General features: G+C 52.8%; 5 protein-coding genes across 8 annotated transcripts; 1 reads left to right on the top strand and 4 right to left on the bottom strand.

Annotated features, from left to right (window-relative positions):
- Positions 1 to 13,682: 13,682 nt before the first annotated feature.
- CMTM2 (CKLF like MARVEL transmembrane domain containing 2) lies at positions 13,683 to 26,653 on the bottom strand. The gene is made up of 5 exons (XM_075536713.1): positions 26,578 to 26,653; positions 26,300 to 26,448; positions 26,011 to 26,169; positions 14,692 to 14,793; positions 13,683 to 13,943 (listed from the first exon to the last, which is right to left on the bottom strand). Exons 1-5 carry the CDS (start codon positions 26,651 to 26,653, stop codon positions 13,683 to 13,685), a joined length of 747 nt encoding a protein of 248 aa, XP_075392828.1.
- Positions 26,654 to 27,197: 544 nt separating this feature from the next.
- CMTM1 (CKLF like MARVEL transmembrane domain containing 1) lies at positions 27,198 to 38,285 on the bottom strand. The gene is made up of 4 exons (XM_075536711.1): positions 37,905 to 38,285; positions 36,231 to 36,389; positions 28,639 to 28,737; positions 27,198 to 27,347 (listed from the first exon to the last, which is right to left on the bottom strand). Exons 1-4 carry the CDS (start codon positions 38,283 to 38,285, stop codon positions 27,198 to 27,200), a joined length of 789 nt encoding a protein of 262 aa, XP_075392826.1.
- A 1,466-nt stretch (positions 38,286 to 39,751) lies between these two features.
- On the bottom strand, positions 39,752 to 51,255 carry CKLF (chemokine like factor). 2 transcript variants are annotated; one of them, XM_075537273.1, is made up of 4 exons: positions 51,019 to 51,255; positions 43,706 to 43,864; positions 41,105 to 41,200; positions 39,752 to 40,356 (listed from the first exon to the last, which is right to left on the bottom strand). In XM_075537273.1, the coding sequence occupies exons 1-4, from the start codon at positions 51,247 to 51,249 to the stop codon at positions 40,231 to 40,233; spliced, it is 612 nt and encodes a 203-aa protein (XP_075393388.1). In that variant the 5' UTR covers positions 51,250 to 51,255; the 3' UTR covers positions 39,752 to 40,230. The 2 variants fall into 2 exon arrangements, with proteins under 2 accessions (XP_075393388.1, XP_075393390.1); XM_075537275.1 differs by having other exon boundaries at positions 39,752 to 40,212.
- Positions 51,256 to 52,509: 1,254 nt separating this feature from the next.
- TK2 (thymidine kinase 2) lies at positions 52,510 to 74,536 on the top strand. 3 transcript variants are annotated; one of them, XM_075536368.1, is made up of 10 exons: positions 52,510 to 52,915; positions 54,402 to 54,439; positions 57,530 to 57,604; positions 58,900 to 58,953; positions 61,641 to 61,730; positions 61,886 to 61,959; positions 68,770 to 68,858; positions 69,255 to 69,334; positions 71,896 to 71,976; positions 72,492 to 74,536. In XM_075536368.1, exons 1-10 carry the CDS (start codon positions 52,792 to 52,794, stop codon positions 72,588 to 72,590), a joined length of 804 nt encoding a protein of 267 aa, XP_075392483.1. In that variant the 5' UTR covers positions 52,510 to 52,791; the 3' UTR covers positions 72,591 to 74,536. The 3 variants fall into 3 exon arrangements, with proteins under 3 accessions (XP_075392483.1, XP_075392484.1, XP_075392485.1); XM_075536369.1 differs by lacking the exon at positions 52,510 to 52,915 and adding an exon at positions 52,971 to 53,441; XM_075536370.1 differs by lacking the exons at positions 52,510 to 52,915; positions 54,402 to 54,439; positions 57,530 to 57,604 and having other exon boundaries at positions 58,901 to 58,953; positions 61,554 to 61,730.
- A 620-nt stretch (positions 74,537 to 75,156) lies between these two features.
- On the bottom strand, positions 75,157 to 80,521 carry LOC142431436 (uncharacterized). The gene is made up of 2 exons (XM_075536367.1): positions 80,084 to 80,521; positions 75,157 to 79,339 (listed from the first exon to the last, which is right to left on the bottom strand). Exons 1-2 carry the CDS (start codon positions 80,411 to 80,413, stop codon positions 78,377 to 78,379), a joined length of 1,293 nt encoding a protein of 430 aa, XP_075392482.1. The 5' UTR covers positions 80,414 to 80,521; the 3' UTR covers positions 75,157 to 78,376.
- Positions 80,522 to 105,804: the final 25,283 nt, after the last annotated feature.

Raw genomic sequence — 105,804 nt, 5'->3', positions numbered from 1 at the left:
TGCTCTACACAGGGTCGCTATGGGTCGGAACCGATGCGAGAGCCTCTAAAATAACCATGCCAATGGGAGGGCGCCACCACGTCGTTCTCTGGCGGAGCAGTGAGTTCAAACCACTGACTTTTCAGTGAGCGGCTGAGCACGTTAACCAGGGTCTTGTAACCCCGTCTTTAATGAATTTATTTTTTCAGTGCAATTTGAGGCTTAATAAAGAGTAGCCAAGAGCATAAACTTTCCACCGGCTCTTCATTCAGCTCCCTGCATGCCCGGCAAACCATGGGACATCGGTCAGGCTCAGAGCGATTGTGTGGAAATGCTAGATGTTCAACCCCAGACTACCCGGGGATTCCCACTGTGACTTTGCCAGGATCCACCCCCAGCATCCCACCTGGCTCTTGGTTACCATATCTCCATGCCCCCCTCCCCTGTGCACGTCTGTCTTTCCTGGTCATTCTGAAAGCGCTGGCCGGGGGTTTTGTTCACTGTCCACTTGGGCTGGTCTGATGTTTCTTTTCTACCTCCTTGTCATCTCACTGCAGTTGAGATATGACTCATTGAGACCCCACAGGATGGAGCAGAACTGCCCCTGTGGCTTTCCGAGGATGCACATTTTTACAGGAGTAAAAAGCCTCGTCTTTCTCCTATGGAGGGGCTCTTGGTTTTGAACTGCTGTCCTTGTGGTTAACAACATGCCACCTGGATTCCCTTTCTCCTTGTACAGTCTGTTTGGCTTACAGATATTTTTAAAAGATATTTTGCCACAGTGACATGTGAAGATACATTTTGGAAATACAAACGCATAGAAGCTTCTATGAAAGAAAAATATGAAAATGTGAAGCCATTGTTTCCCAACTGATCTTTCCTGTTAGTTTATATACTTCTGACAGTGGTGTTGCCATCCCTCTAGCCCCGTGGTGCTCAACCTTCCTAATGCTGCAACCCTTTAATACAGTTCCTCATGAGGTGGTGACCCCAACTCTAAAATTATTTCCGTTGCTACTTTCTAACTATAATTTAGTTACTGTTATGAATTGTAATGTAAATAGCTAAAGCATTAGGTGACCCCTGTGAAAGGGTTGTTCGACCCCCAGAGGGGTCGCAACCCACAGGTTGAGAACCACTGCCCTAGCCCTTTCCCTGAAGAACGCTGTGTTCTCCGATGCACACCACATCCCAAACAGTAGTGTCTCTGAGTGACCCCAATCGTGTCCCTTTGAAAGGTTCTTGGAGTCTGGTGAATACAAGGAAGTCCCAAGAGGCAAGAGCAGGCCTATAGGAGGGTGGTAAGTAAGGTTTCCCAGTGAAAATTGAGTCAGGCAGCCCTTGAAGAACCAGCCAATGCACTGTGATGGGACAAATCCTTTGTGCCCGTTTTCTAGCCGTTTGCTAACCAATCAGCTATCAATTTCTTAAGTCCCTGTGGTTGTCCTGTTCCCTTTGAGAAAAATCCAACAGGCTCACTTCCTTGGGACACCTCCACCCACCCCAAACATTGATTTCCATAAGCTGCTGAGCTGACCTTTCTGCCTTGAATTTCACTGGTCCAGCAGCTCCGCCCCCAAGCCATTGTTTTGATTGGAACTTGCTCTCTGGATCCCCGGGCTTTACTGAGCGCTAGTCTCCCGGCGTCCACTGTCCACAGAGACACACTTAAGCACGTGAACCCTCTGACTCACGCTCGACAAACAAGCATTTGCTGCTTCAACATTTTCCACAAGGACGATTCCGTCACCTGGGCCGTGTCCTTCATGTTGTGCACCCGGGGGTGGGGGGGCTACCTGTTTCGGTTTTTAGAAACAGAATCGCAGAGGCCAAGTGCCTTGGTGTGCTCCCCGCCTCCCCCGCCCCCGAGTCACGGGGTGGGGGGGAATGGCCATCCCTAACATTGGTGGCTGGTGATGTCACTTGGTTAGAATCCTGTCTGCCAGGTTTCTCCGCTGCAAAACTTACTATTCTCCCCTTACCCAGCCCCGGTGGGCTCGGCTCTGAGCCGGACCTCCATCGGCGGCCCGCACGCGGCGGAGACCTGCGGCAGAAAGACCCGGCGGTCAGCTCCCGGGGAGATGTCCGCCGAGGAAGTCCCCAGGCCGGTCCACCCGGTCACGTGCAGCTCACTGCGGCGCGGCGGTCCAGCCTTTGTTCGAATCGCATCCCTCGGTCCAGCCCGCGCGCCGAGCTCCACCCCCTGCCTCCGGGGAGGCGTCCAATGGACTGGCGGGCTGCTGCTAACCCCGCCCCCAGAAACCGTCCGAGCTTGGGGCTCCGCCAACATCCCGCTCGCGCTTGTCCCCTCCCTCCGTTTCTTTCTTCGACATCCTGGGTTTGCATCCGTGCGGTCTCCCGGGGGTTTATTTAATCTTCAGTCTTTGCGTCTGCATCCCATGCGCTCTGGATTTTATTGTGTCGAGCGTCTTGTTCCAGCTTGGGCCAGGAGACACTTCCCGTGCCCACGTGCCCTCGTTTGTGTTTTGCATGCCCCGACTCCTCTGCCAGGAGAGAGAAGATGCTCCGGGACTTCTTTTGGATTCTCCCCAGCCTGGCGCCCAGGGCTTATGCGCTGGGCTAACTGCAAGGTCAAAAATTCAAAACCACCAGCCACTCAAAAGGAGAAAGGCAGGGCTTCCGACTTCCATAAGGAATTAGTCTCAGTTATGGATTGTGATAAGAGTTGTATGAGCCCCCAATAAAATGATTTTTTTTAAAAAGGAGTTAGTCTATGTAACTCAGGGGCGTTTCTGCCCTGCCCTCTAAGGGTGCTCTGAGTCACCCCCACCCCAGCTAGCAGTGAGTTTGTTTTGTTTGGGGGTTAGTGTTACACCCAGCCATTCTCTAAGGCAGTGGTTCTCAACCTTCCTAATGCCATGACCCTTTAATACAGTTCTTCATGTTGTGGTGACACCCCCAACCATAAAATGATTTTCGTTACTACTTCATAACTGTCATTTTGCTACTGTTATGAATCGGGTGACTTCTCTGAAAGGGTCGTTTGACCTCCAAAGGGGTCGCGACCCACAGGTTGAGAACCGGTGCTCTAAGGAATCCTGACTCTTTTCCTTGGAAATGGTGTTCAAACCAGTTGCTTCCAACTGGCGGTGACCCTGGGAGTGTCAGAGGAGAACGGCTTCGCTTACTAAGGTTTTCAGTGGCTGGATCTTTGGAGCTGGCTTGCTAGGCCTTCTGACTGGCCCCAGCGGGACTCGAATTGCAGTCCTTTTGGTGAGCGGCTCAGCACCGCCATTGTTTGTGCCAGTGGTGGATTCAAGAGTGATGTTTAGAAATCAAGATCTCTCTCTCAGGACGATATTCTCTTTTTAAAAAAGATATCTTGAGTTTTCATTTTTCTTGTGTTTCACATGACAGTACACAGAGCAAACGGGTTCCCGGTTTTAGAGTGTGCACACAAAAGTGTCCATGACATTGGTCATACCCCCGCTCCATGTGTCAGCGCACACACACCCCCACCCCATCCAATCTGGGTTCCTCGCTTTCTCTGGTTTGGATTTTCAACTCCTGACTGCGTTCTCCTCTTGGCTCCTGGGCACATGTTGGCCGAGTGACCTCATATTGCTCTAGGGCAGTGGTTCTCAACCTGTGGGTTGTGACCCCTTTGGGGGTTGAACGACCCTTTTACAGGGGTCTCCCAATTCATAACAGTAGCAAAATGACAGTGATGAAGTAGCAACGAAAATAATGCTATGGTTGGGGGGTCACTGAAGCATAAGGACCTGTATGAAAGGGTCGCGGCATTAGGAAGGTTGAGAACCACTGCTCTAGGGGATTCAGGAGTGGCGTCAGCTCCAGGTCCCCAGGTCCAGGTCTCGGGGTTCTGTCAGGCTCTGTCAGACCAGTTACATCTGCTCTTTTGGGGGAAGTTCATTGTTGCTTTTACGGTTTCCCCAGCTCAGCTGGTTTGAAGGTGCACCCTTCTGGTAGAGTAAGTTCTCCCCAATGTTCAGGGCCATTTGCTTTTCCATTCACATCTGGTCAGTGTTTAAAAGAAGAGCACATCCATTGTGGGACCATGCAGGGAACAGGCTATGCTGGTTGCCAGGCTTCCAGGAAGGCTGGCGGGAGGTTTGCTTGTACAGACTGTTTCCCCTCGCTCTCCCAGATGGTCTTCCTGCTCTCATTTGTGAATGCCCTGAGCTTTGCTCCCATGCTTCACAGCGCCACGAAAGAGCTGCGTGTTACTCAATCACCTTGTCTCCTTCGTTTGGGAAACCTGAGGATGCATTTTGCTCATGCTTTCTTTGGGGTTATGTTTCTGAAAATGAATACGTCCTGGTGACACACAGCGAGAAGGGCTTGGCTGCTAACTGACCAGTTTGCGTGTTGAACCCACTCAACCACTCGGAGGGAAGAAGACTTGGGGACCCACTCCCAGAAAGATGACAGCCTGACAACCTTATCCTAGGAGCAGCTCTGCGCAGTCACATCCGGCCGACGTGAGTCAGCATGAGCTCCACCACCAGCACCCAACAAGCACAACCACAGCATTTCCATAAATAGACCACATTAATTTTTTTTGGGGGGGGGTCATCCTTCCTTGTTGATTTGAGATGAGTAAGATAGTTTCAGATGAGTAAGAAAGTTCCCTCTCCCATTTCCTTTTTTCTTTTTTTGTTCTAATAATTGAAAAAAGTTCAAACACACACATCCCCCCACACACACACACCTTCACTCCCACAGAGTCCTTGCTGACTTAGCGAGCTCATGGGCTGGGGAGAGCTGCCCCCTTGGGTTTCCGAGGCGGTAAATCTTCACAGAAATAGAAAGCCTCGTCTTTCTCCCTCACAGAGGCTGGTGGTTTCAAACTGCTGACCTTGTGGTTAGTAGTCCAACGTGCAACCCACTCCACCACAAGTGCTCCCAAACACACAGACTAGGGTTAGATCCCAAACATGGAGCATTGGGCCATGCTGACACTTGGACACGTTGGTTCAGATTCTCTTTAATGAAATATGGTGGGTGGGGTTGAAGTCGCTGCTCCTCCTCGTCCCGTGACCCTTCCTCTGTGTGGCTTTGATACATTCCCTTTAGGCAGCTTGCCAGTGGCTCCCCTTCTTCCTCTCGCTCTGCACATTCTTGGCTACGTGACTTTGCAGTTTCTTTTCTCCTGTGTGGTGACTTGCTTTGGCCAAGTAAGCGAGGGGGAAGCAGTCACTAGTGGGATCATTCTGCCTATATTTCTGTTTAGAAGTTTTGCCATTTTTCCATAAGGACGTATCTGGACTAGCCTCCAGGAGGGGAGAGACCAGAGCAGAGCGGAATGACCTGTCTTCCCAGCTGTGTGACCAGCGGCCTTAGGTCATCCTGCAGGCCAGCCAAGACCACCCCCAAACTTGAGAGTGGTCCTAACCACGATCGGCAGAGACACCTAGTGGACAAACTCAGGCATTACTTTTTACAATCCCTGTTTCTCTTCGTTCTGTTTTGGTTTTCCATTGCTGTCAGCTGTGGAATGGATCCTTACTAACAGAGTCCATCAGGGAGGGGAACTGGAGTACTGAACAGGCATTCACAGGGATTCGGGAGGTTCGTCTGCGGGCCGGGGGGGAAATAATGCCACCAGGAGAGAGGCGGCCCTGTGACTCTGCTATAAGACAGAGCAATGTACAGATGTGCTTTATACAATTGATGTATGTATATGTATGGATTGTGATAAGAGTTGTATGAGCCCCTAATAAAATGTTTAAAAAAAAAAGACAGAGCAATGATGAGTCGTGTCCACAGATGTTGTGTCTTGATGGCAGGATGCAGTGGGCACAAATGTCACCGACCCAGGGGCAGCGTACAGTCTGGTACACACACAGTTGCTAGGACCAGTCGCTATGGGAGATGCTAATGCCGACAAATTGATTCCAAAGGCATTTGCTACTCTTACCCTCCTGATGACTGAGCAACAAAACTTACACAACAATGCTGCTAGCCTAAGACAAAGGGATCCTCTACCGTGGGCCCAAGCCAGGCAAATCGAGAGAGCGTGCCCTCACTGTCGGAGAACCTCACTCAGGGAGGGGCCTGACAGAGTTAATCCGTGTGGGGATCAATCACAGGCGCTCTGGCAAATGGATAGTACTCACACACCTTCATTTGGATGCCTAGTAGTGGGACATGTTATACCTTCCAAGGAATTTCCTCCCAAAGTCTAGCTACCCTCCTATTCTGGCTGTACTTCTTCCAAAAAAACTTCTTCTGCTTCTTCTTTTTTATTAAAATATCATTTTATTCAGGGCTCTTATAGCTCTTATCACAATCCATACATCAATTGTATCAAGCATATTTGTACATATGTCGCCATCATTATTTTCTAAACATTTACTTTCTATTGAGCTCTTGGTATCAGCTCCCCTTTTTTTCCTCTCCCCCCACTCATGACCCCTCGATAAATGAGAAATTATTACTTCCATATCTTACACTGACTGCTGTCTCCCTTCACCCACGGTTTCTGTTGTCCCCCTGGTGTGTGTGTGGGGGGTGGGTGGGTGGGTGGTGGTGATGGGTCAATCATTGTGATTGGTTCCCACTTCCTTCCCTCTTCCTCTCCCCACCTTCCCCCTACCCTCCTGGTATCGCCACACCCATTCCAGTTCCTGGATTCCAGTGTGTTGGATTTTTATGGGTGTCAGCCATGACTGGTGAGTCCACAAAGCTTGCCATCAGCCATACTGGCCTGTCTTGCTGTGATGGGCACTCCGGCACATCTGAAAATGGATAACGACCCCGCTTACACCAGCAAATGTTTTATTCATCACATAACAGACATCATTGAATGGGGCACATGGCACCCTAAAATCTCTAATACCACAGCAGCGGGGAGACTAAAGGGGATTCAGTACATGACACACTTCACTTAGCTTTATGAACTCTGAAGTTTTTCTCCCTTCCAAAAAGTTCTGCAGCAACTAGGGCAGCAAAACATATTTCTACCCCCACTGGGGAACCCCATTCTGGAGGAGCTCTGCTGGAAACAGGACAGCGGAAGCTGGGAGCTGGGGTTCCTAATCTCTAGGGGGCAGAAGTTATGCTTAGAATTTTTTTAGATGGTGGAGAAAGCAGATGATTCCCCTTAGGTGGATACAACGCTATGTGGAGAAAGAGGAAGCACAAGCAGAAACCACCCCATCTTAACAAGAATTCCTTCCCCAGGTTGCTAACAGCCTAAAGGGAGGGAGGGTCTGTGTTTTCACAGGCAAGAAGATGAGTGGATTTCTCTTCAGCCAGCATGGCCAGAAGGGAAAGGGTGACTGACTACGCCACACAGGGAATGGGAAGACAGCCCAGAGACAGCTTTCCTGCTGCAGACTTTATCAGAAACATCAAAAGACCTCGAGGATGCTGAGAAAGCACCTGTTGCCTTTCTGAGACTTGTCATCACTTCTGCCATTGCTGATGTTGACAGAGGCACACCCCAGAGCTCTGTCCTAACTGCACATTTTATGCAAAAGTGATTGAACGGCTATAACAGACTATTAATTGCTAGAAGATCAAAATCTGGACTTTCAACATCAGCGAATGCTTAAAATGGACTGGAACCTTCCCTGTACAATGGAATCGTACTTAATTGGGTTGTGAGTAGAAAAACATGTGCAGGGGATTAAGGGAAACTTTTCTTTACATGTTAATCAGCTGAAAAGGGGGAAACTTCAATATATTTAAGGATGGACTGAAGTCATCCCCTAGCTCTGATATGACTAAACAATTGGTAGATGGTTTAGAGGGGCTTGGCCCATGTACCTGGGCCCAAAGCAGGTTGAATAGTTTGGGTTCCAGCCTGTCTTGCTTATAGCCATACTTTTTGTCCTAGCAATCACATGCTGCTTCTAGAGAAAGCTAAGGAGTTTGGGGGAAAGTCATGTCACCTTGGTGGCGCTTTTGAATTTTTAACATAAAACAAACGGGGAATGTGGGAAACTGAGGCCCAGGAAGAGAGTGTATGCGGAACAATTCTCAGTAATAAAGAAAGCTGAAAGGCCAGGATTCTGGGTGGAGAGAGGTCTTCACATTTGTGAGTTGGAGAAGAGTCCCAGTCACATTCCGTTCGTTAAAAATCATCCCCCCAACGTCCTCCCATGATAGCGCTACCCTAATGCCCCCTCAGACAAGCACATGGCTGGTCACTGTCCGGCAGCTTTATCTATAGAAGCAGACAAGTTGCCGTTGTTCCCCACCCACTCCCCTCCCTCAGGGGCCTCACTCCTACCCTCCCTCAGCACTGTTAGGTTACTCCCCAAGGAACTCAGGGACCTCTAGGGTTAAGATACTACCTACCTTGTTATGTAGGTAGGTGTGGTTGGGGGGCTTGCATGACCCGAGACTATATAATTTGGTGAAAGAATATATTCTCTTTCTCTCTCACTAGGACCTGGCATCATGGAGGAGGTGAGCACCCCAAAACTTTTGTCTGCCTCTTCATTTTCCCCTTCAATTACACAACCATCCCTTAGGACTCATCCGGAATGTGGGCTGCTGGCTCCCACAGAGCTGTGAATGTGTTACTGGTTTGGAGCCCTGGTGGTGTCATGAGCTATGCGTTCGGCTGCTAACCTCAAGGTCAGCAGTTCGAAATTACCAGCCGCTCCATGAAAGAAAGATGAGGCTTTTCTACTCCCTTGAAGAGTTGTGGTCTGGGAAACCCACAGGGGCTATTCTACCCTGTCCTATAGGGTGGTGTGATAGGTAGGTTGATTGTGCCAACCTGGCTAATGAACACATGTGGGATTAATTGAAGGGCGGAGATATACATGGCTTGGCGAGAGCCTCACCTTTCTTGTCTCTTGCTCCTCTCTGCCTCAGTTTGCAAGCTACCCTACCTGTGGGACACCTAACCTGTGGACTGTGTCACTGTAGCTTGAGGTTCCTTCAAGACCTGCTTCGCCACGCTACTGGAGTCTACATCGCTTGAGCTGGGGACTGTCGGACCCTGCCATCTGGCTGACTGTTGGTGACCTGCCTTGCTGTTTGCTGCCTGTGCCCAGATAGCCTGAATTGCTCTCCAGAGGACAGTGGCCCTGAAGACTCGAAGGACTGCCGGTGTATTCGCTGCCTCATGAAAGTGAGTTGCACTGAGTCATTTGAAGTAATCGTTTTTTTTCTTGATATATTTAAATAAAATCATTAGTGTCCTGGTTTTGTTTCTCTAGAGAACCGTAACATAGGTGGCATTGACGCTGGTGAAGAGGGAGAGAGACAGAGAGACAGAGAGACAGAGAGACAGACAGAGAGAGAGAGAGAGAGAGAGAGAGAGAGAGAGAGAGAGAGAGAGTTGGTTTTAAAGGCTCTCTTGCTTCCTGATGGAGGTATTTAAAGTCAGCCATTGCTTTTGTGAGAACCACTGAACACACTTCTAAAGTATCCATTTTACAATTTTAGTTTTAATAGCTTCTTTCTCAATTCTCATGTACGTGCTGGTAGCTGAGAAGATGCATAGCAGTCTGACAGCTGTGTTGCATTCACTCACTGATTGTCATCGGATCTGTGCTGACTCACCTTGAGCCTGTAGAACAGACTAGAGCCGCCCTTGTGGGATTCTGAGGCTGTAAGCCTTTTTGGGAGGAGAACGCCTTGTCTTTCTCCTATCTGTAGTGGTTTAGAAATGATGACTCTGTGTCTAGTCTAGCTGCCCAGTACATGACTCCTTTACGCCATGTGGGCATTTAACCTTTATTGATTTATTTTTCAAATGTGGAATAGCTACCAGCTCGTCTGATAACAAACAAATGAAACCTGCAGAATGGTGTCTCTGTGGACACAGTGCTGTGGATAATGCTCTGCACTTTGGGCCGCCACGTTTGCCCTCCTTTTCCGAATTGTGCCTTTCCACGAAACACAGGCTCACGCCCCCCACCCCCGCCCTTTAAGATGCCTATCTAATCTGTCAAGTTGTCTTGTTGATGGGATCTGACAGAATCCTTTCTGGAGAGAGTACACTGCGGGGCAGGCAGCAGGCAGGAAGATGTTTAGTTTAAGGCTTAAAAGATAATCTCAGGGGCAATCGTCCCAGGAGCTCATCCATTCCCCACGGCTACAGGAAGCCGGAGTCCATGAGCTTTTGTCTGTTCAGCATTTCCTTCCTGTTAATCAGAGCGCTTCCACAGAAGCGTTGATCACAATGCGCAACAGTGGTAGCCAGGCACCCTCCAGTTCTTGGGGTCCCTGGCATGGGAGGCAGTTCTTCACAAAGGCAGGTAGCCACACTTGCCATATTCCCCTTGTGTTCTGGATTCTCCCTCTTCCTCTGGGGGCTCCCAGGAACAGAGATATGACTGCTTGCCGACCTCTAGGACCCCCGGCCCAGGCACTGGACTGGGCGCCAGAACTGAAGCACGAGACACGCTCTCAGGCCTCTCAGCTGGGCTGTCCCAGGAAACCATGACCCTGGGGACACCAAACCAAGGAACCAAATCCCGGAAGGTGGCACAATTTCCTTTTTAATCCAAGAATTAGCTAAGTGCTATTTTACATTTTTAAAATTAGACTCACTTCTGCAGGGGCTCTACTTTTTTAAAAAAAAGCACGTTAGGGGCTCTGCTTTTGTGGGTCATTTATAATTTTGTGATTTTAGTCAAAGACTAGGTCTGTATGCTCTGCTATTTGGAATTGAGTGAGAGATTTTTTTTCTTGAGGCCCTAAGAGATTATAATTTTTTTTGGATGAATGTCCCATTTATGGTTTAAAAGGCTGATTAGTCCTCCAAAGTTCACTCATCTAAATATCTATTATATACCTTGTTGGGCAATTAAAACCCTTTGTAGTACTTACCCTTTAACAAAAAATGTTTCTGACTCGATGGATTCTGAAAGCAGGTATGTGAAGGTCACTCACAAAGATGTTAGGTTTTCCACAATGCCCTGTCATTTGCAATGTTTTGTTTGTTTCTTTGGCGTGATCATATAATTCTGGTGTTCGGTGATCAGAAGCCCCTCGGGCGCCATATCTGTTGTTGGGTGGAGCGTAGCATTGAAGGGCACACACACTGCTGCACAACCTGGTCGTGGCATCTGGTTTCTGGTCTCTTATAATCATCCTCATACAACGTTCTTTTGGGTTGAGGGATTCTGAGACAGTAGAGCAATATAGAGGCACGGATGACTGTTCTTGGGACATGTTGTCAGGAGAGACTAGTTCCCGGAAAGGGACCTCCTTTTTGGTAAAGAGAGAGCCAACAAAACAAAACAGGAAGACCAGAGAGACTGACACAGTGGCGTCAACAATAGGCTCAAACATCACGACAACTGTCAGTCTGCCTAAGACCAAGGCAGTGTCTCTTTCTATGAGTTGGAATTGACCTCCAGCATCCAATGACAATAGCAGGGTAGTGTGTCTTTTAGAAAGTGTCTGTACATTTCAACTCCTTCCAGTGACTTCCACCAAAGGCAGTGGTGTTTCAGGGGCAGAGGACCATTGTTACAGCCACGGTGTCAATCCATCTCATGAGGACCTTCCTCTTGTTCACTGGCTCTCTACTTTGCCGAGCATGGTGTCCTTCTCCAGCGACTGGTCTCTCCTGATAACATGTCCAAAGCATGGCTTGCCGTCCTTGCATCTAAGAAGCATTTTGGCTGTCCTTCCTCCAAGACAGATGCTTGATTTTTTTTTTTTTGGCAACCCGTAGCACTTTCAATTTTCTTCTCCAACGCCATCATTCAAATGCATTGGCGCTTCTAAAGTCTTGCCTACTCAGTGTCCAACTTTCACATGCACATGAGATCATTGAAAGGGCAGGCTCACCTCAGTCCTCAGTTACCTCCTTGATTTTCAACACTTTAAAGAGGTCCTGGGCAGCAGATTTACCCACTGCAGTGTGTCCTTTGATCTGCTACTTCCGGGAGCACTGATTGCGGATCCCCGTAAGATGAAACTCTTGACCATGTCAGTCTGTTCCCCTTTTATCATGATGGTACCTATTGGGTCAGCTGTGAGGATTTGGGCCTTAAAAACCTTCTAGACTCCTTACCTAAACATTGGTGTGGGTGGTTATCAGAGGAGGAAAAGTAAAATTAAAACGGACTTATAGTTTCAAGCCAACCCCCCAAAAAGGAAGTCAAAGGAATGTCAAATGGTCAGTGGCTTCCACTGATCTGGAGGCCCTGAGATCATCATTAAACTTCAAACTGAAACTACCGCCAGGAGTCTTCTAAAATCCAGGCAATGTTGTTGTTGTTCGGTGCCATCAAGCTGGTTCTGAACCCAATGTTCAACAGACTGGGACACTGCCCCATCTGCGCTGTGTTTGAACTCTTTATCGTGACCCCTGTATCTGTCCATCTCCATGGAGGGCTTTCACTTTTTTTTTTCATCGACCTTCTACTTTGCCAAGCATGATGTCCTTCTCCACGGACTGGTCCCTCTATAACACATCCAAAATACTTGAGGTGATGTGTTAGTTGCATAATCTGGTGTCAACTTGAGACTATTAAGAGTGAAGAGGTGGAGTCTAGCCTGTCAACGAGGCCTCTGTGTGGTCATGGCCTTCTCCTGAGGATTCTGGGAACCCTGTATTCTTCTCTGGAGGCAGGACACACAATCTCTGCTACCCATTCCTGTTGACAAACCATATGGAGCTATACTGATAGAACCAGAGTCCTGGAGCTGGAGGAGCCACGTGGAGACCCATGCCAGGAGTGAGATGCTTCCACTGCCACTGGATCCGTAAGACTTTTCACCCACTGGCCTGTGATCTTCCTGCACTTGGCATTATTGCATGTATTGCGTGAATCTGAAGAGGAATTTATAGATTGGTATCGGACATGTGGGCTAATAATATCAGACTTAAGGATCTGGACTGGGCTGGGATGTTTTCTCAATAGTTAATTGTTCTCTTATATAAAGCTCTTTCTGATACACATCTGAGAGTCTCTTGGATTAGTCTCTGGACGAACACAGGTGAAGTTTCCCCACCCTCAAGTCTAAGGAACACCCCGACTGTGCTTCTTCCCAGACAGATTGACTTGTTCTTCCAACAGCCCGTGTGGCACCGGATATTCTTCCTCCAAGGCATCAGCAATGGCTTCACTTGGCTACTGAAATCTGCCTGGAGGGCCATGTTCTTGGAAGACCAACATGGGATCCAATGAACATTAGCGACTCGGAGGATCCAACAGGGAGTCTAGGGGCCAGCGAGCCTGGGTGAGGAACAGCCAGGCCCAGGAGGGTGGGCATAGCTGTCCAATTCAGAGCGCATCATTTGCATCGCTGAGTGGTGGTGTGGAGGCTGCTTTACATTTTCTAATCACCAACACAATAAGCTACATTTAGGGGATGGCCAGCTACCTGATTTTTTATTTTCTTCGGATAGTGGATATTTTGGTGTCTTAGAAATAACGTACATTAGGAAGGCCAAACGTGAACGCATCTTGTTCCCCTCTGGGCCCTGTGGCTGGTTTTGGTCCCCAGCCCCTCCATGACAGGTAGCCTGTCGCTGCTGGAGCCAGAGCCCCGAGGTCCTTAGCCCAGCCCCAGCCTGGCCCTCAGCACGGATCACTTTCAGTAACTTGTAGAATGAAAAAAAGAAAAAAGATCATGTTGACATCAAATCCATTGAGAAAGAAATTTCTTTTCCAACAAAGCTGGTGACTACCATGAAAAAGAAAACTGTGGTAGGAAAAAGGCGAGGGAGGCAGTGGAGATAGGCTTCCTTATCATAGATGCTGCCGCTGTTTCTGCCGGGAAGGGTCTCCTCACCATCACTTTTTGGCTTTTTCTGCTTTTTCTGCTTTTTCCGGTTTTTCCGGTTTTTCCGGTTTTTCCGGTTTGTCAGGTTTGTCCCCTTCCGCGGGTGGCTTCCCCTTGTCACCAGGGGCGCCTGGTTTCTCTTCGCCTTCAGCTTTCTCCTTTGCTGAGGGGGGAGGGACCAGCACGTTTGTCTTGACTCGTTTGCCCTTGAAGTGCTTTCTTTGAAGGCATAGATCGATTAAAGCAAACAGTGCAGCCACCCCGGTACAGATCTGGAACACAAAAGAACCTCAATAAATGAGCTCTTCCTTCCGCTGCCAGCAAGTTGTCATCCTCGTTTCTAAGGGGTGCCAGACCCAAGAGAGGTCAGCCCCCTGCCCCTGCCTGGCTCCCTTTAGCTTTCAGGGCTTCCTGGCTTGAAACACAGCAGTTAGGCCCTTGGCTCTGGGATAACCAGCTGAGAGGAGGATGGTAAGGAGGGAGAGAAGAGAAGAGGGAGGAGGAAAGGGAGGAGGGAAGAGGGGAATAAGGGGGAGGAGGGAATGAAGAGGAGGAGGGGGAAGGAAGGAAGAGGGGAATTAGGGGGAGGGAAGGGGAATAAGGGGGGAGGGAAGAGGGGAAGGAGGAGGAGGAGGGAGAAGGGAGTGAGGAGGAGGAGGAGGGGGAAGAGGGAGGAGGAGGGGAAGGAGGGAAGAGGAAGGAGGAAGGGGAGGAGGGAAGAGGGGGGAGGGGAATAAGGAGGAGGGGGAAGAGGGAAGAAGAGGGGAATGAGAAGGGGAAGGAGGGGGGAGGAGGAGGAGGAGGAGGAGGAGGAGGAAGCCTTCAGCCTGGCCGCCTCTCTGATATCGTTTTCATTTCCCTTCCCCCTTGAAGACACCCATCCATTTTCTTTAGCTTTTAGACTCTGCCTTCCAGCCCAAAGGTTTGTGAAAGGAAGCCCTTTCTGGAAAGAGAAAGGCACACACACCCTCAAAGGTGTCAAGTCAGAGCGGATCAGTAGCCTGACCTGCAGGCACTCACCACAGCTATGAAGTAGTGCATGTGCAGGGTTGGCCGACTTGTCACCGCGAAGACCACAGCTCCCACGAGGAAGCCGCATGCAACCAAGTCATTGAGAAAGTCCTGGCAGATGGGAGAGATGGAGTCAGTGGGACCCTTATATAATTGTTTGTCGATTTGAGAGGCTAAAGGTGAAGGGTTGGTCTAGCCTGTCAATCTGGTCATAGCCTCAGTGTGGGCCTGGCCTTCTCATGAGGATTCTGGGAACTCTTGTATTCCTCCTTAGAGGCGGGAGACACACGCGCGCTCTCTCTCCCCTCACTTTCTGGAAGACATTGCAGCTGACAAGGCACATGGAGCTACGCTAGTGCCCTGAGCTGGAGGGACTAGCGCTGAGGTGCTTCCACTGCCACTGGATCCACAAGACTTCCCACCCACTGGCCTGTGATCTTCCTGTACTCAACGTCATTGCATGTATTTCGTGAGTCTGAAGAGGACTTTATAGATTGGTTTCGGACATATGGGCTACTATAGTGCTTATGGACTTGATCTAGACTTGGTTGGGATGTTTTCTCAGTATTCAATTGCTCTTGTATATAAAGCTTTTTCCTGTACACATAGGAGTGTCCATGGATTTGTTTCTCTAGTCTACCCACACCCCCTGTAGCACGGCGTTGTGGTTGGGTGCTGATTTTCAACGCCTTGTGACCTCATGGGACAGAGTAGAACTGCCTCAGTGGGTGTTCCTTCAACAAGATGTTTTAAAACATTTTTTTGGTGGAAATATACACAGTAGAATGTTTCCCAACCTAACAATTTCTCCATGTGCAACTCGGCGATGGAAGTGGTTGTAGTCTTCGAGAGGTGTCACGAAGCTCAACACCCTTCCCAATACTATGATAGTACCATTGACCTCAATGTGCAGCCCCCCAAGCTTCACATCTCACTTTTGGAATGCTGTTTTCAGACTGAGCCCTCACACACAATTCTTTAATCAGGGAGATGTTCCTCACAAACTAACTTTAAAATAACCTCGGGGTGGTTTCAATTTGCAGTTTAAAGCTTTCTTTCTTAATAAATCATTTTATTGGGGGCTCTTACAGCTCTTATAACAATCCATACATCCATTGTGTCAAGCACATTTGTACATATGTTGCCATCATCCTTTTCAAAACATTTTCTTTCAACTTGAGACTTGGTATCAGCTCTTGTTTTTGCTCCTCCTTCCTTCTCTACCCCCACCCTCATGAACCCTTGATAAATTATTATTATTTTTATATCTAATACCATTTGCTGTTTCCCTTCACCCATGTTTCTGTTGTTCGTTATGGGGGGTAGGAAGTTGGCAGGGTTATATGTCGATCATTGTGATCGGTTCCCCCTTTCTCCCCCGCTACCTTCTGCCTACTTTCATGGTATTGCTACTCCCATTACTGTTCCTAGGGGTTTATTTGCCCTGGATTCTGTGTGTCCAGAGCTCTTATCTCTACATGCTCTGGTCTAGCCGGATTTGTAAGGTTGAACTGGGGTCATGATAGTGGGGTATGTGTGTGACAGCAAGTATTAAAGAAGTAGAGGGATGTATCTTCCATCGGTGCTATGCTGAACCCTGGCTGGCTCGTCCCTTCCTTGTGACCCTTCTATGTGGGGATATTCAATTGTCTACAGATGGGCTTGGGGTCTCCACTCCCGAGTACCCCTCATTTGCATCACTATGTTTTGAGTCTTCTGATGCCTGATATGGATCCTGTGGATACCTCATGATCACACAGGCAGGTGTGTTTCTTCCATGTGGGCTTGTTGCTCCCAGCTAGATAGCAGCTTGTTTAACTTCAAGCCTTTCAGACCCCAGATGCTATATTTTGTAATAGCCAGGCACCATCAGTTTTCTTCACCACATTTGCTTATGCACCCACTTTGTCTTCAGCGATTGTGTTGGGAAGATGAACATCACAGAATGCTGGGTTATTAGAACAAAGTGTTCTTGTATTGAAGGAGTACTTGAGTAGAGGCTTAAAGTCCATCTGCTACCTTAATACTTAACATATAAATATATGTACATAGACCTATATCCCTATTGCTATATATTAATATAATTACACATATATATGTCTGTATTTATACCTTTATAAATGGTTTTTTTTTTACCTCCTACTTCTTTCCTCTATTTCCTTTTACTTTCCTTCTGTCCCACTATCATGTTCAACCTTCATTCGACTCTCAGTACTTCCTCTCGGCTACATTGCATTTGATCGAGTCCAACCAGGCATTTTATGCCCTCCTCGTCACCAGTCTTAGATCTCTTGTTGTTCCCTTGTCCCTGGGTTTGTTGTTTACCCCTGTCTTTCCCCCGCCCCCCTCTCTGATGTGTCCCAGGAACCGTTGGTCCCATTGTTTTCTCCTTGGAATTTTTTATCCTGCCTATCTTATAGAGATAGAAGTGAAAAGAAAGAAAAAAAAAGCCTCTAAGACGCAGAAAAAAAGAGCATATTAATGTGAATGGGGGAGAGCATGTAGTGGAGACCCAAAGCCCATCTGTAGACCACTGGACATCCCCTTACAGTAAGAAGGATCACTGCAAGAGAAGAGCCAGTCAGGGTGCAGTATAGCACTGATGAAACATACAACTTTCCTCTAGTTCTTTAATGCCTCCTCTCCCACCACTATCATGACCCCAATTCTACCTTAAAAATTTGGCTAGGTCAGACCATGTATAAGAGTTCAAAAGACAGGGAATCCAGGACAGATAACCACCACCCCCAGGACCAATAATGAGAATAGTAATACCAGGAGGGGAAGGGGAGGGTGGGGGCAGAAAGGGACAACAGATCACAATGATCTACATATAATCCCCTCCCAGGGGGATGAAAACAGAAGAATGGGTGAAGGGAGGCACCAGGTAGTATAAGACATGAACAATTTTTAAAAATAAATTATCAATGGTTCATGAGGGAGGGGGGAAATGAGCTGATACCAAGAGCTCAAGTAGAAAGAAAATGTTTTGAAAATGATGATGGCAACTTATGTATAAATGTGGTTGACACAATGGATGGATGTATGGAAGAGCTCTAAGAGCCCCCAATGTAATGATTTTAAAAATGTGAGAGGAAAAAAAATATATATCCTATAAAATAGTTCCAGGTCTGTCTGTTGACCCTTATGAATGTCTTCTCATTGAGTTTGATGAGGGGCCAAGCGCTAGTCCTGAAGTCTACATCTGGGATTCCTTGGGGACTTCTTTACTTTGCTCCCCTTGCTGCTCTGTTGTGCTCCCTTCCTGTTTCGGCCTGGTGTGGGTGGGTGGGGTGGGGCGGGGGGACCTAAAGCTATTTCATGGCAATCATTTGGGGCAGCAGTCCAGCCTCATTGGCTCCAGAATGTCAGGATTTCATGAATGTTTGAAATTTTGTTCCACAGTTCTTCCCCTTCGGATCAAGAGTCTTTTATAGGCTATTTGATCAAAATGATCTGGCCGGGAAGCAGGATGCTGCCCAATTCTATTAGCTTTATGACGCCTTTCCCAACTGGCTGAGAACAAGGTCCCTTCCTTGCCCTCCTCTGTCACCAGCAAGGTGCAGCAGGAATGCTGGCCACCCCTGTCTTCATGGTCTCTGCTGAGCTGAGGAAGGAGATAATACATTTAAATGCCACCATTTGCAAAATCCAGCATCATCTTTCTTCATTCAACATTTACATGGATGCTATAGGCTTTTTGTTTTGAAGGTGAATTCCAACTAGCTTGGCAGTATTTTCTAGCTGGGTCATCTCTGTAGCGCAGACACAGCTGTTGAGAGTTCTGTCCTCTCTCATCTTCAGTGAGCTCTCTCATTCCATCGGGATGATTCTCAGGCTGTCTCACGTGTCCTCTCCACTCTCTTGAGTCTCTTCTTTCTTACAGAGAGTCCCATCAGACTTCCAATAGCCGCTCTTATTTTATTGTCTTCCATGTCTCAACCTCTTTCCTAATGTCTTCTCTTAGGGTCACATTCTGGGCAATTTCCCCGTATCTTTCAGTTTACTCATTTTTTTTCTTTAGTGATTTCTCATCTGCTGCTTGAACCAACCTAGTGACTTTGCAGGCACCTGGTACCATCGCGGGTCCTGCAGCTGATTCGATTCCCATGAAGGTTTAGTTTGGAAGCCCACATGGACACCCTATTCCATAGGGTCGAAATCAGTCAGAATCCACTGGGTGCCAGTGAGGTTGTTGAATTTTAAAAAATAGTTTCTCTCTCTAGCTCTATCAGATCTGCTTTTTATTCTTTACACCAGTCTATTGGCTTTTTAAGATATTAATATTGTAGTCAATATGTGACATTGGCCATTTAAACATTTTAAATGCATACAATGCAGTGACATTATGCTGACTCTATTCTGCAATCACACGCCAGCCAGTTTGTCATGCTGTGGTGTCTTGCGTGAAGCTGTGTCACTGGTATTCCACATAGCAACAGGGTCACCCAAAGCAAACAGGCCCTAGGACGGCTTCCAGATGAACAACAGACTACAAAGATAGAACAGCCTGACCCCTTTTGAGGAGTCAGCCACTGAGAGCCTCATGAAGAGCATCGCAACATTGTCAGATGCTGAAAAACAGAACATTATCCTGTATAGTGCCGGAGATGAGGCCCTCCGATCAGAAAAACTCAAAAACCAAACTCACTGCCATCGAGTCAGTTCTGGCTCAGGGGAGAAAGATGAGGCTTTCTACTGCCTACAGAGTCAGAGTCTCCAACACCAGTTCTTCTCTGTCCTGCAGGGTCGCCGTGAGTCAGGGCGGAGGCACTCAAAATATAACCGAGAAAGAGCTGGCATGGCTGGAGTAAACAGCCCCAGGACTTTCATTTGCTGATGGGGCACCACCCAAAATGACAAGAAACAGCTACAAACATGTATCAAGAATTAGGACACCTATGTCTATTGCAGCACTTTCCAGAACAGCGAAAACTTTGAAACAACCAAAATCCCAGCTTATAGAGGAATGGATAAACAAACTCTGGTACATTCATACAATGGAATATTATACACCAATGAAAAGCAATGACAACTCTCTTACACACCACAGCGAGACATGGACAAAACTAGAGAACATTCTGCTTGGCAAACATGGTCAATCTTACAAAGATGAATATTTAATGACACTATTGCTATAAGTAAAACAAAGAAAAACAGATGTGGTTTATACACAAGAAGACTGGATGACTTAGGAAGAGTCAGGGGCAGGGATGGGGACAGGGAGAGGGGAGAAATAGGACATTGAGGAGGGAGGGGGGTCAGAAAGAAAGAGAATCATATTTATGGAGGATTTCATGGGATACTGATGTTGATTTTATTTCTTGAGATGGACTGTGTAACTATAGACAACATGCTTCTTTAAAAATAGAAATAATCTTTCCATGTCCTTATCCTTCTGACCTAAATATTGGTCTGAGTGGCTAAAAAAAAAAGGGAAGAAAAGTGAACCAAATCAACTTGGAACCTTTAGTGACAAATTCATTTCAAACGTAGGGGGGAATAATTAGAACTTGGAATGTACACAACAGGAATTTAGGCAAGTCAGAAGTTGTGAAAAATGAAATGCAACCCGTGAAGATTGAGATTAGCATTAGCAAGCTGAAAAGGACTGGCATTGGTCATTTGGAATCAGATAGTTAGATGGTTTACTATGACGGGGAGGACACATTCAAGAGGGATGACAGGTCTATCTTGATGTACAATGCTGTCTGTGATAGGATAAAAACTATCCATTACAAGGAAATCCAGTCAACGCAAGCACCGTCAACTTTATACATAACCACTAAAGCTAGTGACGGAAAATTGAGCAACTTTGCCAAAGTCTCCAGTCTGAAGTTGATTGACATGCAATCAAGGTGCAGTGATAATCATTGGTGATTCCAATGCAAGCATTGGAAACAAAGAGGAAGGAACAGTAGTTGGAAAATATGTTCTTGGTGATAGAAAGGAACCTGGAGATTCCAGGAGGAAATTTTGCAAAACCAACCACTTCATCACAAATACCATTTTTCCCGCCCCCCAACAGCACACAAAAAACCAAGTACACACATGACTTCTCCAGATGGACTACACATAGGCATCAGATTGACTCCATCTGTGGGAAGAGTTGATGGGGAAGCTCAATATCAACAGCTAACACCAGGCCAGGGGCAGACTGTGGAGCAGACCACCAATTGCTATTCTGCAACATGAGTCGAGTGTAGCCCATCTGGATTTGGAGACCATCTCAGGAACAGATGGGATGCACTGAACACTAACAACATGAATGTGAAGAAAGCAGAAGGTCTTTAAAAGGCAGGAAAGAAAAGTTGCAAGTGGATGTCAAACGGAGTTCTGATGTGCACTTCCTCATAGAGCAGTCAAGGCAAATGGGAGAAATGGCGCAACCAGGGAGCTGAACAGACAAGTTCAAAGGGCCGCTTGAGAAGACAAAGTGGTTTTATCATGAACTGTGCAAAGACCTAGAGTTAGAAAACCCCAAAGAGACCATGCTCAGCCTCTCTCCAATGGAAAGAACTCAAGACGGAAACTCGAGCCTTGAGCTGCAACATTGAATATTTTGGGAGCAAAATAGTGAATGATTCAGGAAGATGGAAAGAATACACGGTCACAGTACCCGGAAGGACTAGCTGACATTCGATCATTTCACGAGGTAGCATATGATCAAGAACCAAGGGTGCTGATGAAAAAGGTCCAAGCTGCACGGAAGGCGTTAGCAACTAGCAAAACCAAGCAAGACCCCAGGAACGGCAGGAACTTGGAAGACAGCTGGCCAGCTGGCTGGAAGAGGTCTATATTAGCACCCATCCCCCGCCCCCCAAAGATGATCCAACCGAACATGCTAATTATAGAACCATATTATAGACATCGCAGGCAAGTAAAATTTGACTGAAGTTTTTTTGTTTTTTTTCCAACTCTTGATTGAAGTTTTTTAACAGTGCTTGCAATAATAGTGCTTTGACAGAAAGCTGCCAGAGATCGAGGCTGGGTTCCGAAGAGAACGCGGAACAAGGGGTATCCTTGCTGACATCAAATGGATCTTGGCTGAAAGCAGAGACTGCCAGAAAGATGGCTTCTCGTGTTTTGCCTCTGCAAAGGCATTTGGTTTCGTGACAGTCTTGAGAACAATGGCAACGGCAGAACGCTTCTTTGAGCTCATTTGGAACCTGTACACGGATCAAGAGGCGGTTGGGTGAACAGGACGAGGGAACACTCCCTGGTGTACCAACAGTGGTATCGTCTCCGCATACGTTTTCAATCTGCACGCTGAGCAAATCCTCAGAGAAGCTGGATTATCTGAAGAGGTAGATGGTATCTGCATTACCAGCTACGTGGTATCAGGATTGGAAGAAGGCTTGGCAACAACGTTGGATAGGAAGACGACACAACCTTGTGCTGAGAGGGACGTCAACGCGCTTGCTGAGGAAGACCAAGGACTGCAAGCTCAGCGTCAAGAAACCCCAAATCCTCACAACTGGACCAGTAGGTAACATAGTTGTAATTGGAGAAACAACTGAAATCGTCAAGGATTTCATTTTGCTTGGATCCATGATGTATCGCACCCAGTAAATCTACTGCCTAAGACCTCTTTAAAGTGTGAAGAAGCAATGATGCTATTCTGAGGAGTTCCTGAGCTAACCATGGCATTGTTTATTGACATTTTTAAGCCATGGTATTTTTAATGGATAGCCTTGAGATGGCTCCAAGTTTGAATTCAGAGTGTCCATTCTAGGGGAAGTCTCTCTATTGACTCCATGTAGGAAGGTCCGTGTCTCTTCTCAGCAACTGTTTCTTGAAGTTCCCATGTGTCTTGGCTAAATATCCCCCTGGGTCTAGAAGGTTCTCAGCCTAGGGACCTTGGATCCAGACAATATGCTCTGCTCCCAGTTGTTCTTTCAGGGTACTGAAGCCCCTCATTTTCTGCTTGCTTCCCCCTCCTCTGGTCTCTTGTAAGATCAAAGGTGATGTAGGACCACACCCCAGGGAAACGCCCTTTGAGCAGATCAGGCATGTGACCTGAGAACTTATTATTTAAAAAAAAACAAACAAACAAACTCATGGTGACCCTATAGGACAGAGTAGAACTGTCCCTTGAGTTTCTGAAACTAGCCAGGGCTCAAGTGTGCTATAGTCCATCCTGATCCCCTTACAACTGGCTGGCTGGTCATAGCAGATCACATCAGGTTGGCAGTTACGTAACTGCCAGATCTTGGAAATCATGGCCCAGCCAAGTTGACACATATTTGGTGGTGGTGGGGGCACAATTTAATCCACGTTGTCCTTTTGTGTCTGGCTCACTTCACTCAGCAGAATGTTTTCAACGCTCATCTAATGTCATGGCACCTATCAAAACTTTTGGGGGGACATTTTTATTTAATAACTATATTTAAAATGTTAGATCTTGTACTTTATGAGAGAACAGGGCAGATATGTTCTTGGGGATCTAGTATTTGTTTGTTACATTTGCTTACTCAGGGAATTGTAAAGAATAAGTTAGAACAAATTATGCATTTGTATCTGGTAACAGATTTGTTTTTCCCACTGAAGACTCTTTGGAGACTTGGAGCCGAGTTTGAATTTGTTTCTGCACCCCTCCCACCCACCCCACCCCCTTTCAGGTGGTTTCTAAACCACAGGTAATAAAAACGATAATTCTAACTCCAAACAAAGGGCAGATCCAGTGTTTCTGTTTTTTTCAGGGAATTTTATGGTTCCTTGGTTTGTTTTCACTTCAAGGTCAGGAACATGCTTTCTTGATCGTGTGTGTGTGTGTGTGTGTGTGTGTGTGTGTGTGTGTGTGTGAGAGAGAGAGAGAGAGAGAGAGAGAGAGAGAGAGAGAGAGAGAGAGAGAGGTAGAGGTGGGGGCAATCTCTTCATGGCTTTATGCAGGGCTCTCAGGTCCAGTCCCACTGTACTTGGAGACAAGACCTAATCATGTGACCCAGAGCAAGTAGGAAGCCTGAGACAGTGCCCCCTGGGCCCTCCCTACCCCATGCCAGCAGTGTTTGTTCTCAATGCTCCTTGTTCCTCCCCGCCTCCTGCGTCTCTGGTCCCTCTGTGTTCTTTCCTGCCAGCTCAACCATGCAGTTCAAACACCATTGGTCTCATTCCCCGAGTCTTTGGGGTAAGTGCTTGGTGCAGTTGTTCTCAAATGCACTGCCATGGAGTCCTTGGATGCTGGCTCACGGTGAGCCTACAGGACAAGGTGGACCTGCCCCGGTGACTTTCCAAGACAATAACTGCTGATGGGAGTAGAAAGTCTTGTCTTTCTCTCTCGGAGGGGCTAGTGGTTTCGTACTGCTGACCTTTCCGACCGGGGCTCCTGCTGTTAGTGCTGTCAAGTGCGCTCTGACTCATGGTGACCCTCTGTACAACAGAACGAAACACTGTCTCCCCAACCCCCATCCTCACAACTGTTATGTTTGAGCCCATTGTTCGTAGTCACTGTGTCCATCTATCTCATCGAGGGCCACCTTCTTTGTCGCTGCCTCTCTGCTTCCTCAAACATGACGTCCTCTCTAGGACTGCTCTCTCCTGACAAAGCACAGGAGACCACGTCTCATCATCCTTGCCTCAAAGGGGCACTCTGTTTGCGCTTCTTCCAAGACAGATCTGTTTTTTCCTTCAGGCAGGCCACGGTACTTCCACAATTCTTCGCCAGCACCACGTTTCAAATGTATAGGTTCTTCTGGCTTCCTTATTCAATGTCCAAAAGGCAATGAGGCGATCAAAACACCACGGGGACTGAGTCAGGTGTACACCAGTCCCCAGAGTATTGGTTTGCGATACTTTGAAAGAAATTTTGGGCAGCAGCAGATGTACCCAGTGGAGGGCAGTACAGGAGGAGAAAAGTCCGGGTTATTGTTTTTCCATCTTGCTGGAATTACCAACACTTTCTCAGGCTTCTTAGCTGGAGGCTTATCCTCCGTCTGGCCTTTTGCCTTCTGCTCGACATGATCTTTTCCCAAGAGCCCCCAATCCAGCTCTCTCTGAGCCCCTGTAGTTCATGATAGGGAGCGGGGCGGAGGGTGACTAGGGGCTTCAACTCCTGACAAAACAGTGCTTGAATCATTTTTCTGCCACTCATGAGCAGAGTGACTTGGGACACTTGGGACTTGGCCATCGTAGAGTCCTGGAAGCATGCTGTGCACATGCAGTGAGCACAGGCCCCTGAGGCCTCACCCCCTGGCCAGGAATTGGGCTGATGTGCCCTGTGATTATGCTGGTAAAGGGCAGGGCTTCAGGTTCATCCTGAGGCAGCACACCCAAGACTGTACATTCCATCTTCTGGCAGTCCCTTGAGGGATAACTTCTGTTCCCTGTTACAGGAGCTGGCTGGTCTCAGTCCCATTTCACCAGACCCCTGCCGGTAGAGGGGCAGCCACGGCAGACCTCAGGCAACGTGCAAAGAGAGGTTGAGACACTTCCATCTTACTAGATGGTGCCCACTGGGCATGATGAGCGGACTTAAAGGGACCTCATTAGAAGGTCCTGGACAGGGAGGGAAGAAAACCGTGTAAAACAGATCAAGCTTGCTGGCTGTGGAGATTAGGGTCCTTAGTTGCCTCTCAGGTCTGGAGCAGAACTTAGAGGAACCATCCATTTAAGTTCAAACACCCATCTGTTCTGAGTCCTAGTGACTTTATACGACAGAGTAGGCTTGCCTGTGGGTTTCTGAGTCTGTGAAAGAATCACCCCCACCCACCCACCCCCAATATGCCACCAGAGGCCCTTCCAAGAGCAGTAGGGGAGCGTTTGCTCAGGTACATAGTTCCGAGGGTTAGGAAGGCGGAGGAATGGAAACAGCTAATATATGGTGGAAGTAGGATAAGGGGGTGAGGGGTAAGGGGTGCGTGGCACAGAGGGTGTTGCAGTGGGTGAGTTAAGTATGAATTGCTGAATGTAAGGGTGTCCATCTGTTCTGTAAGCCTTCAACCAGTTTGCAGTTAAAAAAAAAGGTTAAAAAATAACAAAAGCTTTCATTTTATCTGAACTGATTTTTGGAGACATTGATCTCTGAATCCTGGGGGTGGGGATCTTTCTGGGCTATCTCCCCAATCAGTGGTGAACAGCCAGGGGACCCCCACCCCCATGGGGACAATGTCTCAGGCTCTCTGAGCTTACTCATCCCCTGGATAAATGCCCCCCTTCTCCTCTCCCCCCTGCCCTCCAGCTGGGCCTCAGTCTTCTCCCACCCACCCCATTAGAGCTGCAGCTGCCCAGACCCCCCAGCAAATGACTCTAGGATGGGAGAGAAGACGTGCTCCTGTTCTCTGCCCGGTCACTTCCCTGGGACCAAGGCCCAAGGCTCTTCCCAGGGCTTACTGTCACGGGCCACAGGATGAAGGGCAAGTATCTGTTGATGGCGAAGGAGTAGATGATTATGAAGAAGATGAGGACGGCCATTTCCATGGTGACAATGAGTGTCAGGATCGGGTGCGCAGACAAGCCCGAAAACAGGATCAGCGCGGTGATCAGGCAGCCCTGGTGGGAGATGCGCGTGCTTGAGCCAGCCGCGGAGACCCTAACCCCCTGCGCCCCCAGCCCCAGCCCCCTGGATCCCCATGCACCCGCTCCCGCCCCACCCGCCCCACCCACCTGCCAGCCTGCTCACCAAAGCCAGGAACTTGACCTCGCCGTGCCCTATGACCCAGAATTCCTTGTTGCTGCTCTTGAGTTCCCACCGGTACCGGCGGCACTTCTTCCGAGTGCCCACCTCGTCCTTGGGTTGCGGGGACTTGGTCTTTTGGGACACCTCCTCTTCTTCCTCGTCCTTTTTTCCCTCCACTTTCTTCTCCTCGCCCTTCTTCTCCTCGCCCTTCTTCTCCTCCCCCTTCTTCTCCTCGCCCTTCTTCTCCTCCCCCTTCTTCTCCTCCCCCTTCTTCTCCTCGCCCTTCTTCTCATCGCCCTTCTTCTCATCGCCTTTCTTCTCAGTGCCTTTGGCCTTGCCCTTGGCCTTGTCAGCCATCTTTGCCCCGAGTCCTTAGCTTGTCACTGGCTGCGCAGCCTCTCCTTGGGGGTCCCGGGACAAGCCTGGTCGGCGAGCGAGAGAGCCTGGCGCCCACTGACCTCTGCTCAGAGACCACGCTTGGCCCACTGCGCCACAAAGGCCAACGCACGCGCCACGCGCTCCCTCTGCTAGCGGGGTGCCCCCTGCGCCCCACCCAGCCCAGCTCTGGGGTCCCGTCGCCCGGGCCGGCGGGGCCGCCTTCAGCCAGCGGCCGCCTCGCCCACCACCCTCCACGCACCCACGGTGCTGGTGCTCGTGCCGCCCAGTCCCCCGCCGGGTGTACCCCACGCGCCACCCCGAGGCCCGCGAGGCTCCCACCTGGGGAGGGGGTGTCTATGGCGGCTAGAACCCCGCGTCAGGCCTCTCCGGCGGGCTGGCGTGAAAGAAACGGGGCTCGCACACAAGACCACGCGGGGAAGCGGGCGCGTTCCCGACTGAGCAGCTGGGATTTTATGGCAGAGGTGGGGACAGGCTGGGAGCACGTTAGGAGACCGTCTGCGGGTTATCCGGGGTATCCCGGCGCGGGAGTGGGCTTGGCGCCCTGGCCTTTCCCGCTTCTGACTTGCAGCATCGACCTCATGGTCTCCCTCATCTTCTTGGTGACCACGAACGCATCAATGGCACACACGATCGTCGCCACGAGACACAGGGTCTGTGGGCGCAAGACCACAAATGGGAAGCACGGAGAGGGGGCGGGTTGGGGAGTTAGTTGGCAGCTGCCCGGCAGCACCCTCTTGTCCCCAGCCCCTGGAGCTGGGTGGGGGCGAAGGGAACTGTCTGGAACCGCTGCCTCCCCTGCCTCCAATCCTCTCTGGCTTGGCTCTGCTGCCTTCTCCCCTCCCGGAGACTGGCAGGGGATGCTGCTGCCCGCAGGGGCCTCAGCGTCAGGTGGGTGGGACAGAATGAAGCTGTTTTGCTGGGCACCACCTGGGCCCCGGGGACTCTGGGTACTTGGGAGGGGCTGGGAATCTGGAACCCAGGAGCCGAGGTGGGCGGGGCAGGGGACACTGGCTGGGGAGCCCCTGGTGATGACCAAAGCCCACTTGCAAAGGCCGGGAAGTGAATGGAGGCCATGAGGGGGTTAAGACCAGTGCCCCTGCACCTGGCTGGCTTGGGTGATTTCTTTGGGAAGCCCCCACCTCCACCCCTCCAGCCCAGCGAAGGGACTCAATTCCCCAACATGAATGGAGGTCAGGCCTGGCACAGTCCGATGGGCTGGTCAAATAGTGACTGCTTGCAGAATGACCTCTTCAAATGGGAACTTTGTTCCTGGATTAACTTCAGTGGCCACAGTGTCACCCTGCCACCTCCCACCCCAGCTTCCCAGCATTGAATCTCCTCCCTCCACACAATGAGGGGATGCCTTCTAAGGTGTCCCAGTCTCGTGGCCCTGGGCAAGGCATTTCATCTCAGCTCAGAGAGGGTCAGAATGTGACCAGTCCCAGGTGGGGGTGTGTGTGTGAGGTGGGCACTGAGCACTGGATGCTCCAATCGTGGGCAGTCCCTCTCCTCCGCCCTTTTCCCCTGGCTGGGCCAGTCACTCCCGGTGGATGCTAACCATGTCCCAAATGCACCTTTCCCCTTCTCCGCTTCCTCTCTTTCATGTGCTTTGAAAAGACAATTCTCAGATGTGGGAAAAGAAAAACAAAAATCCAAGTCCTTTTTTGAGATAAGGACAGTCTGTCCCGACATTTCAGAAAGGAGTGTGTGCGGTTTTCTAAAAGAGGTCAACAGATTCTTGGTTCTCTGTCTTTTTGGAGAAGGAGTGTTAGAATGAGGCGGTTCCTGATCTTCGTTGGGGCAAGGAAGTGCAGGGCGTGTGTGTGTGTGTGTGTGTGTGTGTGAGATATCTTGTTTTAGAAAGAGCCCAATGATGGCCAGCCAGCTCCCCTGCGCAGGTTCTGGGGTCTTCCACTAACGCGAGCCCAGGAAGGCCGACTTACCCCTCCGATATAGAACAGGCTCCTCCTGTTTTTCTCTTGCATGGCCAAGATGGCGACTATGAGGAGGAACACACTTGTGATGATGCTGTTGATAAGATCCTGTAACCCAGAAGGAACAGCCTCAGCTTTACATGCCAATGTCTGCCTGGGCAATGTTTAAACTGCCCACGATGGGCGGCATGGAAACACGTTCTCTTTGATTTACAGGACTCCTGAGGGGTAAACATTTTCCAGCCTCTAGGGACCCGACCTTAGGTGATTTCCCACGTCCTGCAAAGGATCGCCTGCAGGAAACGGGCTTCCCTCCACTCCAGGAAGGTGTGGGGGCGGGGCAGGGGGACTGTTTCTGAAACGTGTCTGTCCGACTTTTCTGGAAGGGCAGAGCATTGTGCATGAAAATGTTGGGAGGTCTAGGAACCTAGTCCAAATTGCCGCACCCCTCCCCCCATAATACGATTGGGAAGTTTTATATTTAAGTTAATAGAACTTCTGCATTCTGTTTCCAAAAACATGTAGGAAGAAGAATATTTCGGAGGCTGCAGTAGTTTGACTGACTCTCCCCCTCACCCCCCACCCGTGACTCTGGAAGTGGGGTCACACTTTGGTGACTCTGCTAAGGATGCACAAACCCAGCTGAGGGACAGACCTGGCACTGAGTGTGACTAGTTTGGCTGGTGACCTATGCTCTTTCCTGAGATAGAGTTGAGTCTCCCCTGACATCTAGAGGCTGTTTCCTGTCATTCATTTTGGGTTTCAGCATTGGCTTTTTTTTCTTATCATGTTATTGGCGGTTCATACAACTCACAATCCATTGTGTCAAGCATATTTGTCCATTTGTTACCATCATCATTCTCAAAACATTTTCTTTCTACTTGCGCCCTTGGTATCAGCTCCTCATTTCCCCCCTCCCTCCCCCACCCTCCTCTCAGCATTGACTTCTTTAGCCCATAGCTCAACCACCACCTTCTCCTTCTCAACCTTCTCCCCACTTCTTTTCTGCCCCTCTTGTTCCTCCTCCTCCTCCTCCACCCTCATTTTCCTTCTTCTTTGTTCTTGAAAATTTTTCTATCTGCATTCTATCAATTTTGTTGTTGTTGAGACTGTACACAGATAATCATCTACCGGTCCTGGTTTCTACGTGCACCACGTGGTGACCTCGCCACCATTCCTTGAGTTGTGCAGACATCCCCATCTTTTTCGGAGTTGCTCCTTCCTCATTAACATCCACTCACCACCGCCACCACCCCTTCCCTACGGTTCCTGTCTAATTTTTCAAGTTGCAGTTGTCAACGGAAGGATGGACATACGTGGGCGGAGGTACCCTTCTGAGTATGAGCTGAGTGCCATCCCCCGGGAGAGGGGCCTCGTGGGGGAGGTTCACAAGTGCAGGGTCATGTAGGCACAGTAGGATGCCCTCGCGTGAACATTTTAAGTCTTGTTGGCCTGACTTGGTCCTCACTAGCCCAAACCCGACAGCGCAGGCTGCACTGCCCAGTGTATGTCATAATAATAGCTGGCTCTAGGGGGAGCTCTTCACTGCGCCAAATGTGCCCTGAGACCAAGCTCTAAGGTACGCGGTATGTCTGCTTTCCAAACCCTTTGCGGAGTGTGAACACGGAGGCTCAGAGAGGCCTGGTAGGTTGCATGCGATCGTCAGAACTCAACTCACTGGTGCCGCCCACGTCAAACCAGCTGCCATCCAGTGAATTCCAGCCCTCGCATGTCAGAGTTTCATTATGCACCCTAGGTTTTCCGGTGGCTGATTTGGGGGAAGTGGATCCCCAGCCCTTTCTTCCTAGGTGCCTCTAGGGGCTCAAACCTCTGGCGTTTTGGTTAGCACCTGAGGACAAACAAGGGGAGACTCTCTGATGTTGAGGAGCCTTGATGGCATCGTGGGTTACACACTGGGCTGCTAGCCATAAGGCCCGCCAGTTCAAAACCACCAGCCACTCGGAGGGCAAAATAGGTTTTCTGCTGCTGGAGAGATTGAGTTCCAGAACCCCCCAAGGACGGTCCTCTGTCCCCGAGGGTCACTATGAGCCAGAATTCACTCCGTGGTGGCAGGGAATTTGGGTTGGGTTTGTGGTCAATTGCCTTTTTTGCTGTGCCAGTTTGTCGATGTGTGCCCAGGGGCCTGCGTCAGTTTCCCTCGGTGCCAGCTTGCTAAAACGTGGGAACAACTGGAGTTCAATCGCAGCATGCATCTGAGAGCCTCTGCTGGGTGATATCAGAGCAACCAGCGATGATGAACTCAACGATCGATTCTAACCCACCGCCAATGACTCCCAGCAAAACTGCACAGGGTTTCTGAGGCTCCAAATCAGTGGTTCTCAACCTGTGGGTCTCGACCCCTTTCACAGGGGTTGCCTAAGACCATCGGAAAATACATATTTCTGATGGTCTTAGGAACTGAGACACCGCTCCTCTATCCGTCTCCTGGCAGGTTTGCCCACATGCAGATACATCCACATACGAGTACCTGGTGTGAAGACTGTTACCCATGCTACACCATGCTTCACTGATTTGTCATTAGAAATAAATATTTCTTCTTGTATTAAATTGGAACTCTATGATGCTCACTCTCCCGACACAACTGCTGGAGCCAAAGAGGATGAACAAGTAAATGTGGTGAAGAAAGCTGATGGTGCCCGACTATCAAAAGAGATAGTGACTGGGGTCTTAAAGGCTTGAAGATAAACAAGCAGCCATCTAGCTCAGAAGCAACAAAGTCCACATGGAAGAACACACCAGCCTGTGTGATCGAGTGGTCCCGAAGGGATCAGTTACCAGGCATCAAAGAACAAAAAATCATATCATTGACTGTACACCTTCATGATAGGATCGCTGAAGACAAATGGGTGCATAAGCAAATGTGGTGAAGAAAGCTGATGGTGCCCGGCTATCAAAAGAGATAGTGTCTGGGTCTTAAAGGCTTGAAGGTGAACAAGCGGCCATCTAGCTCAGAAGCAAAAAAGCCCACATGGAAGAAGCACACCAGCCTGTGCGATCACGAGGTGCCAAGGGACCAGGTATAAGGCATCATGCAAAAAAAAAAAAAAGATATATGTGTGTGTGTATATATATATATATATATATATATATATATACCATATTAAATGAAGGGGGAAGTGCAGAGTGGAGACCCAAGGCCCAAGTGTCGGCCAATGGAGATCCCCTCATAGAGGGGTTTAGGAGAGGAGATGGGTTAATTAGGGTGTGAGGTAGTACCGATGAAGAACACAGCTTTCCCCCAGATCCTGGATGCTTCCTCCCCCCAACTACCATGATCCGAATTCTACCTTGCAGGGCTGGATAGGGCAGAGATTGTACACTGGTACATATGAGGGCTGGAGGCACAGGGAATCCAGGATGGATGATACCTTCAGGACCAAGGGTGTGAGGGGCGATGCTGGGAGAGTGGAGGGTGAGTGGGTTGGAAAGGGGGAACTGATTACAAGGATCCACATGTGACTTCTTCCCTGGGAGAGGGACAGTAGAGAAGGGGGGGAAGGGAGACTCCGGATAGGGCAAGATATGACAAAATAACGATGTATAAATTACCAAGGGCACATGAGGGAGGGGCGAGAGGGGAGGGAGGGGAAAAAAAAAAGAGGACCTGATGCAAAGGGCTTAAGTGGAGAGCAAATGCTTTGAGAATGATTGGGGCAGGGAATGTATGGATGTGCTTTATACAATTGATGTATGTATATGTATGGATTGTGATAAGAGTTGTATGAGTCCCTAATAAAATGTAAAAAAAGAAAAGAAGAGAAAAAAATGATTAGGGCAAAGAATGTACAGATGTGCTTTATACAATTGATGTATGTATATGTATGAACTGTGATAAGAGTTGTATGAGCCCCAATAAAGTGTTAAAAAAAAAAGAAATAAATATTTCACAATATATGGCATTGGTTTTGTGATGAATCACTATGCTTTAATTATGTTCAATTTGTAACAATGAAAACACATCCTGCATATCAGATATTTACATGATGATTCATAACAGTAGCAAAATTACAGTGATGAAGTGAGTAGCAACGAAAATAATTTTATGGTTGGGGGTTCACCACAACATGAGGAACTGTCCTAAAGGGTCGAGGCATTAGGAAGGTTGAGAACCACTGCTCTAAATCTTTTCTGGGGGCAGAGCCTCATCTTACTCCCTCGGAACAGAGCTTTCTGATACACATTCTCAATGGGCTGCTGTCAGTAAACCAGTGGCCAGGTGTCTGCCCTGCCCTACGGGGGAATATAGTTGCTTCTCAGAGAGAGTTTTGTCTACCGATTAGGTACTTGGAAGGTAAGGGGAGAAAGAGGGCGTGGAGTAGGGCTCTCGATGGTAGGCAAGCCCAGCTGAGCTTAGCAGGCTAGAGGTTGGCCGACAGTGGGCAGGGCCGGGTGGGGCAGGCACAGCGGTTCCCAGCTCCAGAGGAAGCCAAGACCTTGAGGAGGGAAATCTGATCTTGAGAGATGTGAACAAGGGTTCTTGCAACATCTAAGAAGCAGAATGTCAGCTTTTCAAGATCCACGCGGAATTGGAATGAAATGCCTGCGAGTGAGGACAGCAGCCTTACAGCAAGCGTGGACCAGACCACACCCATCTTGAACCTGCCACTGCCCGCTGCCTGGTTCGGTCTTGTGCGTGGTGCTGCTCACTGCCAAGGGGCTGCTCTCTGGCATGGCCCCTTAGGGGGAAGGTTGACCTTGTACCTGACACTGCACTGAATGCTCATGTCTCACGAGCTCATGTCCTTTGGGTCACACTCAGGCGCTCTGCCAAGGTGTTAATGGGCCACCTTTTATGAGTCCTAACAAATGCATCCTCCCCACTTGGCAATGGGTCAGCGGCATGCCCAGGGAGGCCAGTCAGTCAGCAGATAAACCCTTCAGCGATCTGACTTGGGGCTTGTGGCTTCCTTCCTGACAGACCTTCCTCCTATGGCCTTGGGCACAGGCCCCCTTGCTGACCTCATCTGGACAGAACTATGTGCTTCCCGGTAGCTGGGGCACAGTCTATGGGAAGATTCTGCGTTTCCTTATAAATGTCGTCCAGGAGTTGTCCTCACTGTCCATCTTCCCCACCCCCAGCATCTCATTGACTCAAGGAGCTGCCTTTGACAAGAACGAGATGGGTTGTTACTTGCCAATCATTGCGCCCTTGACCTCGCCAGCCATTCCCTAGGTCCATAAAACTGTCTAGAATGATCCGCCGGAAAGGAGCAGGGTTGTCATGGTGAATGCTCACTGCCAGTCAGGATGGAAGGGGATGTTAACTCTGTTGGTTTCATGAGTTCACTCCTGCTTGGAGCCGGCAACATTGGGTTGCCAGTCCCTGGAGCTGTCCTTCACTCATCATTTCTGAGTGGGAGAACCTCAAACCTCTGATTTATCTAGGAAGGATTTGGGGGGTAGAGTTTGAAAAGTCACTTATTATCTTTGGTTTTCAACAACTGCTTTCTTGACACATACCTTTACCTCACCAAACCTGTTTCCCTGACCCTGTCGGGTGATTTCCCCGCCTCCCAATCTTGGATTCTGTTTTTGCTTCCATGGGTCATTTGGACGTCTGTAGCTTTCCTCTCACACGTCCCTGTAAGCAGCAAGGAAAAGCCACCTGGGCACTTGAAGATCCCACCTGGAACTCTCCTCGGCCAGATATCCAAGTCACGAGGGGGCCCATTTCTCTTACAATGGAGAAGCACTAACCACGGTGACAATGTCCTTTAATGCTTTCCACAGGGGACCTCCTGCTGACGTGGTCCAGCATTCAGCTGCTAACAGAAAGGTCGGTGGCTTGAAGCCACCAGCCCCTCCCCTGGAGAGAGAGCTGGTCGCTGTGTCTGTAAGGACTCCAGCCTTGGAAGCCCATGGGGCAGATCTGCTCGGTCAGATAGCTTTGCTAGGAGCTGGAATCGGCTCCCGGCAATGGAGGCTCCCCCCCACCCCCCGGGAAGACTTTTCTTGGGTGTGTTGGCAGATGACCCAAGACTCTTGTGGTGAGATGTTGTTGCTGCGACTCATAGCACCATGTGACATAGGATGTCCCACACAGGGTTTCCTAAGCTGTCATCTGCACAGGTGCATGGCACCAGGTCTTTCTTCTGTAGAGCACGTGGGTGGGTTGACTTAGCAGCCACACGTGAAAGCCTTTGCACCACCAGACCCTAGACTAGGGTGGGTGTTAAAAGTGGGTGACACGGGATTGACGTCTAACCGCCCCCAATTGCATCAGGGACAGCAGATTCACCATCAGCAGCGTCAGCTGACAGGGCTAATGCCCATGAGGCTGAGGTCAGACACACTTCCCCTTAGAGGTACCAACTGTCCCTCCCACAGCACGGCCAAGCTTTCAGATGGGCTGGTGACTTCCTGGCAGTGAACCACACAGAACTCACAGACAGTACTCAATGATTACGGGGGTTTATGAGGGACGTTAACAGGTTACACATGCTCAGGACACATTTCTTCGGACAGGGCGGCCTCTTCGCAGCCATACCTGCAGGCAGACCACACTCAGCGACATGGTCCCTTAGCTTCCGGCCCTACTCAGACAATGTCACAAAGCCCTGTGAGGGCTGCCAATAAATGCCCACGGGGCATGCTCCCCCGCCATAAGCCTCCGTCCAAAGATATTTAGTTCTAGCTCCCCTCCAATTAAGTGCCTGGGTGCACCCCACACCATAAACCAGCCTCCTGCCCAAAGACACTCAAGTTTTACTTGCCCTGTGTGCTGAGAAGTCCAGTACTCTGTCTCTCGGTGCTGTGTGGTTTCTCTTAGGTAGCAGTTCTCCAGGACAAGGAGCTTCACCATGCATGCTTCTCAGGGTGCAAAGGACATGCCCTACCCTTGGCTCTTCTTTCTTGCTGATAGTCAAATCCCTCCTTCCTGCTTCTGAGGTGGCTCTTCAGATTACGCAGCATAAATGGCAACCTCCATGACTGGCTTAACACACCCTCACAATGGAGTCCTGTCTTCCTCCACCCTCTTCTCTTGCCTGGGGCATCAGGAAAACGCTGTTGGGTGGGAGTACCAAAGACTGGACGAACCATATGGAATTGCTCACTGCACAGCAGTGGGAAAAGCTGCTGTCATAGAAGCAGGGGCTCGCTGCAGTGGAGTGGGAAGGGCTGATGCAGAGCCAGGGCGGCGGGGAGCCTGGGCCGGTCAGGTTGTTAGGGTCAGGGACCTGGCCCAACCTTAATGGAAATAGAGGCTGTAACCCATGAGGCCCCACACTCAGGCACCATCATTTGCCCAGAGGTGGCCCTGCTACAGCTGCCCAGTATGGCTCCAGTGCCCACAGGTCCCAGCAGGGCACTCTGAGGCCTCCCTGCAAGAGTCTGAAGTCCAGATTGATCAGACTTCCCATCCATTTCCCTCGTGGGACCCTGGCCCTCAGCCTCTGGTTGAATCAGCGTGGGTGTAGGGGATCCTATCATCGGGGGTGACTCTCGCAGGTAATCCCCAGTGCCTCCCCAGACACAGGGCAACCCCAACTCAGCCACAGCTCCGTCTGTTCCTGTTTAGACAGAGAGAGGGCTTTGAGGAGGGAAAAGCTTCCGTTCAAAGGATGTAAACGAACACTTACAAGTAAGGGCCACTGTAAGCAAATCAACAGGTGCTGCAGGGAGAACATGTAAACCAGGATGAAAAACGTGACGATGCAGATCTCCAGGACGGTGATGGCGATGAAGGACTCGTGGGCTTCCACTTGGATGAAGCAGGCTAACGCTCCCACAATCAGACCCTGCAATGAAAGAAACGGGATGAGTGTCTTATTCCAGGCAATTCAATATCTCCAGAGACCAGTGGCCAGAACACGAAGCCAGCTCTGTGGCGAGATGGCCTGTGGTGTTTGGCATACACGTCACATTTGGGAGGTTTCTTTTTCTATTATCTTTTATTTATTTATTGAAATCATTTTATTGGGGGCTTGCACAACTCTTATCACAATCCATCCATCCATCCATCCATCCATCCATCCATCCATCCATCCATCCATTGTGTCAAGCACATTTGTATGTTTGTTGCCATCAGTCTCAAAACATTTGCTTTCTACTTCAGCCCTTAGTATCGGCTCATTTTCCACTCCCTCCCTCATGAACCTTTGATAATTTATAAATTATTATGTTTTCATGTCTTACACTGTCCAATGTCTACCTTCACCCACTTTTCTGTTGTCCATCCCCCAGGGTGGGGGTAATAGGTAGATCATTGTGATCAGTGCCCTCTTTCTCCCCCACCTTCCTCTTCCCCTCCTGGTATTGCTACTCTCATTATTGGTCCTTAGGGGTTTATCTCTCCTGGATTCCCTGTGTTTCCAGCCCTTATCTATACCAGTGTATATCCACTGGTCTAGTGGTATTTGTAAGGTAGAATTGGAATCATGACAGGGTGGGGTGGGGGAAGAAAGTATTAGAGAACTAGAGGAACATTGTATGTTTCATCAGTGCTATACTGCACCCTGATTGGCTCGTCTCCTCCCCGTGACCCTTCTGTAAGGGATGTCCAGTTGGGAGGTTTCTTATATATACATTTTACAAATGAAAGAATGCATGCATGCTGTCACAATGGACACAGGACCGAGAGGTGAAGCCTATCATTTCCTTTCTCCTTCTACACCAGTCACCTTGGATTCTATACCCTGCCAGAAGGAAGTCTGCATATTGTCATCATGCTTATCGGCCCAGACAAGGGGGCTTCAAGTTTTTTTCCCCCATTAGCTTTTAAATGCCTTTTACCATGGACATTTTGAAGCTCCATTCAGATGTGTGCATATGAATTATATATGTGCGGGTAGGTCAAAGACTTACCAAAGACACTGGGGTTAGCCACTTCAATTAGTAGCATGCTAATTAATCAACAATTCAAGCGTGGAACCCCACTATCTCAATTGATATTGACTCTCCAACACTCAGCCAGGCCCAGAGGACAGACTCAATTAGAAGGAACAGAGAACCCAGGTAGCTCAGTGGGTTGTGCAATCGGGTTGTTCACGGCAAGGTCAGCAGTTCGAAACCATCAAGCCACTCCCCGGAGAAAGACGAGGCTTCTGACCCTTGTAAAGGATTTACCCTCTCAGAAACCCACCCGGGGCAGTTCTAGGAGTCGGCATCACTATGAGTTAGAACCGACGGAATGGTCGTGAGTTTGAGGAGAGGCAGGGACAACGGGAAGGAGGGAAATTTTCCCCAGCGGGCGGCCCACCTTGGGCCTCTGTCTGAGGCAGAGGCTGGCCTGTATCCCCCAGCTCCCTGCTCACCAGCCGCAGGATCTTCAATAGTCCAGTCGGTGAGAAGAAAAACTTCTTGATGCTGTCCCTGAATCTTTCTGGGACTTTGGCCCGGCCCTCGGCGCGCTCTTGTATCGCTTTCTTAGCCCCTGGCGACAAGGACTGCTGCTGAGGAGGTGGAGGTTGGGCAGGTGGAGGTGAAGGTTGGCCCTGCCCGGGAGCCGCGTCCTCACGCCTGGTGGGCTCCGAGGCTTGCGGCGGGATGAGCGGTGTGGTGCTCTTGTCTTGATTGATTCTCTTGGCAAACCTAGTGCTCTTTGAGCTCTTGGCGGGGTCCGGTTCCCGACGCCTGGAGGGCGTGGGTTTGAAGCCCTTTGCGAATGCCGGATGTTTGGGTTCTCCAGTGGCCATGGTGGCTGTCCCGCCCCGGGGCGTCAGGCTGGCTCTCTGAGAACCAGCAGCGCGCCCCAACGGCTGCCGCCTCTGCCCCTCTCGCGCGCGCGCACTCCCGCGGGAAAGCTCTGCTCACCACTTCCCTCGGGAACGCAGTGCCTCGCTGCCTAGCCAGGGGACGCCACAACCACACTGGCCTCCTGCTGCCCGCCAGCGAGGCCTGGCGCCCCTCCCCGAGTACCCTTGGGAGAGGGGGGTCTGGGTCAGCATGAGTCTTAGGCCCAGGGGGTCTGGCCAATCTCCTCCTCAACTCCCATGTTAAGATTAAAACGGGGCGAAGGAAGAAGAAAAATTGTTTTAAAAATCAATTTATTGGGGCTTGTACAACTTATCACTATCCATATATACAACTATCTGTACATTTGTTGCCATCATTGACAAAACATTTGCTTTCAACTTGACCCCTTGGTATCATCTCATTTTTCTTCTCCTTCCCCCCCCTCCCTCATGAACACTTGATAATTTATATTTTGTCATGTCTTACACTGTCTGACATCTCCCTTCACCCACTTTTCTGTTGTCCATGTCCCAGGGAAAGTTATAGGTAGATCATTGTAATTGGTCCCCCCTTTCTACCCCACCTTCCCTCCAATCTCACTACTGGTCCTGAAGGGATCATCCGCCCTGGATTCCCAGCTCTTATCTATACCAGTGTACATGCTCTGGTCTAGCCGGATTTGTAAGGTAGAATTGGGATCATGATAATGGTGTGGAGGAAGCATTTAAGAACTAGAGGAAGGTTGTATGTTTCATTGTTGCTCCACTGTACCTCGACTTGCTCCTCACCTCCCTGCGACCCTTCTGTAAGGGGGTGTCCAGTTGCCTACAGATGAACTTTGGGTCCCTATTCTGCATTACCCCTCATTCACAATATGATTTTTGGTTCTGGGTCTTTGATGCCTGATACCTGATCCCATCGAAACCTTGTGATCACACAGGCTGGTGTGCTTCTTCCATGTGGGCTTGGTTGCTTCTCAGCTAAATGGGGAAGAAGACAAATTTTGAAGAGCGATTTAACCATGGAAGTGTATATGTGCATACTGTATCAAGAAAACTACTGAAAAAAAAGGAAAAAGAAACCAAAGTTGACCGATGGTGAAGGGGACAGAGTTGGTGCTTAGCGGACAGTGAGTCGATGGCAATGGTCATGGAATAATCATGGAATAATCTGGGTATCAATGATGATTGTACAACATGAGGAGTATCATCAATGGCACCGACGTATACAGGTACAAGTTGTGGAATTGGAGAATGTTTGGTGTGTATATTTTTTCCACGATTAGAAAAAAATAGATGAATGCATGAGTACAGGAAGAAGAAAGTGTTCTACGATTGAATGTGGTGAGAATTGTACAACTCTTCCTGATAGGACTGAATTGGATGACAGGTTGATGAAGTGCTAATAAAACTGTTAAAAAGACAGATTTTTTTAATAGCTTTAATTTTTCAACAAAACTACAAAGAGAGTTGAAAGAGTTCCCATATACGGCAGGCACATCAAGTTTTCCAAGAACAGTCAGCCACCAAATCTGAGACCACCATTGGTTTCTTTTTTTAAAAAAACAATTGACCATCGGTTTCTTATGAAGGAAGCGTGGGTCGTTATTCAGAAGGCGCTAGCATTCCCGTTGGTGTGGCTTTCATCTGTCGTTGCATTGGGTCTCTTCCGGTTGGTGGTAGATTCTCAGCCGGTCAGTGCTTTTGAGGAACTTGGCAGTTGGGTGGCATATCGATTCACCGTGCCTCAGTTTGGCTTTGGTCTGATGTTCTTCTGGTTGGTAGACCAGGGTTTGGGGCTTTGCGAGCAAGTTCCAGGGCTGAAGCGTCCTTCTCCTCACATCCTGTCAGGGGTACAGCCAGAAAGCTTTCTGATACCTGGCATCAGCTGGAACAGGACACACAATTACAAAACGCGCCTTTGGTCGAGAGATGGCCTTTTCTGAAACGGGCCACCTGGGTTAAACAGAATCTTCCGGTAGATGAGGGCCCCATCTGCCAGACAGAACATGGCTGACACAAGCCCAAACACCTAAAAACAAAGAGGCAGCGTCACCCTAGTCACCAGTGTGTCAGTACAGCACCCTCCTCTCCGGCTTGGCCACCCTTCCCTTATCTCAAGAGCATCCCTCTTAGGCTCCATCTGAAGAAGGGTCTGAACAAGAAACAACAGACTCTTAACTGTCTGTCTCTCCTTCAGCGGTATCATAGCCCCACCCCTGGCTAAGTATTGTAACCAGTCTTGGTTTCCTGATAGGATTCTCCTTGATTTTAAACTTTTATAACTTCACCAGGGACTTTAAAAAAACACCTCATTAGAATGAAGCGAGTTTAACCTTTATTCTACTTGAGCCTTTTCTTAAATCCTTTTTGGAAGGAAGCTCGGGTACTGAGAAATAGAACTAGTGGTAACACTGCCCCTAAGGGCTCTTGTTGTCTGAAGGATGTTTACTGTGACGAATGTCATTTTCCCGGGGGCTACAATGATTATTCCTGAGCTTCTGGATGCAGTCTTGTGAGCAAGCCAGTCCTCCAGAAAGCATTCTGTAGGGACCTCCGAGTGTGGCCCCTGCAGTCTGAGTGTGACATCAGAGTCCCCCATGTGGATCAGGGCGTGCACCCATGCGCTGTCATTCAGTAAGCTACTCCACACCGGGCACAGGCCTAGCAGCCTCGATGAGCCATCTAGCTGCTTTCTGTCTTGCATTTACTTAAAAAAAAAAATCAGGTGAATCTGTATTCGGATCAAACCCAAAGAATCCAGAAAGGTGTTCACTTACCCCTCCAAGGACTGTCATTGTGGTGGTTTCTGGAATCAGTGCCAAAACAGATACAATGGTCAGGAATATCGTTGTTACCAAAGAGTTGATAATATCCTGAAAACCCAGAATACAAATATTAGCTTTATAGGAAGATGACCAAGCAATGCTTATTAAAAACAACAACAGTATACACACACATTTGGGAACGACTTTATTGGTAAGCTCCATTTTGTTACACTAATGGGTGCACCTTTCAGGAAAGCAAAATGCCACACAGTAAGATGCCACCTGTATCGTTCATTGGTTGAAAGTGGTACCTATGGGCTCTCTTTGTCCACTTCTTTGTTAACATTTACTTAACAAGCTTCGTTCTTTAACATGAATGCACTTGGAGGGAGAACTTATTAGTTTAGGAAAGAAAGTAAATGCTATATTTGGTGGATTATGTGAAAATTGTAGGCACTGGGTTGCTAGCCACAAGGTCAGTAGTTCAGACCCAGCATCTGTGTGCTCCCTTAAAGACTTAACAGTTTCAAATATCTGATGTTGGGGTTGCTGAGATGGAATGGCAGTGGGTTTGGTTTGGGGGAGAAATAGATCTATTGGGAAGCTGGATACCCACTTTTCATAATGTAAAAACTGTTGTACACAGTGAAAATAAGTAACTTTATCATACCACGAAGGTACACTTAATGACAGGAAAAGTGTGAAAATGATGACTTCCAGGAAGGCCCAACACTGCTGGTGGTCCTGAGGTGGGTCCCTGGAGGGGATTCCACACACAACTCTGACCGAGCAGAACTGCCTCGCCATAGGGTTTCCCAGGCAGGTTTGATGGGAGTCCACTGCCAGGGTTTTTTGTGGGCTGGAACCATTGTTCTTCCACTTAACAGCCAAGCGCGGAACCAGGGCTCCTTCTGTCGAACATACATCTTGACAGAACGCGGGGATTCTCAATGGCTTTTTCTAATGATAAAGCTTTCATTTCCAGAAATAGTTTGTTTTTTTTAAATTGTGGCTTTAAGGTGTGTAACTTACATTTCGAATGGATGTAACATGTGAGGAAATAAAAAAGCCTTTATCCTTGGTGGTTTATATATGTTTATAAATAACTATCGGTAGAAAGGCACTGTGACCACATTATGAAACTTCAAAATGTGGGTAGCTTAGCAAAGTAGGTGTTCAAAGGGACAAGGGAAAAACGTAGGAAGAGAGCAATGAGCTCCGGCGTGGGAACAACTGGGAGGTGCCGCCTTGTGTCGAGCTTCCTTTTATGGCGCATAGGGTTGCTATGGGCTGGAACTGGCTTGATGGCACCTCATGACGACACCAGAAAGAAAAGTCAGAGCTACTGAGACGAACGGTCCTGGGTTAAAGAGCACTGGTGGTGGAGTGGGTTATACACTGGGCTGCCACAGGAAAGGCAGCAGGTTCAAACCCATCAGCCGCTCCAAGGGAGAAAGGTGAGGCTGTCTCTTCCTGTACCAACTTTCAGTCACAGAAATCCTGGGGCGTTTCCTTTGGAATCTGAGTTGGAGGGACTCAATGGCAGTGGTTTGGTTGGTTGACCTAGGTTGATTCTAGGGTCTTCTACCCTTTTATGAGGAAGAGACCAGTACAGCAGAGAAAGATGGTGGTCACCAGTACAGGCAAAGGGGGTTTGGGCAGGAGGAGGACTTAGGAGGGAGATCTCTGGAGAAAGGAGGCAGCAGATAAGACTTAAAAGCGGGAGGTGGTGTACACTAGTGGAACTGTCTTGAATCTGCCTATTTGGAGAGGTTTTGGAACCATCTGGATCCTCCACTGGGCCGTTATTCTTAATTCTAGGAGTATGGCAGGCTCCAGGCTATATGATCCTACGGAGACTTCTTCGGGATGAGTTACAGTGACTTAGTGTTGATGAAAGACATTTCAAAGGAACATGAAATTGTGCTTGATTAAGCCCAATCGCCCCAGCTGGTTTTCCATTTTGTGATCTGAGAGGTGGACGGCAGGAGGTAGAGACGCTGCTGTTCCTGCTTCTCTCTCTCCCCAATTCTGAGCTCCTGGCAACATGTACTGAAAGGAGAGGTAACCTTAATCTTAGTGACTCTCTCTGCTTTTATCAACATGCACAAGTCGAAACTCACTGCCCTCGAATCCTCAAACTCGATTCTGACTCATAGTAACGTTATCCAAATCTAAATGCCTTTAGCAGACCTACCCAGAGGGGCATTGGTAGCCACAGGGTAGCCGCAGCTACGGGGACATGAGCCACCTCTGCTCTCTGGCGGCCCTGGTTCCCGGAGCCCTGCCCCCATGGGCTACAGAGCGCAGTGGCGGTGGGCTCCCTCCATCTGGAGCCTACCAAGCATCACTGGACCCCAAATTCCCAACCCAACCTCACTGCCATCAAGACGGTGATGACTCATAGTGATCCCACAGAACAGGGGAGAACTGCCCGGGTGGGTTTCCCGGGAGTCGGTTTCGAACTGCTGATCTTGAAGATCGCAGCCCAAAGCGTTAGCCCCTGCGCCACCAGAGTTTCTTCACCGAGCCCGGAGCACAGAGTTTATTCAAATGCCTCCCTAAATTCTGGGAAAAGGAAGGAGATTTTTGACGGTCAAACTGAACACTTACAAGCAAAGGCCAAAATAAACATTTCAGCAATCGATCAAGTCTGAATAAATACAAAACTATGAAGAAGAAAATAATGGTGACTTCAAAGCCAGTGATGACGATGTACGGTTCAGGGGCCTGCGCCAGGATAAAGAAGGTCATGGACGTCACCGTTAGGATCTGTAAGGGGGGGGGGGAGAAACACGACTCAGTTATTATTGAATGCCATGTTAATCCGTAAAAAGACGCATTTCTAAAAGAACTAAAGACATGGGATTCTGCCTCATGCCCAGCCATGTACGAGGTGGACTCAAGTGGATGCGCACGCGCTCTCGCATCGCCCTGTAAACACATTTCAGCCGACAGCTCGTCAACACCCCTCCACATCCCTCCCCTGTTCTCCGGCCCCCCCCCCCCCCCCCCCCCCCCCGCAGAAACCACTCTTCCGCTTTCCCCTTCCTGTTGAGCTGCTCGCCACAGGCAGCGTTCTGGCTGCCAGCCCCCTTTGATCACTCCTAGTCTCAGACATTTGGAATGACTGCCAAATTAAGATGTGTGATGCGGCCATTCAAAAAAAAAATATCGGAGAGGGGCGTTAAGGCAAATTGTTGGCGAAAAACAATGATGACGTCGACTAGCTAAGACAGTGACACGTGTATATGCTCCTCTTCAGCACAATCACAATTCAAGAGGGCCCTGAGGAGAGGAAGAAAACGCTTGCAGATAACTCATGGAACCCAGGTGACTTCGTCTCCAAACGCATTTGAAGAGACTTGCTCACGGGGGACAAAATGAGCTGGCGGGCCCCAAGAGTCCTGTGGCTGCCCTGGGGCGGGCAGTTTCTCTCCCAACTCTGTGTACTTATAAATGGCTTAAGTCCTTTCCGGCAACTTTTATTTACATTTCCTTTTCTGTCCAGCTCCTTATTCTTTTTCTTTCTTTTTAAATCTTTTTATTGGGGCCTCCTACAACTCTTATTACAATCCATTCATCCATCCATGTGTCAAGCACATTTATATATTTGTTGCCATCATTCTCAAAATATTTTCTGAGCCCTTGGTATCAGATTCTCACTCACCCCCCCATCCCCCCCACCTCCCTCCATCATTTTCAAAACATTTTCTTTCTACTCGAGCCCTTGATATAAGCTTCTCACTTTTTTCCTTCCTCTCCCCCACCCTCCTTTGATGATTTATAAATTATTTTTTCATGTCTTAAGGTCTCCCTTCATCCACTTTTCTGTTGTTCATCCCCCTGGGAGGGGGTTATATGTAGATCATTGTGATTGGTTCCCCCTTTCTCCCCTCACCCTCCAGGTATAGTTACTCTCAATATTGGTCCTGAGGGTTTTATTGTCCTGGATTCCCTGTTTCCAGTTCTTGTCTGTATCCGTGTACATGCTCTGGTCTAGCCAGATTTGTAAGGTAGAATTGGGGTCATGATAGTGGTGGGGGAGGAAGCATTAAAGAACTAGAGGAAAGTTGTATGTTTCATCAGTGCTATACTGCACCCTGACTGGCTTGTCTCCTCCCCGAGACCCTTCTGTAAGGGGGTGTCCAGCTGCCTACAAATGGGCTTTGAGTTTCCACTACACACTCCCCCTCATTCACAATGATATGATTTTTTTGTTCTGGGTCTTTGATGCCTGATACCCCACCCTACTGACACCTCATGATCACCCAGGCTGGTGTGCTTCTTCCATGTGGGCTTTGTTGCTTCTCAGCAAGATGGCTGCTTGTTTAACTTCAAGCCTTTAAGACCCCAGACGCTATATTTTTTGATAGCCTGGCAACATCAGCTTTCTTCAGCACATTTGTTTATGCACACATTTGTCTTCAGTGATGATATCGGGAAGGTGGGCACCCACTGATATGATTTTTTGTTATTTAATGTCTGATACCTGGTCCTTTCTACACCTCATGGTCACCCAGGCTGGTGTGCTTCTTCCATGTGGGCTTTGATGCTTCTGAGTTAGATGGTTGCTTGTTTACCTGCAAGCCTTTAAGACCCCAGACACTAATTCTTTTGATAGCAGGGCACCATCAGCTTTCTTCACTATGCACCCATTTGTCTCCAGCAATCATGTTGGGAAGGTGAGCATCATGGAATGCCAGGTTAATAGAAGAAAGTGTTCTTGCATTGAGGGAGTACTTGAGTAGAGGCCCAATGTGCATCTGCTACCTTAATGTTAAAACTATAAATATATGCACGTAGATCTATTTCCCCACCATCCTATATAAATATACATATATACATGTCTGTATTTAGACCTCTATAAATGCCCTTTGCCTCCTAGTTCTTTCCTGTATTTTCTTTTACTTTCCTCTTGTCTCACTATCATGCTCAGTTTTCATTTGGATTTCAGTAAGTCCTCTCGGCTATATTGCCCTTGATCAAGCCCTACCAGGCTTCCTAAACGTTGGAAGTGGTCAGTGTGACTACTTAGTAAATGTACCTAATTAATAACCCATGCTTTAGAATTATTATTAGCAGTGTGCCATCTCAAATCACTGCACTGAGTCTAACAAACCAAGTTCTCACATCTAAGAATCATGAACTCAAAGGTGTAACTTTTCTATACTGCAGTACTTGGCACTGGTATTGACACCATTTTCTTAAAATTCCCAGTGATTTCTGTACCACTGGTGTCTCCCGATTTATATCACAGCACTTACATTTCTGTAAAGTGCTTACATTTAAGCCTGTCCTTTGCTTTCAGTTATTTAAAACATATCCCACCAACATCCTATTGATGTCGTCACCAGGCTAAGCAAACTGCAGGATCAGCCACGATTTCAGAATGACGACATATAATGGACACTTTCAATCCTTATCCTTCAGAGACTTACTGGCCAATGGGCTTCCTTCCCCTACCCAGCAACTCCTTTAACAGATCCCTTGAAAATGCAGCATTCCTCTGGGCTTGTCCCCAGCCTGCTCCACAAACTCCGATCTTTATCTCAGCCCTAGGATCCCAACTTCACACATACACAGCCATTTAGGATCTCCATCTGGATTAGCTTTCAGAATCTTGTATTCCCAATGCCCCAAACTGATCCGAACTTACCCATTTCCACCTTGTTCACTCACCTCAAGTGAAGCTACCACTGTCGGCCTTCTCTCTCGAGCTAGACAGCTAAGAGCACCCTTCTTCCTATCCAAAACAGATCAGTCATCAGGCACCACTCACTGAATGACTAAGCATTTTGAGAATCCCTGCCTTCTTCTCTTCATGTCTACAACTACTGATCTTTAGCACTGATCTTTTCCCCTGAACTACCTTGGCAAAGATGTTGTTAGGTGCCCCTGAGTCACTTCTGACTCATCGTGACCCCCCTGCTGACAACAGAACTCGGAAACACTGCCTGGTCCTGCGCCATCTGCACAATCGTTGCTAGGCTTAAACCTATTGTCATAGCAACGGTGTCCATTCATCTCGATCTTCTTTTTTGCCGAACTGTACCACACCATGTCATTTTCCAGGGACTGGTCATGCCCGAAAACATGTCCAAAGTATAAGACAGATGTTTGTTTGTCTGGCAGCCCATGGTACTTTCAATCTTCCTCATCAACAGCATCGCTCAAAGGCATTACTTCTTCGCTAGTCTTCCTTATTCACTGTTCAGCTTTCACACGCATATGATGCAACTGAAAAGACCATGGTTTGGGTTATTCCCACTTAAGTCCTCTAGCTTTGCTCTTCACAAAATTACTACAGTGAAACTTCTGCAATGCAAATGTGTATCTCTATTGAAAACTCTTAGACGGCTCCCTCTAGTCTTTAGAACTCAGCTTCCCTCTTACAATGGTTGTCTGTTGTCTAGTCCCAGCCTTCTACTCTAATAAAGACTCGCCTCGTACTTTAAATATCCACAAGATGATGGCAATAGTCAACTCTCAGTCCTCATCCTGATGCCCATCACTGCTTCAAGTTTCTTCATTTGGTTTCCATCTTGATTTCTACTTCCCCAATTGCTCCATCTGTTTTCTTTGCTAGTTCCTCTTCTGCCGAGGCCTTCATGTTGAGTGCAGGACGCCCTCTGTGGCAATCTCCTCTGTTGACCCCTCTTAATGAACGCATCTGGTAGGGCGTTGGCTCCCTGACTGAGTTATGTAGCGCTGCTATCAGACAAATGCAACGGCTGGCTTTAGTGGACAGACACAGATCCTCTCGCACTCTTAGGAGGCTGGAAGGCTGAATGCAGGGTGCCAGCTACAGGGGAAAGCATTCTCTTCTCCGGCAGCTCTGAAGGCCAACCCTTGACATCCATCTTCTCCTGGGTCTAGGAGGTTTGCTGAGCGGGGATCTCGACCTTCAGCATACATACTGCTATGGGCTCTTACTTCTTGATGGTGGGACATCCCTCCTTAGCTTGCTCCTCTCTCCTTCTATCTCTTGTAAGAGAAGAGGTGATGCAGGTCACACCCCAGGGCATGGCCCTAACATCAGCTCAGGGCTAAAACTCTATTATTGATGGGCTGATCACATCAGAACACACGACGGGAGTGACTATATCATTACCTAACTGCCGAAATCATATCATTACCTAACTGCCAAACCATTGAGAATCATGGTCCAGGCAAGCTGGGGGTGGAGGTGGGGTGGACAATTCAATCCATGACACTCCTTCTATCTCCCAAACCCAGTTCTCTTTCCCCAAATCCAGTCTGGTACATATGTACAAACTGCCTATTCAGCATAGCTATTTGGATGTCTAATAAACACTTTGAATCTAACTTTAAATCCAAAATTCAGCTTCCAATCTTCCTCTATTTGTTTCATCCACAGGATTGAGGTTCTCCCTTGGTGGCAACTCTATTGTTGCAGGTGCTTAGGTAAAAAACCTTGGACGTGTCTTGGATTCCACTCTTTCTCTCACATGCCACATCTGGTTCATCGGCAAATCTTGTTAAAAATTTCTCTCAAGTGTTAACTACTTCTTATACCCCATCTTTGTCTGGGCCACCATCATCTCCTGCTCCCATTCGTGCATAGCGCTACCTGGTTTCCACGGAGCAATCCCCTCCCCTCCCTTTACCTATCTATCTTCAACCCAGCAGCTGGTGTACGTTTAAAAACCATTTAAGTCAGATCATGTACTCCTCAGTCAACCCCCCTCTCATCTCCCACTATGTCCCCCTCCCTCATTCTCCCCCAGCCACATTGGTTTCATTGCTCCTTTCTGAACTATTCAGGAAGTCACACCACAAGGCCTTTGCAGCAAATTTCCTTAAGCCTTAAATACTCTTCCTCTGGATAGTCTAATAACTCCTCCTCCTTCAAGTCTTTGCTCAGATGTCATCTCAACAAGACTTGACCCGATTACTCCTGATGATGACCCACCTGTAGTTCCCCCTTCCAGCCCCACTCTGAACATTCCTTTACTTGCCTTTACTTTTTACTATTGCTCCATAGCACGTACTACCTTCTAGTTCACTCATTTGTTCTGTGTCTCCCATGCCGGCCTAACCCCAATATACAAACTCCTCATAGGCATGGGTCTTTGTTTGGTTAGCAATCTGCCCAAGAGCCTGGCATAGTACCTGGCACGTGGCAGCCATTCAGAAAATCTGTTAAATGACTAAACAAGGCAAGACTCAACTGGTTATAATTGGCTGTACAAAATATACAGGTGTTTGCCTTCCTGCCTTTGCTTAGGATGCCCCCCCCCCCCGCCCGCCCCACTGTACTCCAGGATCCTGTAGGGATAGTTTCCTGACACCTTTCGCTATCCCACCATCCTGGGTTAGATGCCTCGTCTGTGTCTTCTCCATCTTCTCACCTGTCATAGCTATTTGCTCATATGTCTGTCTCCCTCATGAGACTGAAGAGCTTCCTGGGTTGGGTACTGTCTTGCTTTCTTTGTCATTGCAATTCCTAGTCCAGAGCTTGGACATACTCAAACTATTGTGGGAGCAATTAAAATATCAGAAACAAAAGCTGCTTCACAAAACCCCATCCCTCCTCCAGTGCTCCTGGAAAGTCCTGCCCTTCAGGCTATTTCTGTGATTATTTCCTCTCAGCCAAAAGTAATCTTTTTTAAAAAATTAATTAATTAATTAATTAGAACAATTTATTGGGGCTGATACAATTCTTTTCACAGTTCATACATATACATACATCAATTGTATAAAGCACATCTGTACAGTCTTTGCCCTAATCATTTTTTTTCTCTTTTCTTCTTTTACATTTTATTAGGGACCCATACAACTCTTATCACCATCCATACATATACATACATCAATTGTATAAAGCACATCCATACATTCCCTGCCCCAATCATTCTCAAGGCATTTGCTCTCCACTTAAGCCCCTTGCATCAGGTCCTCTTTTTTTCCCCCCCCTCCCTCCCCCAAAAGTAATCTTTTTGCTTGAACGCCTGAGCAGCTTCTTAGGCATTCTGATATGTAGTTATTTCCCAGGATCACAAACTCTCAGGTAGGAAGGATATTAGATGCAGTTTGTTCTACCCCACCACCTAAAATTGGAGTCTCCTACACCGACAAGTGCTGTTCTATTCCTGGACACCTTACTGCTTGGGCAGGCACTTTCCCAAGTGACCAGTGTATTTTATAATGTTCTCCAATATGAAATTTTCCCTCATCTGAAAGGGACCTTCATTTTCCTGTAACTCTCACCTTATTTCCACTCCCTTTTCTACTTATCAACATTTTAAGATCGAAAACCATTCTTATTCATTTCCCCTTCAGTTTCTTTTCTCCAATTCCATCACCATTTTTTTTCCCTGATGCCAAGTGATAATTCACGGTCTCCAAAAGTCTCAGGGAACCATTTCAGGATTTGGTGCAGAGTTCCTGGTCATCTGATGCTCCGCCTTCCTCCTTGCTTGGAACCGATATCAGTTTGGGGGTGGGCCATTCGTGCAGATCCGGTGATTTTGATTGGTGGGTGGGCCACGGACTCGCTGAGAGAGATGACCCGGTCTTCTTCCTCGCCTTCATCGCCCAGGTGTGGTGGAGAATGCCTTCTTCAACAATAAGGTAAACACGAGTTTGCTTGTGCTTAGCAACTAATCTGAGGTGAAAATGTACCTGATTTTCACCTCAAAGATTGGGCTTCTAGGCAAGGCTGGCACCCGTCCCACTTTCAGCCCCTTCCTACAGAATCAAAGCCTCTTCCAACATACAATTCGACCGGGACGGAGGAGCCAGTAGGCAAGGCAAACACAGACTGCGAAGTCAGCACAAGCAAGCCCGGGCTTACCTTGCTCACTGGCTCATCCGCCCCCGCTGGAGACAGACAGACAAGACAGAAGAACACACGGGGCTTTTGGCATCCTATGGACACGGCCCCGTCCACACCCGCTCCTCACCAGCCGCAGCATCTTCACGTGGCCTTTCACGCTTAAGCAGAAGGGGCGATAGTTCTTGGGCTGGGATTGGGGGGTCCCCGGCCTCCGCGGCTGCGCGGGCGGCATAGCGCGGGTCCGCCCAGCTGCCGCACTTGCCGTGCGGTTGGGTCGGCGCGGAGACGCGCTCTGCCGGGCGTCGAGCTGCGATCGTAACCGCCTCTCTTCCCGGCTTCCCGCCCCTCGCGCGCGCATGCGCGGCACCGCGGCCCGGGCTGGTGCGCATGCGCCCCACGGCAACGGTCGCTCCACCCCTGTTCCTGACTCGCCCCGCCCCTGCCCCGCCCCCGCCCCGCCCTATCCTCCCACCCGGCAGAACCGAACTTGATTCATTGGAGCGCTTGCGGCGCGCCAGTGTCTGCTGCTCTTTAGCTCTCCCAAGGAACTTTCCTTCCAAGAAACGCTTCCCCAAGGGGGAGGAGGGAGGAGAGGAGCGAGGAGGGCCTTCCCACCCTCGGGGGTGTGGGTGGGGGTGGTCCCAGATGCTATTTTAGAGAGGTCCCTTGGCCACCCTATTTGGAGCGATCGCCGCGTCACGCTTTTCGCGTGACGCACCAACGGACAAATGTATCTGTCAGACCTAGGATACAATGTGCGTGTGACCTAAATGCCCCTGTCCCCACGGGCTCGCAGTCCGAGCTTAGGTTCGATCGATGTCTTTTTATCTTTGCCCTCTCAACCAGAACCGCTGCAGGCTCTTCTCCCCCGCATCTCGAACGGCTTTCTTTTGGGGCTGTGAAGTCTCATTTGACGTCTATTCTGTCTTGAATAATTTGCCCATCGCCCCGCTCCAGGCAGACCTCTTTGGACCTTGCTCATCTCAGCGTCCACACATTTGATGTACCGAAGTCTGCTCAAGTGGACGGGTCCCTCCAACAACCTCATCCCGTTGCTCCTCCCCAAATTGAACTTAAACCTCAAGTTCATTTCTGGAGGCGCCCTAGCCCTGTGCCAAGTCTGTAGGGATGCAGCTTTCAGGTGATCAATTGCTGGCAACACTTCCATCTGCCTGTCTGAGAGGGCATTGTATGTTGGCACTCCTGGGCGCGATCAACCAATGGAATTCCCACCCTCACCTCCCCCCACCAAGGATAACAGCTGGTTTACAAAACCCAGCTTCATTGGATTATAAAACCCCATCTACTTCACATTTCCTAGGGTCCCCGGTGGCATAGCGGTCATGTACTTGGCTGCTAACAACAAGGTCAGCAGTTTGAAACCACCAGGACGGGATAAGACGGAGCTTTCTACTCCCGGCCAGAGTTACAGTCTCAGAAACCCACAGGGGCATTTCTACCCTGTCCAATAGGGCTGTTAGGAGTCGGTGAGTGAGTCACATTTCCTGTAGGGGAACTTGCTCTCCAACGATGGATGAGGTCACAGGTAACAACTCGTGCCCCGCTCCCACCCCCACCCCCACCTGATGTGTCCAGTTGGAATATTGATATGTCTTCGTCTTCCTAAAGGGGCCAAGTACATGGAGGGTCCCAACTCTGGCAATGTCCGAGTTTGCAGGAAAGAACCGTGAACCCGGTTCCGGCCCTTCGTGACGGCTTTGGATCGTTCCGACGTCGTGGAATTCCGAAATCCAGCGTTCCAGTGGCGACGCCCCTCGCCCGTCTGCGTCCTGGGGGAGACGGGGTGCAAGGCGGCGGGGTCTCTTTAAGAGGCGGCGCGGAGGCCGGATTCGCCCGAGAGGAAGCCCCGCCCGCTGCCCGCTGCCCGCACACGCCCACCATGCTGCTGCGGCCGCTGCGGGGCTGGGCCGCGGGCGCCGTGCGCCGCGCGGGCGCGGGGATCCGGGGTGGCCCGGTGCACGGACCTGGGCCGCGCGGGGCGCAGCGCGGGGCCCGGCTTCCGGGTAACCATCTTTTTCATTTCCGCTTCCCGTGTTTCCCTGGCAGCGCCCACTCCCGCCCCGGGCTCTCGGGCCTCGGTCTCTCCCCCCGCCGGTCCCCCGAGCTGCGGGAGGCGGGAGTCCTAGCGTGTCACTGGATCAGAGTCGGGGCCGCGGAATTGGCAGCGGGCGGGGCTGCTCTGCACCCTGCGGCCCAGGTTCCTGGCCCCAACCTAATTCTGGTGGGATTCACTTGGCTTTGGGGGAAAATATGGGTCAGGAGCTACAGCTAACTGATTCCCCGTGGTTGCTGGTGGGAGCCAGAGGTGTGTCGGGTAGGTTTGGGAGCCCGCCCCCTTTAGAAGTGAGGGCTGGCTTCCTCGGAAATGGGATTCACTCTAGCCAAGTTCTTGGCCTCTGGGTGCTCTCCAGAGCTCTCCAAAGACACTAGAAACCTGGCTCCCCAGAAGCCCAGGCCCATGATCGCTCATGACAGATGAATGTTAAGCAAATATGGCGAAGAAAGCTGATGGTGCCCGGCTATCAAAAGGTATAGCATCTGGGGTCTTAAAGGCTTGAAGGTAAACAAGCGGTCACCTAGCTCAGAAGCAACAAAGCTCACATGGAAGAAGCACATCAGCCTATGTGATCATGAGTTGTCGAAGGGATCAGGTATCAGGCATCATCAGAGCAAAAAATATCTTACCATAGTGAATGAAGGGGGAAGTACAGAATGGAGACCCAAGGCCCATTTGTAGGCCACTGGAGATCCCCTTGCAGAGGGGTCTAGGGGAGGAGACTAGCCAGTCAGGCTGCGATGTAGCAACATGAAAAATACAACTTTCCTCAAGTTCCTAAATGCTTCCCGCCCCCCCCCCCCAACCCCCATCATGATCCGTATTCTACCCTGCAAGTCTGGCTAGACCAGAGGATGTACACTGGTACAGATAGGAACTGGAAACACAGGGAATCCAGGGTGGATGATACCTTCAGGACCAGGGGTGTGAGGGGCAATACTGGGAGGGTAGAGGGAGAGTGGGTTGGAAAGAGGGAACCGATTACAAGGATCTCCATGTGACCTCCTCCCTGGGGGACAAACAACAGAAAAGGGGGTGAAGGGAGACGTCAGACAGGGCAAGATATGACAAAATAATAATTTATAAATTATCAAGGGTTCACGAGGGAGTGGGGAATGGGGAGGCAGGGTAGAATGGCCTGCAAATCTTTGGGAGATTAGAAAGCCTTACCTTTCTCCCCAGGAACAGCTGTTGGTTTTGAACTACTGACTTCGTGGTTAGCAACCCAATGAGTAGGTCACCCACTAGGTCACCAGGGCAATTAATCTGCCTCCTGCCTCCTTCCATCCGTGGAGAGTCCCAGGTGTCTTGGAGAAAACATCTTTAGGCCAAGGCGCAGACATGAAAAATGACTTTCTATGGTCGTTTTTAGCAAACTAGGGCAAACAAATTAATTGTCTAAACTGAAATGTAAACATTGCTTTCTTTTGTAGGTGTAGATAACGTCAAGGAAACTGAGAAGAAATCTGTGGTGAGCCCCTCTTTGACATGCATATTTTCATTGTCCAGTAAGATTTTATTTCTGGAGGAGGTGGGGAAGAGGAGATGGTCCGCTCATTAAGTCATGGCATCTCTTAGGTGATGGCATATTCTTCGCCTCCTCAATCACAGTTTCACAAATATTTGTGAAGGTACTCACTTTGTCAGAGACGGGGGAAAAAACCCCAACAAAACTAAACAAGAAATCTATGAAGTATGGTCCAAAGTGGGGCGAGGGAATGTGTAGAATGAATTCTTTTTAAATAACTGAGAAGCTGTTTCCTTGCATAAAAACCCAGGACTGCAGTTCATCAGCCCCCTCCTATTAGGTCTCTTCATGCCCTGTGCCCAGCCCATTGGGCTTCATCTGTAGCCTGGGCTCTACCAGAGCAGTGGGCGGGGCCCTGGCCTTTGCTGGAAGTGTCATTGTGGAGTGCTTTAGGAGCAAGGGATGAGGAAACCTTTCGAGTGACCCGACCTGGTGCGGTGAGGTGAGCCTGGCCCACTGTGACCCAGTGTGAGGTACTCAAGTGACCTGCGTTGTTCTGGGTGCCTCCATCCTGAGTGTAAGGGGGCGGGCCCATGCTACCCAGCAGGCCGCGTTCTCTAGAGCATATTTTCTCACTGCCCTGGAGCTGCCCAGGGTCTGCCGGAGCCATGCCATCTGACCTGCATCCCCTGATGGGGCCTGGCAACGTCACTGGGCAGCAGGTGTGAGGCCTAAGCCACTATCTGAATCAGAAGGCCTGGGTGCTACTGGGTTTTTTTTACTACTCTGGGATTCTGAAGGGGTCTCTGCTTAGACCCCTGGAGAAGGCCCGCGGCAGACCGGCTGGCCAGCTACAGCCTTGCCTGCCCGTGAGAAACCTGGAGAGCTTTAGAGGGTTGTGAACTGGTTCAGGCTGGTTTGACGCCCCTCAGCTGAGAACTTGTACGTCCACCCCAGATCTGTGGAATCAGACGGTACAGTTGGACCAGGTCCTCAGGTGATTCTTATGTGTATGCGATCTAATGCAAAGCTAAACCACACCCGGGGATCTGTCTCGGGCGTGGTGAAAACCATGCGTCATTGTGTGCTGCTACAGATTAATAAGTAAGCATGAGTAAGCGTGTGCTTGCTTTGCTTATTGGTCATCTGTTGGAGGCTCTTCGGTTTTCGGTGGAGAGTGAGCGCTGGCAGCTGGTGGCGGCCCCTCCCACTAGTGCTGTGGTTCTCAACCTTCCTAATGCTGCGACCCTGTAATAGTTCCTCATGTTGTGGTGACCCCCAACCGTAACATTATTTTCATTGCTACTACTTCATGATAGTCATTTTGCTACGGTTATGAATCGGGTGACCCCTGTGAAAGGGTCGTTTGACCTCCAAAGGGGTCGCGACCCACAGGTTGAGAACCATTGCACTAGTGGGTCCTCCTCCTAGGGCTAACCCCCCTCCAGGTGTAGTCAGTGTGAACAAGGTGTGAGCTCACTCTGCGTTCTGTTTTAGGCCCTCTTCATTTCCCCCTTCTGTGACGCATGTTAGGACCCACTTCTCTGGTTCTGGAGGGTCAATGGGATCCTTGTGTTTTAGGGCCGGGCCTATGTCAAGCCACTCAACCAAAATGTAGCTCTTTCCCCCCTCCCCTCTACCTGTGCCTAACACCATCTAAGGAGCCTTGGCACAGCGGGCTACTCGGTGGTCTGCTGCAGCAAGTCTTGGAGTTACAAAGCCAAAAGGGTAGAGTGTACATGATATGTCGCTCTCTCTCTCTTTTTAAATTAGTTTTGTTGAGCGATAACTAACATATCCTAACATATCCTGCGTTCTTGATGTAGCATGTCCTTGATGGCATTCCATAACTTGTCTGATCTTTGGTGGTTAGTGTCCAACGCCACACGTCTTTTACGGAGGTGGTCTCTCCATTCAGGTGGGATATACCTTAGGTTGTACTTTGGCTCTTGTCGACTTTTGATGTTCCTGTAGCATATGGAAGTAACAGGTTACAATTCAGGATCAGGAAAGACTTAGGATACATTTCTGTGATTGGAACTGCTTCTTGGCTATGCTTAAGCAGGCCTCTCCCTGGCCTTGGGCTCTTGGGCTGGCCTCTGCCCTGCTTGGGCAGGTGTGACAGTACTCTTTAGCTCCATCACAAATGTCCAGAGGTTCCCCACTCTGCCGGACCTCTGCTTGTAGATGCTTAGATCTCTAGCTCCATGAGTTGGCAAATACAGCGCCATCAAGTGCCTAGCACCTCACACTGCCAGCAGCTTCCAGCCCCAAGGTGCTCAGTCCGGCGGCGGGGAAATCCACTGTACCTCCTCCTGGTTCTGGCGCCTCTGTTGCTCTGCCACCGCTTCTCCTCATCTCTGGCATCTTCTGTGCTGCAGTTCTGACTCCTGGGTCTAGGAGGTTCTCTGCCCAGGAGTGCCAGGCCTGAAGGACGTACCTCACTCCCAGTCTTCTTTCCTGGTGGTAGTCAAGTGTGCCCCTTTCCACTCAGGGATGGCTTATTTACAGCCTAGCAGGATGGCAGAACTGACCAATCTCCTTGTTAGAGTCCCAGACACCTTATGTACATGGGCCCACCTGCAAACCTCCCTGTGTCATTGGCAAACTATTCAGTACCCTTGGTGGGCTTCACGTACATGGTTTGCATAGCCCCACCTAGTTATTCGGTGGCCATTGCAGACCGTGTGACTACCAAAAAAAAAAAAGTGGCCGATTGCACTGTGATAACACTGTGCTTCTTGCCCTCGGCGGCCTTAGCTCCAGTTACGGAGGCAGGACACTTAGGTCTGGGGCATTGAGCCAGAGGATGGCAGAGCCAGGGTGGGTGAGCAGGCCATGCCTGCTCCAGGAGGCCCTGGTCTGGAGGGGAGGGGTCTTGTGCTCACCAGCAGGGGCCCTTGAATCTGTCTCCAAGGAGGGGCTTCATTGTGTGCTTGTGTTACTTGTTGGGAGACCTTGGGGGCTTTCAGTTTAGACCCTGAAGGCTTGGGCTGAACAATTTCTGTTCACTTGAGCCCTTCCCCAGCCATCTTCCCTGCTGTGCCCCAGCCAGGGGATGTCTGCTTCTAACTGATGTTTATCTTTTGCTAGATCTGTGTCGAGGGCAATATCGCAAGTGGGAAGACCACGTGCCTTGAGTTCTTCGCCAGCACAAGAAACCTAGAGGTACGGCAGCCACACTGGCTTCCATGGAACCAACCAGAAAAAAGTTGGCACAAGAGAGGATGTAGGCTGGGCCTGTCTCCTCAAATTTGGAGCACCTGGCCCAGGGAACAAGGTGCCCTCCGGTGGGCCTGAGTGGTGTAGCGGATGCTGTCTCAGGAGCAGGGGGCGGAGAGGTGGGTGGGAGGGTCAGAGAATCAATCACAGAGGGGAGGGATATTTGAACTGGGTTTCGAGGGGTGTGTAGGAGTTTTTCCATCTAGTGAAAGTTGATGTCATGTGGCTTATGCTGGGCAGGAGGAACAGCATTTGAACAGCACAGGAGATGAGTGTGTGTGTGTGTGTGTGTGTGTGTGTGTGTGTGTACGTACGTACGCCCACTCCCTGGGGTCCCATTGATTACTTTTATTTGGGCGCTTGTGCTCTCCTACTGTTCAATCTGAGAGTCCCCATATGGTGGGGGTACTCGCCAAATCTTGGCCCTGGGAACACCAGCAACAGTCTCCTCTGCACAGGTCCTTACCCTCAGAGAGGCACAGCCTGCGATGGGGAGCTAGGACCCTTCCCTGCCTGCAGTTGGAGGCTCTCTGCACTCCCCAGGTGTAGGACACACAGGTGTTGGCAGTCTGTCAGGGGAGCCAGCTCCTAACAAATCATCGCAGGCCCAGCAGGCACAATTGTATAGCGATAATAAGTAAAGATTATAGTAAAGTCATAGAGAATAAGATAGAAGAGACAGTAAAATGAAGGACACATTTCATGCTCACCTCTGCTCCTCTCGGTGGAACACGATTTATTGCTAACCAAAGCTTCTGAAAGGTTCAAACAAGACCCACCTGCCAACCCAGGGAGCCAGAGCAGGGACTAAAGAAACCTAGGGCTGGAGCTGCCAATGAGCCCATTGTGAAGAACCAGGGAGGGAATCGAGGCACAGGCATGTGCTGGGGTATGGAAAAGCTCTTGCTCTGCTGGGGACTGGCTCCTTCTCCCTTGCAGTTGCTATGACAGGATATGGCGGGCAGTAGGGGCTGGGATGGAGAAGGAAGGAGAGGGACTAGTGTGTGATGCGGGTGCACCTTTGCTTGCCTACAGAGATGGGGGGAATGTTCTCAGGTCTGTGAGGAAGCCGCCTCTCCACGGGGGTTGCGGCCATGCAGAGGGGCCTGCTCAGCTGGCCTGGTCCTCCCAGGTGCCCGGGTCTTGGTTTTCTCGGGCTGTCTCTGTCTCTCCACCCTCCATGCTTCCATGGACTTTGGGATTGAGGAAGAGCGGTGCCCTGATGCTTTCTCTCCATCTAGGTGTTGACGGAGCCCATGTCCAGGTGGAGAAACGTCCGGGGCCACAATCCTCTGGTGAGTGGCTGCTCCGGCTCAAGCCCCTGGGGGTCCCCCACACAGCCCGCCAGCATCTGGGAAAAGTGATCCCATGCCTGTGTCTGAGCCTGTTCCGCATTCTGGCCTGGCCACATTCCTCCCTCTGAGCTGGGACAGGATGGGAAGGGATGGAGAAGGGTGGGCTGGTGGTCCTCTGAGAGAGGGAGTGTGGGAAAGGCTGTAGGTCCCATGGTCTCCTGTCCCAGGTGTCACTTCAGGTCAAGTGAGTGGCCTGAGGCCACATGTCTGACAGATGAAAGATCTTGACTTGAGCTTTGGAATCTGAGGCCCCCCATTTCTAGCAGCATAGGGTCAGCTTGATATTACCTCAGATATGACTCAGCGATCCTATAGGACAGGGTAGCTCTGTCCCTGTGGGTTTCCAGACTATAACACTTTATGGGAGTAGAAAGCCTCATCTTTCTCCCATGGCTCAGTCGGCTGGTGGATTTGAACTACGATTGCAGGGCCCTGGGGGAGGTGTGGGCTTCGTGTGCTGGGGGCGCCCTCAGGAGGCTCGTCCTGGGTGGTTGGAGGCTGACTGAATGGCCGGAGGCAGGACTTCTCCAGACCAGGGCTGCTGAAACTGGGGGTGGCCACCCGATGTGGGGGTCACGTCCCTGAATGTGGAGGTGGCGAAAAATTGGGCAACAGGAACAGGTTTCTGAATGCGCAAGTGCCCAATTAATTCAACATCCGTGTCACAAATTTCTCTGGCAGAAAGAATCCAGAATGGATAATGTTTAAGAAGCCTGACTCCAGATCACAGGTTCCCAAATGTATGTGGCCTGCCACCCATTTTTCAGGGGGGGAAAAATGATGCAGCCACTCCTGGCAATTAAAATTATTGTTTACTCTAGCCCACCATCCAGGATAAGGTGTAAGTGTTGGCTTTTGTAGCCCCCTGGGGCTTTCCCGTGCCCTCCAGGGGCCGGGACTGCCCGCTTTGTGAAATACTGCTGTAGATCTTGTGAGTCATGGTGAGGGCTTTGATATCATTCCACATTGTCATGGGTTGAGTTGTGTACAACGCCCTGCCCCCCCCCCCTTTTCAAGTACGTGTCAACTGGGCTGGGCTAAGTTATGTAATGATGTCATCAATGTTTCCTGATGTAATTAATGCAGGGCGATCAGCCAATCAATTATAAGGGACTAAGAGTGAGGACCAACACCCTTACTCAGACCACATCCATGATCTGATGTGAGAGGTGGGGCCTGTAGAGCATTTGACTTCACAAGAGATGCAGAGAGAGAGAGAGAGAGAGAGAGAGAGAGAGAGAGAGAGAGAGAGCAAGCCAGCCCTCTGTAGGAACCAGGAGCAGCCCCCATCCTTTGGACCAGCATCCCTGTGCTGCAAACTCCCAGCCTCAGAGGAAGATCCAATACCAAGGCTTGATATCACCAAGACTTGATATCAGAAGATTTCAAAGAGGTGTCACGCCCACAGATGACAAAAGGAGACAAGGACATTTGTCCAGCACCAGCAGAGAGTGCGAGCCTGCGATAGCTGGTGCCCCAGACCTGAACTAGCCCCTGTGGTAAAGCCGCTCACTGGTGGCATCGCAGGTATGGCTGCCCTAGAAAGGGATCCCTAATACCCCAGAAGTTTCTGGATAGGAAGCGCTTTGGGTTCACCAAGCTCACTTGGACTGTGAGCTCAGAGTGAGACCTTTAATGGATAGATTTCTTGAGGGAGGTGAAATGTGTAGGGCACAGGAAATGAAGTGAACAGAGTTTGGGATCATCGGATCGAGAAAGGTTAGAGCTAGTCTACAGCCAGAGAACTAACTTAACGTGAAAGCTCGGGAGACCATGAGAGTTGCTATTACATAAAGGAAGAGAAAATTCGATTGAATACAGACCCATTAACAAACTACAACAGAGTTTGGCGAAGAAGGAGTTAAAGGGCTCTAGTACCACAGAACCGAACCAGTGTCAAAGTGTCTGAGAGAAAGAGACAGGCAGGCAGGCAGGCCGGGCGACCTGCCTCTTCTGACAGCGGAATCGAGAGAGCGAGCAAAGGATCTTTCTTGGGTAGCTAAGTCTTGGGATGTCTACAGCTCTTCTAGACAGGCGAATTCTGGCACATCTTTTCGGTTGGTGCGGATAACTCCAATGGGCTGGGCACCAGCCTCGGTGAGCTGACGGCCCTTAATCAGGTGGGAAGCTTTGTGAACCAAAGGAATGTCTGGTGCTGCCCTTCGTAAGGCTGCCCCTGGACCCTAGAATGACCATTTACTGGGGGATGAAATCCACGTTCCCAGGGCCTTTAGTTGGACTCCGCTTACAATGCTTTCGGAGCCCTGGTGGCAGCGTGGGCTAGACATCGGACTGCTAACTGCAAGGTTGGCACTTCAAACCCACCAGCGGCTCCTTGGAAGCAAGATGAGGCTGCTGCTCTTCTAAAGATCTGCAGTCTTTCAAACCCCACCTCGGCTCCCAAGGAGTCGCAGCCAACTCAGGAGCAGTGGGTGTGGTTGTTTTTGGTTTCTGCTGTCGCCCGGGCTCTTCTGTGGTTGCTGCGGTGTCTGGCCTGCTCTGAGGGCCCCTCAGCCATGTGTGTTCCCCTCTGACCCCAGGCGGGCTTCACAAGAGTGCTTTCAGCGACCAAAGAGCCCAGGGTCCAGCAGCTGCCACTTTGAGGTCAACGCTGTGTCCTCCCCCAGGGCCTGATGTACCGCGACCCCGGTCGATGGGGCCTCACACTGCAGACGTACATACAGCTCACCATGCTGGACCAGCACACCCGCCCCCAGGTACGGTCTGCAGGCTCCCTACAAACCACCTGTTAAAAGGCTTTGTTTGGCGCAGGGCGTGAGTTTGCATGCCCACCTTGCTGCCCTTGGCAGGAACGCCCATTTACGCCATTACAAGCCTGTGGCAGTGAGTCGTTTTTTCTGTTCCCCTCTAGATGTCATCAGTGCGATTGATGGAGAGGTCAATTCACAGCGCAAGATACATTTTTGTGGAAAACCTGTATAGAAGGTACCGAAGTTTACACACCGAATATTTATTCTACCGTTAATCTTTAGAAATGAAATAGGGGTTTGTATTCAGCGGGTGGGTATGAGTGCCCACCGCCCCCGTGTCATGCCATGCTGTGTTTATTGCCACAATGATGCTGAAACAGATGTCAGGCAGGTAGCTCAAAGTACCCTCTCCCCTCACCGTGGACCCCAGAGACCCCCGGGTCCAGAGGCAGAGGACCAAGGGAGGGGACTTTGAGAAGCCCTCGCTTCACTGACTAGTGAATGGTGGTGGTCCTTGGGCTCTGGGCTGAGAGGGCAGGCAGGGAGCCCTGGGACAGGAACGGAAGGAACTGGCTGGTTCTTCAGACTGGTCAGCCCCATTAAACCCTCAGGGCAGCCCCATGGCAGATTGGGAACCGAGTTGGGGGGGGGGTGCAAGCTGCATTACCAGCCAGCTCTCCCTCCCCAGGGTCAGGGATAGGGTCAGGGAGCGATCCCACAATCAAAGGCTTCCTACTTGGCTGAGTGGGGCTGGGGCTGCTTGAGAGGTGGCCAGAGACTTCTGTGTTTCCCTCATTCAGGCCAGAGGCTGCAGGGACCCTTGGGGCCCACAAAGGCTGTGAATCCAAAGGTGCTAGCCCAAGGGGGAGATGGGGACCCCCCCCACCTCTCACATGAAGGCCTTGGAACAGGCTGCTCCCACTGTAGAAAACCCCGGGTCCACACGCGCCTTGTTTACATGCCACGGGCCTGCCTTAGTGTGAAAACACAGCCCCCGTGGAAGTAGAGCAAGAGCGTGATTGAGAGTCCAGAGATGGGCCGGGAAGACGTCCACATTCCCAGAGTGAAGATGGCTGATGTGCCACTGCGCGGCAGACGGGATTCTTGTACAGTTAAAGTGGGAGCTAGAGCCACGAAGCCACGACTGGCTAAAAGACTGTGTGTGTGTGTGTGAAATAGAGACACAAAAAGAGGGGACTGAGGGAGTCAGGGTCAGTCAAAGGCGAGGGATCAGCGAACAGGGACGTGTGGGGTGACATGGTTGACTAGGGGCATGGAAGTGCACATGTACCCACACTTAGTAGTACCCAATGGTTAAAGGACAGATTTCACCCCCAGGGTGCTGTTTAAGATGGCTTTCTCAAGCATGCCTGCTCCCGGGGGCCCATCGTAAAGGTGGATTGGTAATACTGTGTGTCCAGGCCCTTCAGGCCCAGGCTGCCCCATCCTGCATTGTTTGACCCGAGAGGAGAGACAAGACCCCCTGGGAAGAGTGTGTGTCCTCCTGCCTCGTCTGCCTCTGTCTGTCTGTGGGGAGGTGGGCACAGAGATGACAGGGCCGCTCGCAGAGGCATGGATTCCAGACTCATGTCCAGACCTCCATCCAGAGTGAAGGCTATCCTCCCAGGCTGCTCCAGGGACACACACGAGGGGCCTCAGACTCCAGACTTGCCCAGGTGCGAGGGTTAAGGGCTAGGCTGTTCACCGGCCCTTAGCTGCTCAGAGGGACAACGAGCTGATGGTTGGCTCCGTAAACGTCACGGCCTTCTCCTTTATCCCCCAGGCTTGTGTTAGGATGGGCTCTCCCTGGAGACGCAAACCCAGTGACACACATGCAGAGGGTGCGAGAGGCGTTTGCCCAATGGCTCGCACAGCCGGGGAAGCCCTAAAAGCCTGGGTGGGTCAGATGTCACGCCGGAGGCTCTTCCTGGGGAGCTGGAAGAGCAGAGGCCAGTGAAGGCAGAGTCAGACAGACAGACCAGATGTCTTGGTCAACCTCAGGTAGCTCCCAGGACTGGCAGGCGGTGGGAGAGCCACAGGCCCACATCCCAGGAGCACCAGATGCAGGAGCCACACCGGCAGGAGGAAGAGAGTCCCTCGCCATGCCATCTTATGGTTCTCAAACGGGCCCCTCCCCAAGGTGATGTCCTGGTCTGTGACGCCGGACAATGAGGGTTGCCAAGTTGACACAAGGCCTAGCGATAACTGTGCCCTGTCAGACAACAGGTGGTGGGTGTCCGCACACCCTGTGTGTGCCGAAGTCCCCGTGTTCCCTTGGTGCCAGCCCACCGTACCCCCAGTTCACATTTGTTGCTTCCGGCGTCCTGGCTTACCCCCCTGGGCCAGGGCCAGGGCCAGGTTCAGATTCCTTTGAAATAGGCCCGAGGCTTCCCTTGGAGGCCCAGCAAGAAGCGCTTTTGTGGGCAGAGCTGAATCGGGGATGAGTAGAGGGCAGGGCTCTTTCTTGGCCAGCACCCCACCACTCCACGCAGCGGGTCACCACCATCATGTGTTGCTGAGGAAGCCCATGTGCTACATAGACCTGTGTGCCCCGCCCCCAAGTTTCCATCCTCACCATTCCACAGCTAAACCAAGTGTGGGTGTCGCCGGTCCTCTGCTGACCCCAGACTCAGGGGTTGGGGTCCCACCCTTGGGATTCCTCCTGGTCTGGTAGCCACAAGGTGGCTCGCGTGTGGTGTCGTTCCAGCCCCAGCCAGCTGCCCCTCTGTAGGTTCAAGGAAACACTGCCCAACAGCCCCAGGGAGGGCAGCTCTCAGCAAGACAGCGTCGGGTCATCTTGCCTCTTCTGCCTTGGAAGCCTGGCAGCAGCCTGGACTGGGCATCCGTGGGGTCGGGAGCAGCATGGTCCCTCTGTCTGCAGTTGCCATCTCAGGCCCCTGGAAAAGCCTATGTAGTGGAATTCAGCCCCAAAGCCTTCTTGCCCTGGAGCATGGGGCCAGGGGAAAATCCGGTCTTCCTCAGAGCAGAGACTGTGTTAGATTCCTTGGGTGAGAAATACCTCGGTCCTTGGCTTCTCCCGAGAAAGAATTCACGCTAAAGCCTAGTTTGTGATCCAGGTGGGTTTTTATAAAGGACGGAAGAAGTTTGAGGCATTACAGTAACTGGACACAAGCACCCTCAAGGTACTGCCCACCTGCGGGGTGGCCTGAGGCCAGAGCAGAGAGGAGAGGAGAGGAGAGGAGAGGAAGGGAGGTAGGGAGGGAAGGGGAGTGGAGGGACCTTGGCCCAGCTGCACAGGCCACGGTGGAGGAGCAGCTGGAAAAGAGAGGGTGGTCTGGTTCAGGCTTTTTTTAGGGCCTCCCTCTGGGGGGCGTGGTCAATGGTGCTGGTTGACCCCATTGACTGAATTAAGCCCACCTGGCCTAGATTGGGGCCCACCCAGGTGTACCGCCCCACCTAGGTGTACATCCCCACCCCCTCCGGGCCTAAATTGGCACATACCCTTTAGCCTTGATTGACTTCCAGCTTCCTGCAGGGTACCCCTAGGCCTGGAGAGGAGCAACCCCCCATCTGGCTACCTGACAGTTGTGCTGGGTGACTGTGCGCCTAGGGGGTTGGGAAGGTGGTATTAATGACCGAGGGGAAAGACTCTGGTTAGACGTCCCCTTGAGGCCTGAAATGAGAAGCAGGAGGTAGCAGAAAGAGTCCTGTAGCCCAGGAGGCCCTCCCTGTCTGTCCTGGAGCTCCAGGCAGGGGATCTGCACCTAGCCGGCCCCCCCCCCTGCTTTGAGCCACGCACCCTCCCCTCTCCTGAAGTCAAACACCCCCGGAGCCAGCCCTGATCACCCACGTTCTGCGTGATCTGGGGGGAGCATCCTGGTGCCTTTATTCCCAGGACTCTGCCCTGCGTGGAGGATGCTAAAGGAGAATTCCTCTCCTGGGTCTTGGGGTTTCACACCCCGTGGACAGGTGTGCTCCCTCATCCCTGTTAGCTTCTTCTCCGTCCCATCAGTTCAGTCCTCACGGGAGCCAGGAGACACCAGGGCCTCACTCTTGCTTCCTTCTCTCTCTCTCTCTCTCTCTCTCTCTCTCTCTCTCTCTCTCTCTCTCTCTCTCTCTCTCTCTCTCTCACACACACACACACACACATTGTAAGAATTGCCTTCACGTCTATCTGAGAACCAATCAAACACACCAAACTCACTGCCATGGGGTCGATGCTGACTCACAGCGACTCTGTCGGACAGGTTAGACCTGCCCCTGAGTTTCTGAGATTGTGACTCTTTATGGGAGTAGAAAGCCTTTATCCTGAGGAGCAGCTGGTGGTATCGAACTACTGACCTTGTGGGTCGCAGCCCAACACGTAGCCACTCTGCCACCAGGGTTCTCTGAGACCCAGTCGGTTGTTAACATTTAGAAAACACGGAAAGGTGTTAGGGGGACCAACGCTCCCATCGTCCCACAGCTCCGAGAAGTGCTCTCAGGCCCGCTAGTGTTCTCCTCTCCCCGGTTTGCAGGTATGTGGGTGAATCCCTGTGCGGGTGGCACTGAAGGAGGCTGGCCGCGCCCTGTGCTGTGGGCTGCCATTGACAATGTCAGTCTGGCTCAGGGAGACTCCACAGCTCCACGGCCTGCTGTTTTCATCGAACATTCGATTACTGGGCATTTTCTAAGCCATTAGATATTATGTTATAACCTCACCTTTCAGCTGCCGCATGGTTTTCTGTTACAGAGGAGTGCCAAGATTTAATTCTTTATGCTCGAAGGAACATCCATGATTTTTTTATTTTACAAAATAAATCCCCGGAAGTGAAATCGGCTTGCAGCCTTAAAGGTTTTTTATGTGGTTGGCGGCTTGCTTTGTTTTTTCTCTCTGTTGCCTAAATGCCCTCTAGAAAGATTCTATCCACGCTTCCGTTTTCATAACCACCGGCAGGGTGTCACCCCCTGCCAACTGTGGGTGAGTTAATTAAGCAAATACCATAAAGCGGGTAGGAGCGGGGACTGCAGACTTCTGGGAACCACGGAGGCTGGATGAACCCTGGGGTCGTTACACCTTAAATCAAGAGCGTCCTGAAGATGTCTTATACCCAACGGGAGTTTAGCTTAACTAGTCGGAAGAGGAGCCCCCGTGTAGTAGTGGCTGGGAACCCACAGAGGGGCCCCCTCGAGTCAGCCTCCACTCCATGGCAGTGAGTTGGCGTTGCTTTAGGAGTACAGTGTGTGTTTCCTGAGCAGCATGCTGTTCTAAGCGCTATCCCAATGGGATCCAGGTGATAACAGCAATGGGAAAGGTTAGATAGGACCCTTAGGGGGCAGTGGGCGTGTGTTAACGAGGGAGGAACAACCCCTTGGAGAAGGAGCCCGAGGAGGGTCCCCGATGTCCCTGATGGTCACTGGAGCCTACAGGTAGGAACCGGTGAATTGGTGTCTGTCCTCAACCACAAGATAAAACGAAAACAAGAAAGACTACCAACCCCCGCAGGCAGAACATTGTCCCCACCTGTTAGGTGGCACAGTGAGCTGCTCGCTGCAAGCTTAAGTCTGACACACACCCCCCCCACACACACACACCCGGCTTTCTACTCCAGTAAATATTTACCAACTTGGAACCCACTGGGGTGGGCAGTTCTACTCTGCCCTGCCAGGTCTCCATTCCAGCCGGGATTGACTGGATGGACATGAGCTTTTGTGAGTATCAGGGAGGCTGGCATTGGTTTACCACCCATCCCTGGGCGTTGCCCGTGGCCCCTGGTAAACAGGGAGTCCGTGGGGAGGGCGTGTTTGCCTGGGAAGGCCGGGTTTCCTGCATGCCAGGACCTCTTTGGCTGCTGCACTAGGCACAGATCTGTTTCCCAGTGTGCCGCTTGCCTGCCAGGGTGTGTTTGACGCTCTGGGGTCCAGAGGCCCCTTGACACTGGCCCTTCCAGGGCTTGTGCCCTCAGGAGAGCAGCAGAGCTAGGCCCAGTGCCTCAGCCGCCGGGGAAGCTCCTTCCACCGGAGAGACTGGGCTGGCTCTGCCGCTCGGTGGCAGACGAGCCACGCTCCCCTCTCATTTCACCCTCTGTTCCCCTGGGGGTTTTGGGTGCCAGCATTGTGGGTGGGAGGGCAGCCCTGGGCCCGTGAGGCCCGTGAGCACATGCCCCAGCAGTGGTAGTGGGGGCTTTGTGTGAGTGACAGTTGCCTGACAACTGGTGGGGGCCAGGCAATGGGCTTTAAGTCCACATCCAGCTGAGCCAGGGCGCCAGAGGCAGATGGAGTCATTTGGGGGTGCCAGGGATGGGGACAGCAGGAACAGAGGCCAGAGGTGGGAAACCAGGGACAGGCATGTATGTGGGGGAGAGCAGCTGGGGACCAGGTCAGGGCTGCTGCCCAGGAAGGCCCCTGGGCCCTGCGAAGGGCTGTGTGTGTGTGTGTGTGTGTGTGTGTGTGTGTGTGTGTGTGTGTACACCTTTCTGATTGTTGACCCTCATGTGAGCAGGAGCGGGAATGCCCAGCTCCGGTGGCCCTGGCCCTTGGGTAGACTTCCCCCTTCACCTCCCAAGGTCTTAGTCCTCACTCTGTCCCGGACCCCAGCTTCAGGCGCAGACTTCTGCCTTCCTGGCTGTCCGGGGTCCAGGCAGCTATGCCCCGACCTAGCCTCTCCGGGGACAGGCTCCCAGATCTTCCCCCTAACCCCCACCCCTTCCAATCTGATGGCTTCCACACTGAGACGTGCCTACTGACACCATCTGCTGTCCTGTGCCCACCCCCTCGGTGAAGGACATGCCCCCGCTAGATGGAGAACACCGACACTGGGCAGAGGGCACTGCCCTGTGCTTCAGTGGTGGGGGGTTTCAGGGGTGACCAGAGGGGGCAGTGCTCCAGCCCATGTTGGGGTGGAGGCCCCGGGGTGCAAAGACACCCCCGCAGGATGGTACAGTCTGTGGTCACTATGTATCCAGCATTGCCGGGGCCCCACCCTGCGAGGCTCCTGGGGATGCCCTCTGTGGAAGCCACCTCCAGACCCTGAGGGGGTGGAGCATGGCCCAGGAACTTTCGGTGGTTGCACACGGCCCGTGTCACATGGGTCCTCTCGCTGCAGCGGGAAGATGCCCGAGGTGGACTACGTGGTCTTGTCGGAATGGTTCGACTGGATCGTGAAGAACTTGGACGTATCTGTGGATTTGATAGGTAAGATGGCTGCACCCCCTGACCACCCTCCTGGGCTCTCCCAGGGGGGCCTGCAGGGCTAGGTCCCAAACCAGCAGAAGCAGCTGGTGGGGCAATTGCCATCAGCAATGGTGTTTCCTGGTGAAGCCAGCCTGCTCCTCAGGGGCAGACAAGGGCTTGGGAACTGAACCAGGCAGTTCCTGGGGCCCACTGAGTACCAGCCGGCAACGGCAGCTAAGACCTGGGACTTCCTAGCCATGGTCTGGGGACCGCAGCCAGGGGTGAGGGTCAGCAGGCCATCCCTCCTCATGGTCTGCGGCAGATGTCTCTCCACCCCGTTCCCCGTTCCCCGCGCCCCTCCCTCTCCCAGCGGGAGCAGGGCCATCGTGAGAGCCACGTGTTTCTCCTTACCTGCAGTCTACCTCCGGACCATGCCCGAGACGTGCCATAGGAGGCTGCAGAGGAGGTGCCGGGAGGAGGAGAAGGTCATCCCGCTGGTGAGTACGCAGCCTTCGGCAGCCCGGTCTCTGCATCCCGCCCACCCTGAGCTCATCCGTCTGTCCGTCTGTCTGACTGCAGCGAGAGAAACCTGAACTGAGCCCAGAGTGGCCCGCCGGGTGTCACTTCCAGTGGCCCATGCCCAGCGTGGCCAGGGCTTGCCCTTTCTTCCTCCTGAAGGGTCCTAGAGCTCGGCCTTCCTGCCAGCTCCTCACTGCAGGGTGGGCTCTAGGGGGCAGGACTGTGTCCCGCTCCCCACTGCTGCACATGTGGCGGTGGTGGCGGATGTCAACTCCCCAGGTGTTCAACAGGAGAAAACTGAAGCTGTTCCTTCCCTGAAGGTCTACGACCTCTGAACCCGCCGCATAAGGGGCATGGGAGGGAGGCCGTGAACTTTGCTGTGGCCGCCTGGTCAGAGCCAGTGCCTGATTCTGCGCCCAGTGGAGGAATGCCTGGCCCGCCCCTCTGCACTCTGGCTCAGTGCACGTTGACTGTAGTTGGGACCATGGTAACTGGCCCTTGTCTGCTGTCCTTGCCCTAGGTCCTTCCCCCTCCACCCTTACAGACGCCAGCCTCCGCATGGACCATGACCCACAGGGCCTTTCAGCCTAAGAGCCTGCAGTTCCCAGACAAAAGAGGGGAGCCCCTACTTCACAGACCGGTCCAGCCAGTTCTCGTTCTGGCCTCATCTCCCTACACTACACTACACTACACTACACTACACTACACTACACACACACACACACACACACACACACACACACACACACACACACACACACCCTATACTCTCCAACCACATACATACCTTCCAGCCCCCATCCCCAGTCCCCTATACCAACCACACATGCATACCATACACACACACCATGCCATACATATCTCACATGCATCCCCCCCACAAAACACACCCCAAATATTAAACACACACCACCTATCCCTGCCCCCACCCCCCACAACACACATATGCAATGAATACGACACAAAGGAGCCTTGGCATATGTGATAGCCTGGGCCTCTAAGGTGCAGCTTGGACATCACCTCCTCCAGGAAGCCTTCCCTGATCTCCCCTCCACTCTGCTCCTGCTCCCACAGCTCCTAGGTCCAAAAATCCACACCAGACCCACTGCCCTCACGTCCAGGACAGAGTCCAGCTGCTCTGCAGGCTTTCCAAGGCGGTCATCTTTACGGAGGAGCCTGGTGGTGTTGTGGTTAGGTTTTGGGCTGCTGACCGGGAGGTCAGCAGTTTGAAACCCATAGCTCCTCAGGAGAAAGATGGGGCTGTCTGCTCCCGTAAGGAGTTACAGTCTTGGAAACTCACAGGGGCAGTGCTGCCCTGTCCTACAGGGCCACTCTGGGTCGGCACGGACTCTGGTGACTCTGGGCAAGCACAGCCTCCGCTTTCTCCCTCGGAGTGGCTGGTGGGCTTGAACCAGCGCCCTTGCGCTTACCTGTTGTGGCACCACGGCTCTGAGCCCCTGGGACAGCAGGCTGGAATGGGATTTCTTTTTAAGACGTTTGTTTCGCGTTCACCGCTCAACTGTGTGTATCGTAAGAGTCAATTTGATTCCTCACCTTGTGTCTTGGGTCCTTGCACCTGGTCACTACAGAGTGGAGTGAGCACCCTGCACGTGCCGGGGGTGGGGGGTGCACAGGCAGAGGCTGGACAAGTCCCTAGGATGACGTCATTGGATTTTCCCCCTCCCGGGATGGGCTGGCCTCGGGGCAGGAGGCCCTTTCAACCCTGATTTGAGTCTGTCTGGCACCGGCATGCTAGATTACAGCCACAGAGGCCGGGCCTCTCTGGGCAGTTCCTTTGGGTCCTGGAGGGATGCAGGGTGGCAGGGCTGGCCCCAGCTATGACCCCGATGATCCTAAGCAGTGGCGTGATGACTTGTACCTCTAGGTCCTTATGCAGGAGTTCTTGGTCACAGGGTCCCGCCCTGAGGTAGAAGCAGTTGGCAGATTGAAGGACTGACTGGTGGTGCAGTTTCTGGCTGCCAGTTGGTGGCAGGAAGCCCTGGGCCTGTCCCTGTGGATGCATGCATAGCCAAACGGTGTGTCCCTTGCCCTTGGGCACCCCTCACCAAGCTTTCTGAGGCTGGTGGTCCTGGGCATCCAGAGGCTGTGTGCTACATGGGGGTGGTGTGTGTGTATGTGTGTGCAGGGAAGAGTGGTGGCGGTGGTCGTGGTAGTTTTGTGTGCATGTGCATGTACTCACGTGTAGGGCAGAGTGGGGCTCTGGGCCAGTGAGTGTGACAGGTCCCCTTGGTTGGGAGGGTTCAGAGGCCTCCCAAGGTGGGGACACCTGTACTCCTAGGGACAGAAGTGGTGGCCGCTGCTGAGCGGTGGCAGTGAAGGGGAGAAGCCAGATGAGAGGGCCTGCCCCTGACTGGGGCATGTTGGCTGGCCGGGCGGGCTTGTGGCCTGAGGCGGGGCATACCCCCCTGACTGCTGCCGTCTGAACCAGGAGGGCGGTGGGTGGCAGGGCTCTGTCGTCTGCTCAGGGATGCCCCCAGCTGCCCCTCCCACGACAGCCTGCCCCGTGGTCTCTCCCCAGGACTACCTGGCCGCCATCCACCAGCTCTATGAGGAATGGCTTGGCGGAGGAGGCCCCTTCCCTGTGGAGGCCCCTGTTCTGGTAAGTCAGGCCCCCAACCACGGTGGGATCTTTCCAGGAGGTGAGCGCCTGGGGAACTCCAGCCACTGTGCTGCTCGTGCACTTGGAGCTGGGGGACCAGGGCCGGGGCAGAGAAGGCTCTTCTCTGACGGCCTCCGTGGTCTCCAGGTCTGGACGGAGGCTCCAAGGACTGCAGGTAGCACAGGCCAAGAGAACGTGGCGGGTCCCAGTGTTAGTGTCATCACCCACCCTTCTCCCCCGGCCACCTCAGGAACATCTCACTCACCCGGGACTGAAGCCTCTAGATGGGGATCAGGCTTTAACTGTCTGGGATGGTGGTCTGCTCCAGGAGCCTCCCCCTGTCTGCCCCACCTGCCCTTCCGCAATGGTAGCAGGGCCTCAGGTCACGGCGGGAAAGCGTGGCTTTCGCCTCCTTTTTGCCCGTCCACCACCTTGGCCTTGCCCGCCTCCCTCCTCTCCCGTCCACGAGGAGGGGCTGGTTCCAGGTCAGGTGTCCCCGTGTGTTTAACTCCCAGGTGATCGAGGCCGACCAAGACAGGCAGAAAATGTTAGAAGCCTTTGAGCAGAACCGAGACCGGATCTTGACTCCATGGACCTGGAAGCAGGATCCCTAGGATGGGAAAGGCCGGGGAAATGCTCGTCCGCAGCAGCAGCGGGATGCCACGAGCAGTCGGGGCCAAGCTGCTCTGGGCGCCCCTTTGCCCTGCTGCCAGCATCGTCCACTCAAGTCCACGGCAAATGGGACCCCGAGGTGGCTGTGCCCTTGGGTGCCCACAGCCACACATTCCCCCAGCACCTCGTTGCTGAGCTGTAGAAGAGCCACTTGCTCCAGAGGCTCAGACTCAGGACAGCCATCTGACCACATTCCAGGAGCTCAGGGAGGGTGCAGGCCCTTCCAAGGCCGGACAGCCAGAGTGCTCCAAACTGGCCCTCAAATCCGTGCGGGGTGACCCCGCTGGATCCAGAGCCGAGACCATGACTGCTCATCATCTGGGCACTTCCACAGACCGCCGGTGTTCTGGGACTGTCCCGCATTGTGCTTCTCGGGATGAGACTGCTGTAGCACCTGCCCCATCATCTTGGCGACTGAGGAAAACCAGGTCTGGGCCCTGAGCCTGCTCAGTACTTCCCTGTCGGGGAAGTGCACTGCCCAGGGCCATGCTGGGGTAGGGGCGGGGCAGGGGCAGCTCGGCTTGCCCATGCGGTCACTGAGCGCTGTGGCCCAGAGGGGCTAGTAAATCCTCAGCCAAAGGTGGGCTCTGGAGCACCCATCTCTGCGGTGCCCCCCACCCCTACCGCTTGTACGATGCACTTTAACCCCCCGTGTTTCCACCTGCTGAGTTAGTGGTGGGGTGGGGGTGAGGGCTCCAACAGAGCCTTCTCCCAGGGCCCCAGAGAGAGGCTGTATGCACCAGCATAGCCAGGGCTGGTCGTGGACCTCTGGGCCCCACACCACTCCTCTCTGCCCTTACCTCACAAGCCCTTACTGCCCTTGTTTGCAATGTCCTTAGGTCAGCCTGTCCCCCTACATCCCCCCAGTGCGCGCGCGCGCGCGCACACACACACACACACACACACACACACACACACACACACAGCTGAGCCCTGGGAGGACAGCCACTTCCTGGCCCTGGCTGCCTGCCATGCTCCCATCAGCTTGGCTCCCAAAGGCCCTCACTACAGGGAGTGCCCAGGCTCACATATGAGTGAGTGGCTCTTTCTGTCTTTCAGCTTCTCTCTGCCCCTTTTCATTGCTTCCCCGCTGCCCATGGCTCCCATCAGAACCATGGGGGAAAGGTCAGCCGACTCCTTCCATAACTGCAGGAACAGGGCGTGGCAGGCTGCTCTGAACACGTCGAAAGAAAGGCCTGGGGTCTGCTTCTCTAAAGCTCACACCCGCGACAACCGTGCCGAGCGAGTCCACCTCGCAAAGGGGCTTGGCAGGAATTGCCATCGGCTCGAAGGCAATGCGTTCAGTTCTTTGGTCACCACCACCAGCTGTCCACAAAGGACTGAAAAAGCGTGAGGACAGAGGACCAGAACTCCAACAGAGACCAGAAAAGGACACGGGCAGGCCATTCACAAGAAAGATTAACAACGAACTCCAAGCATATGAATACACCTACTTCTCACTTAGCGACCGGCCCCGTCATCTGACATTTCACACTCGTGCCTGCAGCTCATGGCATTCTACCCGCTCTGTGTACTGACGTGCGTGCGTTGGGCAGGAACACTCTGAGCGGAGGCAAGAGTAGTGCTGGCTGTGATGGGTAGGCGGTGGCACAACCTGGCTGGGCCAGCGTGCCCAGTAGTTGGGAAGCATATAATGGTGTAATCTGGCTGTTTGGTAATAATGCGCTAATCTCCCATTTGGTGATTTGATGTGATCCTCCATTTCTGTACATTGCTAGTTTTTGCCCACCGACCTAGTCTTTGGTACCCAACCACGTCAGCAAGTGAGGAACCAGTGAATAGTCCAATATAACTATGCAAATGAAACAACACTGGGATATAATTCCTTGTATGCCAGACTTGCAAAATAAATATATTTGAGGTAGCACGTTTTGTTTGCAAGCCAGGAAACATTCTTATGCATTACTGGTCGGCATGAAAATTGGTAGGGCCCTTCTGGAAGGAAATCCGATACCAAAAAAACCCAGGGGCGTTTACCCTGCAGCCTAGTAACTCAGCTCTAAGACCTACGGTACATCTGCAACACTGAAAATATACCTGCACAAGGATATTCATTGCAGTGTTTGTGACATTTTTTTTGACATGTTGTAGGTTGTGGTTTCTGGCTACAGGAGAGAGACAGGTTTCCCATGGAGCTGATAGTTCTCTAAGTGGAAAACATGAATGCTGTGCTGATGGCCCGGACTCATGGCGACCCTGCGCTGGCTGTGTAGAAACGCCTGGAAGGGGCAGTGTCCTCCGACCTCTTACTTCACAAGGTGGGAGGAGGAGCGTGATGGGCATCAGCGGCCCATGGCAGACTCCTGGCAGGTGTACATCAGACCTTTGTACCAGTGCTGACACCAACTGTACCTCCCACAGCTCTCATCTGCTGGGGTCGAGACTTCCTGCGACGACCACACAGAGATCACAGTAGCAGACTACAGCTCAGGCTCAGGAATGCTTAAGATACAGTTCTTTACTCAGGACAGCCGCCACCGCCTCTTTTTAAAATCATTTTATTGGGGGCTCGTACAACTCTTAGCACAATCCATCTATTGTGTCAAGCACATTTGTACATTCGTTGCCATCATCATTTTCGAAACATTTTCTTTCTACTGGAACCCTGGGTATCAGCTCCTAATCTCTCCCCTTTTCCCTCTCTTCCCTCCCTCATAAACCCTTGATAATTTATTAATTTTTTTTCATGTCTTACATTGACCGATGTCTCCCTTCACCTACTTTTCTGTTGTCCATCCCCCTGGGAGGGGGTTATATGTAGATCATCGTGATTGGTTCCCCTTTTCTCCCCCACCTTCCCCTTCTCCTGCTGGTATCCCTACTCTCAATATTGCTCCTGAGGAATTTATCTGCCCTGGATTCCCGGTGTTTCCAGCTCTTATTTGTACCCATGTACATGCTCTGGTCTAGCCGGATTTGTAAGGTAGAATTGGGGTCACGATAGTGGGGGGGTAGGAAGCATTAAAGAACTCAAGGTAAGTTGTATATTTCATTGGTGCTATACTGCACCCTGACTGGCTTGTCTCTTCCTTGTGACCCTTCTGTAAGGGGATGTTCAATTGTCTACAGATGGGCTTTGGGTCTCCATTCCACACTCCCCCTCATTCACAATGATACAATTTTTCGTTCTGGGTCTTTGGACAGCCTCTTCTTGGCCCTGCCCACAGGCAGGCTCTCTCCAGTCCTTGGCCGGCCTCTCTCCCTCACTCGGGCACGTGTAATCGCTCTTTAGAAGAGCTCTGGGAACTTTATGTAGGAAGCTGTCTGGGGCTACCTCTGCCAGTGAGCGTGAAGATGCTCAGCCTTCTTGCTCTGCTCCAAGGGCAGGACGCCCAGCTCCAGCCAGTGCCTGGAGGCACTGTCCTCTGTTAGCAAGCCGCCTGCCCGGCGGAGCTCAGCTTTCTAGCACCGTGGGTCAGGAAGCCTGCTGCACTCTCTCCTAGCTCTGCTGCTCACTGTCTCTGGTGTTTCTGCTCTTCCCTGTTGTCTCTTTCTCTCAGGTCTAGGAAGTTCTCAGCTCAGGGACCCTGGGTCCAAAGAACACACTCCACTCCAGGCTCTTGACAATCATAAGAGCTCCCTTTTCCATCTCTGGGATGGCTCATTTGAAGCCCAGGCGGATGGCAAAAAGAAATCTAGTCAGGGTTCCTTGTGGTTCAGTTTGTATAGCTGCACCTCCCCTAGGGGGGTGAGGGTACCATGCACCTTATCCCTAAAGTCCCATCCAATCTCGTGGAGGAAGTTACAAGACTGACTTGAAAGCCATCCACAGTACCTCATGAGTCACCATCCCACTCGATACCAAGTTGGCAGCCACTAGGTTAATCCATCTCCTTGGAGGTCTGGCTTTCTCGCTGACCCTCTACCAAGACTACGGTAAGTCCCTTAGCTAGAGATTGGTCCTTTCTGATAGCAGATCCAGTCGGAGGAGATCCAGTCTTGTCCTCCTCGCCTTTACGAAGCATTCTGACTACACCCCTTCTAAGACAAACTTGCTTTTCTTCTGGCACTCCATGGTGTATTCAAAAAACTTGGCCAACATCATCATTCAAACACATCCATTTTTTTGTGGGTCTCCCTTATTCAGCGTCCAGCTTTTATATGCAGAGGAGGCCATTTGAAATGCCACAGCTCCTGTCTGGCCCACGTTAGTCCTCTGCGTTTTGACACCTGGAAGAGGCCTCTTGCAGCAGACTCACCCAGCGAAATATGTTGCTTTCTTGACTGCTGCTGCTACAAGCATTGGCTGGATCCAACTAAAGTGAAGTCCCGGTTCATCTGTTTTCAGTTGGTCAGGATGTCTGCTGGTCCAGACGGAGGATTGCTGCTATTCATGTTGAGGTGGAAGTCATCCTGAAGGCTCTGGCCTTTGCTCTTCATCAGAAAGTGCGTCCCGTTCTCCCTGTCGGAAAGCAAGGCTGTGTCGCCGGCCTACCACAGGTGGTGGTGAGTCTGGCTAATCTCAGAGCCATGCTCTTCAAATCGAGCAGCTTCTCAAATTATTTGCTCGGCATACGGGTTGAGAAAGCCCGGGGAAAGGGTCCAGTGCTGACACCCTCCTCTTTTAAAGACTGCTGTACCGCCAGGTTCTGTTCAAAGGACTGCCTCTGGCTCCATGTGCAGGTTCTGAATGAACCTGGAGGGTTCTGGAACTCCCATTCTTTGCAGTGTTATGTTTTGTCACGAGCCGCACAGTCGAATACAACTTGGGGGTGGGGTGGGAAATCCACAACACAGGCAAACATCCTTCTAGTCTCCTGCTTTCAGCAAAGATCCATCTGACAGCAGCACTAGCTATTATTTCATGTCCTCTTCTGAATCCAGCTTGGGTTTCTGGCGGTTCCTTGTTGATGTACTGCCATTTGTAAGTTAGCTTCAGCAACATTTACCTGTGTGTGATACCACCATTCTTGCAACCATCTCTTCAACTGTGGAGGCTTGTGGGTGACTGTGGGGCTGGAAGCAATGCCACCTGGATTTCAAATACCACCAGGCTCCCGCCGTGGGCCATAGGTTTCAGCGGACCTTCCAGACTAAGACCAGGAAGAAGGACTTGGTGGATCCATTCTAAGAAATTGGCTGCGGAAAACCTTATCAGTAGCAGCAGAATGTTTTCTTACATGGTGTAAGATGAGTCCTTCAGTTTAGCAGACAATATATGACTGAGGAAGAGCTGCCCCTTCAAAGAAAACTCACTGCCATCAAGTCAATTCTGAGTCATGGTGTAGTGGTTACACACGTTGGACAGCTGTCCACATGGTCGACGTTCGAAACCACCAAAAGCTCCTGGGTGGGTGGGTGGGGGGGGAGGTAGACAGCTTTCTACTCCCGTAAACAGTTATAGGCTCATAAACCCACCAGGGGCCACTGTGACTCACTGGCAGTGAGTTTGAGGTTTTTTGAGCCATCCAATAGGACAGAGCAGAACTGCCCCTGTGGAATTCCAAGACAGTAAATCTTTGCAGGGGTAGACAAGCCTCTCTTTCTCCCACAGACACAGGTGGTGGTTTTGATCTGCTAACCTTGAGGGTAGCAATGAAGCGGATGAAGCAAAGCTTGCAGGACTATCACTTACTTGCACGGGTGGGAATGATCGCGGGGCGGACAGTCGGAGAGCAGCACTCCAGCAGCTACCTGGATGGTGTCCTTGTGTGAGTTATGATGCCCCCCACCGGGGTGCGGTGTGTGTGTGAATCCTGTGGGGGTTCTAATACGTGAAGGAGTCTGGGGGGACCTTCAGAGCCATTGTCCCTGCTGTCTGGGCAGCACCCTCCCTGCCTCTGGCCCCACGTGGGCCCTCATGATTCTTTCTCCTCAGTGTCAGGGCCAGGAAAGCCCCAGGGGTGGGCTGCTCTGCTGGAATTGGGGGCCCCAAGAGGTGGGAGAAGTGCCCACAGAGCTCCTCCATCTCAGAAGGGACCCTGCGGGGCTTGGGGCCTGGGTCAGAGGGGGACTGCTCCTGCCCTGCTTCGGGTGGCTGGGGGCCTGGTACCAGGCAGAGCTGGCTGGGCATGGGGACCAGGGGCTGCCTCCCACATCCACCAGGGTGGGCGGCTGCTGCCAGAAGCGAGGCTGGGTCCTGGAGCTGCCTTCCCTGCCAGCTGCTCAGGGGATGGTCCGGGGGGAACAGGGGTGCCCGATGCAGGGCGAGATCACTGTAGCAGGTCAGGAACTCCTCACTGTCCGAGCGAGTGCTCCCAGGGCCCTGGCGACCCAAGGGGGCCGGGGATTCGCCGAGGGGAAGTTTGGGGGTGGTTGAGGTCTCAGGCAGGTTCAGAAACACCCACATGTGTTCAGGTTCAGTGCTGGCGTCCGGGCATCTCTCTGAGCCTGCCTCTTCTGAGGGACCTTGCTGGGGTCCCCTGGACCCTGGGCCTGGCCGGGCGGCCTGACTGAGGTGGCGGCCCTTCCCCAGCCCTCTCTTTGAGCTGCGCCTGCAGAGGGGCCTGGCCAGTCTCTGCACGCCCTGGCCTCTGACAGCAGCCTCGCATGCAACTCTGGTCAGGAAGATCTCTAAGGCCATCTGCCTGGCGGCATCCTCGGGGACCGGGCGGGCCAGCGAGAACTCAGTCTCAGAGGTGGCCGTGTAGCCCAGCCTGCCCAGAAGGGCGTGCAGCGCTGGTGTGGGAAGCACAGGCCGGACCCAGTAGGCAAAACTCCCCGTGTAGGTCTGGAACAAAGGGAGGGCATTTGTGAGAGGAGGGGTAGAGGGGCCAGGCCAGCCTGGCCGACCAAGTCCAGATCCCAGAGGCACGGAAGACGGGCCCACCATCCTGCCACCCTCTGACCCATTTTACAGACAGGTGGCCTGAAGCCCAGAGGCAGGACAGGGCCTATCTTAAACCCACAGCTGGAGAGTGCTTGGAATCCTGGGGTCTGCAGCAGGAACAGAAAGGCTTCCAGCGGCTTCTCCAAGTCCCCTCCCACCCTCCTCCATGAAGTTCTAGTCTCTTCAATCCTTTCCCCCCTCAGGGCCTTTGCACTTGCGATTCTCACATCTGGAATCCCCTTGCTTCAGCTTTCTTGTCACTAACAACATCTCTTTAGATTCCAGCTCTCTCCACCTTCTTCCTGAGGCCTAGCGGAGCTCCACCTAAGTCAGCCCGGGCCACAGGGACAAAGGCCTCAGTGCCCAGTCCAGAACCCCCACCCCCACCCCCCCTAGGCTCTTGTGACTGCTCCTGCTCCTAAGAGAGGTTCCGCGCTGCAGGGCCAGGGTTGGAGCCCTAGATTTTTGGCTTATTAGCTGTGGATCACAGACAAATCGCCCGGAGCTCTCTAGCCCTCAGTTTCTCCAGCTGTAATGGGGGACCCCAGTCGCTGGGCCTGGTGGAATGCTCTCCCCCATCCAGGCTGAGCCCTGCCCCCGCCCCGCCCCCCTGCTCTGACAATGGGGGGGACCTTCGGGACCTACCTTCAGGGCCCTGATTTCCCTCCTCCAGGGAAACAGAAGCAGGTTGACGGAGATCAGCTCCAGGAACTCCAGTGCCCGCAGCAACACGTCCTGGGCTGGGCTGGGTCCCACCCCGGTGCTGCCCGCCAGAGCTCTGACCAGGTCCTCGGATAGAGAGAGCCCCAGAGGGGCCTCTGTGTCCAGGAGCCGCCGGGCCCTGCTGATGAGGGTTCCCTGCCTGCAGAGCCCGAGCTGGCCCTGTCCCGAGCGGGCCCTGTAGTAGCTAATGAGGTCATCCCCCAGGGCTCCCATGGCAGCCCCGCCCGGGCCCGGGGCTGGGGGCCTGCTCATGGGGCTGCTCTGAGGGGTTGGATTTGCAGAAGAGACCCTTGGAGCGCTCCCCAGGCCAGCTCGGGGGTGGAGTGGGGCAGTGGACCCTCAGAGAAGTGGACGGCTGGGCCCCAGAGCTCAGCCAGGAAGTCTAAGAGGAAGTGTTCGCCCAACAAAAGTGAAACCACTGCCTTTGCTGCCGCCTCTGCCTGCCTGTCTGGGCTGCTTGCGACAGCCCACCTTCCCAGGGACCCCCATGCCCTCAGTGTCGCCCCCACCATGCTGGAGCGGTCTGGGCAGCTGGAGGTCCTTCTGCCAGCACAGGGGTGGTGGTGGTGTGTGTGAGTGTGTGTGTGAGTGTGCTGCAGGCATCCGAGAGTGCCCCAGAGGCTGTCCCAAGGGACCTTAGAGACCCCAACTTCCTGTCCTGGCAGGATGGTTCATCAGAAGGTCCCCATTGGAGGCCGGCCACCAGTTGTCCCCAGCAACAACCTGCTCATCAATATATCCTTTGTGGGCCTCTGTCCCCTCCTCCTCTTCATCTGCCCCACCCCTCCTGCTTTTGGGGGTGGGATGGGTGGGTCACTAGCCTAATGCATGACGTATTCTCCAATCCTGTGGCTGGGGCTGCCTTTGGGGGAGGCAAGACGGTGACAACCACCGACCTGTCCACCATACTACCTTGTGCGCTCCCTCCCCGAGCCCTTTAATCGACAGAGCCCCCGTGGCATAGTAGTTAAAACGGCCTGCTTGGAACTGAAAGGTGGGCAGTTCAAGTCTACCCACTGCTCCTCAGGAGACCCCCCTCTTCTGCTCCCCTAGGGCACTGCTTCCAGAAGGGCTGCAGCCTTGGACACCGATGGCTGCTCCACTTTGGGGTGAGGAGCTCAGGGCAATGGTGTAGACCCTCCCACCACCAAGCAGCCAGCACTTCCCAGCCTTGTTCCCTGAGGAGCCCAGGGCTCCAGCTCCTCCTGGCCTCCGGTGAGTTTACCAAACTCAAGGCCAGCAGTTAGAATCCACCAACTGCTCCTGGGGAAAAAGACAGGGCCTTCAACTTCCATAGAGAATCCCAGTCTGGGAACCCCACAGGGGCAGACCTCCCCTGCCCTATGGGTCGCTGTGAGTCAGCTGAGGCACCTGCTTGTGATGACCCTGCTCTCCTTGGGACCTCAGAGGCCAACGAGATGTATAGTCCCTGCCCTTAGGTCATTCACAGCCCGAGGGCAACCCTGGGTCTACTAGGCCTGCTGGCTGCACCCCATGGGGACCTGGACCATCATTTACTCTGTGAGCCTCTGCGGGCCTCCTGCCCTGCACTCACCAGAAAAGCATCTGGCACTCCTGTCCTTAGGGCCCCGGGGAGCCCCAGGTGAGCCTCCAGGGTCCCCCAACCCCACCCCACAGTGGGAGGCTGGTCTCCTTGCAGGGGGAAGGGGGTATGTGTGCAGGTGTGGACACCACAGCAGGCACAACCTAGCTGGAGGAGGTGGGGAAAACCGAGAACCCTATTTTCCAGAGTCCCAGTGGTGGGAGCTGGGGGTCGGTGCAGGCTGTCAGACTGGGTAGCCCCACCACCAAGTTCACCAAACCCAATCCATTGCCTTCGAGTTAAGTGTGGCTCCTGGTGGCCCCGTGGGACACAGCAGCACTGCTTGATAGGGCTTCCCTGCTGTCATCTTCACCGAAGCTGAGTGCCCGGCCTTCCCTGCCATGCACTCTTGGATGGGTTTGAACTACCAACCTTCAACCATTCGGGTCACCTAGTGGGTTAAGCATAGAGTGGCTAAGGGCCAGGCCAGATCCTGGAACCCACTGCCGATCTGAGGGGGCCAGCTGAGGCCAACTGCTGCTACAGAGAGCCCTCCCCCACTCCCACCCCCCCAAGGAATGGCACTACTTTGTGCTGTAGGGTTGCTTTGGGTCAGACTCAATTCCATGCCGGTTTGGTTTTACATGGGAATAACCTCGCAGGGGCGCAGATCCACTACCACCATCAAGTCAATTCCAATGGCCCCAGTACAGGGTTTCTGAGACTGTAAATCCTGACAGAAGCAGACAGCCTCAACTTTGTCTGGAGCACTGCCCGGGGGGGCTTGAACCATTGACTGTGTGGTTAGAAGCCACAACCAAACCCACAGTGCTACCCCTAGGAGGACTTGGGGGTGATTATTTAGCGAGCTGCTCAGGCAAGCAGCAGGGCTTGTTCCTGCCAGTGGGTGGCCTCCTGTAGCATCCTGGGGCGAGAGATGAGCTCAGGACCAGAATGCCAAGTCCTACTACGACAAGGAGGGTCTGTGACCTATGGGACTGAATGTGGGAGAAAGGAGCTTGTTGGGTCGCCAGGAACCTATTCCTTCTGCTGTGGGCAGTGGCCACAGGGAGAAGGGAGCAGGGAGGGCAGATGGAGGAGCGGCAGGGCTCTGTCTCCCCAGGTCATCTTTCTTGTCTGCATCCCCCTTCAGGGCAGTGGGTGGTGGTGACTGGGATCGGGGGGGGGGGGGGGAGGGTCTAAAAATGTCCTATGAACTGTTAACGGGAGGGAAGGTGACCTACATTCTGCCAAGAAGTTGACCCAAGCCGGCTTTGATGGAGAACACAGGGCCCCAAACCAAACTCACTGCCCTAGAGGACAGGGTAGAACTGGCCCCGTGGGTTTCCGAGATGGTAACTCTTTACCAGAGCACACGACCGGGTCTTTCTCCTGGTGGTTTCGAACGTTCAGATCGCAGCACAGGAAGAAGAGACTTTATGCAGAGGGGGAGGGCACCCCTTCTGGTCTAAACCATGGGAGGTGGGGGCTGATAGCCAGCTGCTCTGGGGGCAGACCGGTGCTGAAGTTTACGGTGCATCTTGGCTGAGTCAAAGAGGCCAAGAGAAACGCCACGTTTCAGGAAAGTTAAAGGGGAGGGGGGAGAACCCCCATAAGGTACTGGGGACACAACCCCCCATGGCAAAGGGCGGTACTTCCGGGCTCCCCATCTGAGAGCAGCAATGGTGAAGGCCCTCAGCTCGACTCTGACGACCTGGCCCCATGGTGTGTGTCCGGACAGGGCTGCCCTCCACAGGGCCGTCGGCGGCTGGTTTCTGCGAAGCACACAGCCAGGCCTTTCTGCCACACCGCCCACTGTTTGGTTAGCGGCCGAGCCACCGCTAACCATTCGCAACCCCCATGGCTGTTTTCAGTTCGTGTTTCCTTCCACGTTTCAGCTGACGGGCCTCCCCAGACACTCTTGATAGCTTGCGACTTCCGGCTATATATATATATATTTTTTTTTTATTGATAGACTGTCATATATTTGCTAGGATACAAAGAGAATACAGCCTTGCTTACTCAGCGCCTAGTCCCAGAACAAGAAGAGCGCTTCAGCTCTATCCTGCAGGCACTGATGGGGAGGCTTCTCTTTATTTAGTCCCTGCCCCCCCGCCCCCACAGAGGCTCTCTAGAATTGCAGAAGCGAGACGCATTTCTTGCAAGAGCCGCATCCACGGAGTGTATGTTCAAGGCGCTGCCGTACAACGGAAGGGGTTGATTGTTGGTTTTGCCTGCGATACAACACACCACCAGAGTGGGCAGAACTGCGTGTAAACAACCCCCTCCTAACAGGTGGTGCCTGGGGCTGGAGGCTGTGCAGGCTCCAGGTGCAACCGGCCTCCAGACGGCTCTCAAAGACATCCCAGGGCTATAGAAAGTAAATGCGGGCTGAGGGGACGGGCATCCCTGCCTCTCGCCCACCCCGTTGCTCAAAAACACACCAACCAAACCAGCCCCAGCCCGTGGCCATGCCTCTGGTTCAGCTCCAGGCACGGCCACCGCTGTGTCTGGGTGCTACAGAGCAGACCCGCTCCAGAGGGTTTTCTTGGCTGAAATCTGCCCGGAGGCAGGTTGCCAGGCCTTTTTTGCATGGCACCAACGTCTGCCATTGGGTATGCGGCCCCAGCCCCAGCAGCTTAATGCCACCAGAACTCCCAGCTAAGGAGAGGGGTCTCTGCATTGTGTTAGCCCTTCAGGGGGGGAAGCTTGCATGAGGGTGGGGGTGGGACGGGGGCATCAGGTGGGAGAAGGCAGGCGGGCAGGAAGGCTCTGACCCTGACACTGGCAATGCCAGCAGGAGTGCCCCAACCCTGGCAGGCTGGGTTTGCAGGAGCCCCCTCTGTACTTGCATGGCCTCTGATGGAAATGGCTGGAATTCACCGGCCACGGGCCGTGGCCTCTGCAAACACCCGAAGGGGCAAGGCCAGTTCCTGGGACAGCACAGCTCCCGATATGGCTCCAGTGGTCACTGGACATATCCCCATAGTGAGGAGCTATCCCTTCTCGGCTTGGAAGCCACGTCCAGCAAAAGCACAGCCAGGCCACTTGAGACAGGTAGTGGCCTCAGTGTCTCCGTGGACCTCAGTGCTGACCACTGCAAGTGGCCAGACTGGCTTGAGGACAGCTATAATCCACTGCTGCCACCATACACACAAGGGTGTGGGGAGGGGCTCCGGCGAGAACTCCGCTAGCACCCCCAGATGGAAGGGTCTGGGTTAGGGCGGGGCTGGCCGGTCTGGTGGTACCCGAGCCTCCTCCTACCTGTGTCCCTCCTGTAAGTGGCTCTGCGGCCCTTCCCCAGCAGACGGGGCCCAGGATGGGGCTAGGGCAGGCAGCTGGCCTGGGGTGGCCCGGCAGTTTCTGTAGGTAGTGGGTTTGGGCACAGCCTACTGGGTAAGCAGGGACAAAGAGGCCCAGGGAGAGGGTCTGGCAGCTGGGTGGACCAGGGAGAAAGCCTCACACCCTGGCTACCTCTCCTGCACTCAAGCATTACCCAGAGGGTGCAATCTCTCTCTCTCTCTGTGTGTGTGTGTGTGTGTGTATGTGTGTGTGTGTGTGTGTGTGTGTGTACACAGCAGCCGGAGAAGGAGCATCACCTGGTAACAAACCCTCACAGAGGGGGGTTGTGTGGGTGTGCTGGGCCTGTGGCTGGGTACATGTGTGCCTGCATGTCCAAGTCATGTATCTGGGTGTGCAGGCGCCTGTACATCTGTGTGTGTCTGAAGGGTGCCCCAGCCACAAGGGAAGGAGGGGCAAACAGGTGGGCCCTGGATGCCAGCTTGCTCATACCGTCCACTCTGGGTCTGAGGTGGGGGCCTGGGTCAGGACGGCTGAGCCCTGGGGGCTCTTGGGACTCAGACCTGGCAGTGGGAGCAGGCCTGATGGGGGTCCGGCTCCACACACAGCCTCATAAGGGGGCAGGGTGTCCATGGAGATGGTTCGGAGGCCAATCTGGGCCTGTGGGTGCAGGTCGGGGCTGTCCAGCGCAGGCCACGAGTCGGTCAACGAGTAGGGTGGTGGTGCGTCTGTGGGGAGGATCTGCTGAGCGGCCACTGGCCCCATGCACTCCTCGTAGCTACAAGAGAAGAGGCTGCCTCAGGGCCTTGGGTAAAGCTGGCTGTGTGTCGGGGGTGGGGTGGGGAGGGGGAGGCCCAAAGGACAAGGGAGGACCTTGTCCATGCAGGCGTCAATGCAATCAACTCCGAGGCCCGGGCTTTGCCCAGCTCAGCACCTAGCGGCTTCTGGAGGCCGAGGCAGGCTCCTGGGTCTGGGTCTCAGTGTTTGGGTGGGTGCTGCTTCAGGCTCAGGCCCCCCCCCCCCCCGTGAGCTGCCCTTCTGGGTTCATGAAAAAGTCCCAGCTCCCTGAACTCACAGACAGGGAGGTCCTACTGCTCCAGGCTTGGGAAAGGATAAAGGGGGAAGTGAGTGGGGGTTGTAGTGCCAGGCACTGAGGGGTCTGTGCCCTGGTGGGGAAGTGATGGAGGTGCCAGCCCTCCCCTTGGAGGCATTACCTGGCAGAAGTCCCCACGGGCTCACTGGCACCCCAGGGCTGGGGTGGAGGGATGGGGAGGTAGCCCCACCCAAGGTGTTTTCTGCATTTGAGGAGGGAGTACCAGCTCCTTGGGTAGAGGTCCTTGTCCCCAGGCACCCCAGTTCCAGATCTTCCCCCACGTGGCTGCCTTACCCTGGAGGAGAGTCTGGGTACAGTTCTTGGAGCACCGTGGCATCCATGTCCCCATCAGAGCTGAGATCCAAGGGGGGTGGCCAGTCCTCCTCAGGGCTGCAGGCGTGGCGCATCCTGCCGCTGGATGTGTGTTCCTCAGACTCTGCGGGGGACAGACCACCCAGAGAGAATCCTCAGGGGTCTACCCGAGGCCACGCTCCTCTGCCCTCACCAAGCCCAGCTGCCTTAACCCCCTCAGCCGCAGCCCCAGCATGCCAGTGTCAATGCCAGGCTGGGGCCACAGAGAGTAGACAGCTGGTTCTGTCTGGTAGGGGCTCCTGGCATGGCAGGGACATGGCCTGGGGATAGCCTGGGCCTGGTGGTGGATCATACCCTGGGCAGAGGGGGACTGTTGGAGCAGAGGCCAGCCAGGAAGCCAGGGAGGGCTTCCTGGAGGAGGGGCTGCTGGTCGTAGGCTGAGGGGACACAGCTAGAGGTAAGGAGGGAGAAAAGAGGGTGCGGGGACAGGAAGCTGTGAGTGAGGATAGGAGGCTGTGACCAGTGTCAGGGAATGGGGCACGGAGAGATTATTGGGTGCATGTCTGGTTTTGCAGGTCAAGTAAAAGTAAAATCATTTTAAAAAAGAAAAAAGGGAGGACTCTCATCCAGGTCCTGGGAGAGGGGAGGACTCACACCCAGGTCCCAGAAGAGGGGAGGACTCACACCCAGGGTTTAGAAAGGGGAGGACACACCCAGGATTTAGAGAGAGGAGGACTCACACCCAGATCCTGGGAGAGGGGAGGATTCACACCCAGGCCCTGGGAGAAGGGAGGATTCACACCCAGGACCTGGGAGAAGGAAGGATTCACACCCAGGCCCTGGGAGAAGGGAGGATTCACACTGAGGCCCTGGGAGAAGGGAGGATTCACACTGAGGCCCTGGGAGTGGGGAGGATTCACACCCAGGACCTGGGAGAAGGAAGGATTCACACCCAGGACCTGGGAGAAGGAAGGATTCACACCCAGGCCCTGGGAGAAGGGAGGATTCACACTGAGGCCCTGGGAGTGGGGAGGATTCACACCCAGGACCTGGGAGAAGGGAGGGTTCACACCCAGGCCCTGGGAGAGGGGAGGACTCACACCCAGACCCAGGAGGGCAGGATCTGCATGTAGTCAGCCTCTCACCGTAGCTGTGCTCCAGCTCCTGGGATTGAGGCCACTGGTGGTGGTGGTGATGGTGATGGTACCGGCGCTGGCGCTGGCCCCGGACCTGCCTGTCCCTGCGGATGCTGCCCACGATGATGGTGATGCAGGAGAGGATGACTACCACCCCAATGACGGCGCTGGCCACCAGCACGGGGGACACGAGCAGATGGTTATGTTCCAGGTTCTCCGAGAAGGTGGCGTAGAAGGAGTGGGTGTGGTTGGGCCGCGCTACTGTGGATAGAGAAGGACACTGACCGAGCCTGTTCTGTCCCGCCGTCTCCCTCCGCTCCTCTGCCCGGACGTGGCCTGCCACCAAGTAAAGAGAGGCCAGCCCGGCCTCAGACGCCCAGCTGCCGTGGGGCACCTGCTTGGAGGAGGTGGGCCAAACTCACCCCACTGCCTGCAGGAGCCTCAGGGGATCACCCCTCCTCCCATCTGAGGTCCCTATCCTCAGAGGCACAAGTAGCTCACAGTCGGGAAAGGGCAGCTCAGAGAGGGCCACCGTCCTGCTCAAGGCCACACAGCAAGTTGGTGGCAGTCAGTGCTAAGGCTTGAACCCAAGGTATGAGGTTGCCTCGCCAACATGGCTTGCCAGGGGCTGGGGAAGAGGGAGGGGCCAGGCAAGGACTGGAGTTTTTGGACTGACTGCTGGCCTCCTGCCGTGGGGACCATGCCTATCCCTGCAGCTTCAGGGCAGGCAAGTCAGGTGTGACATGGGGCGGGGGGGAGGGGGCTGGGTGAGACCAGGGAAGACTTCCCAGCGGACGGACTCTCAGAGGGCGAGAGTTCGCTCTGGGGAGGAACTGGGGCCAGTCTGGCAGAGGCAGTGAGCTGTGGGAGGAGATGCCTCAGTGGCGGAGTGTGGTGGTGGGGCTACTTGTTGGGTACCGTGGAGCCACGCACAGCGAGCTCACGTGATGGAGCAGAACCACCTGGGAGGGTTCCTGAGCGGTGATTTTTAAGGCAGTGGATCACCAGCTCATTCTATGATACCCTGGGTGAGTTTGAACTGCCGACTTGGCGAACCACCAGGGGTAAGAGCCTGCTGAAAAATAGCAGGTGGGACTGCTATTCTTATAACAGCATCTGGGCCCCTGAGAGCCCTCTTGGTGGGGGGAGAGGGGACGCTCTTGGGGTCCCTGAGGACTTTGTTCTTCTACAGGATAAGATGACAGGGTACTGCAGGTTGGGGTTCCCAGGTGGGGTGGAGTGGGTGGGCCAGAGGTCACCCAGGGGCACCTGCTGCTTCACGCCGGGAGAGCTGCCACGCCTTACTCCCCAGCGCAGCCCGTCTATAGGCCGTCCTGCCGCTCACGGGCACACCTGGAGGCAGTCAGGGGGAAAGCTGTAGAAAACGGACAAACCTGTGACTCAACTGATGGAGGCAACCCTGGAGAGACGACCGAGAAGCAGAATGGAAAAGGAGACCTTGAAACATATGCCCTTGGATGAAATGCTGGCTTCTCTCTTTTTTTTTTTTTTTTTAATTCTTTGGGCTATTCGGCCCATAGTGAGGCTCTCTAGGTTTGGAAGCTGTAAATCTCGATGATGGAGCAGACACTGGGTTTGAACTGCCGACCAGGAGGTTAGCAGCCCCACATGTCCCTAACAGCATCACCAATGGGGCCCACTAAGCTTCAGCTCTCCAGTTTTCTTCAGGACCCACAGAGGTACAGTGGCAAAGAGGCCCACCCCTCCATCTTTTCTTTTCAGGTATAAGGGATCCATTTAAATGATTTGCCTGCTCTGACCTCAATGCTGAAGAGATTCGGTCTTTACCTGGTGAAGCTATAACATGCCTGTCACCACTTTCCAAGTCCATGTCAAGGGCAGACATTACTAATCAATCACAGTGCTCTTTCCTGACTGGCCCAGGAAGCAACTTCAGCACCTTTTCAACACAGCATTCTACACAGCAACTACCAGATGGGACCTTCACTCATCTACTGGCCAAAGAGGATGGGCTGCAGTTGGGAGTGGAGCTGAGCCAGCGGCCACTCTGCTGCCGTATTCTTTCTAATACTGTGCCAGGCGCTGTTGTCCAGCCAGCCATCCTCTTCCTCCCTACTGTGTGGTCTGTCATGAGCCAAGCCCAGCACAGGACTTGGGAGTGCCAGGAACCCTGGCCCTCTCTGGGGAGGGGCAGGGTGTGTGGGCCCACACCATGGAAGCACAGAATGGCTATGTCAGAGGGGCTGTGTCCTCAGGGGGTTCTGGTCAGCTCAGACTCCCACTGTTGCAGTGGCTGGGGACACACCTCGAGATCCGGACATGCTACAGTAGGCAGCATGTCCAGGATGGCAGTCCAGGACTGGACACTTCTCATTTGTGCCTGTCAGGGTGTCCTACTGTGGTGCTTTGCTTCCAGCCTAAGACAGACTAGGAAGAAAGGCCTGGCGATCCACCTCCTAAAACCAGCAGATGAACCTCCCTCTGCCCCCACCGCACCCCCCCGAATCACAACAGACTCTGTCTGAGACAGTGCTGGAAGATGAGTCTGACGCTGAAGGCACTCAAAAAGCAAAGATAATGGCCTTGCTCATTCCAAGGGCTGTCAAGAAGGGGCGGCCCAGGCAGTGCTGTCTTCTATGGTGCCGGGGTGCTATGAGCTGGCGCCCACTGGACGGAAGCCAAGCGCCAAGATGCTCAGGATGGTCTCTGAGGGCAGGGTCCCAGTGTCAGGGTGGGGGGAACCGAGCCTCAGAGAGGGTAAGTAACTTGCCCAAGGACACACAGCTCTATGAGGAGGCACTAGGACTATTCTACTCTGTGGCTGCCGAGCACCACCGACGGGGCGTGCACACAGCCCGGAGGTGAGAAGGAAGCTTCTCTCTGCAGGATGATGCCCTGCTTCCTGGAGCCCGCTTCCCCTGCAGGCGAGGCAGGTAGGCCTGAGTGCTCACTCAGGGAAGGTGGACTAACGGCTGCACGTGGCCGAGACACCAGGATTGCAGAACCTGTGGACCTCAGAGAGGATGGCCACAGCGGACAGGGATGAGACAGGGGAAACAGCCAGTCAGCCGGGGATGAGCGGCAGAGGAGACCCCGATTCTCTGCCTGGCGATGTGGTCTGGCGGCTTCTCCTGAGGGTAAGGCAGCCTCCCGGAGCCAGCGCCTGCCTCATACGGCCCCTGTACAGGACCCCAGTCGATTGTTGGGAAGGAGACAGCCAGACCTTTCTTCTACCGCACTGCGGATGGACCCCCAACATCCAACCTCTCGGCTAAAGCCAAATGTGTGGACGATTTGCGGCCCCCCACCCACTCCACAACCAGGAACTTCCACGGGCCATTCCAGCCCCTACCCCCACGACCATCCAGCCAATTCCGACTCGCTGCAGAGACTCTTCGGGGCGCGGCGGAGCGGAGCAGAACCCCCGCCCCCGGGTTCCCAAGGCTGTCAATCTTCACGGAAGCGACAGGCTCAGCTTTCTCCAGCAGAGAGGTCAGTGGATTCAACCTCTGCTCTTTTCATTAGCAGCGGAGGGCTTACCCACGGTGCCAGCAGAGCCCCTTTACTGATGCATCAGCCCCACTCTGGGGCTTTTACCGCCAAGAGGGGCGGCGCAGGGGCACGGGAGGTGCTGACTCAACATCTTTAGGAGACCCGGTTCCAGTCTGTCTGCGGGCTCCTGTCAGCACAATGCTGAAGACATTTGTCACGGGGCCCATGTCCCTGGCTAGGCTGGGCTGGGCGGTGCATTGGCCCTGCACCGCTGCAGGGGACAGGGTGAGGCCTGGGGACACTGGCATCTCCCGCTGTGGGGCGTGATTCCACACGGCCTCCCCTCCTCCCTCTGCTCACCATTGGTCAGTGTTGCTGCCAGTGGGAATTGGAGAGAGCTGGGACCTGGGGTGGGAGCAGCAGGACAGGGTGAGCCAGCATCTTGACACCTCCCCCCCCCCACCCCACCCCCCACCCCCGGTGGATTGGGCCCTTAGCCTACAATGCTGGCAATGACCCTCAGGCACTAGGGGACTGTGGGGGAAGAGATGTCACAAGCAAGGGGGCAGTTCAGGGACATCCACAGAGATCACAGTAGGCCTGGGTCTGGGCCGCATGCATGGGCAGAGCAAGCACAGGGGAGGGAGGGGAGGTGCAGGAGCAGGAGCACAGAGGGGCACGGCCTGGCAGAGCCCAGGGACGTGGCGTCCTACCTGGAGTGGGTGCCACCTTGGTCACAGGGAGGAAGAAAAGGCTGCCCGGTGGCCAGCATACTCTCACACAGGAATGCAGCTGCCCCAGAAGTCAGCAGACATCAACGCAGGAAGCCCCCTACTCAGTTTGGCGGCTCTGACTCGGTGACCTTATGGCTGGCAGAACAGACGCTGCCCGGTCCTCCTCCATCCCCATCACCTGTCAGAGGCTGCGGGGACTGGCAGTCCACCCCATGGAGAGGGTCCCCGCATCGTCACAGAGCCCCTGTCCTTCTCTAGTGACTGCTCCTTCCCAAGGACACACACGCCCAAAGCAAGCCAGCCGCAGTCTCGAGAGCCTGACTGCTAAGGAGCATTTGACTCCGGCTGAATGAAGCTCAGGAGGTGGATGACAATAGATCCTTCTTGCCCAGAGATGTCAGAGCCTAGGACGAGCTGAGGAACCACTGGGGCTGCCAGCCAGCCCCGCCTCAGGTTTGCCCTTGCCCCAAACCTCTCATAGTCAAGAGAGCAAATGGTCCTGCTGCTTTCTGGCTGGCTCTCACCACTCTTCAGAACACCACCAGCAGCAGCAACTTCAATATCCCATGCACTCACCTGTATGGGGCGAAGCTTTCTGAGCCCCTCACAGGCTGAAGGATGACACTGCCCCCCACCCCCCAGAACATGCTTCTTTGATTCCCAACAGAAATACATCCTTCCCTGGGCATTGGTTCCAAAGTTCTGTCCACACACACCAGCAGCCTTGCCTTGGAGCTGGTGGGAGTGCACATTCCTTAGAAATGATATATCTATAATTTCCAGAGCAAACCGGGTTTCTATTTGTTGTATTTGAAGAACACATCCCTCCAGTCCCAGCCTCAATGGTGTGTGGCTGTCTTCCGGTTGCCCTGGGCTCCGGGCAACTCTGCTGTGAAACAGTTGCAGTGTCCTGCGCAAAGTCCCACCACTGGTCAAGGCTAGGGCTGGGGCTTGCCCGTGTGTGTACGGTCCACTCTAGGTACCCAACTGTGGGATGCCTCCCCTTTGGGAGAGGTTCAGGCCTCCCTAGGTTGTCTGAGAGCAGGGACTGGGGGTGGCTGGTGGTGTGGGACCGCCCCCTAGAAGCTCACTTCCGATTCTCCAGGGCGTCTTGCCTGGCCTCAGACATTGGCAAGATTCTCAGACATAGATTGTGTGAAGCCACATGGAGCGGTACTCTCGGAGCAGTCGTGTGGGACAGACTTGCTGCTCTTTATCCGACTGCCTGACACATACTCATGGGGCCCGATCTCCTTCCACAGGGTGTTGGTGGCACTGTCTGGTAAGCATAGGATGCTTTTACCACAAAGTCAGAGGTTCAAACCCACTGTCCGCTGCACAGCAGAAAGATGCAGCTGGAAGGAATTGACTTGAAGGCCAAGTGGAGTCTTGGTTTGGTCTCTTCCCACAAATAGTATGAGGGCCTTCTCAGAAGGCATTGAGAACAAACAGAGCAAGAACCTGCAGTCAAAGGGGAACTGATAATCGAGGAGAAATGAAGAATGAGCTTGGCATGTGTGGTAGATACATAATCTCCAGTCAACTTGAGTGTATTGAGTGAAGGGGTGGAGTCTAGCCTGTCAATCAGGTCACCACTTGATGATGCCTCCTTGTGGGCGTGGCCTTCTCATGAGGATTCCGGGAACTTCCTCTGTTCCTCCCTGGAGGCTGGAGGTCCTTGCTCTCTGCTTCACGTTCCTGTTGACAAGCCACATGGAGCTACACCGAGGGCAGCCAGAGCCCTGGAGATGTGTCCACCGCCACTGGATCCACAAGATTTGCATTCACTAGCCTGTGATCGACCTGCATTTTTGGATGTGACTGCGTGAGTCTGAAGAGTGATTTATGGGCTAGTATTGGACTTAAGGGCTAATATCAGCATTATGGACTTGATCTGGACCAGTCTGGGCTGTTTTCTTAATATACAATTACCCTTTCATATAAAGCTCTTACACATATAAGAGTGTCACCGGATTTGTTTCTCTAGTCTACCCGGTCTAACACAGCACTGTTGCCAGAGTAATGGTATAAATATACTGGAGCTTCCCTGCAGCCTGGGTAAACAGGGAGACAGGCGACATTCCCTGCCCCGCTAGACTTGTGTCTACTCACGCCTGGACCCCTGCAGGTGAGCCCACCAGCTGGGAAAGCACGGAATGCTTCTATCCACAGGCTAAGCCCCCCCCGAATCTGGGTGCCCTGCCCCTGCAGAGACAGACATTTAGCACTTTCCACTCGGTCCTCCCTGGAGCTGGCCCGGCCCCGCCCTTCCGCTGACTGCTTCTCTGGGTGCTGTCTGTGCAGTAGCTGGGGCCTGGGGCCCGTGTGAGAGATCCCTCTGCCCTTCATAATGGCACAGGCACATTCATTTTTCATGACATGCTGTTCGTTCTTTACTGAATACACAAGAGAGTCATCAGACCATCAATTACAGCGGTTCAATGTCAAACGGTATTAACAGCGTCTCCCTCGTCTCTCAAGGATCCCGGAAAGCCGAATTTGAAGCCCAGGCCTCGTGTTTGGAGAAGGTGCTGGGCCTGTCTTCCTTCACGCAGGTGGCCGGTGAGCCCCCTCCCCCCCCCACCCCAGGATTCCTTCCTCGGCAGGGAGAGAGCTGCTCATCTGAGCTGCCGCTGGCTGGAAACAGGCACGATTTCCCCAGATCGTCTGCCTCTGGGGAGGGCTCAACCCAGCTGGCCAGCCGGGGACTTCTAATGACCTGGAGTTCAGCGTCAAGGGTCCATCACACTTCTGGTCGGGCCATGCGCTTTGCAGTGGAAGCATACTGTTCTTATTAGGGAATTAAATTTGGAAACAGGTCCTCATTGAGTTTCTATGGTCTATGTGTGTGTGTACATACACACATATATATCTCCACTCTAATGGGGAAATCTCAGCCAGTGGTAAGCACCAGGAAGGGTACAGTGAGGGGCCTGAGAGCCCCTGGCCAGCGTTGCACCGGCTTCCCACTCCCCAAACGGAACCCTCGGTGGGCCAGCCAGGGGAGCTGGCTCATAGCAGCCTCTGGCACTGCAGCATAGGACTCTTCCATAGGGCGGTTGTTTGTTTGCTTGTACGTCCCTAGGTGGCGTGGTGGCAATGCGTTGGGCGGCTGTTTCAGATGACCAGCCTTTCCTCAGGAGGGCAACACAGTTTTGCATTTCTGGAAAGAGTTACTGGTATCAGCCACCCACGGGGGCCCTTCCACCTTGTCCCGCAGGGTCGCCTCTCAGTGGTTGGCAACCACTTGATGGCAGTGAGTTTGCTTGCTTGGTTTTGGCTTTGGAAATCAGGCACTGAAAGTCTAGCTGGGCCTTTTATTCTTGTACACTAAAGCAAAAAGTTTCCAGGGGTGTGTGGGGGGTGGGGGGCGCTGCAGAACCTGATGTCTCAGTGATGGGTGTTTTGAGAATGATTTTTTTCCCATGAAATAAGATACGGGCCTTCGGCCACGGGTCTCTGAATAGATGGATTCGCTTAGAAATTATGCACTGCTTGGGGATGTGGTTGTCATGTTGTTTTACATAATTGGTTCAAGCTTGGGAGCCAGACTGGGGGTGGAAGTGGACACTGGTGTTTGTGGGTATAGCTGACCGCCCTCCCCCACCAGTCTATCAGGAGAAAAAGCTGGGAGCAAGGGTGCAGGTGGCAGACCTCACTCTGTTCACCTCTGGGAGTGTCATTTGATCTGTTTAGGAGCAGGCGGAGGCTTCCGTGATAACAGGAGCAAGCCTTTACATGCTGTTTCATCCCACACCTAGCCTGTCAGTCACCACAGACAAGAGTGCCCTAAATGAGTCTGCTCTTTGGCTTAAAGCCTGTCTCACTTGCAACAATCTGTGCGTTGAGCAAGAGAACCTGCTGCTTCTAAAAATATCCCAGCGGGGAACTCCGTCGTATGTTCCGAATATTCTTCTGCCCAGAAAAACCTTAGGTTATGCAGACCTGAACCAACTGGCATGGGAAAAAAAGTAAGACATACTTTTGTAGGTGGACATGAAAACGTGCTGAAGAGCCAGGGTGTCACTTGGCGGACCAAAGTGCCCCTGACCCAAGTGATGGTGTTTTAGACACCTCCTCTGCGTGTGAAAGTAGACGAGGAACTAGGGAGACCCAAGAAGACTCAATGCCTTCAATTCTGGTGTAGGCGAAGACGATGGGAAAGTACCATGAACCTCCCGGAGAACAAACAGTCCTGTCTTGGAGGTAGTATAGCGCGAATGCTCCTTCGACGTGAGGCTTCATCTTACGTTCTGTGGATATGTTTTCAGGAGAGGCCAGTCCCTGGGAAAGGACATTGTGGTAGTTATGTAATCTGGTGTCAACTTGCGAAAGGATGGAGTCTAGCCTGTCGATCGGGTTACAGCTTGATGACCTCATTTGGAGGCACCATGAGATAAATAGTTCACCGGAAGCCAGATACAGATGCAGACTTTCTGCTTCGTCTTCCTGCTGACAAGCCCCATGGAGCTACCCTGATGGCAACCGGAGCCTTGGAGCTGGAGGAGCCACGTGGAGACCCATGCCAGCCCTAAGATGCTTCCACTGCCACTGGATCCATAAGACTTCCCACCCACCAGTCTGTGATCCTGCATTCAGTTTCATTCATGTGCTGCACGAGTCTGAAGAGGAATTTATAGTTTGGTTTCAGACACATGGACTAATATTGGACTTATGGACTTGATCTGGACTGGGCTGGAATGTTTTCTCAATGTACAATTGCATTGGTATAAATTTCTCTCTTTCACATCTATGAGTGTCTGTGGGTTTGTTTCTCTAGTTAGCCCCGACTAACACAGACATGATGCTTGGTAAGGTAGAGGTGGAGCAAAAAGAGATGGAGACCCTGAAAGAGATGGAGGGACCATGGGCCGGGCGTCACAACACTTGGGAGGATGGAGCAGAACCGGCAGCATTCTGTTCTGTTGCTCACAGGGTTGCGATGAGTCACCAAACAACAACGACAACATGAACCCAGAGATCCGGTGACAAACCCCAGAAGGTAACCGGCAGAGAGGTGGGGGAAGAACACGGCACTGATACATCCAGCCGACCCAGCTATGAAGTCACAGGAGACAACCCATCCCTTCCGAGTCATCCTGGGCCCCCTGCCAGGTGGGGCCGGGTTTCCGTGTAAGTAATCTGGAGTAGCTCTTGGGGAACACATGGTGATCCCTTTCACGTGGCTGTTTGCAGGACAACTCCCACCTTGTGCCCCGGGCTTTGAGATGCCCTGGATGAATGCTCCGAGCCATGTCCTCCCTCAGCAGGATGTCTGGATGCAGAAACCTCCACCAACCCCAGGTCAAGCCCTTAGGCATCCCCCTGCCCACTCTTGCTCCCTGATGACCTCATCCGGCCTCAAGGGCTGAACTACAGCATCCCTAACTGACAGCCCCCCACAGTTATGCCCCTGGCTTCCGACTCACTCCCGAGCCTCAGACCCATAGCTCCCAGTGTTCCACTTGAAGGTCCACAGACACCTCTGATGAGCAGGTCCAGATATTAAACCTTGAGTCACGCCCACCTCCCAATCCCCACCCCTAAGCCTGGCCACCACTGCCCCCCATCTAGGACGGGGCAGCTCTGCCCTGCCTACGCTTAGCCTCACCCACTCACGTCCAACCAGCCTGCAGTCCTGACAACCTCGCTTTCAAAGGGGACCCTCTCCCTCGACCCCCATCGCTAACCTCCTGGCCCAGGGCACCACTGTTGCCCCACTGGACCGCTGCTGTTTTCAACTCTGAACTGACCTCCTCTCCCGGGCCCTTCCCCCTACAGCCTCTCTGCCCCAGCCAGGGTGACCAGTCCCTCCTCAGCTCCAGCGACTCTCCCTTCCACCAGGGCCCAGCTCACCTGGCTCCTGCCACCATCCTCTCCTACTTACCCCTTCTTCCTCCTGCTGTTGCACTGACAGGCCACGTCTGCTCCTGCTCGGAACCCTCTGCCTGAACCCTGTGTTCCAGGTGCCAGCATGGCTGCCCCGTCCCCCGTAGCAGGACCAATCCCGGGCACCTTCTCTGTGGATGAACAGGTGCAGTACACGCCTCCCTTTTCCTACCTGCCACTGGCTCAGCCTCCCCTGGGGATCCAGCTTCCTTGGACAGGTCCCCAGGGCCCTGAATGGGGAAGGATCTCCTCTCCCTGCAGCGACCATCTGCTGGCTGCAGGCGAGCCGTGAAGCATCTGTTCTTGGAGCTGGGTGCTGAGGGAATCCTGGCCACCCTGCCTCGCTGGGGCCAGCTGTGGAAGGCTCCCTGCCTGGCACCTGAGCACCCAGGCTGGTGCTCCTCCTCCTGCATGGCCAGAGGCCAGGCCTGCCGGAGGCTGAAAACAGCTTCCTAGGCCTGGGCATGTTGGCAGAGCTGACTTCTATCTTCCAACCACTTGATTGAGAATGCTGGGACTTCCCCGGAGCCAGGGGTTCCCTGCCTCCCCACCCCAGTCTTCAGAGGAGAACCTAGCTCCTTCAGGTCCCACCAGGGGTCAGCTTGCCTGAACCCATGCATGGATGGGGTCCTTGCGGATGGACCTTTCTGCAGGCTCAACCGCATCTCCCCAGGGATCCCTTTGTTAAATACAGTTCCCTCCACCGAGTCCCATGTCCTGACAGAGTCCCACGGGCCAAAGGAATGGCTGCTGATGAATAATTGTTGTTCCCAGTTTAATAGAGGGTACAAAGGCTGTCGTCATTGAGGACTCAGGTAGGGGATGCCCTCTTTGCTCATATCAACTTGGCCACTCCCTGGCAGTGTGACCTTGGGTAACCCACTGCATCTTTCTGAGCCTCGGCGTCCTGGCTGGTAAGACCGAGTCCAGCCTTCATCACTTGCTGCCAGGACCAGGAACAGCTGCCCAAATGAGGTGCTGGCAGGTATAGGGGCACATTTCACTCGGCTCGGAGGGGATGTGGAGGAGCGAGGGGATATTACTGCGCAGAACTGGGAATCCCGGACTCCCCCCAGGGGCTTCCTTCCAGCCCCTTTGGACAAGGCTTAGCCTTGCTCACTTTGAGCTCCACCCCCAACCTGGTCCCCTCTCAGTTCCCATAAAAACCAAGTGTGGGGGTAAGTCGGGTGGGATGTGGTTGCCCAGCCTGGTGGAGGGGGGTCTCCCCAGAGTGGCAGGTGGCAGGGTGCGTGGTGATTTTGCACTAGAACAATGGAGAGGCCTCTCAGGGCCCGGATCCAGGTTTCCTGAAAGCACAGCTTCAAAGGTGGCCTGGTGGCACTGACCCCGCGGCAGCCCCATCAGGAAAAAAACCTGGCAATCCGGAGCCACAGGGAACCCCGCCCCCCACATTCCCATGGGGACAGTTCTGACTCTGTCACGCGGGTCACTAAGAGCCCAAATCCACACCACTGCACCTGAAATACAGGTGTGTTTGTTGTCTGTGTGTCCTGGGTGAGCCTGTGGTTCTGGGCCCTTCAGGGTGACAGTGGGCTGACAGGCTACCTCTCAGGCTCACCCTAAGGGCTTCCTTGAAGACAAAGTGGACCCCTGGAGGAACATCTTCTGTAGCCCTCAGGGGCTTGTGTCACTTTCACCACGCCCCTCCCCAGGCGCCCTGCCCCTCAGCCCGCCTGCATTTATGCAGATAACTTCGAAGCAACCCTGTGTCCCACGGAGCCCCTGGGAAATCCAAGGAGGGGCTCTGGGGATCCCCAAACGGCTCCTGAATGCTCAAGCAGCTATTAGCCCCTTGAGGGCAAGGGGGGTCTGGGTGGGGTCTGCTTCCTGTTGCCTTTCCCACTTTCCGAGGCCTCAGGAGGACCCATCTCAACATCACTTCCGCAGCACCTGCCCTCCTGTCACCAAGACCTTACAAGAGCTGGACTCTGGGGTCCCACTGGGGCTCAGTGCCCCACGTACTACCCTGCAGCGAGGACATGCACAAATGGGCTGGGACGGTGGTTTGCTGGAAAAAGGGGACTGTGTGTGTGTGTGAGTGTTTGTATGTGTGAGTGTGTGTGTATATGTGTATATGAGTGTGTGCATGTGTGAGTGTGTATGTGTTTGTGAGTGCGTGTGTATATGTGAGTGTGTGTATGTATGTGTTTATGTGCGTACATGTGATTATGTGTGAATGTGTGTGTTTAGATATGTGTGTGTGTGAGTATGTGTGTGAGTGTATGCAAGTGAATGTGTGTGTGTGTCTGTGAGAGTGTGTGTATCTGTTTTGCTCACTGAGTCATCGGGGCCCTGGACAGAGACAGGGAGCCGTGTGTGTGTGTATGTGTGTGTGTGTGTTGCACACAGAGTCATCGGGGCCCTGGACAGACAGGGAGCCCTGTGTGTGAGAGAGAGAGAGAGTGTGTGCATGTGTTTTGCACACTGAGTCATCGGGGCCCTGGACAGAGACAGGGAGCCATGTGTGCGTGTGTGTGTGTGAGAGAGAGAGAGAGTATGTGTGCGTATGTTTTGCACACTGAGTCATCAGGGCCCTGGACAGAGGCAGGGAGCCTCGTATGTGTGTGTGTGCGTGTGTTTTGCACACTGAGTCATCGGGGCCTGGACAGAGACAGGGAGCCCTGGTGGCACCGTGGTGAAGCGCTCGGTTGCTAACTGAAAGATGGGTAGTTTGAACCCAGCAACAGGTATGTCGCCGGCCTCTCTAAGATTACAGCCTGGAAACCCCGCGGGGCCGCTGTCTACTCTGTTCTGAGTCAAAGTTGACTCACTGGCAGTGGGTTTGCGTTTCTGGGGTTTGGATGGCCTCTGTCAGGGGGCAAGCTGGGCAAACCCGGAGAGGAGAGAGTTCCAGGTACAGGGAACAGCACGTACAAAGGCCTCTGGGCAGGAAGGAGACCAGTGAAGCTGATAGCAGGACCAGTATGAGGGAGGAGTTGAGCACGATTCCCTGGTGGCGGTGAGGCTCTTTGCAAAGTGGGGAAGCTGTCCACCCTGGGCAAGGATGGGGCCCTGCCAATGTCTAGCGACTGTCTGATGAATTTGAATGAGTACATGAGGCCACCTCACAGAGGCACAGTGAATCCTGAGTGTGGTTCATCTAGAGGCATCAAAATCCCCGAGACGTGGGCTTCACGCACGGATGTCTCCTGCCTCACCAAGGCTGCAGGATCCCCAGGTAGCTGTGCATCCTGCTCCTCTTCAGGAAAGGCTTCCCCTTGGTGCTCAGGAGAAGGCTCTTGGAAAGTGTCAGACTGCTAAGTGCAAGGCCAACAGTTCAGAACCACCAGATGCTACCAGGGAGAAAGACAAGGCTTTCTACTCCTGTAAAGCGTAGCAGCCTCAGAAGCACACAGGGCCAGTTCTCCCCTGTTTTACAGGATCCCTATGAGTCACAATCAGGAGCCGGGGTGGTGTAGTGGATGTGCCTTGGGCTGCGATCCATATGGTCAACAGTTCCAAACCACCAGCGCCCCCCAGGGAGAAAGATAGGGCTTTCTACTCCTGTAAACACTACTCAGAAACCCATGGGAGGGGGGTGTCCCTTTGAGTCAGCATTGGCTCCATGGCAGTGAGCGATGCAGGAGACCCAGTGACCCCTGTGCAGCCGCCATCCCCCGGTGGAGGCTGGTGTGTGACTCTGATGCGGAACTGCTCTCAGCAGAGCTCTCAGACTAAGGCTGGGCTAGGAAGAAAGGCCTGGCGATCTACTTCCCAACATCAGCTAAGGAAAACCCTTTGGTCCCAGTGACTGCAATGAACCAGGGAAAGGCATCATCCTGTTACATGGGGTGAGGGCTCACCAGGATTGGGGGGCTGACTCGACCGCAGCTAACCCCAGGATCAGCTGCCCCCTAAACATCCCCACCACCCTACGGTTCAATTTCTCAGGCTTGACATTCATTTCTCACCGCAGAAGGTAGTTCACACGCAAACTGACAGGTGGGTTCTGACCAGGTATGTTGAGGAGCCCGATGCAGGCTCAGGCAACGTCTAGGGGGGTGCCGACAAACAGTGACACATGGAAGGTGACCCTACAGTCCAGTCAGAGAGGAACAAGCTGAGAAACTTATGATTTCTGCTTAGATGACGTATGAGCCAGCTATGGGATTATGCTTTTGAAGAAATATTTATCCCGCGGTTTGTAAAGACTCGCAATAGAACGTTAAGAGGGCAGAAAGAAAAAAGCTGACTCCACACAGAGTTGTGCATATAGCATGATCCTTATTTCCCACGAAAAAACCAAACCCCAAACCCTAACGAATCCACACACGCCCCTGGTCAGAAAGAGCCTGAAGGAGGTCGACCAATGTGTTTGCAGCCACCAATGGTGCAGGCAGCAGAGTTTTTAATGTCCGTGACATCTTCATGATCTGCCGGCTTTCCTACCATAAACATTTATGCCTTTGGTAATCTGAACACCGATAAAAAGAAGACCAAGAAATAAAACAGCTCTCAGGCTAACCAAACAAAAAGCAATCAGGTGAGTAAGTGAGTGATAATTAGCTCAGTGAAAATCACTTTTTTTGAAAAATGGAATGGTCTTGGAACAATGTGTTCTTGTGGGGATATAAAAGAAAAACTCACTTCTCTTTGAGTTCCCGAATGAGAAGTTTTGTTAATCTATTATAAAAATTATTGGAGCCCTGGCGGTGTTCAGGGTAAGCATGGGCTGTGATTCCTATGGCCAGCGATTCAAAACCACCAGCAGCTCTGTGTGAGATAGACTGGGTTTACAACCCAACCGGGGGGAGCTGTCCGTCAGCACTGACTCACAAGGGCAGTGAGGATTTTATTATAGACATCACCTCTCTTGTTTCTTAAGCTTCAGGTAGACGCTCTCTGGTACTTGAGCCGGTTCTGTTTGAAGGAATGGCTTCTGCCCATGCGCCTTCTTATTCTCCCAGTGTTTTCAGAACCCCAGTGGTATAGGGCTTATGCCACTACCACCTGGGCTGCTAACCGCAGTGAGGTCATCAGTTTGAAACCATCAGCCACTCCTGTAGACAGGCTTTCTACTCCCCTAAGGAGTTACCGTCTCGGAAACCCACAGGGGCATTTCTACCCTGTCCTATAGGGTCCCTATGAGTCGGCATTGGCTTGATGGCAGGGAGTTTGGCTTTCTAGTTGGATGCACCTGTTAATAATAATAATACCGGATCATACGTTTGTAAAATATTTTATAATTTCCAAAGCACACGAAGAACTGGCTACTTTCTAGGGGGGATCTAAAATAAAGAGCCGGGTCATCTTCTAGGCTCCGGGAGATATCATAGTACACAAATGATACACAATTCCTTTCTGTGGGGAACGTGGCTGTGCTAGAGGACAAACAACAAGCAAATAAACAAGATGTGTCGGTGCCAGGAATGGTGAGTACCACAGAGAAAAATCAAACACAAAGGAGGGGTCAAGAATGAACGGGGGCTACTCCTTTAAATCAGTTTGATTATTGTTTGAATAGGAAAGGAGAAAAAAAAGACGGCGTCTCTGTAGCCCTGGGACAATTAAGATTTGCCTCTTCAGACTCAGACATAAAACCGATGGACGATAATCATGGGGGAATCATTCCAAGAACGAATTACACATCCTCTAAGTCACAACACCCAATGCGTGCTAATGACCAACTCTACTAGCTCACCTCGATTACAGTGAGTCATGGTGGCCCTGGAGGTGCCCTTCACTTTCCACACCTCAGCGCTGTCATTTGTAAAACGGGGGCCCTACCGTCCACGCGCCCCCTGCCCCCAGCTGAAGGCTGTTGTCAGAAGTCAGAGGGGCACTGTTCCTGGCTGGGGAGGTGTGGGTTCAGCGTGTGCTCTCAGGGGCCACCCGGTGCGGAGAAAGGGCTGTCATCTCTTCAGCAACCCCCGCGCCCCCAGCTATCCTGTGTGTGTGTGTGCAAGGCTCATCCCCTGTTCAAGACGAAAGACAGGCCCAGAGCCACGTGCTGTTTATAAACATGGGCACGGTGGCTCTCTACCACGACTCTACGTCGTGCTTACTTGCTCAGGGGTCTCAGGCATCCTCCTGGCCTCTGCTTCTCCCGCTGGGGGCTGAGGGTTGATTCACACCTTACTGCCCTCATCCTGGGCCCCGAGCTCTGCCTCTGGAGGGCCTCCACTGCATTGTCCTCAAGGCTGACCACTAAAGCTGGCTTCCCCCTGATGGTCCCCACCGGCTACTCTCTGAACTCAACTGGACTCACTAGACTGAACCAAATGCATCTCCAATGAGCTTCTGTGCAAAACTTCTGGGCAAAAGGAAGGTGACGGGGGGCACAGGGACACACATGGCAGAGTGGCAGGTGACCTACAGAAAAAGAGGAGAAAGGGGGTTCCTGTGAAGAAGGAGCTCTAAAGAGCCAGTCCATCCTGTGGGACTTGCTTGGTCACCCTCTCCACTCTCCCCACAACCAGATAGCACGTGGACACCCCCTCCTCCCTGCTGCCTCCTTCCCTGGGCAACTGGACCACAGGTGGCCAGGGACAAGCGTGTCTGAAAGCTGGACCTCTGTTTCCTTCCCACCAGTGCTTCAACCCCCCCCTTTCAGGTCACCCTAGGGATCGGAGTTGGGATCTCTCAGAGCTCTTGCTTCCCCTTCACTAGCATGGGGACATGATCATGGAATCTCACCCACACGGACAGCCCAAAGCCCACTGCTCCTCAGAAAAAGCATCCCTCCTCCATGCCCCACAGCTAGAGTGAGGGGAGCTGGGCAGAGTCCCCCAACCGTACAAAGCAGGGGCAATAGATGGGGCTTCTCTTCAGGTCTACCTGAGCCAAGAGTAAGGGTGTGGTGGGGAGAGGACATGTATGCATGTATGCAGAAACTGGGCAGGGCAGGGCAGAGAGACTGGGGAGGGATCAGAGGTCAACAAAACTTTGGGAATTCCAGGGTCTCCTGGGAGGTCACTGCCAGGGTGCTATCATGCCTGCCCCACCTTCATGGAACTCTCAGGGGATGAGTACTTACTTCCTCTGCTCAGCATGAACTAGAACCCCACCCGGAGCCCACCTGCCAGGCTCTGTGCTCCGACCCTCACAGGCTGCATCTCATTCAATCTTGCTGGCTTACCCTTCCCAGCATTCAGGTGGGGAAACTGAGGCTCAGAGTCTAGTGTCTTGCCTATCATCACCCAGTTGAGACACAGCTAGCCCTGTCTTATGGCCGGTTCTAAAGCCATTACAAGAACCCTGCCCCCTTCTCAGAAGAGGAAACGGAGGCACAGGGTGGTGACGTGTCACTAGAGCAGTCAGAAGAGTTAGAGAAGAGTTCAGGGAAAGAGGCATCCTGGCAGGAGCCCGAAGGGCGGTGCGGGTCAAGCCCAAGCCCGTAGTTCAAGCCCTAAAGCCGCTACGGCTGCCGCCCCCGGCCCGTCCTGGGTGCCTAGCTCTGAGCCAGCTTCCAGACCTCCGAGCCCCATGGGGCAAGAGGACAGAGTCACCAGTTTCTGAGGGTGCTATGGGAGAAGGGATCAGGACAGGGGTGGGGTGGGGGGCACTGTCAGTCTCAGCCTGGGGGCCCCTTGCTGGGCAAGGAAAAGTCTGCTCAAAAGCGGGGAGCGGGGGGGGGGAAGCGCGGCGGGGAGCCCCCTCTGGCACCCACAGTGCCCAGACAGGTCGACCACAGGCGGCATCAGGCAAGGGGAGCTGGCGCCCAGACCATCCCGTGGTCGCAGGGTCCAACTCCTGAGTCTAAAGGGCGCAGGTTGATTTCTGGCTCCAAACTCCGCAATGCCCGGGTCCCCTCCGTCCCCTAGTTGCCCCTCGTGGGTGACAGACGGAGGGTCCTCGGCTCCCAGCGCTCTGCGCTGGCAGACGTCTAGAGCCCTCACCACAGGTGCGTGTATGGCTGAGCCCCGCGTCCCGGTAGCGTGGGACCCCGGGAGTCCCCTTTCCGCAGCCCAAGGGCGAGTTCAGGGGTGCGGGGGGCGGCGGGAGCCCCGCGATTCTGTAAGCGCGCGGGGGCTCAGCTCGGGAGCACTCGAAGCACCGGGCGGCGTGCGCGCGTGCGTGTGCGCGCGCGCGCGCGCGGGACCACCTCCGGGAGCGGGGACCGGGGCGCGACCCTCCCTGCCTTCCCCGCGCCATCCCGCCCAGCGCCCCTTACTCGGCTGGGCCGCCTCGCTCCGCTCGGT

Source organism: Tenrec ecaudatus, chromosome 18, assembly GCF_050624435.1.
Source record: "Tenrec ecaudatus isolate mTenEca1 chromosome 18, mTenEca1.hap1, whole genome shotgun sequence".
Lineage (NCBI taxonomy): Eukaryota > Metazoa > Chordata > Mammalia > Afrosoricida > Tenrecidae > Tenrec > Tenrec ecaudatus.
This window is presented reverse-complemented; position numbering and strand designations above follow the sequence as displayed.

What these genes read in the sequence shown, in the direction of transcription:
- CMTM2 (XM_075536713.1), bottom strand. Translation starts at nt 26,653, where the DNA reads ATGGCTGACAAGGCCAAGGGCAAGGCCAAAGGCACTGAGAAGAAAGGC. An exon ending in GAAGGGCGATGAGAAGAAGG is followed by an intron (nt 26,449 to 26,577) that starts GCGAGGAGAAGA and finishes AGGACGAGGAAG; the next exon opens with AAGAGGAGGTGTCCCAAAAG. An exon ending in TCATCCTGTGGCCCGTGACA is followed by an intron (nt 14,794 to 26,010) that starts GTAAGCCCTGGG and finishes CCCATCTGCCAG; the next exon opens with GACTTTCTCAATGACTTGGT.
- CMTM1 (XM_075536711.1), bottom strand. Translation starts at nt 38,285, where the DNA reads ATGGCCACTGGAGAACCCAAACATCCGGCATTCGCAAAGGGCTTCAAA. An exon ending in TATTGAAGATCCTGCGGCTG is followed by an intron (nt 36,390 to 37,904) that starts GTGAGCAGGGAG and finishes CTTTCATTGCAG; the next exon opens with GGTCTGATTGTGGGAGCGTT. An exon ending in GCTTACAGTGGCCCTTACTT is followed by an intron (nt 28,738 to 36,230) that starts GTAAGTGTTCGT and finishes TCTGGGTTACAG; the next exon opens with GATCTTATCAACAGCATCAT.
- CKLF (XM_075537273.1), bottom strand. Translation starts at nt 51,249, where the DNA reads ATGCGCGCGCGAGGGGCGGGAAGCCGGGAAGAGAGGCGGTTACGATCG. An exon ending in ACGTGAAGATGCTGCGGCTG is followed by an intron (nt 43,865 to 51,018) that starts GTGAGGAGCGGG and finishes CCCCCCTTACAG; the next exon opens with ATCCTAACGGTGACGTCCAT. An exon ending in GTTTATTTTGGCCTTTGCTT is followed by an intron (nt 41,201 to 43,705) that starts GTAAGTGTTCAG and finishes CTGGGTTTTCAG; the next exon opens with GATATTATCAACTCTTTGGT.
- TK2 (XM_075536368.1), top strand. Translation starts at nt 52,792, where the DNA reads ATGCTGCTGCGGCCGCTGCGGGGCTGGGCCGCGGGCGCCGTGCGCCGC. An exon ending in ACCAGCACACCCGCCCCCAG is followed by an intron (nt 61,731 to 61,885) that starts GTACGGTCTGCA and finishes GTTCCCCTCTAG; the next exon opens with ATGTCATCAGTGCGATTGAT. An exon ending in CGTATCTGTGGATTTGATAG is followed by an intron (nt 68,859 to 69,254) that starts GTAAGATGGCTG and finishes CCTTACCTGCAG; the next exon opens with TCTACCTCCGGACCATGCCC.
- LOC142431436 (XM_075536367.1), bottom strand. Translation starts at nt 80,413, where the DNA reads ATGAGCAGGCCCCCAGCCCCGGGCCCGGGCGGGGCTGCCATGGGAGCC. An exon ending in GGGAAATCAGGGCCCTGAAG is followed by an intron (nt 79,340 to 80,083) that starts GTAGGTCCCGAA and finishes CCTTTGTTCCAG; the next exon opens with ACCTACACGGGGAGTTTTGC.